At 39.2% G+C, this 121,783-nt stretch overlaps 1 pseudogene; it reads right to left on the minus strand.

Annotated features, from left to right (window-relative positions):
- Positions 1-30,311: 30,311 nt before the first annotated feature.
- LOC103010005 (centrosomal protein of 78 kDa-like) lies at positions 30,312-92,449 on the minus strand (annotated as a pseudogene).
- Positions 92,450-121,783: the final 29,334 nt, after the last annotated feature.

The following is a 121,783-nucleotide window of genomic DNA, read 5'->3' on the forward strand; positions in this document are numbered from 1 at the left end:
GAATATCTTCCCAACCAGAACAGTAGATCAGAAACAACACCTGCTTTATAAGCCCCTCTTGTTTTTCCATCCCTGATCAAATAGGAATCATGAGGATCCTGCAGGATGATCTGAATAACATGAAAATGGATTACTATTTGACTTTATTGTATTCAGTATATTTTCCTGTTTCATTGTTAGAATATTCTTTATAATTTTCCACTCATCAGGGTGAATAAAAACAGTGATCTTTTTTTTCTTCAAGTTCTGTCCTGATTCAAGATACCAGTACTTTTCTTCAGAGTCATGTATATATGTCTTTTCAACTAACTTTACATTTCCATCTTTATTGACTCATTTTAGGAAGAAATGTAAACACCAATGCAAAGTGAATAAAAGGAAGAGGGTCACTTAGGAAAAAGCGAAAGTTGGCAAGTTATTCTACAGTTTTTTAAGACAGCAGTGTTAGGTCCTCATTAAAAAACATTAATAGTCATAATGTCTTTAATAATAATAAAAACACTGGTTAGAAAGTAAACTGCTGCATAGAAAACTGGAACCCTTGCATGCTGTCACTAAGGGCTTATATGTTCATGTGATCTTTTTCTCTGTGGAGATGACTTTTTCTTGATCGTTTACTCCTTGGTCTCCCACTGTCCCTGTATATGAATCATGTAACAAGCTCAGAACACAGTAACTCCAGTGACTAGGTCACACCAGAATCTTGGCTTTCCTACCTTTGCCCACACATTTCACATCCACACAAAGTAAATACCCAGTACTTCATTACCCAGAGAGAATTGAGTTTATGTATATACTTCTTTTCAACAGACCACATGTTTCCAGGAACACAGAAACATTTGTTGACTTTAAAAAAAAAAAGTAAATGCTGTGAGTCAAGCTTATTCAGTGTTTTACTGAGGACTATAGCCTGGGAGACAGCCTTTGAGACAGCTCTGAGAAACTGTTCCAAAGAGGTAATGGGGGAGATCAGTACACAAGTGATTTTGGTAAAGGTGGTATCTGCAACCAAACACACATCTTGTAGAAGGTTGCTACAGCCATGAGGAACAGATATCTTAGTTAATTGTTTCAGTGTTTTTCTAAGTTTGGGAAGATGCAAAAATCTAGTTCATAAAAACATTTTTCCTGAAAATATCTAACTATCTGAAGACTTGTTCTGCCAGTTTTCTCAGAGCAGAGAGAGCCTTATTCTTGTTCCCTGCCTTGAGCTCCTTACAGGGTTTGTTAAAGGTCAGTGACTGCAGTGGTTAATGATTCAATCCTTGTACAGTGGAATGGTGAGTGACATTTTTAGTTGGCACAGTGAAAGCTTGAATAATAATTGCAAAAGCTAACACTCTTTACTTATCTAACCCTAAATCTTTTAAACTTTCCTCATAAAAATGACCATTTTGCAGTGTGTAACTATGTGTTGACCCAAGAATGTAGGGTGTTTTGCCACCTCTATGGGCTATGTATACATTGTTCCCTCTATCATATATTCTAAATCTACACGCCAAATTATCACCATTTATCCTCCTTCAAGTCTCAGGTTAAGACTTACATTGTCTTCAAACACTTTCCTGATGTCCTTAAGCATAATGGGGTATTGAACCTGTTCTACCACTGCACCTTATACATGTTGCCATAGTGTCAAGTATTAATATATATTATAATTATTTTCAGGGCTACATTGGGAGCAAAAATCCTATTCATTAATTTTGACCTTAGTCTTTAATACAGTGGCTGGACTATAGTGGTATTCAATAGTCAATAAATGAGTGAAGAAAGGAAGTATATGACTTTGAGCCCCCACCCACACTGCTGGTGGGGAAGGCCATAGGCTGTCAGTCAAGGTCATAGGTATTTGATTTCAGAACCTCACCTAGAATGGTTATTGGGACCTCAATCTCTGGGTGTCCCTTCTTGCCCTACAGTGTTTTTTTATGGCTCACATATTTCTCTCAGTGCCATTGAAATTGCCCCTGATGCTATGGCTGTTGCCCCTCTCACCTCTATTATGTGGTAATCTCAGTCAGCACTGACCACTATGGCTGCCACCACTGATAACACTTCCCCAAGGATGCTGGCTTTGCCACAGACTGTTTACAGCAGTGTTTCTCAGTAGAGTGCCAACTTTGCCCCCGACAAGACAGATGCCAATTTCTGGAAGCATTTTTGGCCGACACAAATACAGATGTTATTGGTATCTAGTGAGTAAGCCAGTGATGCTGCTAAATATCGTACCATGCACAGCTCAGCCCCCACAACAGTTACCTGGCAAAAAATGTCACAAGAGCTAAGGATGAGAAACCACCTTTAAGATGAAAGACAGTGTCATTCCTATAAACACTGTATCACTTTTATTTGGTTTCCCAAAGATAGTCTGACTCTGTAAGTTTCCTCATAGCATTTTATTTCCCACACAATTTAGGAAAAATCTCCCAGGCCTGAGTTATAGAATATTAATTTTATATCACCAAGTGTCTAACTAAATAGAACCTCTTTTATTGTCCCAAACAATTGACCAAGACAGAGATCAATGTTTATTAAACATTGAGATAAATTCCCTGCCTACCCAATATATTAAAAACAGTCTCTATTTTTACCATTGGCTCATGATTGATCTTTATGTATGATTTTATTTTTTTCTTTTTAATTTTTATTGGAGTATTGTTGACATACAATATTATATTATATTACTTTTCAGGTGCACAACACAGTGATTAGACATTTATATACATTACAAATTGATCACTGTGGTAAGTCTAGTAACCTCTTTATGTATGATTTTAAACCCAAGTGTTCAAGGGCTCAGCCTATAGTCCTAAATGCTGCTTCAGTATTTCTTCTAGCCAACATTTAGGATTCTTAAAAAAATAGAACACCTGGCTTCCTATTGTAATGTTGCAGATTTGCTGAAATGGAAATACCAATTAGGATCTCCTGAGTCACATGTCATATTAGTACTGTCCATTAAGTATGGCTCTGCAATCATTCTCAAGAAACATAAAAAATGATGTATGTGTATGGAATGAGATTGCTGGATCATATGGTAATTCTATTGGGTGGCCAAAATGTTCATTCAGGTTTTCCGTAAGATGGCTCTAGTAGCACTTAGTTGTCTTTAACTTCATTTGAAACAATTTTGTTAGATTGTATGTGATAGCCGTCATATCAGCGTGCATTTAAAAAAAGACAAAATTGGTGAATTTTTGTGTAACTACTTTAATATTGAAGATGGAAGAAAAAAGCAACATCTTCAGCATATTATGTGTTATTATTTCAAGAAAGGTAAAAACTCAACTGAAACAAACAAACAAAAAGATTTGTGTAGTGTATGGAGAAGGTGTTGTGACTGATCGAACCTTGTCAAAAGAGGTTTGCAAAGTTTCATGCTAGAGATTTCTTACTGGATGGTGATATACGGTGGGGTAGACCAGTTGAAGTTGATAGCGATCAAATCAAGACACTGAGAACAATCAACATTATACTACGTGGGAGATAGCTGACATACTCAAAATATCCAAATCAAGTGCTGAAAATCATTTGCACCAGCTTGGTTATGTTAACCACTTTGATATTTGGGTTCCACATAAGTTAAGCAAAAAAAAAAACCTTCTTGACTATATTTCCACACGTGATTCTCTACTGAAACATAATGAAAATGTTTCATTTTTAAAACAAATTGTAATGGGCTATGAAAAGTTGATACTGTATAACAATGTGAAATGGAAGAGATCATGGGGCAAATGAAATGAACCACCACCAACCACACCAAAGGTCGGTCTTCATCCAAAGAAGGTGATGTTTTTTATATGGTGGGATTGGAAGGGAGTCCTCTATTATGAGCTCCTTCCGGAAAACCAAATGATTAATTCCAACGAGTATTGCTCCCAATTAGACCAACTGAAAGCAGCACCTGATGAAAAGCATCCAGAACTAGTCAACAGAAAACATGTAACCTTCCATCAGGATAACACAAGACTGCATGTTTCTTTGATGACCAGGCAAAAACTGTTCAGCTTGTCTGGTAAGTTCTGATTCTTCCACCATATTCACCAGACATTACACCTTCAGATTTGCATTTATTTCTGTCTTTACAAAGTTTTCTTAATGGAAACATTTCAATTCCCTGGAAGACTGTAAAACACCTGGAACATTTCTTTGCTCAAAAAGATAAAAAGTTTTGGGAAGATGAAGTTAGTTGTCTGAAAAATGGCAGAAGGTAGTGGAACAAAAGGATGAATACATTGTTCAATAAAGTTCTTCGTGAAAATGAAAAATGTGTCTTTTATTTTTACTTTAAAAACTGAAGGCACTTTTTGGTCCACCCAATATTTTTAGTTTTCTGAGGAACCTCCATACAGTTTTCCACAGTGGCTGTACCAACTTACATTCCCACCAACAGGGTAGGTGTGTTCCCTTTTATCTACACCCTCACTAGCATTTATTATTTATAGACTTTCTAATGATGGCCATTCTGACAGGTGTGAGGTAGTAACCTCATTGTAGTTTTGATTTGCATTTCTCTAATTAGTGATGTTATGCATCTTTTCATGTGCCTATTGGCTATCTGTATTTCTTTGGAGAAATGTCTATTTAGGTACTTTGCCCATTTTTTTGATTGGATTATTTTTTTTTTGCTCTTGAGTTGTATGAACCGATTGTATATTTTGGAAATTAAGCCCTTATTGTTTGCAAATATTTTCTCCCATTCTGTAAGTTGTCTTTTCATTTTTTTATGTTTCCTTTGCTGTGTAAAACTTGTAAGTTTGATTATGTCCCATTTGTTTTTTCTTGTTTTTATTTCTATTGTCTTGGGAGACTGACCTAAGAAAACATTGATATAATTTATGTCAGAGAATATTTTGCTTATGCTTTCTTCTAGGGTTTTATGGTGTCATGTTTTATGTTTAAGTCTTTAAGACATTTTGAGTTTGTTTTTGTATATGATGAGAGGGTGTTTTCTAATTTCATTGATTTACATTTGGCTGTCCAACTTTCCCAACACTATGCCTGGGCAATTATCCAGACAAAACTATAATTCAAAAAGATACATGCACCCCTATGTTCATAGTAGCACTATTCACAATAACCAAAACATGGAAAAAACCTAAATGTCCATCAACATATGAATGGATAAAGAAGATGTGGTGAATATATACAATGGAAAACTACCCAGACATAAAAAAGAATGAAATAATGCCATTTGCAGCAACATAGATGAAACTAGATATTATCATACTAAATGAAGTAAGTCAGAAAAAGAGACAAATATCGTATTATATCACTTATATGTGGAATCTAAAATATGACACAAATGAATTTATCTATGAAATATAACCAGAATAACAGACATAGAGAACAGACTGGTGGTTGCCATGGGGGAGGAGGTTGGGGGGAGAGATGAAGTGCGAGGTTGAGGTTAGCAGATGTAAGCTTTTATGTATAGAATAGATAAAAAACAGGGTCTTACTGTATAGCACAGAGAACTGTATTCAGTATCCTATGATAAACCATAATGGAAAACAATATTAAAAAAAAAATGTATATATATGTATAACTGAATCACCTTGTTGTACAGCAGACATTAACACAACATTGTAAATCTACTATACTTCAATAAAAAATTTTGAAAAAATATTATGTGTACAGAGCACCAAAAAGTAAAAAGTCTCTGAAAACCCTAGGCCCTTCCTAGCCACCATGTAGGCTGAAGAAAAACAGTGTTTGCACACCCATAAGCCATTTGTTTCAAGGTTGATGACTGTACCATAGACCATTGGTTGTTAAACTCTGACTTAGAGAGAGAAGTCATAGAATTGAAGGGTAGAGATGGTCTCACAGAAATTGGTAGTCCTAAAGTGATAGGCATGGACCAAAGGGGGAAGGCCATACTTCCCATGTCCAGCTTCCCCTTATTTGAATCAGTGAGGGAAGGAGAGGGGAATAAAAGTAGAGCAAGCCGGTTGTCATGCTTTTCTCACTGGAGTGTCTGTGATGAAAGAAAAGGCCAAAAATGGATTTTGCTTTTACAGTGACACAGAAGCCTGCACGTGGCTCTAAGTGATGAAGGTTTAAAATGCTATATTATAATTATTTTATGAAGGAAAGCAATCCTTGGACAAAAACTTAAAGAACTCAGAATGGGAGTACATTCTAGGATATCAAATGTGGGAGTTAACAATATAAAAAACTTGAAATGCTATCTTAAATAATAACACATGGATACAGATATTGATATCTCAGAAAATCTGGGGATGAAGATAGAGATGAAATAAGGGTAAAGAGGAAAAATAATAGGTGAGTTACAGTTAAGTGACGTGAGGGGAAACTATGTTCTCCTACTCGGGAAGAGAAAGATTAAGAAAGTTCTCAAGTACACAAGAAGTCTGCTGACCCATCAGTGCTTAGACAGAACAAAGGCAGTTTCCCGAATGGACAGAGCTTCTTCTCCTCAGAAGATTCTAGTATCTGGCTCTACTGGGCTTAATCAATTTCCCAGTTCTCACCCCATGATCCGTTCTTCCTACTTAAAAAACAAAAACTAAAACTAAAAACAAACAATACAAGCTCTCTAATGCCTGAGATTCCTTTAAGCAAAGGGTTAAATATTTAATTTCTTAACTGGTAATTAAAAAAAAAAGAAATGCTTGTTTTTTGAAGCATATAAGTATAAATAATCTTTAGTTTGAATGAAATTAGTCAATCAACTAGAATAAATATCTTGTTACAATAACACTTTCCAGTTGTAGTGTCGTGTACTTTACAAAACACTACCTATTCATTATCTCATATTCATTGCCTCATTCAATTCTCTCAGTATCCCTGTGAGAAAGTCAATTATTTCCTTATCATATGGATTAGTAAACTGAGACTCACAGTGGTTAGGTAATTAAAAACTAAATCTAGCTGAGCCAGAATAAAAGTACCCTCACTGTGAAATACATAAACGTTGATTAACCAAATCTTTAGAAATCTATATTAAACTATTAGAATTTTCAACATAATATTTATACATATTTTTGTCTATTGTGTGCCAAGCACAGGAGAAACAACATGCCTTTATAGAATTTAGAGTTTAGTGGGGGATACAGACACATGAGCTTCAATTTTCATAAGTGCAATAGGTGCACTTATATGGGATATCCAGGGTATTTTTGGATTGCATAGGAGAGGCATCTATTCCAGACGTGGTGGGGAGAAAGTGGTTTCAGAGAAGCTTCCTGCAGGAAATAATATATAAGTCTAGACCTAATGAATTAATGGGAGGTAATCAGACAAATAGAGAGAGGCATTCCAGCCTGAGGGACCAGTATGTGCAAGCCCAGAAGAAAAAGTCAGGTGCTGAAGTTGTACTACAGAGAGTTCAACAGGGATGAAGCAAAAGCATAGAACTATGGAGTAGAGTTGAGTCTGAGAAAGAAGCCTGATTAGATGGTGCAGTAGCTTGTAAACTATTCTTAAGGGATTTGAAATTTACCATGGGGTCCTTAGGAAACTTTTTAAAAGTTTGAAGTAGTAAGGAGAAATAATTAGATTTACATTTAAGAAAGATAATATGGTATGCTTTATAGTAAATAGATTTAATTCACAGAAGTCTCTGGAAATAAAACATGTTGGAATAAACTGCATCTGAACTCTATGTAAATTGGCAGAATTGACAGGACACTGATTTTAGCTCAGTCTTCCGGGACAGATCTGCAGATTGACCCAGGACCTGGGGACTGATACAAGAGGACATGATTCCTGTGCTGCCCATAATTTGATTATCTATGGACAGACTGTGTTGCTCAGGCTACAATCAGGAGAATTCCTTATCTCTCTGCAGAGACAAGTGAGAACTGAAGCTCTGTTACAATGGTTTGAAAAAGGATTGGGAGGAGACTATCCTTTCCCCATTGAGTATTCTTGGCTCCCTTGTGAAATATTAGTTGACTGTATATGTGGGAGCTTATTTCTGGACTCTCTATTCTGTTCCATTTGTCTATGTATCTATTTTTATACCAATACCATACTGTTTTGATTACTATGGCTTTGCAGTATAGTTTGAAATCAGGACGTGTGATGCCTTCTTCCTCAGGATTCCTTTGGTGATAAGGCTTTTTTTTGTAATTCCATACTAATTTTAGGATTGTTATTCTATTTCTGTGGAAAATGCCATTGGAATTTTGACAGGCATTAAACTTATAGATGGCTTTGGATAGTATAAATATTTTAACAATATTAATTTTTCTGATCTATGGACACAGGATATCTTTCCATTTGTTTGTGTCTTCTTCAAATTCTTTTCATAAAAGTCTTATAGTTTCAGTGTAAAGGTCTTTCATTTCCTTGGTTAAATTTATTCTTAGTATTTTATTGTTTTGATGCTATTGTGAATGGGATTATTTTATTAATTTCTTTTTCAGATATTTCATTTTTTGTGTGTATAGAAATGCAACTGATTTCTGTATGTTAATTTTATAAACTGCAACTTTACTGAATTCATTGATTAGTTCCAGTAGTTTTTTGGTTGAGTATTTAGGATTTTCCATATATAAGATCATATCATGTACAAATAAAGACAATTTTACTTCTTCCTTTCTGATTCAGATGCCTTTTATTTCTTTATCTTACTTGATTACTCTGGCTGGAACTTCCAATACTATGTTGAACAAGAGTGGTGAGAGTGGTGCACCCTTGAGTCTTTACAATAAATGGTATTGGGAAAACTAGATAACCACATACAGAAAAATGAAATTGGATCTATCCCTATCTTAAAACACTCACAAAAATTAACTTGAAATGGATTGCAGACTTAAATATAAGACCTGAAACTGTAAAACTCCTGGAGGAAAACATAGGAGGAAAGCTCCTTGACATTGGTCTCAGCAACAGTTTTTTTTTTTTTTTTTTTTTTTTTTTTGGGTATTATACCAAAAGCACAAGAAACAAAGGTAAAAATAAATAAATGGGATGACATCAAACTAAAACGCTTCTGCACAGCAAAAGAAACACTCAACAAAATTAAAAGACAACTTACATAATGGGAGAGATCAAATCATATATCTGATTAAGGCTATAATCCCAAATATATAAGAAACTCATACAACTCAATAATAAAAAAGCAAACAATCAAATTTTAAAATAGGCAGAGGAGCAGAATAGACATTTTTCCAAAGAAGACATATAAATAGCCAACAGGTACATGGAAAGGTATTAAGTGTCACTAATCATCAGGGGAATGCAAATCAATACCACAGTGATATATCAACTCACACCTGTTAGAATGCCTATTATTAAAGACAAAAGATAACAGGTGTTGGTGAGGGTGTACAGTAAAAGGAATATTTGTGCAGTGTTGGTGGAAATGTATATTGGTGCAGCCACTATGGAAAATAGTATAGATATTCCCCCCAAAAATTGAAATAGAACTACTATATGGTCCATGCAATCACTCTTATGGGTATATATCCAAAGGAAGTGAAAACAGGATATAGAAAAGACATCTGAACTCCTGTGTTCGTTGCAGCATTATTCACAAAAACCAGGATATGGAAAAAAACTAAGTGTCTGTCAACAGATTAATGGATAAAGATGTTATATATATAATATATATTATATATACTATATATATACATATATTCAGCCATGAGAAAGAAGGAAATTCTGTCACTTGGGCAACATGAATGAAACTCAAGGGCATTATGCGAAGTGGAAAAACTTAGAGAAAGACAAATACTGTATGATCTCACTAATATATGGAATCTAAAAAAGCCAAATTCATAGAAACAGAGTATATTTTTGGTTTCCTGAGGCTAGGGGGTAGTGGAAATGAGGAGATATCAGACAAAGGGTACAAACTTCCAGTTAGAAGATGAATAAATTCTGGGAATTTAATGCATAGCATTATGATTATAATTGACAGTACCATTTTGAAAATTTTTAGGAGAGTAAATCTTAAATGTTCCTAGCACAAAAAAGAAATGGTAATTATGTGATATGACGGAGGTGTTAGATAAAGTTATGGTGATAATTATATTGCAATATGTAAGTGTATCAAATAACACATCATACATCTTAAACTCACAAAATGTTATATGGCAATTATGTTTCAATAACTCTGGATAAAGGAAAGAAAGGAACAATAAACAGACTCAAGTTGTAGACTACAAAGAGAAAACCAACAACCTTCTAGTTTTTAGACCCAAAGTCTACATTTACAGTTTTAGGAGCGTGATAAGGATTAATAAGAGGACTCTGAAGAAGTTCATCATTTAGGTTTAAAGGGAATCCTGGGATTCAGGAAGGAATAATGGTAAGAGTTAGTAGGGGAATCAGAGAATGAGAGGAGGCAAAATGTAATGAGGATTGAAGAAAAGGGTATCAGGAGTTGTGCTTTTCAGTGGTACCAAGGATTGAAGGCACAGACAGGAATAACTGCCCTGAGAATTCTGAATGGCAAGTGAATGGTTAGTTATATTGGAGGGGGTGTGCTTCAGCACATTGTCACTGAGATAGTAATAGAGAATTGCTTAGATCTCAGATGTGTCAAGAACTAGATAGCTACTGAGGAATTGCTAAAAGAAAGAAGGGAGATGTAATACATAATATCGGGGAAGATTATTTGCACAACCCAGGCACTTAACACAACTGTTTTGCAGGAGTTTGAAATGATGCCTTTAATTTCTTGAGATATGTGTTTCCAAAAGAAGCAGTCATTTAAAAACAGAAACAAAAACAAAAACAATAACAACAAAAGATAAAGTAAAAGTTTGGATCAAAATCTGAAAAGATTTTAAAGAAATAATATCATGCACTCCATAAAATCTGCTCTTTATACAAGTGACGTATACATTAATAAGAAAAATATTTAAAACATTGACAATTTGGAAATTTTAAAAAACAACCAAATGACTCAAAGGCCAAGAAGAAACTATAAAATAAATTACAAAACACTTAGAACTGAAAGATAAAAAACTCCTTCCCTAAACTTCATTTCCTTACATCTGAGAAAGATAATAGTATCTACGTTGTAGTAGACTGAATAATAACATTGTCCCCAAATATCCACATTCTACTCTCCAGAACCTGTGAATATCACCTTAAATGGCAGAAGGGACTTTGCCAATGGGATGAAAGTAAGGGTTTTGAGATGGGGAGATTCTCCTCGACTGCCTGCACGGGCCAACTATAACCACTGGTGTTCTACTAAGAGAGAGGCAGAGGGAATTTTTACTCCAAAGGGAACGTGATGATGAAGTTGGGGTTGGATTGATGTGGCCAGACAGAAATCAAAGAATGCTGGCAAGTAAACAGATTCTTCCTTACATCCTCTAGAAGGATGATGATGGTCCTGTCAACTCCTGGTTTCAGCCCAGTGAAACTGGTTTTGGACCTCTGTCTTCCAGAACCATAGGAAAATAAGTGTCTTTGTTTTAAGCAAGCACATTTGTAGTAATTTGTTACAGCAAGCATAGGGAACTAATGCGTACCTCATAGGAACTATTTCCTAAATTAAATGTGTGACTGGAAACACACTTAGTGGCATGTCTGACACACAGTAGTTATGCTACCATAGGTCGTTCTTGGAAACTGAAGCCTTCGTTTTGAGGGATCATGAAAACCAGTACAATGTTTGCCATGTTTCTCCTTGTTCATCCTGGTGACAAACCTGGTAAAGAGAGCTCCATCTTTTCCCATAGGAACCCACCCCTAGTTCGTAGACGGAAGTGGTTATGTCTCACGTAAGGCACAGAATTATTTTCCTTTCAACTTTTTTGTTCATTAAACCTCATCCAACGGGCCTTTCTAAATTTTACAGAAAACCCAACAATTTCTCAATGGATTCAGATACTACCACAAGTTAATATTCCATCCAAGTTCTTGTTCTTCTGGGTCAGATCACCAGAAATTTATGAGCCTAAATCTTATCTACTTTCTAGGATCACTCATTTTCTAATTTCTCCCTTCTCCTTTTAATTCAGAGTCTTGTCCATTTAGTCCCTTCCCTAACCAGAACTTATAATAAGGTGACAAAACAAAGTGGTGAAAGTCTAGACGGCCTGATTTTAATCCTTGGTTTTAGCCACCTACTTACATACTGTGTGGCATTTGGAAAGATATACAACTTCTCCAGGCCTCAGTTTCCCACAAAACAGGTGAATATTATGAATATTTCCTACCTATAAGGTAGCCATTATGAGGAATAAGTGAGTTAATATTTGCTAAGCACTTAGAATAGTTCTTGTTATAGTCTAAGCACTACAGTTGGGCTTGTTGATAATAATAAATGAAATTCCAAGCGTATAACTTACTCAAATTTCTGTCATAACTTTGAAGTGTGGGTCTATCTGTTGGACGGCGTTGCAGGTAAATGAGTCAAGGCATGGGCTGACGCATTGCTACCACTAGGTGGTGTGTTGCCAGAACTTGGAACAGCGGTGTGAAATGGGTAGTGGTTCTACTTGGAGACGAGGCAGACTGGAAAATAACAGCCTGCGAAGGAGGTGTGGTGTCCATAGGTTCGGGGTTAGAGGTACTGCCTGCTGAAGCACCGATGGCCACCAAAGCCGAAAATGGGGTGCTGGAGAAAATAGGAGCAGAATGGAAAATGACAGCCTGGAAGGAGGTGTGGTGTCCGTAGTTTCCGTATCAGAGCTGCTGCCTGCCTCATCTGAGAGCAGAGATTAATGGTGGAAGAGTTTCTGCCTAGCTTCTAACTCCTCTCGAGGTCTAGCACGCACTGGACCCTGGACGGCTCAGCCTGGCTCTGTGACATGTCAATTGTACCTGTCAGAGAGAAAGGGTGGGAGGGGCAGGGTTTTGGGCGGTGGGAACGTGCAAATACACAGAATCTCTTGTCTTTAGTAAGTTCTCTGCTACCATGACAAAGCTGGTGTACAGAGTAGCAGTGGTGCTAAAACAGCTAGAGGAAGTTCAGGATCTGCACGGCCCCTGCTCCACAAATTCCTACTTCTCTGCTGTAGGGATTGGCTTAACTACACTTACCTTTAGTGAAACTTTTCTCACCTGCACAATTGGAGATAATTTTAGTCTCCTCATGACTCCCCCACGGTTATCTCTGTTGTGTCACTTGACTATTTGGTGGCGTATTTTATTTCATTTTAAAATGCCTTCCGTTACTCCGTGCACATCAAATAGTAAATGCTTTCTATTAGTAAACGTGCATAACGATTTTCTGAAGTCTTCTGCTCCGGGCAAGATTCATAAGTACACCAGGCAAACATAGTGAAAGGGGAGACAGTACTTGTGTTGTATTCAATTGGGTCTTGATACCTAAGTGTCACTCTTAACGGAGGATTATGCAGTAGTTAAGGACACAGATTAAAGTTGTTTAGAGTGTGTCCTAAAGTCTCACTGATAGAATTTAAATCTCTTCTCTGGAAATTGTAGACCTAAGACAAACTCCTTCCCTAAAATTTATTTCCTACATCTGAGAAAGATAATAGTATCTACCTTTCCATTGTCCCCAAATGTCCACATTCTACTCTCCGGAATCTGTGAATGTCACCTTAAATGGTAGAAGGGACTTTGCCAATGGGACGAAAGTAAGGGTTTTGAGATGGGGAGATTCTCCTCAACTCCCCGGATGGGCCCAAATACAACCACTTGTGTTTTCTAAAGAGAGAGGCAGAAGGAACTTTTACTCCAAAGGGAATGTGATGATGAAGTTGGGGTTGGCCTGATGTGGCCAGAAGTCAAGGAATGCTGGCAAGGAACCAGATTCTACCTTACATCCTCTAGAAGGATGATGATGGCCCTGTCAACTCCTGTTTTCAGACTTGTGAAAGTGGATTTCGACCTCTGTCTTCCAGAACCATAAGAAAATAAGTGTCTTTGTTTTAAGCAAGAACATTTGTAGTAATTTGTTACAGTTAGCATAGGGAACTAATGCAAACATCATAGGAACTATTTGTTCAATTAAATGTGTGACTGGAAACACACTTAGTGGCATGTCTGACGCACAGTAGCTATGCTACCGTAGGTCGTTCTTGGCAACTGAAGCCTTGGTTTTCAGCGATCATCCAAACCAGTACAATGGTTGCCATGTTTCTCCTTGTTCATCCTGGTGACAAACATGGTAGAGAGAGATCCATCTTTTCCCACAGGACCCCACCCTTAATTCTTAGACGGAAGTGGTTTTGTCTCACGTAGGGCACAGTATTCTTTTCCTTTCTACTTTTTTGTTCATTAATCTTCATGCAACTGGCCTTTCAAAATTTTACAGAAAAAAAAAACCATTTCCCAATGGATTCAGATACTACCCCAAGTTAATATTCCAACCAAGTTCTTGTTCACCTGGGTCTCATCAACAGAAATTTCTGAGCCTAAATCTTATCTACATTTAGGGTCACTCATTTTCTCATTTCTCCCTTCTCCTTTTAATTAAGTCTTGTCCATTTAGTCCCTTCGTTAACCATATCTTATAATAAGATGACACAACAAAGTGATGAAAGGCTAGAAAGTCTGATTTCAATCCTTGGTTTTTGCCAGCTACTTACATACTGTGTGGCATTAGGCAAGCTATTCAACTTCTCCGGTCCTCAGTTTCCCCCAAAACAGGTGAATATTATGAATATTTCTTACCTATAAGCTTGCCATTATGAGGAATAAGTGAGTTAATATTAGATAAGCACTTAGAATAGTACCTGTGATAGTCTAAGCACTACAGTTGTGCTTGTTAAAAATAATAAATGAAATTCTAAGCCTCTAACTTACTCAACTTTCTGTCCTAACTTTGAAGTTTGGGTCTATCTGTTGGCCGTCGTTGCAGGTAAATGAGTCAAGTTATGAGGTGAGGCATTGCTACCACTAGGTGGTGTGTGGCCAGAACTTAGAACAGCGGTGTAAAATGGGTAGTGGTTCTACTTGGAGACTACGCAGACTGGAAGATAACAGCGTGTGAAGGAGGTGTGGTGTCCATAGGTTCGGGGTCAGAGGTGCTGCCTGCTGAAGCACCGATGCCCGCCAAAGCCGTAAATGGGGTGCTGGGGAAAACAGGAGAAGAATGGAAAATGACAGCCTGGGAAGGAGGTGTGGTGTCCTTAACTTCCGTGTCAGAGCTCTAGCCTGCCTGATCTGAGAGCAGAGCGTGAAAGTGGGAGAGCTTCTCCGTAGCTTCTAACTCTTCCCGAGGTCTAGCCCGCACTGGACACTGGGCGGCTCAGCCTGGCTCTGTGACATGTCCATTGTACCTGTCACAGAGAAAGGGTGGGCAGGGCGGGGGTGGGGCGGGGGTCACATGCAAACACACAGAAACTCTTGTCTTTAGTAAGCCCAATGCTACCATGCCAAAGTGGGGGAGGGAGTAGCAGTGGTGCTAAAACAGCCAGAGGAGGTTCAGGATCTGCAAGGCCCTTGCTCCACAAATTGCTACTTCTGTGCTGTAGGGCTTGGCTGAACTACACCTGCCTTTAGTGAAACTTTTCTCAAATGCACAATTGGAGATAATTTTAGTCTCCTCATGACTCCCACGGGGTTACCTCTGTTGTGACACTTGACTATTTGGTGGCATATTTTAGTTTATTTTAAAAAGCCTTCCCTTACTTACTCCTGCACATCAAATAATAAATGCTTTCCCTTAGTAAACGTGCATAACGATTTTCTGATATCTTCTGCTCTGAGCAAGATTCATAAATACACCAGGCAAACATAGAGAAAGAGGAGACAGTACTTGTGTTGTATTCAATTGGGTCTTGACACCTAAGTGTCACTCTTAACTGAGGATTATGCAGTAGTTAAGGACACAGATTAAAGTTGTTTAGAGTGTGTCCTAAAGTCTCACTGATAGAATTTAAATCTCTACTCTGGAAATTGTAGACCTGAGAAAAACTCCTTCCCTAAACTTCATTTGCTACATCTGAGAAAGATAATAGTATCTACCTTGTAGTAGTTGAATAATACCATCGCTCCAAAATGTCCACATTCTACTCTCCAGAACCTGTGAATGTCACCTTAAATGGCAGAATGGATTTTGCCATGGGGTGAAAGTAGGGGTTTTGAGATGGGGAGATTCTCCTCGACTCCCTGGACGGGCCCAACTATAACCTCTGGTGTTCTCGTAAGAGAGAGGCAGAAGGAGCTTTTATTCCAAAGGGAATGTGATGATGAAGTTGGGGTTGGACTGATGTGGCCAGAAGTCAAGGAATGCTGGCAAGGGAACAGATTCTCCCTTACATCCTCTAGAAGGATGATGATGGTTCTGTCAACTCCTGGTTTCAGCCCAGGGAACCTGGCTTTGGACCTCTGTCTTCCAGAACCATAAGAAAATAAGTGTGTTTCTTTTAAGCAAACACATTTGTAGTAATCTTTTACAGCCACCATAGGGAACTAAAGCTTACGTCATAGGAACTATTTCTCCAATTAAAATGTGTGACTGGAAACACACTTAGTGGCATGTCTGACAGACAGTATTTATGCTACCGTAGGTCGTATTTGGAAACTGAACACTTGGTTTTGAGGGATCATTAAAACCAGTACAATGGTTGCCACGTTCCTCCTTGTTCATCCTGGTGACAAACCTGATAGAGAGAGCTCCATCCTTTCCCACAGGACCCCACCCCTCTTTTTTAGAGGGAAGTGGTTATGTCTCACTTAAGGCACCGTCTTCTTTTCCTTTCTACTCTTTTGTTCATTAATCTACATCCAACTGGCCTTTCTAAATTTTACAGAAAAAAAAAAAAAAAAACATTTCCCAATGGATTCAGATACTACCCCAACATAATATTCCAACCAAGTGCTTTTTCTTCCGGATCTCATCACCAGAAATTTCTGAGCCTAATTCTTATCTACATTCTAGGGTCACCCATTTTCTCATTTCTCCCTTCTCCTTTTAATTGAGTCTTGTCCTTTTAGTCCCTTCCTTAACCACATCTTATAATAAGATGACACAACAAAGTGATGAAAGTCCAGACGGTCTGATTTTAATCCTTGTTTTTTGCCACCTACTTACATACTGTGTGGCATTAGGCAAGCTATTCAACTTCTCCGGGCCTCAGTTTCCCCAAAAACAGGTGAATATTATGAATATTTCCTACCTATAAGGTTGCCATTATGAGGAATAAGTGAGTTAATATTTGCTAAGCACTTGGAATAGTACTTGGTATAGTCTAAGAATTACAGTTGTGCTTCTTAATAATAATAAACGGAATTCCAAGCGTATAATTTACTCAATTTTCTGTCATAACTTTGAACTGTCGGTCTGTCTGTTGGCCTGCGTTGCAGGTAAGTGAGTCGAGGCATGGGTTGAGGCATTGTTACCACTAGGTGGTGTGTTTCGAGAACTTGGAACAGCGGTATGAAATGGTAGTGGTTGTACTTGGAGACGAGGCAGACTGGAAAATAACAGCCTGCGAAGGAGGTGTGGTGTCCATACCTTTGGTTTCAGAGGTGCTCCTTGCTGAAGCACCGATGCCAGCCTACATCGTAAATGGGGTGCTGGGGAAAAAAGGAGCAGAATGGAAAATGAGAGCCTGGGAAGGTGGTGTGATGTCCATAGTTTCGGAGTCAGACTTGCTGCCTGTTGAAGCACCGATGCCCACCAAAGCCATAATTGGGGTTCTGGGGAAAACAGGAGCAGAATGGAAAATGACAGCCTAGGAAGGAGGTGTGGTGTCCATAGCTTCTGTGTCAGAGCTGCCGCCTGATCTGAGAGCAGAGAGTGAAAGTGGGAGACCTTCTCCCTAGCTTCTAACTCCTCTCGAGGTCTAGCACACACTGGACACTGGACGGCTCATCCTGGCTCTGTGACATGTCCATTGTACCTGTCACAGAGAAAGGGCGGGCGGGGCAGTGCTGGGACGGCAGGCACATGGAAACACACAGAATCTCTTGTCCTTAGTAAGCCCTCTGCTACAATGCCAAAGTGGGTGAGGAAGTGGCAGTGGTGCTAAAACAGCTAGAGGAAGTTCAGGATCTGCACGGCCACTCTTCCACAAATTCCTACTTCTGTGCTGTGGGGCTTGGATGAACTACACCTGCCTTTATTGAAACTTTTCTCATCTGCACAATTGGAGATAATTTTTGTCTCTACATGACTCCCACGTAGTTACCTCTCTTGTGACACTTGACTATTTGGTGGCATATTTTATTTTATTTTAAAAAGCCTTCCCTTACTCCCTGCACATCAAACAGTAAATGCTTTCACTTAGTAAACGTGCCTAAGAATTTTCTGAGCTCTTCTGCTCTGGGTAGGATTCATAAATACACCAGGCAAACATAGTGAAAACGGAGACAGTAGTTGTGTTGTATTCAATTGGGTCTTGATACCTAAGTGTGACTCTTAACCGAGGATTATGCAGTAGTTAAGGACACAGATTAAAGTTGTTTAGAGTGTGTCCTAAAATCTCACTGGCAAAATTTAAATCTCTACTCTGGATATTGTTGACCTGAGACAAACTACTTCCCTAAACTTCATTTGCTACATCTGAGAAAGATAATAGTATCTACCTTGTAGGAGACTGAATAAAACCATCGCCCCCAAATGTCCACATTCTACTCTCCAGAACCTGTGAATGTCACCTTAAATGGCAGAAGGGACTTTGACAATGGAATGAAAGTAAGGGTTTTGAGATGGGGAGATTCTCCTCGACTCCCTGGACGGGCCCAACTATAACCACTTGTGTTCTCGTAAGAGAGAGGCAGAGGGAATTTTTACTCCAAAGAGCATGTGCTGATGAAATTGTGGTTGGATTGATGTAGCCAGAAGTCAAGGAATGCTGGCAAGGAAACAGGTCCTCTCTTAGAGCCTCTAGAAAGATGATGATGGTCCTGTCAACTCCTGCTTTCAGCCCAGGGAAAATGGTTTTGGACCTCTGTCTTCCAGAACCATAGGAATATAAGTGTGTTTTGTTTTCAGCAAGCACATTTGTAGTAATTTTTTACAGCAACCAACACGCTGTAGTTATGCTACCGTAGGTCGTTCTTGGAAACTGAAGCATTGGTTTTGAGGGATCATCAAAACCAGTACAATGGTTGCCATGTTTATCCTTGTTTATCCTGGTGACAAACCATGTAGAGTGAGCTCCATCCTTTCCAACAGGACCCCACCCCTAGTACTTAGAGTGAAGCGGTTATGTCACACTTAAGGCACCTTATTCTTTTCTTTCTACTTTTTCGTTCAGTAATCTTCATCCAACTGGCCTTTCTAAATTTTACAGAAAATAAAACCATTTCTCACTGGATTCAGATACTAACACAAGTTGATATTCCAACCATGTTTTGTTCTTCCGGGTCTCATCATCAGAAATTTCTGAACCTAAATATTCTCTAGTTTCTAGGATCACTCATTTTCTCATTTCTCCCTTCTCCTTTTGGTTCAGAGTCTTGTCAATTTAGTACCTTCCCTAACCACAACTTATAATAAGGTGACACAGCAACGTGATGAAAGTCTACACGGTCTGGTTTTTATCCTGGGTTTTTTGCCACCTACTTACTGTGTGGCATTAGGCAAGCTATCCAACCTCTCTGGGCCTCAGATTTCCCCAAAAAAGGTGAATATTATGAATATTTCCTACCTATAGTATTGCGATTATGAGAAATATGTAAGTTAATATTTGCTAAGCACTTAGAATAGTACTTGTTATAGTCTAAGCACTACAGTTGTGTCTGTTAATAATAATAAATGAAATTCCAAGCGTATAACTTACTCAACATTCTGTCATAACTTTGAAGTGTTGCTCTATCTGTTGACTGGCTTTGCAGGTATCTGAGTCGAGGCATGGGCAAAGACATTGCTACCACTGGGTGGTGTGTTTCCAGAACATGTAACAGCGGTGTGAAATGGGTAGTGGTTATACTTGGAGATGGGGCAGACTGGAAAATGACCCCCTGGTAAGGAGTTGTGGTGTCCATATCTTTGGTGTCAGAGGTGCTGCATGCTGAAGCACCGATGCCCCTCAAAGCCGTAAATGGGTTGCTGAGGAAAAAAGGAGCAGAAAGGAAAATGACAGCCTGGGAAGGAGGTGTGGTGTCCATAGTTTCGGGGTAAGAGATGCTGCCTGCTGAAGCAATGATGCGCGCTAAAACCGTAAATGTGGTGCTGGGGAAAACAGGGGCAGAATGGAAAATGACAGTCTGAGAAGATGTGGTTTCCATAACTTGCGTATCACAGATGCTGCCTGCCTGATCTGAGAGCAGAGATTGACAGTTGGAGAGCTTTTCCCTAGCTTCTAACTCCTCTCGAGGACTAGCACGCACTGGACCCTGGACAGCTCAGCGTGGATCTGTGACATGTATATTGTACCAGTCAGAGAGAAAGGGATTGTGGGGCAGGGGGTGGGGCGGGGAGCACATGCAAACACACAGAATCTGTTGTCTTTAGTATGCCCTCTGCTCCCATGCCAAAGTGGGGGAGGGAGTAGCAGTGGTGGTAAAACAGCCAGAGGAAGTTCAGCATCTGCACGGCCCCTGCTCCACAAATTCCTACTTCTGGGCTGTAGGGCTTGGCTGAATCACACCAACCTTTAGTGAAACTTTTCTCACCTGCGTAATTGGAGATAATTTTAGTCTCCTCATGATTCACACGGGGTAACCTCTGTTGTGACACTTGACTATTTGGTGACATATTTTATTTTATTTTAAAAAGCCTTCCATTACTCCATGCACATCAAACAATAAATGCTTTCTCTTCATAAACGTGCATAACAATTTTCTGAACTCTTCTGCTCTGGGTAAGATTCATAGATACACCAGGCAAACATAGGGAAAGAAGAGACAGTACTTGTGGTGGTGTATTCAATTGGGTCTTGATACCTAAGTGTGACTCTTAACCAAGGATTATGTAGTAGTTAAGGACACAGATTAAAGTTGTTAGAGTGTGTCCTAAAGTCTCACTGTCAGAATTTCAATCTCTACTCTGGAAATTGTAGACCTGAGACAAACTATTTCCCTAAACTTCATTTCCTACATCTGAGAAAGATAATAGTAACTACTTTGTAGTAGACTGAATAATACCATTGCCCCCAAATGTCCACATTCTACTCTCCAGAACCTCTGAATGTCACCTTATTTGGCAGAAGGGACTTTGCCAATGGGATGAAAGTAAGGGTTTTGAGATGACATTCTCCTGGACTACCTGGATGGGCACAATTATAGCCACTAGTGTTCTCGTAAGAGAGAGACAGAGGGAATTTTTACTCCAAAGAGAATGTGATGATGAGGTTGTGGTTGGATTGATGTGGCCAGAAGTCAAGGAATGCTGGCAAGGAAACAGATTCTCCCCTAGACCCTCTAGAAGGAGGATGCATGTCCCTGTCAACTCCTGGTTTCAGCCAGGGAAACTGGTTTTGGACCTCTGTCTTCCAGAACCATAAGAAAATAAGTGTGTTTGTTTTAAGCAAGCACTTTTGTACTAATTTGTTACAGCAACCATAGGGAACTAATGCATACCTCATAGGAACTATTTCTCCAATTAAAATGTGTGACTGGAGGGAGGAGCAAGATGGCAGAAGAGTAAGATGGGGAGATCACCTTCCTTCCCACAGATACAGTAGAAACACATCTACACGTGGAACTGCTCCTACAGAACACCTACTGAACGCTGGCAGAAGACGTCAGACCTCCCAAAAGGCAAGAAAATCCCCATGTAGTTGGGTAGGGCAAAAGAAAAAAGAAATAACAGAGACAAAAGAATAGAAATGGGACCTGCGCCAGTGAGAGGGAGCCGTGAAGGAGGAAAGGTTTCCACACACTAGGAAGCCCCTTTGTGGGCAGAGACTGCGGGTGGCAGAGGGGGGAAGCTTCGGAGCCACGGAGGAGAGCGCAGCCACAGGGGTGCGGAGGGCAAAGCGGAGAGATTCCCACACGGAGGATCGGTGCTGAGTAGCACTCACCAGCCCGAGAGGCTTGTCTGCTCAGCCGCCGGGGCGGGCGGGGCTGGGAGCTGAGGCTCGGGCTTCGGTGCTAGCCAGGAGGGAGTCCGGGAAAAAGTCTGCAGCTGCCGAAGAGGCAAGAGACTTTTTCTTGCCTCGTTGTTTCGTGGTGGGCAATGAGAGGGGATTCAGAGCACTGCCTTAACAAACTCCAGAGACGGGCGCGAGCCGCGGCTATCAGCGCAGACCCCAGAGGTGGGCGCGAGCCGCGGCTATCAGCACGGATCCCTCATCAACAGCGGCACAGAGGGAAAAACGGAGAGATTCCCGCACAGAGGAGTGGTGACGACCTGCACTCACCAGCCCGAGAGGCTTGTCTGCTCCCCCGCTGGGGCGGGCGGGGGCTGGGAGCTGAGGCTCGGGCTTCAGTCAGATCGCAGGGAGAGGACTGGGGCTGGCGGTGTGACACAGCCTGAGGGGGGCTAGTGCACCACAGCTAGCCGGGAGGGAGCCCGAGAAAAAGTCTGCAGCCGCCGAAGAGGCAAGAGACTTTTTCTTGCCTCTTTGTTTCGCGGTGCGCAAGGAGAGGGGATTCAGAGCACCACCTAAATGAGCTCCAGAGATGGGCGCGAACCGTGGCTATCAGCGTGGACCCCAGAGGCGGGCGCGAGCAGCGGCTAACAGCGCGGAACCCAGAGACAGGCACGAGCCGCGGTTATCAGCGCGGACCCCAGAAACGGGCAGGAGACGCTAGGGCTGCTGCTGCCACCACCAAGAAGCCTGTGTGCGAGCACAGGTCACTCTCCACACCGCCCCTCCCAGGAGCCGGTGCAGCTTGCCGCTGCTGGGCTCCCGTGGTCCGGGGACAACTTCCCCGGGAGAACGTGCGGCACGCCTCAGGCTGCTGCAACGTCACGCTGGCCTCTGCCGCCGCAGGCTCACCCCACATCCATACCCCTCCCTCCCCCTGGCCTGAGTGAGCCAGAGCCCCAGAAGCAGTTGCTCCTTTAACCCTGTTCTATCTGGGCGGGGAACGGACGTCCTCAGGCGACCTACATGCAGAGGCGGGTCCAAATCCAAAGCTGAACCCCAGGAGCTGTACGAACAAAGAAGAGAAAGGGAAATCTCTCCCAGCAGCCTCAGAATCAGCGGATTAAAGCTCCACAAACAACTTGATGTGCCTCCATCTGTTGAATACCTGAATAGACAACGAATCATCCCAAATTCAGGAGGTGGACTTTAGTAGAAGGATATATTAATTTTTCCCCTTTTCCTTTTTTTGTGAGTGTATATGTGTATGCTTCTTGGTGAGATTTTGTCTGTATAGCTTTGCTTTCACCATTAGTCCTAGGGTTAGGTCCGTCCGTTTTTTTTGTTTTGTTTTGTTTTACTTAAAAAATTTTTTTTCCTAAAAAATGTTTTCTTAATAATTTTTTCCTTGTTTTCTATTCTTAGAAATTAAAAAAAATTTAATAAGTTTTTTTCATATCCTTTATTTTAAAAAATTAAAAATTTTTTGCTTAATAAATTTTTTTCTTAATAATTTTTTTATTTTTATTATAAAAAATTAATACATCTATCTTTAAAAATTAAAAAAAAAATTTCTGAATACATTTACTCTTAATAACTTTTTTCTTATTTTTTATTATAATAGCTTTACTTTATTTTATTTTATCCTCTTTCTTTCTATTTTTTTCTCCCTTATACTCTGAGCTGTGTGGATGAAAGGCTCTTGGTGCTCCAGCCAGGCATCAGGGCTGTGCATCTGAGGTGGGAGAGCCAACTTCAGGACACTGGTCCACAAGAGACCTCCCAGCTCCACGTAATACCAAACAGTGAAAATCTCTCAGAGATCTCCATCTCAACATCAAGACCCAGCTTCACTCAACGACCAGCAAGCTACAGTGCTGGACACCCTATGCCAAACAACTAGCAAGACAGGAACATAGCCCCATCCATTAGCAGAGAGGCTGCCTAAAATCATAATAAGGCCACAGACACCCCAAAACACACCACCAGATATGGACGTGCCCACCAGAAAGACAAGATCCAGCCTCATCCACCAGAACTCAGGCACTAGTCCCCTCCACCAGGAAGCTTACACAACCCACTGAACCAACCTTAGCCACTGGGGACAGATACCAAAAACAACGGGAAGTATGAACCTGCAGCCTGTGAAAAGGAGACGCCAAACACAGTAAGATAAGCAAAATGAGAACACAAAAAAACACACAGCAGGTGAAGGAGCAGGGTCAAAACACACAAGACCTAACAAATGAAGAGGAAATAGGCAATCTACCTGAAAAAGAATTCAGAATAATGATAGTAAAGATGATCCAAAATCTTGGAAACAGAATAGACAAAATGCAAGAAACATTTAAAAAGGATGTAGAAGAACTAAAGAGGAACCAAGCAATGATGAAAAACACAATAAATGAAATTAAAAATACTCTAGACGGGATCAATAGCAGAATAACTGAGGCAGAAGAATGGATAAGTGACCTGGAAATAGTGGAAATAACTACTGCAGAGCAGGATAAAGAAAAAAGAATGAAAAGAACTGAGGACAGTCTCAGAGACCTCTGGGACAACATTAAACGCACCAACATTCGAATTATAGGGGTCCCAGAAGAAGAAGAGAAAAAGAAAGGGACTGAGAAAACATTTGAAGAGATTATAGTTGAAAACTTCCCTAATATGGGAAAGGAAATAGTTAATCAAGTCCTGGAAGCACAGAGAGTCTCGTATAGGATAAATCCAAGGAGAAATACGCCAAGACACATATTAATCAAACTATCAAAAATTAAATATAAAGAAAACATATTAAAAGCAGCAAGGGAAAAACAACAAATAACACACAAGGGAATCCCCATAAGGTTAACAGCTGACCTTTCAGCAGAAACTCTGCAAGCCAGAAGGGAGTGGCAGGATATACTTAAAGTCATGAAGGAGAAAAACCTACAACCAAGGTTACTCTACCCAGCAAGGATCTCATTCAGATTTGATGGAGAAATTCAAACCTTTACAGACAAGCAAAAGCTGAGAGAGTTCAGCACCACCAAACCAGCTTTGCAACAAATGTTAAAGGAACTTCTCGAGGCAAGAAACACAAGAGAAGGAAAACACCTACAACAACAAACCCGAAACATTTAAGAAAATGGGAATAGGAACATACATATCAATAATTACCTTAAATGTAAATGGAATAAATGCTCCCACCAAAAGACACAGACTGGCTGATTAGATACAAAAACAAGACCCATATATATGCTGTCTACAAGAGACCTACTTCAGACCTAGAGACACACACAGACTGAAAGTGAGGGGATGGAAAAAGATATTCCATGCAAATGGAAATCAAAAGAAAGCTGGAGTAGCAATTCTCATATCAGACACAATAGGCTTTAAAATAAAGACTATTACAAGAGACAAAGAAGGACACTGTATAATGATCAAGGGATCGATCCAAGAGGAAGGTATAACAACTGCAAATATTTATGCACCCAACATAGGAGCACCTCAATACATAAGGCAAACACTAACAGCCATAAAAGGGGAAATCGACAGTAACACAATCATAGTAGGGGACTTTAACACCCCACTTTCACCAATGGACAGATCATCCAAAATGAAAATAAATAAGGAAACACAAGCTTTAAACGATACATTAAACAAGATGGACTTAATATTTATAGGACATTCCACCCAAAAACAACAGAATACACATTTTTCTCAAGTGCTCATGGAACATTCTCCAGGATAGATCATATATTCGGTCACAAATCAAGCCTTTGTAAATTTAAGAAAATTGAAATCGTATCAAGTATCTTTTCCGACCACAACACTATGAGACTAGATATCAATTACAGGAAAAGATCTGTAAAAAATACATCACATGGAGGCTACACAATACACTACTTAATAATGAAGTGATCATTGAAGAAATCAAAGGGGAAATCAAAAAATACCTAGAAACAAATGACAATGGAGACACGACGACCCAAAACCTATGGGATGCAGCAAAAGCAGTTCTAAGAGGGAAGTTTATAGCAATACAAGCCTACATCAAGAAACAGGAAACATCTCGAATAAACAACCTAACCTTGCACCTAAAGCAATTAGAGAAAGAAGAGCAAAAAAAACCCCAAAGCTAGCAGAAGGAAAGAAATCTTAAAGATCAGACCAGAAATAAATGAAAAAGAAATGAAGGAAACAATAGCAAAAATCAATGAAACTAAAAGCTCGTTCTTCGAGAAGATAAACAAAATTGACAAACCATTACCCAGACTCATCAAGAGAGAAAGGGAGAAGACTCAGATCAATAGAATTAGAAATGAAAAAGGAGAAGTAACCACTGACACTGCAGAAATACAAACGATCATGAGAGATTACTACAAGCAACTCTATGCCAATAAAATGGACAACTTGGAAGAAATGGACAGATTCTTAGAAATGCACAACCTACCGAGACTGAACCAGGAAGAAATAGAAAATATGAACAGACCAATCACAAGCACTGAAATTGAAACTGTGATTAAAAATCTTCCAACAAACAAAAGCCCAGGACCAGATGGCTTCACAGGCGAATTCTATCAAACATTTAGAGAAGAGCTAACACCTATCCTTCTCAAACTCTTCCAAAATATTGCAGAGGGAGGAACACTTCCCAACTCATTCTATGAGGCCACCATCACCCTGATACCAAAACCAGACAAAGATGTCACAAAGAAAGAAAACTACAGGCCAATGTCACTGATGAACATAGATGCAAAAATCCTCAACAAAATACTAGCAAACAGAATCCAACAGCATATTAAAAGGATTATACACCATGATCAAGTGGGGTTTATTCCAGGAATGCAAGGATTCTTCAGTATATGCAAATAAATCAACGTGATATACCATATTAACAAATTGAAGGAGAAAAACCATATGATCATCTCAATAGATGCAGAGAAAGCTTTCGACAAAATTCAACACCCATTTATGATAAAAGCCCTGCAGAAAGTAGGCATAGAGGGAACTTTCCTCAACATAATAAAGGCCATATATGACAAACCCACAGCCAACATTGTGCTCAATGGTGAAAAACTGAAACCATTTCCACTAAGATCAGGAACAAGACAAGGTTGCCCACTCTCACCACTATTATTCAACATAGTTTTGGAAGTGTTAGCCACTGCAATCAGAGAAGACAAAGAAATAAAAGGAATCCAAATCAGAAAAGAAGTAAAGCTGTCACTGTTTGCAGATGACATGATACTATACATAGAGAATCCTAAAACTGCCACTAGAAAACTACTAGAGCTAATCAATGAATTTGGTAAAGTAGCAGGATACAAAATTAATGCACAGAAATCTCTTGCATTCCTATGTACTAATGATGAAAAATCTGAAAGTGAAATTTAGAAAACACTCCCGTTTACCATTGCAACAAAAAGAATAAATTATCTAGGAATAAACCTACCTAAGGAGACAAAAGATCTGTATGCAGAAAATTATAGGACACTGATGAAAGAAATTAAAGATGATACAAATAGATGGAGAGATATACCATGTTCTTGGATTGGAAGAATCAACATTGTGAAAATGACTCTACTACCCAAAGCAATCTACAGATTCAATGCAATCCCTATCAAACTACCACAGGCATTTTTCACAGAACTAGAACAAAAAATTTCACAATTTGTATGGAGACACAAAAGACCCCGAATAGCCAAAGCAATCTTGAGAACGAAAAATGGAGCTGGGGGAATCAGGCTCCCTGACTTCAGACTATATTACAAAGCTACAGTAATCAAGACAGTTTGGTACTGGCACAAAAACAGAAATATAGATCAATGGAACAGGATAGAAAGCCCAGAGAAAAACCCACGTGCATATGGTCACCTTATCTTTGCTAAAGGAGGCAAGCATATACAGTGGAGAAAAGACAGTCTCTTCAATAAGTGCTGCTGGGAAAGTTGGACAGGTACATGTAAAAGTATGAAACTAGAACACTCCCTGACACCATACACAAAAATAAACTCAAAATGGATTAAAGACCTAAATGTTAAGCCAGACACTATCAAACTCTTAGAGGAAAACATAGGCAGAACACTCTATGGCATAAATTGCAGCAAGATCCTTTTTGACCCAGCTCCTAGAGAAATGGAAATAAAAACACAAATAAACAAATGGGACCTAATGAAACTTAAAAGCTTTTGCACAGCAAAGGAAACCATAAACAAGACCAAAAGACAACCCTCATAATGGGAGAAAATATTTGCAAATGAAGCAACTGACAAAGGATTAATCTCCAAGATTTACAAGCAGCTCATGCAGCTCAATAACAAAAAAACAAACAACCCAATCCAAAAATGGGCAGAAGACCTAAACAGACATTTCTCCAAAGAAGATATACAGATGGCCAACAGACACATGAAAGAATGCTCAACATCCTTAATCATTAGAGAAATGCAAATCAAAACTACAATGAAGTATCATCTCACACTGGTCAGAATGGCCATCATCAAAAAATCTAGAAACAATAAATGCTGGAGAGGGTGTGGAGAAAAGGGAACACTCTTGCACTGTTGGTGGGAATGTAAATTGATACAGCCACTATGGAGAACAGTATGGAGGTTCCTTAAAAAACTACAAATAGAACTACCATACGACCCAGCAATCCCACTACTGGGCATATACCCTGAGAAAACCATAGGTCAAAAAGAGTCATGTACCAAAATGTTCATTGCAGCTTTATTTACAATAGCCAGGACATGGAAGCAACCAAAGTGTCCATCATCGGATGAATGGATAAAGAAGATGTGGCACATATATACAATGGAATATTACTCAGCCATAAAAAGAAATGAAATGGAGGTATTTCTAATGAGGTGGATGGAGTTAGAGTCTTTCATACAGAGTGAAATAAGTCAGAAAGAGAAAAACAAATACAGTATGCTAACACATATATATGGAATCTAAGGGGAAAAAAAAAAAGGACATGAAGAACCTAATGGCAAGATGGGAATAAAGACAGAGACCTACTAAAGAATGGACTTGAGGATATGGGGAGGGGGAGGGGTGAGATGTGACAGGGTGAGAGAGTGTCATGGACATATATACACTACCAAATGTAAAATAGATAGCTAGTGGGAAGCAGCCACATAGCACAGGGAGATCAGCTCGGTGCTTTGTGACCACCTAGAGGGGTGTGATAGGGAGGGTGGGAGGGAGGGAGATGCAAGAGGGAAGAGATATGGGAACATATGTATATGTATAACTGATTCACTTTGTTTTAAAGCAGAAACTAACACACCATTGTAAAGCAATTATACTTCAATAAAGATGTTAAAAAAATATGTGTGACTGGAAACACACTTAGTGGCATGTCTGACACATAGTAGTTATGCTACCATAGGTCTTTCTTGGAAACAGAAGCCTTGATTTTGAGGGATCATAAAAACCAATACAATGGTTGCCATGTTTCTCCTTGTTCATCCTGGAGACAAACCTGTTAGAGAGAGATCTATTCTTACTCACACTACCCCACCCCTAGTACTTAGAAGGAAGCGGTTATGTCTCACTTAAGGCACCTTATTCTTTTTTTTTTTTTTTTTTTTAATTTTTATTTATTTATTTATTTATTTATTTATTTATTTATTTATGGCTGTGTTGGGTCTTCGTTTCTGTGCGAGGGCTTTCTCCAGTTGCGGCAGGTGGGGGCCACTCTTCATCGCGGTGCGCGGGCCTCTCACTGTCGCGGCCTCTCTTGTTGCGGAGCACAGGCTCCAGACGCGCAGGCTCAGTAGTTGGGGCTCACGGGCCCAGTTGCTCCGCGGCATGTGGGATCTTCCCAGACCAGGGCTCGAACCCGTGTCCCCTGCATTGGCAGGCAGATTCTCAACCACTGCGCCACCAGGGAAGCCCACCTTATTCTTTTCTTTCTACTTTTTCGTTCATTAATCTTCATCCAACTGGCCTTTCTAAATTTTACAGAAAACAAAACCATTTCTCTATGGATTCTGATACTACCCCAAGTTAATATTCCAACAAAGTTCTTCTTCTTCCGGGTCTCATCATCAGAAATTTCTGAGCCTAAATCTTCTCTAGTTTCTAGGATAACGCATTTTCTCATTTATCCCTTCTCCTTTAAGTTCAGAGTCTTGTAATTTAGTGCCTTCCCTAACCACAACTTATATTATGGTAACACAGCAAAGGGATGAAAGTCTGAGCGATCTGCGATTAATCCTGCGTTTTTGCAACCTACTTACTCTGTGGCATTAGGCTAGCTATCCATCCTCTCTGGGCCTTAGTTTCCCCCCCAAAATTTGAATCTTATGAATATTACATAGCTATAGGGTTGCCATTATGAGGAAGAAGTGAGTTAATATTTGCTAAGCACTTAGAATCGTACTTGTTATACTCTAAGGTCTACAGTTGTGCTTGTTAATAATAATAAATGAAATTCCAACCGTATAACTTACTCAAATTTCTGTCATAACTTTGAAGTCTTGGTCTATCTGTTTACTGGCATTGCAGGTAAATGAGTCGCGGCATGGGCTGAGGCATTGCTACTACTGGGTGGTGTGTTCCCAGAACTTGGAACAACACTGTGAAATGGGAAGTGGTTCTCCTTAGAGATGGGACAGACTGGAAAATGACAGCCTGGGAAGGAGGTGTGGTGTCCATAGGTTCGGGGTCAGAGGTGCTGCCTGTTGAAGTACCGATGCCCGCCAAAGCCGTAAATGGGGTGCTGGGGGAAACAGGAGAAGAATGGTAAATGACTGCCTGAGAAGGAGGTGTGATGTCCATAGCTTCCATATCAGAGCTGCTGATCTGAGAGCAGAGAGTGAAAGAGGGAGAGTTTCTCCCTCACATCTAACTCCTCTCGAGTTCTAGCACACACTGGACAATGGAAGGCTTAGCCTGGCTCTGTGACATGTCCATTCTACCTGTCACAGAGAAAGGGCAGGCAGGGCAATGTGTGGGTCGAGGGGCACATGCAAACACACAGAAACTCTTGTCTTTAGTAAGCCCAATGCTACCATGCCAAAGGGGGAAAGGGAGTAGCAGTGGTGCTAAAACCGCCAGAGGAAGTTCAGGATCTGCACAGCTCGTGCTCCAGAAATCCTACTTTTGTGCTGTAGGGCTTGGTGGAACTGCACCTGCCTTTAGTGAAACTTTTCTCAAATGCACAATTGGAGATAATTTTAGTCTCCTCATGACTCCCACGGGGTTACCTCTGTTGTGACACTTGACTATTTGGTGGCATATTTTATTTTATTTTGAAAAGCCTTCCATTCTTCCGTGCACATCAAATAGTGAATGCTTTCTCTTAGTAAACGTGCATAACAATTTTCTGAACTCTTCTACTCTGGACAAGATTCATAAATACACCAGGAAAACATAGTGAAAGAGGAGACATTACTTGTATTTTATTCAATTGGGTCTTGCTACCTAAGTGTGACTCTTTACCAAGCATTATGCAGTAGTTAAGGACACAGATTAAAGTTGTTTAGAGTGTGTCCTAAAGTCTCACTGGTAGAATTTAAATCTTTACTCTGGAAATTGTAGACCTGAGACAAACTACTTCCCTAAACTTCATTTCCTACATCTGAGAAAGATAATTGTCTAAACTTCATTTCCTACATCTGAGAAAGATAATTGTATCTACCTTATAGTAGACTGAATAATACCATTGCCCCCAAATGTCCATATTCTACTTTCCTAAACCTGTTAAGGTCACCTTATTTGGCAGAAGGGACTTTGCCAATGGGATGAAAGTAAGCGTTTTGAGATGGGGAGATTCTCCTGGAGTACCTGGACGGGCCCAACTATAACAACTACTGTTCTCATAAGAGAGAGGCAGAGGGAATTTTTACTCCAAAGAGAATGTGATGATGAAGTTGTGGTTGGATTGATGTGGCCAGAAGTCAAGGAATGCTGGCAAGGAAACAGATTCTCCCTTATAGCCTCTAGAAGGAGGATGGTTGGCCCTGTCAACTCCTGGTTTCAGCCCAGGGAAACTGGTTTTGGACCTCTGTCTTCCAGAACCATAAGAAAATTAGTGTGTTTTGTTTTAGGCAAGCACATTTGTAGTAATTTATTACAGCAACCATAGGAAACTAATGCTTACCTCATAGGAACTATTTTTCCAATTAAAATGGGTGACTCAAACACACTTAGTGGCATGTCTGACACACAGTAGTTATGCTACCTTAGGTCGTTCTTGGAAACTGCAGCCTTGGTTTTGAGGGCTCATCAAAACCAGTAAAATGTTTGCCATGTTTCTCCTTGTTCATCCAGGAGACACACCTGGTAGAGAGAGATCCATCCTTTCCCACAGGATCCCACCCCTAGTATTTAGAGGGAAGTGGTTGTGTCTAACTTAAGGAACCTTATTCTTTTCTTTCTACTTTTTCGTTCATTAATCTTCATCCAACTGGCCTTTCTAAATTTTACAGAAAATAAAACCATTTCTCACTGGATTCAGATACTAACACAAGTTGATATTCCAACCATGTTTTGTTCTTCCGGGTCTCATCATCAGAAATTTCTGAACCTAAATATTCTCTAGTTTCTAGGATCACTCATTTTCTCTTTTGTCCATTCTCCTTTTAGTTCAGAGTTTTGTCAATTTAGTCCCTTCCTTAACCACAACTTATAATACGGTGTCCCTGCAAAGTGATGAAACTCTACACGGTTTGGTTTTAATCCTGGGTTTTTGCCATCTACTTACTGTGTGGCATTAGGCAAGCTATCCAAGCTTTCTGGGTCTCAGTTTCCCCCATAAAAGGTGAATATTATGAATATTACCTACCTATAGTGTTGCGATTATGAGGAATAATGTTAGTATTTGCTAAGCACTTAGAATAGTACTTGTTATAGTCTAAGCACTACAGTTGTGCTTGTTAATAATAATAAATGAAATTCCAAGCGTATAACTTACTCATCATTCTGTCATAACTTTGAAGCGTTGGTCTATCTCTTAGCTGGGTTTGCAGGTAAATGAGTCATGGCATGGGCAAAGGCATTGCTACCACTAGGTGGTGTGTTGCCAGAACTTGGAACAGTGGTGTGAAATGGGTAGTGGTTCTACTTGGAGACGAGGCAGACTGGAAAATAACAGCCTGCGAAGGAGGTGTGGTGTCCATAGGTTCGGGGTCAGAGATGCTGCCTGCTGAAGAACCGATGCCCGCCAAAGCCGTAAATGGGGTGCTGGGGAAAACAGGAGCAGAATGGAAAATGACAGCCTGTGTAGGAGGTGTGGTGTCCATATCTTCCATATCAGAGCTGCTGCCTGCCTGATTTGAGAGCAGAGAATGAAAGTGGGAGAGCTTCTCCCTAGCTTCTAACTCTTCTCGAGGTCTAACACGCAGTGGACAGTGGACGGGTCAGCCTGGCTCTGTGACATGTCCATTGTACCTGTCACAGAGAAAGGGCGGGCGGGGCAGGGGGGTGAGGCGAGGGGCACATGCAAGCCTAGTCCGTGGAGATACCCTGGCCCAAGGGCAAAGGGTCGGGCCCCTTCTGGACTTTCTAGTGGCTGGGTCTTCTCGCTATAGGTGGCAGGTGTTTGGCACCGGATGGGCCGCCATGCGAAGACTGTTGGGGACTGTGGAAGCTTTCTCCTCCAGAGCTCACCCTGTCTGGGCACCCGCTCTGCAGGCCCCTCAGCCCTGCTTATGTATCGGCCAGCCCTTCCCCACCATGGGACCCAGAGGCCAGAGCCTGCTCAGAGCTGAGTGCAGGAGGCACCCAGGGCTTGCCAGGGTGTGGGCCACCTCCTCCAGGGACCTCCTCAGCTTCTCTGCGAGGCCTGGAGACAGGATCGCCTTCTCCAGGGCTGCTCAGCTGCCAGCATCACCATGAGCTAGGTGGCGAAGGTTTCTGAGCAGGAGATGCAGAGCCCTGATCCGACTGGATGCTGCACCCCACGATGTCCCTTCCTGGCAGATTGTTTCTTTCTTCACTTCTTTTTTGAAATTTGGTAAAACAACATTTAAACCTTCGACTGTTCTTCAGGGTATACAGATGGTAGTGGCTTAGCCGGGATTCGAACCAAGCCTGTGTGATTCCAGTGCTCGTGCTCTGGACTGTGGTGCTTCCTTATCATATATGCTTCATGTGTTACTTTGTTTTCTTTTTTTCTTGTAGTCCTTATGGTACTTAGCCCTAAGTGCCATACCTGTAACGAACAGATACACTGCCGTGTAGGAGGTCTTCTTTTGTTCAATGCATGAATTGGTCATCCACCACACTGGGTTCTAATCTCAGAAGATACAGGTTAGGGACCACCAGTTGTCATCATAGCACCATCCCTACATTTCTAAGTGAGACTTGCAGCCCAGATTTTCCCTTTGTCTAGTTTGAAGGATCCAGATATGTAAAGATTATATTATAGATAAATCATGGGCTATCCGGAAAGAAATTCACCAGTGAATTATTCCGTATGGATTAGAAGCCAGTTTCTCTGGCTTTCCTGGAGTATATCCAGTAAGGCATCTCCTTCATGTCTAGAAAGCAAATACATCATTTATTGCAACTTCATTGTGGAGCGATGTCTTAGTTTAAAGTATGATCAACACCATTTGGTCATTGTGAGTATGCCAGCTGGGTCCACACTTTACTACACATATGTAACTCTAGAGGTTCTTATGCCCAAGAGAGGAGACGTACTCTTGTGTGTCTAGGACAAGGAAAACATGTGTTGTTATTCAGGAGCTGGAATCTACAGCATGACAGGAATGAATTGAACAATCCTGCTCTACACATCACTTTACCTTTTTTGAATCTTGTTTCTTTGGCTTGCTTCATTGGAGTGTTTTCTCTCTCCTGGGGCTGACATTGTGTGTTATGTATCACTCATGTGACATGTAGAAATTTCAGAACCCAGAATCATATAGATCAGTAAAAATGTGTTTATATATTTTTGTTTAGATCTATTGAAAATAACACTGGGCATAATTCATATATTCCAAAATTAGTTTGACCCTCTGCTCATGAGATTCTTTTTATGGTATGTCACAGCAAATTTGGACTTCCATCCCCAATAAACTTTGGGGTTGGAGGACACAAAAGGTTTTGCTCAGACCTAAATTCTGTCTGAAAATAAAAGGGTAAATATTATAAGCCCTTTCTAACCTCTCCAAGAGCAGAAATGATTTACAGTTGTGGCACTGAACCATAACTCCTTGATCTCATTTGCGAAGAGTTCAGTAAGAAACAATGTCTTGATTTTTGTTTGTTTTGTTTGTTCCCTGTTTTCTTGTCTTGCTTACCAACAATCCATTGTAATTCATGAGTTAGTATGGCAGCAGGCTGAGTGTTCCCTGGAGCTAATTAAATGAACTTTTTTTTCCTAAAATGACTTTTATCTCCTTGTTTTCAGCCCCTCTTCTTTCCTCTGCCTTTTACTATAACCAGAGCTCAGCAAAAGCTGACTGACTTTGTGCAGACCTTACTTAGGGTAGTCTTTTCTTAATTATTTTATTCATGGCTCCTCCATTTCATTGTTTGCCTTCTCGAAATGTGTTGAAATCTTTCTGTGGTTGATGACTTCCACAATGTCTTGGTTTTTATTGGTTGATTAATTTTGGTATTTCTACAGTTTTATTTAAATATGCTTTCAGGAGGAACAGAAAGTAAATATGTTTCCTAGTCTGCCATCTTGAGCTGAAAATCCCTGTTGATTTTAGCATCCAGTGTTCCCATCGGAAAAAAACCCAACCTTGGCATTAATAGATGTAACACTCAAGATTTCAGCTTTTTTTGAGCAATCACTGAGGATTTAATATGTGGTCATTTCTAATGGGAAAATAATAACTATCTCATGGAGTTGATTTGAGGATTAAATTAGATAATGAACATGAAAATGCTTTGTAAGGTTTAAAAATCTATAAAAATGTTTTTTGTTATTATTTGATTTGTTGCTATTTCAACTTTACTTGACAGTTGTTTATGACCTTGCTTATGTGAGAAAATGCCTTCTGGTTTATTGTTTTGAAAGCCAGAATATATTTTTCAATAGCTCAATGGAAATGGCATCATTTGTGAAGGTTAAGGGTGAAGGCGTAAATGTTTCTTGACACCTATCACTTTATAACGTTTTCAGGAACTAATTGACTCATGTATTCCTCTTCCAAATTTTGTTGAGCACCTCCTACCAGCCACATGCTTTACATCAGGTGTTGGAAAACATTTTCTGGATTTTAAATATCTTAGGTTTTGTGGGAGATATACAGTTTCTGGGGCTTCTCCTCCTCTTTCTTCTTCAACAAGCTTTCTAAACTTGAGAACCATTATTAGCTCACAGTCACACAGATCCAGGCTGAAAGCCTGATTTGATATGTGGCCATTATTTGCCGATTTCTGCTCTGCGTCCTCACTGAGGAGGGGGACCATGTTTGAGTAATCACTTCTTTGAATCAACTATTGGTCTTCTGGGGCTTGTGCTTATTCTCCTACAGTCTCTAATCAACATGGCATCCAGACAGATCCTGTTAAAACATGTCAGATCATGTCACTCAAATCTCTTCAATGGCTTCTTCACAGAAAAAGCAAAGTCCTCAAAGTTCCTCCACAGCCCTAGAAATCTGGGGCTCTGTTTCCTCTCTGACTGTTTCATTCTCCTCTCCACTTTGCTCGCTCTGTTTTCCACACACTGACATCCTTTCTGCTCCTTGGATACTCCAAGCCTACTCTTGCCTCGTTGGCTTTCCATCTGACTGTTCCCTCTGCTTGTACTATTCACTTCCCAGATATGCACCTTGCTCCCTCTTAAATTTTATCTTCCCCAGAAAGCCCTCATTGCTCACTTAGTTTCAGATTGCAGCCTCCTCCTACCAGCTAACAATCTCCATCTCCCTTCCTTGTTTGCTGTTTTTCTCCAGCACTTCCCTGATATACTAGTTATGCTATCCATTTATTTAATTTCTATTTACATATTTATACTTATGATTTTATATTTGCTTCTTTACTTTTGTCTCCCCCCTCAGCTCGAGAGAGGGTATATTCATCTGTGTTAATCACTGTTGTGTTTCCTGAACATGCCTACGAAACATACTGAAGAATGGTGCCTGAAATTTGGTAAGGGATCAATAAATTTTCTTGGCTGAATGAAGAAATATGTTCACAAATTAATGAACAAATCTCAGGGATTTCTGAATAGAGGACTAATGGGAAGAGGAAGGCAAAGTGTTGGGACAGGGTACTGCAAGAAGTAGTATTTGGAGTACTCTGATAGCTATCCTAATAGATACGATTTTGTTCATTTAAGTAGTTTTAATGAGAGAGCTGGGAACTAGGGACACACAGCATCAAGAGTTTTATAATGCATTCTGTAGAGTTCTTTTTAAGTGTGTACAAATATCATTGAAAATATATGCACGCATATACACCTCTGTTACTTTATTTAGTGCTTTACAAGAGCCCCTCAGTGAAGGGGTAGTAGCAACTATCAGTATCCTTCCTTTATGATGAGCTTAATTTATTCAAAGTTACATTATAATTTATTTGTAACTGTGAAACTAGACTTAGTTATTGAGTAGACCCTCCCTAGAAACCTATGACATTAATAAAAGCAACAAAAATTTGTTCAGTTTCCAATGATACACACACTACAGACTCAATTATGGGTCATCCATTTTAATGAAGGGAAGAAGTGATTTAACAAATACAGAGCAAACAGAATATTAAGTTTTGTCCTCCATTAATATTAGTAACGGATAAAGTGGGCTCCAACGCCTTCAAGGTAGCTTGAGACCATTATCTCTGTGTCACGGGCAGGGGGATGTTCAGCCAGGATGTCTTTCTCTGTCACTGAGAAAAATTTCCATAATATATAATGATACTTACTGAAACAGATATGGGGCATTTGGGTAATTAGGAATCCATTAGCATATTTTTCCGGAAGCCTTGACTACAAAATGAAGACAGTGGATTTGGACACTTTCGGCTCTGAAGAAGTTGTTTGGATATTCATCTTTATGCTGAATGAAATATGCTTATTTCATCTCTGCAGCTTCCCATATACCATTTTCCAACATCTGTTTTGTGTTTGGAAAGACTTTTAGAAATGAAAAATGAAGTTAAAAAGTAAGTGACACCTTAAATGATATATGGAATATTTTGCTGACTTACAAGAGCATGCAGAATTAAATATGACCCAGTTGAAATGTTAATTTTATTTTAATGTGTATGTTGGGGTGGAGTCTTCAAGGTGTCAGAAAACAAGAATTCACCCATCCTGTTTGGAACTGCAGCACACACACACCTTCAGTTACCAGTTCTGTTCATGCCACAGAATCATCTTCAGAAAACATGCTGTTTTCTATGTACCTGGTGTATATCTCAATTAGTTTGAAGAATTTCCCAGATACCTCTTAATATGTAGTGCTCCAATTCCAGTCTTGCCAAGTCCTGTACCAGTGACACAGCACATAGGAGTTTTATTTCTCTTTATTTCTCTGGGTTGTTCAGAACCCAATGAAAGAACAATGGAATGGGATCAAAGAGATCAGGGTCCTTGTCTTAGATTTACCATAAAATAATTGTGTCCTCTTGGGAAAATTATAGTTATTCTAGGCCCCTTTCCTTTTCTTTACTTTGACAGAGCTGCACTAGATGACCCCAAATAACATTGCACTCTTTCAGTCGTAGCTTAGATGTTATTGGTATTCTGAAACAAATGAAGACAATGACACATGAAACTGTGCAACATCTCTGTAACTATGTTTTCTTAGAGTTGCCTCCATTTTCCAGATGATAAGATGACTGAGCACAGAAATAGATGTTTGGAACCAGAGGTTCCAAAGTAAATGGAGCTAAACCACAAGTTTCCTTCTTTTCTGAAGCTCACTTAGCCAAAACATAGGCTGCTGAATATTAAGCTGTAAAGCATATTATCAGTACATTTTAAAAGAAGCTATTCTTCTAGGATTTCCAATTAATAGCAAGAGGTTTTGAAATTATTCAAAGATCATCTAATTTTGTGAGATTTACAGCTCTATTTTCCTGTCAAGCAAGTTGTATTAGTGCCAGATAATCATGTGAGCTTCTGGATGCTTCTCTGAGCCTCTTGAAGTTTTCTTCTTGCTATCTGAAATTCATGCCAGATAAGCCTTTTTCTAGAGTGTATGTACAGACTTGTGTATTTTTATATAGGAAAGCGATGCAGTGAGTCAGGACGGGGGTTAAGCCCTCATTCTCAGACTGGCATTGAGCTCCTGGTGAAATACAATCATCATTTCCTCAGAATCGAAAAGCAGTTATCTCTAGTTTTTAATCCCATTAACTATTTATACATTTACGTATGATACATGTACTTATTGTACCTACTAGGTGTGTTCTCTTTGGGACGTACAAAGCTCTTTGAGACATAGGTTGTTCATTTTTTTGTTTTCCCACAAATACTGTGACCTTTTGAGCAGGAAGGTCTATATTTTACTAACATCTAGAACCAGCAGTTAACATGGTGTCTAAGATGTAGTCAATAAATATGAAATAGATAAATGAACACATTTTAAAGGAAGGGCCAGGACATGAACAAACAAAGTTTTCATTTTCAGTCACAAAGCAACCAGAGACATAAAAATGGTACAGACAACAAGTGCTACGGTCATTCAAAGAAGGCATAGAATAGATACAACAAGGATCTCCCCTATGGCACAGGGAACTATACTCAATATTTTGTAATAACTTATAAGGGGAAAAAATGTGGAAAAGGAATCACTGTGTGCTGTACACCTGAAAGTAACACAACATTGTAAATCAACTATACTTCAATTAAAAAACAAACAAACAGACAACAACAACAACAAAAAACCAAAGAGGTCATAGAAGTTCTTATGAGATTCCAGAAGAGAAACCAAATGAGGACGGGAGAGACGGCTTTTGAATCAATTCAAAGGAAAAGTCACAGAGAAACTTGTCTTTGACCTGAACTTGAGTTTCCATTAAGATTGCAACGCAGGGATATTACAGATAAAGGTAATCACATAAACTTACTATACTGAAACTTGCAGAGGTTATGAGTGTTGTTCAAGATCCCAAAGCAAGTGCATTGTGGAATCAGAATTTTAAGTGAGGCCTAATGAACTAAAAACAAACAAACAAAAAAACAAGCCCTTTCTGTGACACCACGTTGCCTTTGAAGTCTTTTTTTGGTGAGTTTGAGTTTGGTGAAACACTGGTTTCAGTGTTTCTGGCAGGAATGACTAGTTCTGTCCCCCCGCGACCCCCCACCCACGAGTTGATCTGCAAAGTTTCCTTTAGAATGGACTTGATAAAATGCAGACACTGAAGTATTCATGATGCCTGTGTCCAATCATTTCTCCTGCCATTGCCTACTTCAATTCTGGGTTATATGAACAATTCACGGTCTTCATTTATGCTTTTCCCTCCTCCAAGAATTCCTTTCTCCCTATGGGGCACCTGGGAAACCCACTTCATTTTTCAAAACTCAATTTACATATTATGTCTTTTGTGCAGTCTTTTTAGTGTTGTGATCACATGCTCCTTTTTGCTACCCTTGCACTTCTGCATGCCTGATTGTTGCACTCGCTACACTGTATTGTAATTGTATTTTTTACATATCTCTGTCTTCTCCTGGGCAACATTCCTTGGGGCCAGGGACTACCTTTTTTCATCTATTGATGTTGCCTTAGCATGTTACTTGTTGTGAAGTAGTTAGTTATAAAAATGAGATTTGATTAAATTGAAAATTGTTATGTACATATTAGTTATTATCATTTACAGATATAACAGGAAAAAATATTAATGTTGGTGCTGAAAGTTCACTTCTAGTAAATGGTGGTGGTACTTGACTTCACTTATATTATTTTCCCCACTATTTTATATCTTTCTACCTGATATCTCTTCTTTATTTCCATCTATGTTTCTTTATTACTAAACCAAGAAAAACAGGTATGAGGGTAGGGCTAAGCTATACTTGGCTGGAATAGTAAAGAAATTGTGTGGGGTTTTGGTGAGAAAATCCTGAAGCACACAGGTCTGCATCTTCCCTTTGAGGCATGTGGAGGGGTCTGCTTCTAAAGAGTTTTATTAGCAACTAATCAACATGCTTTTGCACAAGGCTCCTGATTAGCTGTTGGTATACTAAGAGTAAATCAGAGTTAGCATAGTTTCTGATTTCCTTTACATTGCCAATGAGGATGATCATTTTTTACTGCTGGGGGTGGTGGTGGTGGGGAGTGAGGGAATGTCCCTTTCCTGCTCCTGATATTTCAGTCCCGTCAAGAGAACTCTTAGAGTCATTTCAGCCCTGCTTCTTTACTGACTCTGCCCCAGGGTAATCAAATGACTTATTTAGAAAGCTTGAAAAGAATTAAGTGAGCATGCTTGCCTTGACTAATTCTGTTCTCTCCATTGAGAGTGTGAGTGAGTGTCTTCTGTTTCTCTCATTCTGTGTATTACTAGTTAGTAAATCTGCCCAATTCTGAGGTTCCGTTATGTTATCATTTCATTCAAACTGGATTCTCAAGCCAGGGTTATCAACAGTAACAGGAATATTAGGCCCTCCCTCTTTTCTCTTTTATCTTATTTCCTAATTTATTCCAAACCAAATGGAATTAAGGCATTGTACTTGCTGGAAGCTAATTAGAAGACCCTAACATTTGGTGCATTACCTGGGAACACTGAGAAATAAAAAGAAAGGAGCAGACATTTTGGAGAGGAAAATGTCCATGTGGAAAATATTTTGGTACTGCTAAGGAAGGTAGTCTAGTGCCTTGGTCTTTAATGTATGGTGGGATGTTGAGACCTTTGACTGTTTGAAAATATTTAGGTTTGTGCAGTAAACTGCTGAAGCCTAGGAAAGATTTAATGCATGCTGTATAAGTGTCCCGTGCTTGCTGGGAGACTAATCAACTTGGAGGCTTAACACAATAGAAATTTACTATCTCACAGTTGTAGAGGCCGGAAGTGTGATATCAAGGTGTCAGCAAGGCTGCTCTCCCTACAGATGCTCTAGGGGAGATTCTATTCCTTGCCTCTTTCAGCTTCTGGTGGTTGCCAGCTTCCTTGGCTTGAGACCACATCACTCAGTTTTTGTCTCTGTCTTCACAACACCCCCTTTCTGTGTCTGTATCTTCTCTTTTGTCTGTCTCAAATGTCCCTCTGCCCTTCTTGTATAATAAGGACAATTGTCATTCTATTTAGCACCCATCCAGATAATATAGGATGGAAATCCCATCTCAAGATCCTTAATGACATTTGCAAAACCTTTTTTTTCAAATGAGGTAAAGGTCAAGGATTAGGGCATGGATATATCCTTTTGGGGGCCAACATTCAACCCAGTACACCAGCCATAAGATACTTTGATTTTGGCTGATGGCTGCAGCTTATGGCGTGGGAGAGTGGTTGTTTCTTTAGAGCCACTTAAGTAAAGGTCTGACATAAAGAAAAGGGGCCCTAGGGAGTTGCAGGTGACTGAGCAATACCTGGAGTGGAATGATAAGGCACCTGGAGCGTCTTTAGTATACAGAGACCTTTACCTGGCACTTGACTTGAGAGTGTGTGGGAGTTTACAGGGCAGGAAAGTCTCAGGCAGCTGTCCACCTTGCCTTACTCTCCAGGTACACTTTTTCTCAAGCAGGCTTGTCTGAGACAAAGACTCAATTATAAGGAAAACATGTTTTGTAGGACTTGTAGGCATTGACACATATGGTCTACCGTAGGCTCAAGTGACTTCCTTTATATGTGGACCCAAGATGACAATGGATTTGTCAATTATGTTGGAGAAATAAATGTTCTCTTAAAGGCAGCCGCCTTTGGTCTATGCAGTTCCATTGCAGGAGGCAGTGAAAATGGCCATGGCGGCATAGGACTGTCAAATCTATGCATCAGAACTGGAGGTGTAATGTCACTCGACAGAACCCATAATCAGTTCAGTACTGTAGTGTGAACCACAAGGTCATCAAAGAGGAAGGATAACTCACGAGTCCATGTGTGACAGATGCTCAGGGCTGTGCACTGCACATGGCAAATTCATAGTGACAAATCAACGTCAGGTTAAAAGATTCCTCCTGGTTCGAAGTTCGCATGTCAGAAATTTCAGTTAAATGCCATAGACTAATGGACATCCTAGTGAGGCTAAAACCAAAGAGACTTTATCTTTGTCTCAAATGCCATTGAGGTTCTGCTATGTTCTTTGGTCAAATTCTGTACTGGATTCTGGGAACAAAAATGTGCCTAGTTTCACTCTTCTAGGAGTGGGGGATTGGCTTGTTTTTGAGATTGTCTTTAAATTTTGGGGATAGTGCTGTAAATTCAAATTGTATCTTAGTAACTCTAGACTCTTTAAAAGCATGGTTCATGAGAGACTTGATAAACTGATAAAACAGCCAAGGCCCTGAGAGATCCACACCCGTGTCAGTGACAGAAGTCCAAGCTACAGATATTGAAGGAGCACTCACTGCCATTCAGGCAATGAAAGCCCTGTCACTGAGAATGAACCAAATGTACATTTGGGAGGATGGTTTATGGACATTTAAAACTTTGGAATTTTAACCCACAGTAACAAGGACACTTGATTTCAAATTTGGGCTTTAATACTTCAGGACCTTATTTCATAAGAGCGTTTAATCTGTGCCCTTTTAATTTCTGTCTGAAGAATTTGATACTGGCAAAGATGTACTTTCAAATTTGCAGCATTTCTATGATTTCTGAATTGTATTACTGGATGCTTTTATGTATTTAATGTTAGTTTGTCATTTAACCCCATCAAATTCCTATGGTTAGCTGTGCTGTGGATGGCTGGTAGAACAAAAAGTTGTTTCTGATCATTGGATATGAGTAGCCTTGGAGTTAATTTAAATTCATGCAATTTCTCACCCATATCAGAGACTTCTGGGATGAAACTCTAAGTCGTCCAGCAGCAGTTCCAGAAGACCACTCAAATGAGTAGCCCCATAAAAGTATGAGCAGGACTGTCCTAAAGGTCTATTTTTCCTGAAGGGAGAGCCATATTCCATTAAGTATAGGCTTAAAGGCATAGTTGAATGGGTTAAGAGATTGAAAAAAACAGGGAAGCATTAGTGACAATTTCCCTTCTCCTTCATAATGGTACTAGCATGTGAAGGGAATTTGATGAGTATAACTTTTAACCTCCCTGCTCTTATATTCACTGACACTGGCTAGGTGAGGTGACCTACTTGACTGGAAAAGTTAGGAAGAATAACTGGCTATGCTTTGCTAAGCTCTTCTTTTCTTCATCTTGGGAGTGAGTCTGGTGATATAGAGACCAAAGTTCTCTGCTCCACTGTGGACATGCCCCTTTCACATAGGTTTGCCTGGAACCAACTTGTTGCAACAAAAAGTGGGTAAGTCTGGATAATTCTAGAATTCAGTTGTCAGACTCACTTGGCTATGTCATGAAGCCCCATTTTCCAACATGGGCTCTAACAGTAAAAAGTGACATAATGTGTGGGCTCCAGTGCAAAATGAAAATATAGTGCCTCTTATTGAAACTGCAAAGAAAAAGTGTTGTTGAAAGTATTTGCACTGGGGTGCATAGTGTCCTTCCCAAATTCATGTTCACCCGGAACCTGTGAATGTGCCCAAGTAAATTCTTTTTTCAGATAGACTCGAGATAAGATGACATCATACTAGATTAGGTTGAGCCCTAAATGGGTTCTGTGGGTTGTTCTCTCTTCTCTTTTTCATATATGTCATCTTTTTCAGCAAAAGGGTTTGGCTAATATTGGGAAGTAACACGAGTAAGAAAGGATATGATAAGATTCCTTGGACATTCTTGTTTCTTAAAAGACAACTGCTTTCTTTCTGTGTTAGAAGTAAGTTCAGATTCAAATGGAAAGCATGGCCTCCCGGAGCTGTTAACACCTTCATTTAGTCTTGGATGTGACCAGTAGCACAGAATTCTGGTGGAACTCAGTAAGACTCCAAATGGGTACCAAATAAGTATGTCATGGAAAGCACACCATAAGCAGGGTGAAAACTATATGTGAATGGGGCAGCAGGAATGGTGGCAGACACACATATTGCACATGTCTCCTCTGCTCATGCGTATATTTTATTGTCCCATAAACTTTACTTACAAAACGTAAGCTCAAAGATAAAATCATTAAGAATTTCAAGACAGCAATAGCAGAGCATGAAAGCAAGCAAGCGTGGGGCCCTTCTGAGCATGGTTCATGTGGGACTTGATCAACTGGTAAAACAGCCAAGGCTCTGAGATACCCACACCATGTCAGTGACAGAAGTCCAAGCTAGAGATATTGAAGGAGCTCTCAATGCCACTCAGACACTGAAAGCTCTGTCACCGAGAATGAACCAAAATATAAATTTAGGAGGATAATTTATGGACACTTAGGACTTTGGACTTTTAACCCACAATAATAAGAAAACTTCATTTCAAAAGAAAGTGTGAGGTCTTCAAGTTTGCTTTGGTTATTGAGGGTCCTTTGTGGTTACATATCAATTTTGGAGTCGTTTCTTCTATTTCTGCAAAATTAGGGGATTTTGATAGGCATTGCATTAAATCTGTAGATAGCTTTGTGTAACATGGACATTTTAACAATAGTTCATGAACATGGGATGTCTTTCCATTTATGTCTTCCTTAATTTCTTTCAATAATGCTGTAGTTTTCAGTGTATAAGTCTTTCATGTCTTTGGTTAAGCTTATTCCTAAGTATTTTATTCTTTTTGATGGTATTGCAAATGGAATTGTTCTCCTAATTTCTTTTTCAGATTGTTCATTGTTAATGTACAGAAATGCAAGTGATGCATGTATGTTGATTTCATATTCTGCAAACAAACTTTGCTAAGTTGGTTTATTCTAATAGATTTTTTGTTCTAATATATTTTTTGTGAAATATTTAGCATTTTCTACATCTTTTTCAATAGTTTCCCTTTCAGCCTAAGTGTATCCTTAAATCTAGGGGACATTTTGACCTCCATCTTAGGCTTTTATCTTATTTCTCAACTTATTCAGAGTCTTAGTTAGTGTTCTCCTTATTGTTTGCCACTTTGGAGAATCCAACAAAATATTCTACTCAAGGTGAGACCTCTTTTCTCTTCCACCTCTGAACCTGAATATCACTTATTATTTACTTCATTCTCTTAGAACTTAGCATTCGAAGTTTAAATGGTGATCTTTCTTAAAGGAGGTCAATATGCTCACCGAATTCAAGAATTCTGGTGAGTTGTGTCAAGTGTGTAGGAATCATATTAACTTGTTGGCTATTAGCACCCCTGGAAACATTTCTAAAGTGGCGTTTGAGCTTGATATTCAGGTTTATTGGACACTGCATTAAAGAGTTTAACAGAATAAGAGTAGGCTGGTCTTTCCTAAAGCAGAGTTTATTCAAGGGTGACCTTGTAGCCACCTGTATCAGGCTTATCCTCGTTGAGTCATTGAGTGCCCTCAACCCCCCTAAACTGTAAACTCCTTATAGACAAGAATTATGTTTTATAACTCTTGTTCCCCTTCCCTATACCTAAACATGCCTGGAATAGAAAGTGCCTCTACGAAAAGGTGTTGCTTTATTTTAAACTACATTAAGTACATGTATATGTTCATTTCCCTCTGGGAAAGGAGGCTACATTCCACAGGATTCAAATATCAAGCCTGTAAACTTCCTTGAACACATAGATATATAAATAGTTGCATAACTCTCCTCCCTCTCTACAACTCTATGATGATCATATCAAAGTATGGTCATTAATTGTTTTTCATTGCAAACAGATAATAAGCAAAGTGAAAGGAACTTCTTCCACCAAAGTAAAGGCCAAAGTTCAAAAAGTCAAATTAATATGGGATTTGTTACTATTCTAAATAGTAAAGAACACTGACAAGGAATATCACAGTGCTGGTTGCTATTATCATCTTTTCATTTTCCATTACAGTTGTTTATATTATTTTCATGGGATTTCACTGAAGTTATCAAGGTTTTTTAATAGTCAAATTAAAAAACAAAATCCCTTGAAATGCCAATACAAAGAAAAATGAGTCAGAACATGAAAAAATGTTTTAGACAAGTTGACAACATATATTCTTTGCTCATTTCTCTTTTTGAGAAAAGTTCCATCTTATTCACACTCACATGTACAATACACTGACTAAAATACAACCCCATCACTCGATGGTGATAAAAAAAGGAAAGACAAGCTGGTTCCAGAAAATTCCTCTATTTATTCCTAGTATCTTGTTGCATCTGGCAAAAAAGAACATTTTGAAATATTCTCTAAAGTTTTGTATTTTATTTTATAATAATTTGCTTATTTATCTCAATGTAAATATTAAAAACGCATGAGAAATATTTTAACATTTGGCATTTGACCATTCCTATCTATTTCCTTAATGTTTCCTTTGCCTCATATGATGATCTTTTGGGATAGACAGCACATAACACTCTCATACTCCCCAGACTCTACAGCCCCATACACATGCAAACTAGCTTGTGGGGATGTGTTAACATACACTTGGTTGAGGCAGGAAGGCTGTAGAATACACAGCTTTTACACCTCAACATTTTAAGTGTTTTTGGAAAGTAACCCTAGTTTGAGTGCAAGTTCCATCGATTTATCAAATGCATTTCAGGTATACCTAGGTATGTCCAGTAAAATGGTAAGGCTATATTACTGGGAGACTATTTACATGAGCAAGTGAAAAGAAATCAGTGAAAGAATATATTATAACCAAGAGTTAGATATAATAGGTCAATGAAATAGAATGTAGATCCCTGAAACATATCCACACATATAAGGACAATTGATTTTTCAACAGAGGTGCAAAGCCAATTTTGAGGAGAAAGGATAGTCTTCTTGAAAAATGGTGCTGGAAGCATGTAGTACATGGATATTGTGCCTAGATAGCCATATGCAAAAGTATGAACTTTGATCCCTACTTCACACTATATAAAGAATTAACTAAATGTACATCAAAACATAAATCTCTAAAATTTGGACAAAATCTTTTTGACCTTGGGTTAAGCAAAGATTTCCTAGAGGTGACACCAAAAACAAGATCCGTAAAAGAAAAAAAGTGATAAATTGGGTTTCATCTTTGGAAGCCATTATTAATAAAAGAAAAGCCACAGGTTGGAAGAAAATATTTACAAATTATATACCTGAAAAGACTTGTGTCTCTAACACGTATAGAACTCTCAAAACTCAGTAATTAGAATTTTTTTTAAATTAACAATATGGGTAACAATATTTAAAAAGAGATCCTTCCAAGGAGGTGTACGGATGCAAGTAAACACATAAAGTTGCTCAGTGTAATCAATTATTAGCTAAATGAAGATGAAAGCCCCAGGAGATACCACTACACACCTATTGAATGGCTAAAATTAGAAAAGTCCAAACACACCAAGTATTGGTGAGGCAGTGTAGGAACTGGAAGCCTTTTACACTGCTAGTGGGAAGGAAAATGGTACAGTCACTTCAGTCAACAGTTTGGCTGTTTCTTTATAAGTTGAACATACACCTACCGTATGATCCAGCCTTTCTGCACCTAGATATTTATGCAAGAAAAATGAAAGCATATGTTCATACAAAGACTTGTACATGGATCATCATAGCATCTTTATTTTTAATAGACAGAATTGTAACAACCTCGAGCACCCATCAACAGGCGAATGAATAAACATACTGTGGTATACTCATACAGTGAAACACTACTCAGCAAAACAAAGTGATAAGCTATTGATACCCACGAAAATATGAATTACTCTCAAAATAATTACATTGAGTGAAAGAAGCCAGATAAAAGAGTCCTCACTGTGTGAAACCCTTTATATAAATTTCTAGAAAAATGCAAACACATCTATAACGATAGAAAGCATATCAGTGGTCACTTGGGGATGTGGAGGGGTGGAATGTGAGGGAAAAAAAGGGGCTTTATGAATGAGGCATAAAAACACTTGCAAGTGATGGATATGTTCCTTTTCTTGATTGTGTTGGCAGTTCCATGGGTATATGCATATTTCAGAACTTAAATTGTGTTCTTTAATTATGTGCAGTGTACTGTGTGTCCGTTCTATTTAACAGAGCCATTAAAAAAAGGCTAAGAACAGACGTTTGTCTCAACAAATAAATGTAGCAAAGAACAGAAAAGTCAAGTACAGTATGATCTCTGTCAGTTGAATTTTCCTATAGTTTATTTCCCTCAAAAAATATATCCCAGTTCTTAAAAGAGATGGGACTCTTAATAAAAGGTTAAAAAAACCCGGCAAAGCCATCACCAGGGTGAGCTCCAGCTACTTTTCCATAGTGAGACACTAGGTGCACCGTGCATACATGCTAGGATGTTTGTTCTTCCTGCCCAGTATTTTAGAGAGGATATTAAACATCCCTGTTAAATGCCTGCAAGTTGATGGCCACAGTGGAGTTTGGAGAATGATGGCTGCGATCTTTAATATGGTTGTGCCTTTGTAAAGAGTCTCACTCAGAATTTCCAGGGTAATTTTGGAGTCAACTTTTTTTTGTTTTTTAGATGATATATATGTCTAACTCACCTCAAGAATATATCCACGTAGACTTGAAGTTAGGGACCAGCTGGTGTAAATTTGTGTGGTTATCTCCTGACCTAACCTTTTAGCCTCTTTTTGTTCCTTGATTATAGTTAAGCTTCATCTTGCCTCAGGGCCTTTGTATTTGCTGTTCCCATGTTTTGGAAATATTATTTCCAGAAAAATGTTGTCCATAAATGATTCCTTTCTATTCTTTGGCACTCATCTCTTAAAGATATGTTTTCCTTTATTGTCCTACTAGCCTAACTCAGTCCCAATTTATCAGATTACCTTACTTCTTTCACAGAATAATAATCAAAACAAATATTATCTTTGGTGTCTCTTTGTATTTAGATGAACTTCTTCCCAAAGAACTCAAGCCCCACAGTGACAGAGGTTGTTACCTTTCTTATCCCTTATTCTGTGTCTTAGAACTGTGTCTGGCATGTAGTAATCACTCGAAGCCTGTTGACTGTGTAAAGAATATGTGAGTAGATGAACAGATTTGGAGTTATTTGAGGTCGCTCTTAATGATGGCTGGTGTTGGTGATTAAATTAAAATTGTATGTTTTAGAGTTGGAACTGATCTTGCTGAGTCTCACAGCTACAGCAAAACTCTCCCTACTGTAGCATCCTTGAGAGATGATCAAGTCTGAGCTTGAATAACTGTATATGAAAGACCTTAACCAGGGCAACCTCCTAGCTTTCTTCAAGCAGATCACAACCTTCCATGGGAGTTTGCTCCTTATTATTCAGCTGTAATTAGGAGAAAACGGTTTGATTTACCCAGAATCATCTTCTCTCAGTCTCCTTGTTCTAGTTCCTAGAGAATAGACAGGACAGAGTTTCCTCTAAATTACATCCTTTGGGTTTGCATTCCTGCTTGTAACAAAATAAGCACCGTGCTATGGCAAAATTCCCCTTGATTGTCTGCCACTTATTGCTACATTCCTTGTTAGTGTTTAGAAATAATTTGTCTTAGTGTTCCACATTATAATTGATGGAGTACAGAAATAAAAGAGATCTCGGGGTTATGTCAGAAGCAATCAGATAGATATTTTAACTTACCCTTTTAATGTATTTAATGCTGACACTGTGAGGAATTGAGCAGTATAGTCACCGCGTTATTGCCATTGCTGAAAAGATGTATTTATGGTGAAATTTATGGTAACTTTGAAAGCATTAGCTGATGGGGCAATTGTCAGCTACATCTTAGAGCTCTGAGCATTTCTCAAAAAGTTGTGATACAAAACACCTCTGCCTTTTCTTGTATTTCTGTTATGTTCAACTACTTCACAAAAAGCATTCTTCATATTCCTGAAATAATGATGGGCTTAGCTGAGATTCTTTTGGGTCCTAAGGGACCAACATGTGTGCATAATAGTGTCGAGTTACACAGAGCCTGGATGTTTGGCTCCAGACTGAAAGCCCCATGGAGTCGTTTTTTCACATCTGTTCACCAATGTGTATGAATGGGAGAAAACCAAAGTTCTGGTTTGTTCGATCAAGGGGAGCCACACTCCTTTTACTTTTGCTGTGACAAACAAGTAAAGAGGTGTAAAATATCTGAAAACAGCCTCTCAGGGTTTGGTAGAACGCTTAAGTGGGATGTAGAGAATATACAACAAAAAGAAAAGCAAGTGAGTACTGCTGGCAAACTTTTTCAAGGACAGCTAACGAAATAATAATAGTAGTAACAACAATAATAAGATTGATTTTAAAAGACTTAAGAGTGGCATGGATTCCTAACCACTCTACATGTATTAACTCCACGCCACGGCTCTGTAAAATGGGTGAGGTTATTAAGCCCTTGTTTTTCAAAGAGGAAGTGAAACACAAAGAAGTAACACTCCTGAAGTCCCACCACTAATAAGTGGTGGAGCTGGGGAAAAAAGATCCAGGCAAATTAACTTCAGAGTTAGTGCTCTTAACTAGTAGGTTATGTCCCACAGGTAATATTTGCACATTTTGAAATCACTTTACAAATACTATTTTTACCCCTAAAGTACACAGGGAATACCCAGGGAAATTGGCATTATAATTATTTTTATTTCTTTGCCAATAGCCTGTTAACTTTTGGCAGTTCAGTATCCTTCCCCAACTTCTTAAAAATTCAGCCTACAATCCAAAAAAATAATGGCTAGTGAAAATAAATGTCTTGTAAATCCAGTTCAAGAGAGCGACTAAAACTAAGGCCCCCAAGGATGTAAAAGAGAAAGCAAAAGAAAAGAAGAGACAAGAAGCCCAAACTCTATGATTAAGCTCCACGTTGTTAGGTAAAGGGGCATTTCATTAATGCTTCTTTAACACCTTGTGCACAGAGGCATGGCTCTACAGAAGCCAAGGAGTCTCCCTTTCATCACTGATTCATGGTATGCTTCTGGCAGGGTCACTTCCTTCTTTGAGCCTCAAAGCTATTCATCAATACAGTGAGGGAAATGGAACAAGGTTAGCTCTCACAAGCCAGCTCTCATGTTCTCTCATGTTACCTGTGAGTCTAGGTAAGTGCCGAATGTCTTTAACATGACTGATTATATTTTTTCTTAACCATTTCTCTTCTCCTGATTTTTATGTAATTTCTAATACATAGTAGAATGGTAGAAAAGAAAACATACCACACTGAAAATAACTGATACACTAACTTTCCATTCTCATTTCACTGCCAATTCAGCCAAAAGCCTTCTGTAGAATTCTGATGCAGACCATGAAAACACACTGTAAGTGTTCCAAAGTCTTTTCCATATTTGGTAGTCCTATGATTTCCATTGGCAGAACTATCTTGGACTGTCTTCTGAAAATCTATCAAAAAGAAATTAAGTAATAGGAATTCATGTCAATAGTATTGGAGAAAGAAATCCTTGAACTTATCTTACTGTGTGAACCTTCATCCATGTAAAAAATCAACAAGAAAGGTTCAACTTTAAAGGCAACATATTCCAATGAATAGAAGGGAGAACATAACACAAATAATATACAATGCTAACATTATGTACATACACATATACACAAGTGGTCTTGAAATATATTCCCAGGTATTAATTGGATTAAAGTTTGCGGCAATAAAGCATTTTTTCTCATAGAGAACATTATTCTTTAAGACACATACAGACACACAAAAAAAAAAAAAAAAAAAAAGACACATACAGACACACATATCTGCCCTGCTGGCCTCTCACAGTTTCAGTTGATTCCAGTCATGTCCCCAGTTCATTTCCCCATATATTTATTCTCGGATTAGTGATATTTGAACAGGTGTTCATCTCTTTAGAAATACCTGTGCCATGACCGCAGAGTACTCAGATTTCTTTTTGGTATTTGGTGGCATATGATGGGGAAAGTGACAAGTTGTATGACAGGAGAAGTGAAAGGTGAACCTTAGAGTAAGTAAGACTTTATGCATAGTTCTTAATCCCAAAAGGAAAAGAGAAGGATAGCAGCGAAAGTCATTGGAATAAAGGACCTCTCAGATGAATCAGCATTAGGATAATTCATCAGTTACTGGCTGTCCAGTCGTTTTAGGTTATAAAGCATTCCTGAGTAACTGCATCACTTTATGAAAGGATCTACCTAACTATAGCTTTCTTTTGCTGGAATTAGTTTAGATGGCAATAATATGCATAGAGAATGGCAATTGTGAATTCATGTCTTCCCCAAATTGAAGACACTTGTTAAGGTACAAGTTTACCCAAGACTGCAAATGATTTATCCATACTATACTAACTGAGACTGTGTCTTAGCATTCTTGTTTGTAAAAGGAGATAACAAGGCTAACTTTGAGTAGAGTAATAGCAGGCTACTTAGAAAATACTTTCAGGTTAAGTTTTTTAAACAAAGTTCAGTGTTCACCCACCAAAAGCAAATCAGCTCATTTAGTATTGCAGGAAATGCCTTCATACTTTTTCATTGCCACTAAAGGAATTTAAAACACCTGTTGGATATATCCCCTCCTAGAATGCCATTTGTACACTTATTCCTAATAGGACCTGTTATTTTAAATGCAAACTCATATTAGAAGGCTCAGAATTGACACTCAGTATTTTTAGTGATCACATGGTTTAGGGTTCTCAGATTTGGGCTCAGACTTACATTTCAAGCATTGTAATCTGGGCTTGTTAAATGATTTCCTTGCAACCAGGAAAAATTGTTTATCTGAATCTAAAGTCCAATTAAAGAAATGTGATAGTGGTGATAGTGGTTGATGAAGCTGACTAGCATAGCAGCTAGGGCGATTATGGACAAGTTACACTTAACCTCTCTGTGCCTCAGTGTCTTCCTTTGAAATTGAGTTTCTTCATCAATGGTGATAAATACTGGTACCAATCTGACAGAGTTATTGTAAGAAATGAAGGCGTTCACAAATTTCCTAAAGGCTTAATGTTTGGCTTGTCATTACTAAATGCTGGTAATTATTAGTAAAATAATATCCCTCTATTATTTATTATATCAAAATAATAATGATAAGGGCCTGTTATTTTAGTATTTCTATTTTCTGGTCATATAGTTTAGACTAACTCATATTGTTTTAATGTGAAACCAAGAAAAAGAGTTTTGTTTTGTTTCTTTAACTTGGTCAAGGAACCCAAATCACCTAATTCAGAAATGTTTCTAACTTGGCATCTGCTTTGAATCTGTCACAGCCAGAGAAAGTTTATTGTCTCAGAAAGTGACAGCCTTGTATTTGTGTAGCATAGAAAAGAAGATACAGGCTAGATAAGATACATACCCCTTATCATAGTCATGCCACATATAGTGCAAAACTATTCCTGCTGGGTTCAAACATTGTGATCCAGAGCCTGCCATTGCCTATTATCAGGAGCAGGAAAGCATAAGAACCATATGTGTTTGCCCTTAAGTTGGTCTACAACACAAATACTGTCAATCAGCCTCTGATAGTACCCTCCCCATGGACAACCTTCTGTGCTCTTTTGAGCGTGCTCAGATGAAGTCTACCATCAGTGTGGTGGGAGTTCACTTGGCTTCAAGTGTGTCCAAGCTGAAGGGTGAAATTAACAAATACTAACCAAATTTGTGGCTGTCCAAACTAGGAAAATATTTAAAGAATCAGGACATGAAGAATCAGGCAAATACTCATTTGGCGTCAATCCAATAAAAAAGCTTCTTGGTGAGAAAAAAGTTGCCAAAGATGAAAGCCCAGAATAGTGCTACTTTAGCCTAACCACAGTGTCAAAGCAAATAACACACATACACACAAACGCAGAAGGAAGCCCTCTTCACACTAATGCCCCAAAGTCCTTTATGGGTCTTCAAATTGAGCAGATTAGGTAGGTTGATGGTTGTCCTTTACGGACTGGGTCCACCTAACAAGACTGGTTACTACCAGAATATCACTGTTTTGTCATTTAATAGACATCCCAAACTTAATATACCTTGCAATCAAATACACAGTCACTCATGCTTTTCCTGTAGACTTTCCAAAACAGAAAAGGGCAGCTCCATTCTTCCTGGTGCTCAGTTACAAAATGTGATTCATCTTTGACTTTTTTCTTTCTCTCTCCTTTCACATCCAATACAGAAGCAAAATGTGTCAGCCGTATCTTTGAGATAGAACCAGAATTTGACAATTTCTCGATTTTTCCACTATTACCACTCAGGATTAAGGTTTCGTTGTCTGTCATCTTAATTATTATCCCTCTGAAATGTGTCCTTAACACAGTGGCCGGAGAACCCTCTGAGAATCTAAGTCAGAAGAATTATGTGACTTCAGTGTCTTCCCCTTCATCATAGTTGAAGCTGAAGTTCTTAAAATGCTGGAAAGTTGCTACATTATTACCCTCCACATTATATATTTGATCTCATCTCCTCCACCTCTACTCCTTGCTCACTCTTTTCCAAACACCTTATACTCTTTAGTCCTTGATGTTCAACAAGTATAGTAGCAGACATTTTCACTTGCTGTTCCCTTTACCTGAATTGCTGTTCTCTTTAGTATCTACAATACTCATCCACTCACTTTTTTAGGTCTTTTCTCAAATATCACCGTCTCCATTATGAGGCCTTGCTTGGATTCCCTGTAATAACCTGCAGCCCCACTAATACACCCTACCTCCTTAGAAGCCTCCCTTATGCTGTAGAATCTGTTGAATGAATGAATGGAGTGAGCTATGTCTAATTTCCAAAAAAATAAACATCAACCGTAAACACTTGTTGAGAGACGGGTTCAGGGTATAAAGAATAAAAGAAGTGTAAATTCAGGCCTTACCATTCACCATTCATTCCCTCAGGGTTCTGCTATGGTGTATCTTTGAATAAAAAGCAGAATTTGATAAGACTAATTAATACCTTAAATTCGTTAGAATCCCAAACCTTTTATAGTAGAAATGTGATAAAAATTGTGTCAGAGATTCTCAACAAAATGTTAGCAAATTGAAGCCAAAAAAGTATAAAAACAATTATATACCATGACCAAATGGGATTTGTGTCATGTATGTAAGGCTGGTTAAACATTTGAAAATTAATTAATATCCATCCAAGACAAAAAAGGAAAAAAAAAACCATATAAATACATGCAGAAGAAGCATTTGACAAAATCCAGCATGCACTCATGAGAAAAACTCTCAGTAAACTAGGAATAGAGAGGGACTTTCTTAACGTGATAAATACGATCTACAAAAAACCAATAGCTAACATCATACTTACTGGAGAAAAACTCAATGCTTTCCCACTAAGATTAAGCACAAGGCAAGGATGTCCTCCTTTATTATAACTTTTCAATATTGTGCTGCAAGTCCTTGCTAATGCAATAAGGCAAGAAAAGGAAATAAAAGTTGTACAGATTGAGAAGGAAGACATAAAGCTGTCTTTGTTCACAGATGACATGATCATCTATGTAGAAAATCTTAAAGAGTTGACCCAAAACTTCTGTAACTAATAAGTGATTATAGCAAGGTTGCAGGATCCAAGGTTAATATACAAAAGGCAATTGCTTTCCTATATACCAATAATGAACAAGTGGAATAGGTTAAGAAAAACCCCACACTATTTACATTAGCACTGTCAAAAATGTAATACTTCAGTATAAATCTATTAAAATAAGTACAACCTCTATAGGAGGAAAACTACAAAACCGTGATGAATGAAGTCAAAGAATAACTAAATAAATGGAGAGATATTGCATGTTCATGAATAGGAAGACTCGGTATTATCAAAATGTCAGTTCTTTCTGACTTAATCTCTAGAAATTCAGTGCAATCCCAATCAAAATCCCAGCAAGTTATTTTATGGATATTGGCAAACTGATTCTAAAGTCCAATGAAGAGGCAAGAGACCCAGAATAGCTGTCACCTCACTGAAGAAGGACAAAGTTGAAGGAATGACACTACCCAACTTGAAGACTTATTATGAAGGTGCAGTAATCAAGACAGGGTGTTATTGGTGAAAGAACAAAGAGATCAATGGAACAGAATAAAGAGCCCCAAAATACACCCACATAAATACAGTCAACTGATCTTTGGCAAAAGAACAAAGGCAATACAATGGAGCAAAGATAGTCTTTTCACCAAATGGTGCTGAAACAACTGGATGTCCATAGTAAAAAAAAGAAAAAAAAATCTAACACAGACTTTATATCCTTCATAAAAATTAACTCAAAATGAACCACAGACCTAAATGTAAAACACAAAACTGTAGAACTCCCAGAAGATAACACAGGAGAAAACCTAGATGACCTTGGGTATGGCAATGACTTTTAAAATATAACACCAAAGGCACAATCCATGAAAGAAAGAATTGATAAGCTAGACTTCACTAAAATAGAAATTTTCTGCTCTGTGAAAATCACTATCAAGATAATGAAAAGAAAAGCCACAGAGTGGGAGAAAACATTTGTAAAAGACACATCTTGTTAGGATAAAGTGGCAACTTGCAAGCTTCTTACATGTGCAACTGGTGTAATTTATTTTGGTATGTAGTGTGAGGTACAGACTTTAGTTTTCAAAGGGTGTGTAGTTTTCTAGGCATCAGTTTTAGAGATTATACCTTGACTTTATCACAATCAAACTTCCCAGACATACTTAGAAGTATTTGTGGATATTCTTTTCTGTTTAATTTGTATATATGTTCATTCATGTAGTAATGCTACAATGTTTGAATTGTAGTGGCTTTATAGTTAAGTTATATAGCTGCCTGTTAATTAACACTCAACTTCTAATAAAATTTATGACTTGTACCTGAATGCCTCCAGATTATGTTCTTCATTCAGACTCTTTACTATTCACTCAATATAAATTCAGAGCTGATATACATTAAAAACTGAACTAAGGTGGCTAACATGTTTTAGTTTTCATCTATATTCCTAGATTTAAAATATGAGAAAGTAATAGAATGCAACATTTTTAAAAACCTCTAATGACTCACATTTTCTATCTCTAATTAAAACAGAATACCCTGTGGAATATCTTTGCATCATTTACCCAGTTTCATTAATTCTGTCTGCTGAAGTTAATTTAAATTCACTCTGGTAAAATGAGAGCTCAGTATAAGCTTTTAGCATACTCAGTGAGACTTACAAATAGTCATCTTCTAGGTGGTAAACAGTAAACAGTCTTGTTTATTGCAAATAATCTTAGCCAATAAATGTTATTTATGCTCCATTTAAGAATAAAGATGTTAATCTGAGATCACAAAACGATTTTTTTGTTAAAGCTAAAAGCAATTCTGCTTTGATTAGTTGCAAATGCAAATATTACCCAACTTCTTTCTCTTTCTTTGATAATTGTATAGAAATAAAACTAAATATAAGAATGTAAGCCAAACCCACTACAAATGAAACTGCATTACAGGTCCAGTATCTTCAGTGATTTCTAGATGATTTCTATGCTCAAACCTTCATTTTATCCTCTCTTCCTAAAAAGAATTGTTTGGTTTGGTTTGGTTTTCGTTTTGAGTAACTTTTATTACACAAGGGATTCATATTCTTTATAGAGAAATCATGTAATCAAATAATCCAAAAATAGATTAAAAAGCAGCCATAATTTCACCTCTCAGATATATTATCACTGTATCTATTTTATAGTATAGCTTTCATATATACATTTTTAACATCTTTATTGGAGTATAATTGCTTTACAATGTTGTGCTAGTCTCTGCTGTATAACAGTGCATCAGCTATACATATATATATATCCCCATATCCCCTCCTTTTTACGTCTCCCTTCCACCCTCCCTATCCCACCCCTCTAGGTGGTCACAAAGCCCCGAGCTGATCTTCCTGTGCTATTTGGCTGCTTCCCACTAGCTATCTATTTTACATTTGGTAGTGTATATATGTCCATGCCACTCTCTCACTTCGTCCCAGCTTACCCTTCCCCCTCCCCATGTCCCTAAACAGAATTTTAAGAAGTTAGCCAAGATAAAATGAGAAACTGATTTAGACTTAGGTTCCAAATTTACACCTTCAATGATTTAGGAAAATTCCTTGACAGCTATACTGAGCCTCAGTTTTCACATGTGTAAAAGGGTGAGGATTAAAAATACTGATACTTCTGGAAATGCCTGTCATTCTGATTGGATATTTTTAAAATGTTAACTGAAATTTACATGTATAAATTATAAAAAGAAGATGAGAAAAAGGTCTATTATCATTTTATTACCCAGATAAACCCTGGTGGTCCACTGATAGGAGAATGGTCTTCTCTAAGCAGTTTTCTTCATCCTGATTTTTGGACACTCCCTTCTTTAATTTGCTTTTGGAGGCAGTGGATGACATTTAGGCAAGTTTTATTCAAATTCTTTATGCCTTGATTTTAGGAAAGAAGAATAGTAGCTGTGCTGAGCTCTGCCAGGTCAGATAGAATTTTGGAGTATTCTCTTTCTCTCTCTTGTAGATAGCCACTGTCATTTGGTAAGCCATAAGCCTTCCTTTGCTTTGACTGTGGTTAGTGTGTTTGCTGGATTTCTAAAATGTATTTTTAGTGTTTACTTGTTTAGATTGAAAAGATTGGGCTATATTTTTAAAAGTTTATCCCTTCATTTTGGAAGGCCTTTTAAGTTGTGATATTGCCTGCAAGAGAGCTAACGGAATTCTGGACTCCATATTTTCGTTTTTACCCCCTTTTTTTTTTCGCAGACTTTGAACCAACAATGGCTATGAATGAAAGGAACTCAGACACAAATATTTTTTCCCTTGTAAAGCACAGAGAATATGGGAAAAAATGAAATTGGGAAATTGTTTTGCTGTCTACCTCCTCCTTTTTGGTCAGTTACCTCAGTCGTCCACCTCACTTTGTGTTTCTAGCCTGGCTTCAGAAAGACCTGAATTTGATGAACTACACACTGTTGGAGTAGTAGATTGCTAGAAGGAACCAAGATCCAGACAACCTTAAATGGCTGCTTCATGGAATTATATTCAAGAAGGAAGGTCCAGCCAATTTCCTCACTTCCATTGTGAAAGGAGTTCCCTATTCCTAAGAAAATGGAACTATGTCTGACTGACACAGAAGATGGAGATTTATCCCAGTGCATTTATATATGTATAGATATTAAAATTATGTATATATATATATATATATATATATATATATATATATATATATAATGCCTAATGGAAATATCTCAGATGGTCTATTTTGTGTTTTTTCTTTAATTTTACTTATAAAATTGTGACCATTTTTTAACTCAAAAGAGGAGAACCTTAAAAATTAATTAAAAAGACATTCTCAGTAGTCTAAGGTTCAGAGTGACTTGGCAGAGAAAATTGCTGAATGGTTAGATAACAGCGCTGGTATGCTTGGCTATTGTAACACTTTACATTTGAGTTTCTCTTCCTTGAAATTATAGGAACTATATAACTCAAGAGAAAGATTGATAATTAGGAATAGTCTGCTTGCTTTTTATATAGCCTATTGAAGAACATTTTGATTAATTATTTGGAGGTCATAGGAAGGAACCTTCATGATCTAACTTTTGAACAAGTAGTGTTGCAACACAAAGCTATGACTTAAAATTAAAAAGGAAATTTGAAATGACCTATTTCTTTTGACATCTCAATCCAGATATCTGTCAGTAAAATGAGTCACTTTTCAGTCAAATGGGTGGTCAGCAGTATAATTTTTTATTGGGAAGCTGAAAGACACCATTGCCAAACAGAGCATCTGCAGTGTTAACATCTATATTTGAGCATCTTTCGTTTTCCCAAGGGGTGCAGATGAGAAGAAGGAAGGCAGAGAAATGCCCTTGAATAAAGCTTTTCAAGATGGATAGAACAGAGAGCATTCTCAGAGGCAGGTCAAGATCAACCCAAGAACAACTCTCTCAGTGCTTTCACAACTAGTTAAAATACAAGACCAGTAGTAACTCAGCTCTCAAATCAGTGCTGAAATCAAGCAGAAGGTTGTTAATATTGATACAGTTAACATACATCAAATAGGATTACTGAATTTTCTGAATCCAAAAGTTCGCCACAGTGTTGACATTTCCTTACTGAACTCCCAGGATTGTTTGGTTTCAAAGGCTGTTGGGCTCAAGATGCATTTTGTTTTAAATAATCCTTCATAAAAAGTTCAGCTTTCAGTCTAATATGATTGAAACCCAGCTTGAGTGTGTTTTATAATGCACTGAACTGGAAAGACTATGGGCATTGAAATATTCAAAACATGGTAGGTGAAGGAGTGATATGTGGGGAGGAGGTGATCAAAGAAATCAGTGAGATTTGATATGTCTTGTTATCTCATTTTATTTACCTTTTAGAACTCTTCCAAATATTAGAGGAAAGAAATCAATATCAATTTTCACCTGTCACGTTCCACACTTCAATTATTAATGAATGTCAAATTTGACCACAGTTTTCTGTACCACCTGCTCTGCAATAATATTTCTGAGCCTTTATTAAAAATGTAAAAGTGTCATTGAATTTCCAAATATGATTCTGCAGTGGCTAATTCAGCTTGTTTTATTAATAAGCAAGTTCTGATGAGTAATACTAATTTAATACGCCTGTATGTAAGGTTAAAGTGTAAATTATTCCCGCCGAAGGTGATGAGACATGACTGCCATGTGGTGGTAAGGCACTCACCTTCCTGAACGAACCCTGCGAGCACACAGTTCTTGGGAGAAACCAGTACTTCATATAGTAGCAAATCTGATATTATTTTGCATGTCTCCTGTAGCAGTGGAATGCACATACACACACACACACACAAACATGATCATGGGTGAAAAAACACACGTGCACACCTTAGATGCTTACAGTAATTTCTGAATATAGTTCTCCGGAAAGAAAAAGCTTTACTGATGATTTGTATTTTTATAGTTTATTATTTTATCCATACTAAAACACTTCATGAAGCCACTTACTGTTTTGTTGTCCATGGAATCCTTTCAATTTTGAGATGTTAAATATAAATCGAAATAATGAGTATAGTCCTTGGCCATGAAAGACTAAGTTACAGAGAACCCGGTGACTGGAGGTCAGAGCTGCCACGGAATTATTCTCTGCTCCAGAGACCATTAGAATATCACTGTGTACCCACTTAAGGATAGAATGCTGCTATTGAGAAACTAGCTCTCTTTTATTTCTACTAAAAGGAGAGAACAGTAGGGGACCTTGGCTGCGTGAGTGTATGAGACTGTCTCTGTTTTGTACAATAAGCCAAAAACATACATGAAATAGCCTCGGGTCTTTTGTCTTTTGTACCCAGCTCTTTCCTCTATTGCTCCTGATCAATTACACTTAAATCAACGAGAGTTGCTTGAACATTTTGACAGTTATGTTCCGCATACCCTGAAGCATTTTTAAAGGGTTACTGGGATAAAGTTATTTCAAAAAATACTCCCTCCAAATTTTTTCAGGGTGGACTCAATGAAAGTAACTTAGACGAAAAAAACTTCACCTTGAGTTCCTGGCCTACCACTCTAAGGCCAGGCAAGCATAAACCTTCATAGCAAAACCTAAGTTTGCTCCCAGTTGAGAACTTGGTTTCCATGGTCTTATATAAAAAGTATATGGAGACTTTAATTCCCTATAAGCCCTTTCCAAAGAGTAAGTACAGTTCATCATTTGTAAGAGATGATGAAAATTACAATTTTGTTGAATAGGTGGAACATATATATAATATATATATTTATTTTATATATATATATATAATATATAAAGTTACTATTCAGAGTCCTAAAACATGGATTTTTCTTACTTACCAAGAATGAGCAGTAACTTGATCTCTAAACACAATAAAACACCTGGTTATAGCAGAATCATAACAAATATTTGATATCAGAATGAATTCACTGTTCAGGTGTAAAGAGGGAATACCTTCAGTTTTCCTCTTTCTTGTACCCCATTATTGCATCCTGGACAGAGGGGATTTTCTTGATTTTAATCTAAAGGAGAAATGTTCACTTTTTTTAAGATGGAAATTGACAACCTCAGTAGGCAGAGGCACTGTTTTTATTTGGCTGAATTCATGTTTCTAGAGATAATTCAAGGTATAATAGGGTTTTCTCTGCCACTCCAAAATCTGAAAATGATAAGCATCTCACCAGAGTTTCAGGGTGGCCCATTACCAATTCTGTGGAAAGGATATTCAAAATACCATGCTTCATCAATGTCTTCTTTGACTTATTAATCAATGGACAACTACTGAGTTAAGACAGTGTCTTATCCTTGCTTCAAAAAAACAAAAAAAACCCAAAAAACCACAAACACAAAAAAACTGTTAACGATGAAAACTTATTGTGCCAGGCCTTAGTATGGCCTGACTTGGAAATTTAGTTTCAGAGGCTTTTGTGACTATACCAAGGAACGAGGACCTAGGTGTATCTTATTCCCACAGGCTGTCAATAAATATTTGCTTAATGGAGAAAAAATTAATATATAGTATAGGAGAGAACCTGACAGATGCTTAACATTATTGAGTGATAGCAATGCCCAAACTCATCTGTGATCAAACATTATGAAGTATCCTCCTAAGGATAAACTTATTACAAATAAGAAGTGAAAATTCAATTATGGAGATAATTTCAGTTTCAGCTCTGATATGCAAAAAGCTTGGAAGTTGTCACTGTATCTTGTACTTACAAGATAATGCTGTACAAAATGAAAATCAATGACTTTTCTCAGACGTGATTAATAAAACATGTAACTATGAAAGAATTTTAAAACTGTAATTATGTATGTGTATATATGTGTCTCTGAAAAATCTGTGTCAAAGAAAACTGCGGCTATCAGTATAAACTCATTTAACTTCTATCTCCTTACCTTTATTTCCTCCCAAACTTACCAGTATCCATCCAACTCGAAGGATACAAGTGATTTTTATATATTGTGCAAGGTTTTTTTCTTATTCATATGCCCATGTTTCCCCAATTCTCTAAATTATTATCTACATCTTCAGGATCTCCTTTATCGGTTCCTTCATTTCAACATATAAAATATAAGTCCTTCTCATTCTAAAAAATTCTTTTTTGCTAATTATTTTCTCTTTTCATCCAAACTCCTTCAGAGCAGCCTATTCCCACTGTCTTCACTAGCCCCGCCTGGCCCCGACAGGCAGCCCTATACCCTCAATTTATTGCAACCTGGCTTTCTTGTCCACCACTTCACTGAACTGCTCTAAGGTCACTGCAGACCTAACTGCCCAAATCCAAAGGACACTTACATTCTCTGAAGGATGACGCTGTCATCTACTTCCTCCTTCTTGAAACTCTATCACCTCTCTCCTTCCCAGAATTCTTTCTCTGCTATTACTTAAACGTTGTCAGTACTCAGAATTCTCTGAAATCTCATCCATTTTCATGATTTTAATGACTGCTAAGTGCTGATGACATTCAAATTTTTATCTTTCCATGTCTTCACATGCATGTCCAGTTATCTACCAGTTTGTCTCCTGAATTCTACAGGTGCTTTAAAATTCTACATGTGCAGAACTAAAGTCTTTTCCCCAATTCAGTTCTTTATCCCCTATTTCCAAACTCAATGATACCACCACCCAACCTTAGTCACACAGATGGGGGTTCAACCTCCGCCTCCTACTTCTTCCTTACTTCCCAAGATCAAGTTTTGCTTGTAATTTCCTAAATAAAATTAGAACTTATTTCCTCCCTTCACCTATACCTTATTTCAGACACCTTTCTTCTTGCTATTACCTGGTCTAGAAGTTACCAAATTGCTGTTTGGTGGAACCAGTTGTTAGACACTTCTATTAAAAAAGGACTCTAGAGTCAAATAGCTTTGAGGATGGCTGTGTACCATATGCCTGCTGTGATGATCCAGAATGAACATTAGCCGACAGCAGCCCCGAGAAGCTGTACAGTAAAGAAACCTGATTAACTTTACTTAAGCCAGGTTCTCCCTTCTGCCGGCCTATAAACATTTCAGTAGGGACAGGAGAGGAGGTGGCAGCTTGAAAGTCCCACTCGAAAATAAAAAACACTGTTCCTCAGAAGATTGGGGCATAATTGTCTCCAAGCTTCTTCAAATTCCTCATCCATACTGACGTCAGTGGTCTAAAATGCCACCTGAACTTGTCCTTTCCATCCTTAGCTATTTTCTGAGGAAACCAGCTCCACGCACATGGATGGCTAAGACCCGCTCTCCTCCTCCTCGCTGCCTCCTTTAGGGGCACTTGCCACTGCCTGGTGACACTGCACTGATGCTCCAGAGCCTGTGCCTGTGGCTCTGTAACACACCCCTCTCACACTCACGGCTCTGGACTTCCGCTGTCCTCTCTGCCTTGAGTGTCCTTGCCCTTCACCGGCTGACTCACCAGTTTTTCACGAGTCCTTTAAGACTTAGCTTAGGGACTGCCTCTTTAGATGACTTTTTTTGCCTCACAGCTCCCCCTCTTCTTCCACAAACACTGACTAAACGCCCTGAATATGCCCGTCACAGCATGTCACGTGCAGAATGAGACATCTGCTGTGCGTCTTCCCCTCTCACTCCACTGCTAAAGGGCCAACGCTACATCTTGCTCATTGTTCCACTCCTCTAACATTCAATCCATGACTAATGAACTAACTCTATGTTATTTTACAGATGAGGGAAACAGAGGCAGAGAAGTAGAGTAAGTAGAGCAGCACAGCCAAGGTCACACCACTAAGTAGCAGAGCCACACTGTAGACTCAAGAAGCTGGGTGCCATTACTGTTCACGGAGGTGGTAGTCTTCCCATTCACCAAGGTCAAAAAAATAAAATGAACACTGATAAACTCTCTTAGGAGTTTTAGGAACTAAGACACTTCGGTCCTTGAAGTGGGGACAATGCTTGCAATAGGCAGAATTCTAACAGAGCCCCTAAGTCTCCTACTTACTGAAGTACACAAACCTTCCACTTATCCAATCAAACCCTAAATCTGGGTGCTGTAGTGAAGGGATTTTGCAGACGGAATTAAGGTCAAAATCAGTTGATTTTTTAAGATAGGGAGATTATTCTATGTGGAAGTGACCTACTCCGGCACCCCATGAAAAGGACCTGAACTCTTTCTGAATTGAAGTACAAAAGGGACAAGAGAGAGACTCTCCATTGCTGGCTCTGAAGAAGTCCAATGCTGTGGCAGGGAAGGCAAGCGAGAGGCCTCTAGGAGCTGAGACTGTCCCCCGACTGACAGCCAGCAAGGAAATTGGGACCTCTGTCCTGCAACTGCAGAATCTGAATTATGCCAACAAGCCGAAGAAGCTTGGAGACATTCTTTCCCAGAGCCTCTGGATGCTAACACAGCCAGACTGACATCTTGACTTCAGCTCTGTGACCCACACAAACTATGGTGAACATCCAACTTTTGGGGCTCAATGTGTTACAAATTTCATGTGCTTTAACACTCTCAGGAGGGAAACCACATGTTCCCATTTGTATCTGAGCAGGAAACCCAGTCACGCTGTGCCTGGACTTCTGACCTGCAGAACTGTGAGCTAGTCTAATAGGTATTGTTTTCAATCAGTAAGAGTGTAGTAAAAGAATTAATATTCTACTCAACCTCCATGTTTGTGAACAAAATAAATGACTGTCATTGTTTTAGGCCACTGTTTCGGGGTGGTTTCTTATACAGCGATAAACAATCAGAATACCTATACTTATGAAAACAGTAAGGTATATTTATACAATTTAACTGCTTTGAACAATCACTTAAAGAATGAGGAACTCTATTATATGCCATCATTGGGAGAGGAACTGGTATCACTTTCTGGAGAGTAGCTTTTGGTACCTAACAACAATCCTACATCAGGAGTTTACCCTAAAAAAATCAATGTGGGCAAAGATTTATCTACCAACATGATGACATAAGATTGTTTATAACCAAACCGTAGAAGAAAGCTAAGAGCCTCCAAATTGGGATTGGTTTCAATAAAAACAGCTCACCGTCTGAAGGAATGCGCTATGAAGCCACTAAGAAAAGAATGACAAGAGGTCTCCACCAGAGTTAATGAATGGGATTCAGGAGTTCTACATTCGAAATATATCTGTGCGTTTTTCCTGGGAGATGATGCATAAGCTTAATCAAATTCTCTGATGTAGAAGAATATTTAGGGATATGGCAAAATATTTTTGATACTTTTTTAAGACAAAAGAGCAGATTAGGTGTGTGTACATGCAGAGGTGGCTTTTATTTCCTTCAATAAGTTGTTCATTGTTCTCAAAAATTTGCTCAATGAACATCTATTTTTATATTCAGAACATGTTTTAAAAATTGAGAGTCTAAGAACTTCAAATTCTTTAATGTTTCATTACTAAAGCCCGTCAAGTTTTCAATTGGGAAAAAGGGAAAAAAATTACAAACTTCCTCTACTTTTAATATAATGGTTTAATCAATCTTCTAAAACGGATTTCAAAGAAATTCTAAACAAATAAGCAAACAAACAAAAAACCCTCCCCACAGTCAAAGCAAAGTAGACTAAAATTCCTGACTGGTTCTAAATAGCACATCAAAGTGCAATTACATGAAATAGTTTCTCCCTCTAATGGAGGGAATTAGAACACAGTGTTAAATTTCTGTGAAAAAGTGTACCCTCTTCCTAAAAAGTATTCATAATTCATGTCCCTTACATGGAAATATGGAACCAAAAAAGTTAGAAAGTAAAATTGCTTGATATTCTATTACTTAAATAAGACTAATGATAAGGCTTTGGAATAATTTTCCTTCCTGTCATCTGCTCTCCTTCCTCCCTTCTCGACACTGGCTAGCGTGATTTTTCTGGGACAAAGCTCCCATCATATTGGATATCAAATTTTATGTTCAACTTTTCTCCATTTGACATTGAAATCAATCATTTCTCATATAATCAAGGGATTCATAACCTTGATTTTTTTGTGGGCTACAAAATATTCCACTGAGTGGGTTTACTGGTTAACCATTTTACACATTTAAATTCTTTCCAACTTTTCAACATTATCAGACAAAATAACCGTTTTTATGTATGAAGGCTTTGTTCCATATTGAGAATAACGTTCTTGCAATAAGTCCATAAAAATGAGTTTGAGATCAAAGCAAGTGAACATTTTTAAGGCTCTGAGGTACCTATCTCCAAACTTCTTTCCAAAAGATTTCTGAGATTTTAAACTGCCATCAGCGATGTATCATTTAGTATATAACCTCTACTATAACTGTTGGCTTACTTCCTCACTTAGAGTGCAAGTTATTTGAAGATAGGGGGTGTATTTCATTAAGTGTTTATCCCCAGCACCTGTGCCTAGCACAACGTAGACGGTCAATAAATAATTGCTTAATAAGGAAAATCCCTGCCAATACAAGATGTACATGTGTGAAATACAGTGTGTTTTTCTCTAACTGGATAGATGAAAACTTGTCATCTTCTTTAATGTGCAATTTTTTTGCTTATAATTAGTAATTAAATTTCTCTTTTAGATTATATTGTAAAAATTCAGATTCTCTGAGGCAAATGGGCCTGGCACTACCCATTAGCTATATAACCTTGGACAAGTTCTATAACTCTAGGCCTCAACTTCCTCACCTATAAAATGGAGATAAGCTCCCATATCACAGAGCTTTTGTGAGGAGATAAGCTCCCATATCACAGAGCTCTTGTGAGGATTACGAGTTAAAACACATATAAAATTAGAAGAGTGTTTGGTACACAGCATATGTTCAATTAATGCTGAATGAATGAACATGTGAATGCAAGCAGTAGTGAAGGGCTTAAAATGAAATAGTCTCATCCCACTCCCACATCCAGCATTCAAGAAGCGACCAATTCTTTACTCAGGTTTTTAATTGTAAAATACGATATGCGTACTGAGAAGTGCACAGAACAAAACTGTCAATGTGACAAATAAAAAGAGAATACTTACATAACCACTACTCAAATCTGAAAGTATTGATATTTGTCAGTATCTCAAACCCCCCCCCCCCATATCCTTTTCTCATCACGAGCTCCTTCCCTCTTCCCGGTTAAACACCATCCTCACTTCTTGACAATCATTTCCTTTAACCTGCATGCATCCCTAACAAAAGAGTTTAGTTTTCTCAACATCTAACTTTATGTAGAGGATCATAGTATATGAAGTCTTGTCTATCTTATTTCTTTCACTCAACATTGGTTTAAAAAATTCATCCACATTGCTGCCTGTAGATCTCGTTCATTCAATTTTATTGCTTGATAGTTTTCCCACTGTACGAATACACATTATTTAATTTTTGACTCTTAATGGACATTTGGTTTGTTTTCAGTTTGTGCTAATGCAAATCATGGACAGGAATCCTGCTGTACCGGTTATTCTGGTGCATTTACACAGGGCGGGGGTGAGGGCTGCTGGGTCACAGGCTATTTATATACCTTCAGTTGATGGAGAGTGCTAAATGCTTTCCAAAGTAGTTGCGTCGATTTATACTCCAGTATAAGCAGGGTAGAAGATTCCCATAGTACTCCAGGTCTACAATACCTGATACTACCAGATTTTATGTATCTGTCAATCTGATTGGCATGTAGTTTCATTGGTTTTGACTCACTTTTCTCTTATTACTTAATGAAGTTGTACACTTCTCTGTGTTTACTGGCTGTTTGGATTTCCTTTTTTATGAGGTTTACGTCAAATATTGTTATTTTTTATTCTTTTTTTATTATTATTTATTTATTTTTGACTGTGTTGGGTCTTTGTTGCTGTGTGCAGGCTTTCTCTAGTTGTGGTGAGTGGGGGCTACTCTTCATTGCGGTGGCTTCTCTTGTTGTGGAGCACAGGATCTAGGTGCGCAGGCTTCAGTAGTTGTGGCACGTGGGCTCAGTAGTTGTGGCTCGCAGGCTCTAGAGCACAGGCTCCGTAGTTGTGGCGCACAGGCTTCATTGCTCCATGGCATGTGGGATCTTCCCGGACCAGAGCTCGAACCTGTGTCCCCTGACTTGGCAGGCAGATTCTTAACCACTGAACCACCAGGGAGGCCCAACTATTGTTATTTTGAATTCTTCTCCATTTCCAAGTAATACTCTTACATGACTATTTTCTCACTAAATTGGAGGCATTATCTGTTCACTTTCTAACTTACTAAGTAAGAGTTTAGTTCCTTTACACTCTTTCCTATGTCCACACTGCTCAGTAAAGTTATGTCATCATTAGTTATTCCACTGCTCATGATCTCTTTGACTTGTAGTGATATACTTAAAAACCGACATTGTTGATCAACTATAAACTCTCTCAACGTCGCGCTTTGTAAAATGAAGACATTCATACTATCTTCTCTTTTTTCTACCTCCTGTCTACCTTCGAAACCTAGCTTTTACGTTGTCAAAGTTGAAATTTATATTCTGTTCTATGTGCAGTTAAGTCTTCTGTTATTTGAGAGTCAGTACGGAGTAAGGTTTAAGAGAACAGGCAGAGAGCCTAAACTCAAAGCCTCGATCCAACCCTAAATTAGGTACAGCCTGGGCAAGTTCCTTCCCTGTCTCTTAGCTTCCTTTCCTCAAAAGTGGGAATGATATTAGCACCAACCTCATAAGGCTATTCAGAGGATTAAATGAGTTAATATATGCAAAAACACTTAGAGCCTAATATATACTAATTACATACTAGTACACAATACATTTCAGTACATACCAAGTTAATACTAATACATACTAAGTATAGTTTAGGTTAGTTATTTGTTATTACATGCAAGTTGACAATAAAAGCTGCAAACCAAGACAGTATTGCCATTATTACAATTAAATTAATATTGCCCCCTGCAGACATACTGTCTCTGTGTATAGACTACACCTCGTTCCATACTGTGTCAGTGTCACTGCCCTTGTGCAGGGTGACCACATACCCCAAGCCGCCTTGGGCTGTTCCAGTTTATACCTGTTGTCCTGATGTTACAGCATTAGAGCGTCTCCTTACACTATTGAAGTGTAAGGAGTTTGGACAAGTTCTGGTTTGGACAACAAATTACATAGGTGGTCATTACCCCTGTGTGTCACTGAAAAAGGGGACATCTATAGTGTCAAGTTTAAGTGGATTCTTCTCTTCCTCACCATTAGTAGGTTAAAAATCAACCATAGTTTAGTTTGCTTCATGTTTATGTCAGTATAGCCTTTTCTCCTCTGGAGTTCAAGTTCCTTCTCCTCTTCCTCTTCCTCCTCCTTTCCAACAGTGTCTAATACCTAGTAAGTACAATATGCCTCAAGGTGTTTCTAAGCTCTCAATCACACAATCAATAGAAGCCTCTCCAATCTAGACTAGCTGCTCTCTGCACTGAATCCCCTATTACCTTCCTTCTTGGTTTACTGCCCCATTTTGCTGGATTATTTCTATAAATAGCTTAAGGTGTAGCACAGGAGGTAAAATTTTCAAATTTCTTTGTGTGCAAAATATCTTATTCAGCCTCCACTTATGACTAATAGTTTGGCTGGATACAAACCCCTAGTGTGAAAATTATGTGCCTGAAAAACTTTGGAGGTATCTTTTCTAATGCCTTCCAGGATCAATGGTGCTGATGACAAGTATGATAAAGTCAGATTCTAACTTTTTTTTTAGGTGACCAGTATTTTTCTCTCTGGAATGGATGTATCCTCTCAGTATTTTATTCTATTTTAATTTATTTTTTCAGTATTTTAAAGTTTCACAATGAAGGGTGCTTAGGTATGAGTCTATTCTTGTTCATCTTGCTCAAAACTTGAGTAACTATTTTCAATCTAAGGCCTGATATCTACTTTCAGCTATGGGGAATTTTGTTGCCCTTTGACAGCTTCCCTCCATTTTTTTTTCTGGGTCGAGTTTCTAACAGTAACATGTTGGATCTCCCAGCTGCAGCCTTTCTAACATATTTCTATCACATTTTGCATTGTGTCTTTCTTTTTTATATACTGAGAAATTTTTTTAATTCATACTGAATTTATTTCAGCAACCATATTTTTATTTCCAAGACCCCTCTCTTGCTTTCTGACCATTCTCTTTTTAATTAACACCCTAGTCTTATTTTATAGTTGCTAGCTCTTTTTAAACCTCTCTCAGGATACTAATCAGGGTTTTTTCTTAAATTATTTTGTTCCCTAAATTGTCCCTGGTCCTACTAGGATATGTTTTCACTCTTTTTCCCCCTCTCTCATGTTGTAAACTTTACTCAACTATCAGGCAAATGACAGTTATTTTCTATTTAAGAATGAGTGCAGAAAGCTCCCTGAAGTCAACGATTGATTGGTTTCTTATGCAGGAAGAAGCGGGGAGTAACTGTAATAGGATCCTTCCCAAACACAATTTTCTAGGGTGTAAAAACTCATACTAGCTGCCCTAGTTCTCGCCAGTTTCACTGTTTTCAAAATGAAATCATCTCATTTCAGGAGCGTGAGGGCGGGGCTGGGAGTCCACTCCTCCAAACCCAAACCTTCAATGAGCTCCCCTATTTCTGTCACACTTTTAACTAACTCAACCCTCTCCCCTACATGCGCATCTGAGCATGGGGCTACTTCTGCGGGTGGCATCAGAATCCTCCTCAGTTGCAGGTGGTCTCTGTGCATATTCTAGGTGAAGCTTTTCATCTGTTCTACTGTTTCAGTTTCACACTCTTCCACTTGTCTTCCGTCTTTCAAAACTATGTTGAAATCTCTTGATTGTTGTGGGCTTATATACTTAAACACTCTGATATCATCATTGTAGTGTCTTGTGAAAATGGAGGAGAGCTGCAAGCGTTCTCAGTGCATTCTGAATCTGCTATTCTGTGGTCCCAGTGTTTAAACTTCTTGGCCTTCCCCAGTGTCTATCATTGCTTTTAGAAATACAATCTCCTGGTCTTCTCGTGGAGGAAATGAATACATCACATCTAAAATGACAAGGAATGTGGGTTAGATGCTCTATGGTCTTGTCGTACTCTGCCATTTACTAATAAACCACTTACATGTTACAAATTGTAGGTGCTCATTTATAAAATGAAAGGGGGTAACTCTACATGAAGTATAGATTTCTCCTACTCTAACATTTCATAATTTTCTAAGTTTTTTTCTTAAAATGTCTCTACATTATCATTAATTTTAATTTAAAAAATAAAAATCTAACTTTCTCTTTTGAAAAATCAAAGAGTAATTACCATAATCCTACAACAATGGGATAGTTAGTTCTGAAACCTGTCAAGTTTCATGTTTTATACGAAAAGAAAATCATATTAAATAATTTTAAAAAATTAAACATGGACTTTGTAGCACAAAGACAAGGTCCCCCCAAATAGTGTTCCTTTATTTACTAGAAATGTTCAGCTCTGCATTAAGTTCAAATAAAATAAATATATTATTTTTGAGGTGCAAAAATTTCTTATGAAAATCAATTTTTCTTTTCTGTCCATACAAACAAAAGTATGGAATGACATTAGAGGTCAGGTTTATTTGGTAATATAATGTAGCTTCTTGATATTTTTTATTTTAGGAAAGGAGACTATCAACATCAAAACTTTTTTCAACTTTACTTTTATTTAAAATGAGACCATATTTTCCTCTTATAAAAAAGAGAGTTCAACTAGAACTGTCAAGTTTCTCATCTGTAAAACAAGAGCACTGAATCAGCTGACTATATTCATTCAGAACTCAATTTCTTTATCGTATGATCACTAAGGTTCTCCCTAAATCTAATATACTAAGGTTCTAAGGAAAGCAAAATATATTACTAATGACATGTTTTGATTTTTATTTCTTAGAGTTCAAATGTCCACCATTCACCTTGGTCTAAGCTTAAGGAACCATTCAAGGGGATACAATGCAGATGGGAGGGAAAAACAGAACCCTCACACAAGCTGTGCCGTGTTGCAGTCAGGCTTCCATTTGAAAAATAATCTTCTCTATAGCTTTAAAGTAATAACTTTGTACCGGCAATGCTTCTTGTTTCAGACTGATTTTCTCTGGCTCTTCCTGAACACTTTCTGAGGAATCATTGACCTCTTCGATTTCTGAGGAGGAAGGACTCTCTACTGTCACAGTCACAGGAAATTCTGATGGACCTGAGTGTCACAAGAAGAAGATAGGAAACCACAGAGTTGTTAAACTAAAGTGCAAAGAAAGAAGACAAGATTGTAAAAAAGATAACACAAGTCAGGTACCAAATATCCAAATATTAGAGGACATTTAACAAAAGTGATCTGAGGTATCATTATTTATAAATGTCTCTCACTGCTCCTTAGTCTAAAACAGGCAATGGCTGAGTAAAATTACAGTAACTTTTTTTTGCTATGTTACTGTACAGACCTCTGTTGTACATGGTTAGGATTAGTAATGGGAATTGCCCATATTATTTTATTAAGGTTCTTTCACAGAAGCCAAGTGAAGAGCCAAGGTAAACATTTTCTCTCAGATCAACTTTATACTGCAAATAAAAAATTTATTCTTCACTATCAGACAAAAACAGTCTGGAAGAAAATGTAGTTTTTCAGAGGAAAATACATCAGTAAAGGGACTGAAAGAATCAGAAGAATAATCAGAAAGTCAACATATCTAAGCTGTGTATGATAGATGTTAGAATTTTTTAAAAATAAATCACATACACATACACAACTAAAACTGACCCATCAAAAATTTCACCTTCTCATCACCCTTAAGCCAAAACTAGGGTAACAGTAATACAATTCTCCTGTCAAGCTTCACTGCCACTGCAATGTTGTTCAACTGGACATTTCCAAGTATTTAAAACCTGACCTGGCCACAACCCCATAAATTCTACAGATCATAAAGAAGTGTGCTGGCATTATGTAACTACGCAGAAGACAAGTCACTAGGACATCATTTTGACAACAAGCAGCAAACCTGCAGCATAGGAAAATCCCAACAGGAGAACGAGGTGCACACTCCTCTCTCTGGGCATGCAAGGGCAGGACTGACACCCAAGATGCTCCTCTCTCAACCTCAGCAGTGGTGCCTTTCACAGAGCAACTATGCAGTCTCCCAGAACCACTGGGAAGGAGAATCTGATACAGACAGTATTAGCTTGCCATGAGGCCATAAGCGAGGGAATGTGTGTGGCCTTGGTGAGAGAGCAGAGGTGAGAGAGATGTTGCTTTATATTGGCTTTCAGATCAGGAATTTGTACATATAGCCTGCAAACAATGTTTCTTGCAAACATATGAACATTCTTGAGTATGACAGCTCCATGTGAGGGGTCAGAAATGGCAGTCAAGTTCGTTTCACTGGGTAACAGCTGATTTGCGGACTGGAGAACAGGCTTCCTTGTTTACAGACAACCACAAGGCTGCCAGTTGTGTGCCAAATCCACACAACTACACAGTTGCATTGGGAGAGTGACCAAACATGTTTTACATGGATTTATTTCAGAGAGGGAAATGCTTCTTGTAAGGCTCTGTCAGTTTAAAAAGCAAGAAGAATGACCATCCACCTTTCCCAACTCAAGCCCTATATATCATAAATATGATAGCTACACACCAGCAACTGATTACATACATCACGAGCTTTGATGAATGCAAAGCCCCTAAAAAGATATCAACAAAATGAAGTTAGATCTTGATGTAAATACATCACCAGTTAAACTCAGTTAATACAACTATTTAGTATTATGTACAGTATCCATACAGAATTGGGTATAAAAATAAATAAGCTCAAAAGAAGGACCTGGAGGGCTCTGCTACAGAGAAAACTGAACAGAATTCAGCCGACTGCCTTGGTATAACTCTCTGAACTGCTGAGAGGGCCCTTCAGTTCCTATGTTCAGGATGGTTGAGATTTCAGTCTCCCTTCTTTAAATGGTGATACTAATCATTCTCTAATCTACCACTCTGTGTGATGAGGATGGACCTGATATTAAGTGTCTCAAGAAGAAGATAGGAAACCACAGAGTTGTTAAGCTCAAGTGCAAAGACTGGGGATTCAACACTATAGTTTATGCAACAGCAATTCACATTACCATTTGCAAAAAAGTAGTCGGTTGTCCAATGGGGATTATAAACATCAATTTAACATGAGCAACTGAACAGATATTTTACACAGTAACTACTTCAAGTACTATTTAAAATCAATTCTCTTTGTTTTCTTAAGCAATTGTTAATCCCCAATTTCGTGAATACTACCAAGTAAGTCACTTAAAAATCATCTAGAGCAATCTATTTCACTTAGCAAGCCTAAAGCTATAGTTCAACAATTTTATTTACTGTTCTATGACAAAAATTACTATGAACAGCTATCCCCTGGATAAGTAATCAGGTAAAGCTAGTTTGACTCACTAAATCTGATTTACTGAGTTAATAAGCCAGTTGATTTAGAATAGGTCTAATGCATATTTCTCATCCATTCTGCATTAAACTATTTCCCATGCCTAAAATGTCTTTTTTCCCATTCGTACATATCCGAATTCCTACTTCTGTGCTGTAGGGCTTGGCTCAACTACACCTTCCTTTAGTGAAACTTTTCTCACCTGCACAATTGGAGATAATTTTAGTCTCCTCAAAACTCCCACGGGGTTACCTCTGCTGTGACACTTGAGAAACAACTTGAAACTCCCAATTACTTTTTGTTTTTCTTCCTTAGAGGGATCATTAGGCAGAAGCCATGTGTGAGTTATCTTTTTGCCTCTATAGAAAGCACCAGAGACCTCCCACATAATAGAAGTTCCAAAATAAAGAATTCTGAACGACTGAAACAGACAGGGAATGCAAACACGTTACCTGTTGCTTTTTTTTTTTTTTTTTTTTTTTTAATTTTATAGCTACTTTATTTATTTATTTATTTATTTTTGGCTGTGTTGGGTCTTCGGTTCGTGCGAGGGCTTTCTCTAGTTGCGGCAAGTGGGGGCCACTCTTCATCGCGGTGTGGGGACCGCTCTTCATCGCGGTGCGCGGGCCTTTCACTATTGCGGCCCCTCCCGTTGCGGGGCACAGGCTCCAGACGCGCAGGCTCAGTAGTTGTGGCTCACGGGCCCAGCTGCTCCGTGGCATGTGGGATCTTCCCAGACCAGGGCTCGAACCCGTGTCCCCTGCATTAGCAGGCAGATTCTCAACCACTGCGCCACCAGGGAAGCCCACCTGTTGCTTTTTGCACGTTCTGCAGTACGCCACGGCAGGAAACCAGACACACCAAGTGGTAGAGGTTCAGGACCATAACATTCTTTACCAGCAGAGTGTTTACTTACAGGTTTCTTTGCGGCCAAGCCTATGTTTGACAAAGCATGAAAAGAAGGAATCAAGATGCACCAAATGTCTACAGAGCAACTGTCACATGTATACACTTTGAAAGGAATCAAACAGGCACTTGACAATGATGCCAAGGCCATTAAAAAGAGGAGCGTTTTGTACAAAGGTTTTACATAAGCCAGCATTTTTTAAAAGTATAAGTTCTCTACCGTAACAAGTTATTTTAACTAAAACAAAAGTATAGAGATGTGCAGAAATGCAAAAATAAATTTTTAAAATAATCCCAAAGTATGATACATTTCATGTATCATGCAGAAACACTCAAGTTTACTGAATCTTGGAACACCTTTGGCATTTCTGAATCTCAGGGACACAGAAACACAGATACACCCATGACTTCTGCCAAACAGAATCTTCAGAATTAGACCAAAATTTCAATTTAAGATGAATTTTTCTATGTAAAAACAATAAAAGTTATAAGGCTGCAAGTTGCTGGGTGGTAGGTGAGTCAATGTTACTCTCCTACAAGCCTGTCAACCTTCACTGCTCCTTTGATTTCATATAGAAAATACACAAAAAAACAAATGAAACCCACTGGATAAAAGAGTGAAATGTGGAGACTTATCCTATATTTCAGTAGTAAAGAGGCAAGTATCTTTATATGAAATATTTGGTTGCAAAAACTAGACTTATGTGTTAATATTTTATTTAGAACAAGCCATATATTAAAATTCACATTTAAATATTTAATTTGAATTTACTGAAAACAAATATCATAGGTTAAAATTGTTATATTTATCCTTCAAATCTACTATATTTTATGTTATCTGATTTATTTTAATAGATCTTTATTGGAGTATAATTGCTTCACAATTCTGTTAGTTTCTGTTACACAACAAAGCCAATCAGCCATATTCATACACATGTCCCCATATCCCCTCCCTCCTGAGCCTCCCTCTCACCCTCCCTATCCCACCCCTCTAGGTCATCGCAAAGCACCGAGCTGATCTCCCTGTGCTATGCTGCTGAGTTCTGCTATATTTTAGCAGCATTAGGATGCAGGGTAAAATGGAGTGTATGTGGTAATATAGGACAAACATTTCATAGAGTGTAGCTTACTGATAATCACCACACAATCCTGTGTGATTTACATGCCTCTTAAAAATATATAGGAGCTCAGTTCATTTTGTGCTATTTTATTGTGTTTTTTAACTTAATTACCGTCAAAAAAAAAGTTTGTATGCACGTGGTTTGTATGTGTATACCCTTCCTTTACTTTCAGAAACTAATGCAAATACATTTGTATTAAAATTTTTTTTAATTACACTTTTCTTGTTAGGAGATAAAAAATATTTCTAATAAAAGTTCCCATCTTTTTTTAGGCATACATAACTACAATATAAATGTGTCACAATTCACACCATTATTTCACGCCTATACTCACCTGGATCTAGGTATATACCCAGATACTGATTTGGCTTACCTCTATGTCTCCAAATAACTGAGGCAAATACAAAATAAAGCCCAAGAAATAAAATTACTCTTCAAATAGCTCAATGAGCTTGCATACTTCAGTTACATTTCCACTTTGTTTAATCATGCTAAATTTAAAAAAAAGTTTAATTGTTTTCTTCTCATTCCATGATGCCCTATTATATACCACCAGGTACAAATTTTACAGAATTCCTAATATGTTTTACATATACATGTTTTATTTATATATATTTCCATTTCTAATATCATAACAAAAGTCAACTTAGCTATTTTAAGAACACTTTACATATGATATAAATTTTTAATAATAATATCTAATTAGTGTGATATCACAAATCTTAACTTCTTAGTTGTACTATTTGATTATTAAAATATCACTCTCTTGAAATAACAATTGGCAGACGATCATAAGCTTTTTTTTGACTTCATAAACACTCTTAACAACTTCTATTTAATACACTATTGTCCAAGCAAGTTGATTAATAGAGAATCAAAAACATACATCTTTAAGTAGAAAAAAAAAAAAGCCGTATTTATGAAGATGTTTACAATAGTTGATTTTAGGTTATTTCCAATTTTTCACCAATTTAAAAAATTGACCAGCTCAATGAAACCTTGTGAATACAATGTTAAAAAGTATAACTATGAATCATAAAATTTAAATTTAGTATGAAAAGATAAACATGGCAAATTATATTGAAGCTATGTGGAATTATGTTTATAGACAGCAGGAAGAGAAAATAAAAATGTATATATTGCTTGATAGGATAATGGGATTAGAGGTGGTCTTTTAAATTTTTCATTGTTATGCTAATACAATACCTTTATAAAACCCCAAAATCTTCAAACAACACATTTTAAAAAAATTGTGGGGCTTCCCTGGTGGCGCAGTGGTTGAGAATCTGCCTGCCAATGCACGGGACACGGGTTCGAGCCCTGGTCTAGGAAGATCCCACATGCTGCGGAGCAACTAAGCCCGTGTGCCACAACTACTGAGCCTGCGCGTCTGGAGCCTGTGCTCCGCAACAAGAGAGGCCGCGATAGTGAGAGGCCCGCGCACCGCGATGAAGAGTGGCCCCTGCTTGCCGCAACTAGAGAAAGCCCTCGCACAGTAAACGAAGACCCAACACAGCCAAAAATAAATAAATTAATTAATTAATTTTTTTTTAAAAAGTGAAATTCTTAAAAAAAAAATTGTGGTAAAATACAGAAAATTTATTATTTTAACCATTTTAAAGTGTACCGTTCAGTGGTATTAAGTCAACAAATTTTTAAAACTTTCAGAGGGCACCTGAATAAAAGATGTGTTGTCCATTGGTGATTTTCATGTATCTGGTATATAACTAAAGTCACCACAGAACTTTTTTTGGGAAATTGGCAGATCATAAACATAAAAAATTTATTTTGCTTTATATTAAACCTTATTGGTTTACTGTTTCAAAATTCAAACTTACTCACAAGAAAGAGTCAGTTTCATATTAGATTTGGTTTAACAAATGCTGCTCCTACTATTCATTCTCATCACCAAAAAAAAAAAAAAAAAGACTATTTGTGACTAACGATAATATGTTCCAGAAAATAAAAAGTTAAGGTCTCTTAGAAACAATACAAACATTATCAGTAGAAGTAAATTATAGCAAATGTCTATATTCAGGAGAATGTGAAACTTACACCACTGATTGTTAAAGGGTTTTAAAAGCTTTTTATTACATTTGGTAACAAAATAATAGGCTTAGTTGTAAAATCCTGGGTTAACTACCATTTGGAAAATTAAATATACATTACAGTAAACATTGTTTTTCTAAAATGTTCAATCTAGGTCAATGAACTTGTCTGTAGAAGTCTTTTGTAAGGATAATACATATTTCAAGTTTTTTTATCATTGAGAGAAACAAGATATTACCTGATTCAAAAATTTAAGTAAGCATTTCTAAGAAAGAAGCAGGAAACAATGGGAAGGTTGGAACTGGGAAGAAATTTTGTTTCTAATAGCACACAAGGTAATTCTGCATTAAAAAAAAATCATTCCTCAAAAGCACCACTACTAAAATTATCATCAAAGTGCACCCCAAATTTCAATTGCAAAGTATTAGAAGTAATTATCAACCAGGAAATATTTTCAAAATAACGAAGTTTTTATGAGATCCAAACAATAATGTTGGTTAATATTAACATTTCTTTAAATTCATTTATTATATCTATATTCTATAAATTCTCATAAGTATCAAAATAATCATAGGTCTCCTAATATGCATGTGGTTAATATTGGCTGTTTTAATTTTAGCACACAGGAAAACATAAGGGGTATAAGTTCTAGTAACATTAAAAACAAGAAAGAGTTACCAATTCTAATAGTAGCTTTTCCTTTTTGATCACTTCCCAAAATTATAGTTCTCCTTTTCTGTCTAGCAGCTTTGGATGGTTCCTTCACGATGGAGAAGTTATCCACTGGTACTGAGACAGAACTGATAAATATGCCATTTAAGTTACAGGTAATTTATGACGGTTTGATCTTCATTGGAAATTAAGATACTTTAAGTTAATCAAAGGTTTTCAATCTGCATTTCTGGGAACCTAAATTAAAGCATCACACAACATTTTCAAAAACAGAAAAGCCATTTGATTTGACGAAAAACTTAGTTTTAAGATGGCAGAATTGATAATTTTCTTTTAAGAAAGAAAGAAAAACAAGCCATTAAAGAGAAATTCTTCCGAGAAAACTAAAACATGTTATATACCTCTGACTTGGCACTCCTTCCATCTGGAGAACATTTCTTATAACTGCTTTCATCACAGAATGATCTAAAGTAAAATAAATTGAAATTAGAGTAATTATTTCCCAGTGAGTGGCTATTTCCATTTAAAACCAAAAGCCAACTAATTATTGCTTTTCCCATAAAATTAAATATGAAATCTACATTATATAATTATACACTTATTTCCCCCTTGTGTATTCTAATTTCTTCCTCAAACACCTAAGATGCCATCTTGCAGACTGCCTCCAGTGGCTACTATTTTGGCAGCAGCAAAGGTCAACTTTCAACATTTTGCATCTAAAGTGGCTTTGGATACCTCTGGATAGAAAGTACAGTCTGAGCACTGTCCAGACACTTAGATACCTAAAGGGCATCTAAGATAACAAACCAAAGTCCTGATATTCCCTCAAAAGCTGCTCCTCCCATCAGCCCCCTTTTTCTAAGTGATACCACCCAGTTGCACACATAATCGTCAATGACTTGTCTCCTTGTTACTATTTCCTTCATACCCCACATCTAATCTATCGGCAAGCCTTGTTAGCTACACCCTCAAAATACAACCTGAATTCAACCACTTTTCACTTGCTCCAAACTTCCGGCCTAAGCTAAGCCATAAACATCTCTTATTTGGACCACTGTGATAGTCTCCTAACTGGTCTCCCTGTTTCTCTTCTTTATGCTCTCAAGTTCATTCTCTATACCAGGTCACCGTATTCAGATACTATTTGGATCATGCCTTTTTCCAGTTCAAAACCCTCTACTCATTTAGAAAAATCCAAATCTTTACTCTGGCCTTCAAGACTTTACAAGATCAGACCCCTGGCTAGCTCCTTGACCTCATGTCATACCACACTCTTCTTCACTCAGTACTCTGGTCATGTTGGCCTCCTTGCTTTTCCTTAAATACTCCACCCACCTACATGCCTGCATACTCATCGCCTCCTTGTCCTGGAATGTGCTTACCCCAGATCTTCCATGGCTTGCTCCTCTCTTCATTCAGGTCTCCATTCAAATGCCATTTCTCCAGTGAAGCTGTCCCCTAACAAACTTATCCAATGGAGTCCTACCTGCCCCCACTCATTCTCCTTACATTAAGATATTTTTGCACTTCCTACTATCTAAAATTATATTACTTATCTGTTTACTCATTTCTATCTGAACTCCTTCACTAGAATGTAAGCTCCATGAGGGCAAGACTTTTGTCTGTCTGGTTCACTGCTTTATCCATAGTGCCTAAACCCGTATCTGGCACACAGTAGGTATTAAAAAAATTACTTGTGAAACTGACAAATGAATAAAGTACTCCTTGCAAGAATTCAGAGTTTGCACAAGAAGGAAATAATGCTCTTGGTGGAAGCAGGCTTAGTATCTAGGTTCACCTCTATTCTGAGTAGAGATAAGAACAATTTACAAGTATAACTCACTTTAATTAGTAAATTATCTGCTAAAAACCTAAGGGACGTACAACATTAGAAAAGTACCATTTTCTAGGATACAAATAATAACAAATTCAAACAATGTGTGAATAGAGAATACATACTAAAAACCTATCATGGAAGTATGATGGTCAAGAACTCTCGCAGTAAAAGGTCAGACAAAAACCAGAACAAATGATCATGAATTCTAGTAGTTCTGGGGCTGAACAACCTACTCATTTAAACAAAAGGGATCATCACAAAAGCACAGGTATTAAAAAATATTACATGAAAGGAAACTATCATGAGTCATTTATTTAAGTGTTGCGTGGACCATCACATTAAAATAACTAGAGTCTTTCAACACCCCATGACACACAGAAATAGCAAGTCAGACATACGGATCTGACAGGATATGATACAACCCTTACAAACTCTCACTACAGAAGAATGGACACAGAGTGTAATTAACCAACTAGCCAAATTAATGCAAACAGCCAGTAAACCTCACCAGTAAATCAAATGAACACAAAATAAAACAAAATGTGGTTATTCTCCTATCAGATTAAGCCAAGATTCTGTAAGAAAAGTCTTTAAAATGTCTATACTCTTTTGACCCAACAACTCTCTTTCTACGAATTTAACCAAAAGAAATAGTCACAGATATAGGTAAGGATATATATCAGAGTACTATTTGTAACTGAAAAACTGGACATACATTTTATACAAGATTGGATAAGCTATGTGTACTGTGACATATTCATATAATGGAACACTGAACAGTCACAAAAAAATGATGCAGTAGATGCAAATTTACTGACTTGCTAAGATGGTCATACTAAATTAACTGAAAAAAGTTATAAAATTTGGAGTAATCCCACTTGCATAAAAAAGGGAGAGGTACTCATTTTTGTAGTCTTACAGTTTTTTAAAAGTGCTACCAGCCAGTGTTTGTGAGAGGCAGGTTTTACATCCACTCTTGGGGTGGACTACAAATTGGCATAGCCTTTCTGGGTGGTAATTTGGCAATGTGTATCAAAAGTCTTAAAAATATGTCACACTTAGTCATTCCACTTCTAGTACCTTATTCTACAGAAGTAATCCCGATGGACACAGAGATATATATACAATGTATTCACATTGTTTGTGACAGGGAAAAGCAAACTGTCTAAATCTAATTGCAAAGAATTGATTAAACTATGGGACATCAACATGATGGAATACTACATGATACCTCATTAAGTGAAAAAAGCAGGAATATGAAATAGCAAGTATACTACAATTCTATTTTAGTAATCCCTAAGTGTACAAATATATTTATAGAAAAAAAAAAGACTGAAAATATATACACCAAAATGAACAGTGATTATGTCTGGGTATTAAGTTTATACATAATTGTTCTCTTGTTACTCTGCATTTTCTGTAAAGACTATATGCAACTCTTAGAGAAAGTTTAAAAGCAAAATAAAAGCTATTAGAAAAATGAGGCTTTAAAAAAATCCTATCACAACAGTATCATGCCAAAAGCTAAGCATATATTATATTAAAAATTCAATATTTTCAATTTTAGAATTTACCTCCAAGCCATAATTCCTCACTAAGAGATTCTGCAAAAGCACGAGCACCCAGGTCACCAATGAGCTTGTTACAGTTCAGGATGATACGCCTCAAACCAGGCATACAGTCAAAATCAAGTATCCTGGAACGAAGACTCTCAGCCCAAGTTTCTTCATGCCTTCTGATAGTCTGATACTTAAAAGATTTAATGGGATGAAATTAAGATGCTTCAAGAAGGAAACAGGGTGTGCCTACTGAGTATGGCTTATATGTCAGAGATTTACACACACACATATCAAGCATATATGCCAGGAGAATCAACCTGAGAAATTAAACAGTCAGTTCAGCTTTAAGAGCCTAGTGACCCAGATTCTAGTCGGTCATTGATTAGATTCCAGCCACTGGATGACCTGTTTCTGAACAGTTATGTAAAGTTGGACAACTCAATTACAGTCTAAGAATTATTTTCCTTATCTTCTAAGTCAGGGAATTGGTTCTAAATTCTATCATTGCTGAGGCTCTAAATGTCATCATTCTGTCCTCCAATGGTCTCCAGCCACCTGACTGGGCAACCCATAAGAAAACTTTTTAATATGCATCTTATTTTTTAACAAATTATATACACGAAGTTCTATACATATAATTTATGTACATTATAAACTACACAGATATTTTTTAAATGATACAAAGCTAAATAGGTTCTAATATTTTCTTTTCCTAACTTCTAAGGCATTATTTTATTTTATTTATTTTTAAAAAATATTTATTTATTTGTTTGTTTGCTTGTTTGGCTATGCCGGGTCTTTAGTTGCGGCCTGCCGGATCTTTTACTTATTGCATGTGGGATCTAGTTCCTTGAGCAGGGATCGAACCGAAGCCCCCTGCATTGGGAGCACAGAGTGTTAACTGCTGGACCGCCAGGGAAATCCCAGGCATTATTTTAAAAACTATATTTACAAAATGGATCTCACATGCTACCTAGGGTATGCACACAAACTTTAGAGGCCTGGACTATGCAGAGCCAGTTTAATGTGCCTTGGGAAAATAATGGTTTGACATTTAACCACAAGTCTTGTCTTAAAGACATTCAATTCTTTACATTCATAAAATAAATTCTGGTAACAGGGAACACTGACTTTAAATGAAAAAAGTCTTGTTACAGTCTTGAAAAAATAAAAGACTCAAAGTGCCTTTGACACTCTAAAAGGAAAATCATTAGTGTCATTTTCCTATTAACAATAGCTTATAAAAGCTCCAAGCAAAAATAACAGCAATCACTTACACAGTGCTTAGTATGCACCAGGCACTATTTATACAAATTAGTTCATTTAAACCTCATAATGAGGCATAGACGTTAAGTGATTTGCCCATGGTCAAATGCTATGAAAAGGGAGAAAGGGAATTTGAACCTAGGCCATTTGGTTTCGGCACCCAAGTTCTTGACTTTTTTCTCCCCCAGGGGTCAACGGACTTGCCCTGTATAGGCTCAAAGAATTCTTCAATTTTTAAAATCTAAATTTAAACATTTCCAGCTTTGTGGGCTATACAGTTTCAGTTGCAACTACTCAACCCCACTGGTGTAGGCTGAAAGTAGCCATAGCTACCATGTAAACAATGGGTGCGACTATGTTCCATAAAAACTTTCTTTACAAAATCAGGCAGCGGGCTGGATCTGGCCCACAAGTCATAGTTTACCTATCCCTGATCTGCACCATCAAACTACTAAAAAGGCTTCATGTCAAATTATTAAATAATTTAGGCCTAAATACAGTAATTATAACCACTGTAAAGTTGTTAAGGCATTAGTTTAAAAACTGTATTTACAAGTTGCTGATGTAGTAATTTTTATTAGTTTATAAATTACAGCAGCTAATAGACACTTGATTCATTTAAATCTTGAAGACTATAATGGCATAGTTTCTTCACAGCATCACAATAAATGTTTTCAGTAACTAAAAATACATAAAAGTATTATTATGTATTATATATTAAATCTCTTATTTCTAAAATTAAGTGGACTATCTTTACTAAATGGTAGGATCCCAAACTGAAAACTGGTCATATTCTTTCAACAACGTGAAGATGCACTCACAGGTATCAAAAGACAAAAATTAATGGCGATCTGTGTCAATGTAGTAATGTGCTTCAATCACATATGTTTTCATGAAAGTTTAAACATAAAATCGCCTTTAAGATCTTGGCCATGTAATCTGCTCCCTGCCATGTCAGATTACAGCCCGTGAAGTTTACTGTCTTAAGAGTGATAGAGTTCTTTATACCTTGACAAATAACTAAAAGGAAACACACACACACACACACACACACACACACACACACACACAATAAGATGAAGAGCCTATACATTTGTCAATCTTGACTTATTTGCTTTTCTTGAGTCAATTGAAGGTTTATAGCCACATTCTTAAAATCATTAACTACAATCTTCCCAAACAGGTAACTGATGAACTGATGCATTCTAAAACTTGTCAGTAACAAAGTGTTATTCCAGTTTACAGCAACAGTTTAATTCTATTTAGGTACTAAAAGTGAATACACTGAATACTGCAAACTTTACTGCCAACCACTCAGTAAAGTACTACATACTTTTGAGAAAAAGGAAAAAAAGAAAAACCTAAAAAGCATAAGACTCTTCCGATTTTCATTTCCAATGATACATGCCAATCTTGATGATCAATCAGCGATTTAAATGTCAACTATAAACCCAGTATTTTATTAGCTGCTATGCAGTATACTAGAGCAATAGAAGAGAGAGGACCTCAAACCCTCTGTTCCCTCAAATTGAAAGGCAGGCTTCCTTACCCCTCCAGACCACTACTGGACACAGGGAACACACACTAATGTTTCAGGACCCCAACTAACAGTCACCTGCTTTGTGATTACTTCCATGGCACACCCTCACCAACACCACTGAATTTGCTGCTCCTACGGGACGTTACATATATTTCCTATTTTAACACATACCACAGTGCATTATAATTATGATTGTAGATAGATGTTCTAACAATTTAAAGAGAATGATGACTTTTTTGCTCTTTATGTTTTGCTATTTCCCTTCCCATAATATTTTTTGAAGAGAAACCTTAGAAATATAAACAAACACAAAAAACAGAAAATATACAAAACGTGTGGTTTGTGGCTTAACACAAACTTAAGTAAGATTAATTCTGACAGTATCCAGCATGACAAACTTCCATGGTACAAATGAGAATGGACCAAGGTTTGAGCAGGTACAGGCGACAATCCAGGCATGAACAACACCAAAGAAAGGTAGACAGGAAAAGGTAGACAGACATGGTGTGTAGGAAATCACGAGACCAGTCTGATGGGAAGAGACTTAAACAAGACTGAAATTCACTTTCTAAACCTCCATCACCAACTGGACGATTCTCAAGACACAGGTGCACCAAAGAAGTCAATTATTCAATCCCTTTAATGGGGAGGAACAGTTTAAAATTTTATTTTTTTAGTTTACCCCAAAAGCAAGTATCAAATGTTGGCAGGACACAATGAAGGCTTACCTTTGTTAACATAGTTAAGTCTCTCTCAGAACTAGCCCATTTAGCTTCAGGTTCCTTAGCGCACCCGACGCACTTACACAGCATTCATGAGCTTTACACAACTGGAAGGTCACATCTTTATTTCTTATCGCAGGAACACGACTTCTGTAAACTTTATTTCTGTCACAACCTAAAGCAAAATTATTGTAAAATGAGTGATTTAAACCGTACATTTTATCATCATTAAAAAGTATCTAAATAAATAAAAAAGCATCTGCTCTGTGCTAAAGATTAGAAACGACTCCTGCCTTTAAAGCCTTCATTAAGGAGGAAGATGTATAAACTCAAAATTTCAATCACATGAGATAAGTAAACATAACCTTTATGCACAGAGGTTCCTATGGAGGAAAAAAAATATATCTAAGTGACGGCTTCATGATAACCCTGAAGTAGAATCCAGAAAGATGAGAGTATGCAGAGTTGGAGTAGGAGGTGCATTAACTGCAGAGGGAACATCTGTGAAGAGACACTCAAGCCTGATTCCTGCTGGGCACAGTAAATACTGCAGGTGGGGATGACTAAAGGCCAGGGGTCCAAGTGCAAGAAGAGACAGAAAGGAAAATAGAGATGCTGGCCAAAGCAAGCCTGGGAGAGAGCATGGCTTATATCCCACAGGTGATGAGGCCTGGGACTACCACTGGCTGAGTAAGGGTGCCTCCGCTGATTAGAAAAAGGCGTCCCGCTGCTGAAGGACCGATTAGATAAAGGGAGTGATCACAAAAAGCTCCCCTTCCTCAGGGCCAAAGAGCCCCATGAGGGTTGGCCGAGCACAGTTCAGACTACACGCCTCTGGACAGGGCACACGCTGGGCAGCTAGTATGCACTAACTCTGTGTGGGCAAGCCATTAGCAGCATTATTTTAAGCATATCTTTTTATGTTAGAAGATCACTTAACCCGAGTAGGCAGATGAACTTAGAGGAACTGAGCCCAGGGGCCGTGAAACCACCCAGGAGTTTCTGCCATAGTCTGGGCAAAATGTAATATGGATGAAGAAGCAAATTTAAGAGGAGGCCAAAATTTACAAGCTAGATCCACTGTATGCAAGACATAAAGAAAGTTCAGTGAAGGCACTCTGAAGAGAATGGGCTCTACAATAAATTTTTCTTATATTCAATGTAAAATATTAGGCAAAATTAAGTACAGTGGCCTTTAAGGTCCCTTCCAGCTCTAATTTCTTTTGATTTCTAACTTATTACTCTGGTTAAGTAAAGTCCCTTCAGAGGTACAGAACAGTTCTTACACCTGAATGGGATGCAAAGAATAATCTGACTTCTCTTCACCAGGGGATGAGTTGAACGGTCCTTGCAGGAGAGATAACAGATGGTGTGAACCCCAGATCCTAGAAAAGGGCCAGGCACACAATAAGTATTCAGCTTTTCAAAAACAAATGAACAATCATTTCCTCTCCTAGATCTTCACACCCTTCCTCTGCTGGCTACTTTCTCTCAGCTTATAAACATCCTCAAATATACCCACTTAAAAAACTCTCAAACCTATGATTCTTTGGATCTTCTTGTGGATAACCTAAGTCTCTCCCATGCCTTCAAACACCTGTCCTCCCAAAAAGCCCAGATCTGTATCTTGGGCCCAGACCCATCTACCAGGACCCTCTAAAGCACTGAAGATGAAGTAAGATCCTCTCGCCACCCCCAATCCCTTTCTACTGTGCTCTGTATCTCACAAAAAGATGCAGCTGTAAACTGTCACCCACGTTTGCTGTCCTCCCTTTTCTAACTGGTCACCAGGCTTCACCCATTCTCTCTCAGATCTCCAAAATCCAGTCCAACTTTTTATAACTTAAGTGGGACCCTTAGATTACAATTCACCCTGCACCCAATCAACTGCATTCCACAGGGAGGTCCCAGTGAGCCTCTAAACCAGAATTCCATTTCACTGTTCTTTGGTGTTTCCCAGAGCCTTCAGGATAAACATCCAAACCTCTGACAGGACAAACAAGGCCCCTTTCTGTTGGGCCTCACTAGGTTTCCAGTATCAACTCTCATTTCTTTCCCAAACCCTGAGTTCCAGTCCTGTACATTAGTTTTGCCATATTTTCTTATATTTCTCAATCTTTAACACACACTGCTCCGTCCTGCCACCCCAGGAGCTTCTACATATCCTTAGAAAGAATGGCACCTCCTCCAAGAAGTCTACCCTGAACTTTCCCTTCCAAGATTCTGTGCTCTGCAAAGGTGAAAGATGGGGAGGAGGGATAAATTAGGAGTTTGGGATTAACATATACACACGACTATATATAAAATAGATAATCAACGAGGACCTACTGCATAGCACAGGGAACTCTACTCCATATCTTGTAACAGACTGTACAGGAAAAGAATCTGAAAAGGAATGGATATATGTATAACTGAATCACTTTGCTGTACACCTGAAACTAACACAATATTGTAAATCAAGTATACTCCAATATAAAATAAAAATTAAATTAAAGAAAAAAGAGAGTCTGTGCTCTGTAGCACCAGAACTCACTTCCTCCAGAGCACTGACTACTGTGCTTGTGTTTACCTGCCACCCAGTAGAAGGGGAGCTTACCTAGGGCAGAAGCATAGTCTCCAGCAGCCCGTGGTTCTGACAACTCATTCAAGTGCCAGGATAATTTACACACATAACCTGCTTAATTAATTCTAAGAACCCACAGAAAGAGTGGTTTTTAATGTCATTTTACAAGTGTGGGGATTGTAGTGCAAAAGAAACCTGCCCAGGCCACAGAGAGCATAAGCCCTGGAATTCAAACCCTAAGCTGCCTTCACACTGGTGCTCTTTCCACTATATGATATGACTATTGAAAAAAATTTTTTTTTTTCCTGAGCCCTGTTTTAATGGAAAGGAAATGAAGCTGGGATATATCAATTTCCTAATCGCTTTGGTGTGTACAAGGCAAAGTCATTCAACAGACCAGGTAACATCTGTGCAACAATTAACGATGCTCCAAACTGTGCTAAGTGTTCTACATTGTAGAGTCTACAAGCATTAACAGAGTGAGACCTTGTAACCTCCACAGAGAGTGGGTCCTATTAAGCCCATGCTACAGATGAGAACACTGAGACCTAGAAGCCTTAAAGCACTCAGCCGAGGTCACCAAGCTGGCAGGGGTCCTCAGCCGCACGCCCTATCTAGTGCACGCACACCCGGGCACTGGGCACCGGTTCTAGTGCCCACCCTCCACCTTGCACCATCTAAAACCCCGCTTCGCAGCGCCCACATGAGGGCCCCTGGAAGCGGGAACTACAAACCTATCTCGCCAAGCCGTGGCTGGAAGAAGCTCTGGATACAGATCAGGGGCAGAGGGTGCTCAAGAGCGGCGTCCAGTCCACCCCAAGGTGGCGGTCAGCGTTGAAGTCCAGCAGGCCCTTATGCAGGGAAGCGCACATGGCCGGCAGAGGCAGCGAGTCCTGCAGCGCACACAGGCCCTCACAGGGCCAGAAGTTGGCCACGCTGTCGCGGCGCAGCTTCACAGAGTGATCACGGCCAGAGCGTGGCCTCGGGGACGCTGGCTGTGGACACGGTGCCCACACCCGCCTGGGGGTTCCGGCTCACCACCCAGCCCCTCGGGCGCCCACCGCCCGGCGGCTGCAGCGCCGCAGCATGTGCAGGACCCGCGTCGCAGCCAGAAGACGCAGGGCCACGGGGCCCAGCTAGGCAGGCCCCTCCATGCCGCGCTCCCGCGCCCCCGCATCGACGGCTGTCGCCGCTGGCCTCAACTCCTTCCGCGCCGCAGGGCTGCGGTTTAAGCCTGCGTGCGGCCCCATGGGGGTGGGGCTCAAGGACGTCAGTGCACTCGCCGTGCGTCCGCACGCAGCCCCGCCTCCCATGGGGACCTGGCCTGAGGAGCAGGGACAGGAGCTTCGAGACTAAGGCAGCGCGAAAGGTAGGAGGTGTGGAGAATTTGGGGTTTCCAAAAAGCGTTTGCTGACTCATCCAAACAGAAGTGAGACATGGTTGTATCAACAGATTTTAAAAGTAGTTGAACTCCCGATAAGTGTCTGTGCTCGCCCCGCCCAGGAGAGAGCGTGGACTCCGTGAGGGACACATGAAAGGCTGAGTGAACGTCTAACTGTGGTCTGTTACCTGGTGCACGGGTGTGTGAATTTCTGCGGAGAGCTCTCAATTTCTGTAGTTTCTGCTGACTTGACACAGTGGTTGGCAAACGGTGACGTGTTCCATGCATTCAGGACATGATCGTGGTTACTAATAATCACTTTGTTTTGTACTGACACCTCCACAGAGAATTTACTACAGAATATCCACTTTACAGAAGAGAAACTGAGGCGTAGGAAGAGAAGTGACTGAGTAAGAGGAAGGACTCAGACCCTTGGTGTTAGTAAATTAACCCTGCAAGGAGGCCGTTAGCCTGCGGTGGCTCTAGTGATGCGGCCGCCTACGTAAACCAATCAAAATCTAAGCCTGTCAACGCCTCAGGGTGACGAACACCGCTGAGGACGACCAGTCACAAACCACCAATTAGGCTTTAAAGCTATAGCAAATCAGTCATTTCCTTGCTTTGCTTCTGCCCTTTTAAAATAAAAATCTCTGCAGCTCCTGTGGCTGGAGTGCTCCTCACCACTTCCTCTTTGTGGTGCCTGAATTGAATCTATTTTTGCTCACATAAAGTCTTAAAATTTTAAATATGCCTCAGTTTGTCTTTTAACATTGGCCGTAGAAGTTGGATTTGTGTCCAGTTTCTAGAACAGTGGTCCTCCTCTGGTCAGGCCTTAGGCGTTACGTGTACAACATTCCTCTTCTACCACCGCATTCTGGATGCCTCCACCCACTACCAGCTCCCGCGCATCAGATCCCCAGATGTGGTCAGCAATGGCTTTTACATGCAGCGTGCTCACATTATAACATCGCAGACACTCCTCCATCCTCCAGCCAGCGTGTGAAGTGAACCATTACCATTCCTGTTGAAGAGTCTGGTGTGACCACTTTCCCAAACACAGCCACTCCCCAGCTGACCCTGGGTAACCATTCTTCTGAACTTGGTCTCCATCACTGCCATGGATGTCTTTATATTTAGGCTACATTTTTAAGTATTCTTAAACAGCATATAGTATTCTACTACGTTTTCTCTTGTTACTTGCTTTATTTAGTGTTATCTTTGCTCGGTTCATCCATGCTGACACGTAAAGATGTGTCTAGTTCACGTACTTTCCTCGCCATGTAGGATTCCCATGTAGGGAAATACAATAATTTATATGTGCATTTTCCTGTTGATGGGCATTTAAATGGTTTCCAATTTTCGGTATGATTTCTTTTTTAAAAAAATTTTATATACTTTTTAAAGGTTACTTTACATTTACATTTATTACAAAATATTGACTCTATTCCCTGTGTTGTACAATACATCCTTGAGCCTATCGTACACCCAGTAGTTTATATCTCTCACTTCCCCACCCCTGTATTGCCCCCTCTTCCCCCTCCACGCTGGCAACCAGTAGTTTGTTCTCTATATCTGTGACTTTCCTTCTTTTTTGTTATATTTGGTAGTTTGTTTTATTTTTTAGATTCCATATATAGGTGATATCCTACAGTATTTATTTTTGTTTGACTTATTTCACTTACCACAATGCCCTCCAAGTCCATCTATGTTGCTGCAAATCACAAAATTTTGTTCATTTTTAAGGCTGAGTAGTATGCCATTGGTTATATGTACCACATCTTCTTTATCCATTCATCTCTTGATGACACATAGGTTGTTTCCATATCTTGGTAATTGTAAATAATGATGCTGCGAACATTGGGGTGCATGTATCTCTTCCAATACATGTTTTTGAAAACACATGTTTTTGTTTTTTTCGGATTTATACCCAGGAGTGGAGTTGTGAGGTCATATGATAGTTCTATTTTTAGTTTTTTGAGAACCCTCCATACTGTTTTCCACAGTGGCTGCACCAGTTTACGTTCCTACCAACAGTGTACCAGGGTTCCCTTTTCTTTAAAAATTGTAAATTTTCTTCCTAGTGGTAATTGAGATGATAGTTCACTAATAACATAAGATCAGGTGAAGTCTAAAGAAATTTTAGAAAACCTGGATAAAGTAAGAAAACATCTGTTCCTTGGCATCTGAATGTTAGAGAGACACCAAGACATGTGGGCCAAGTTCTGGAGAGAAGGGAAACACAGACGTAAGCTTGACATTTAATGCAGCTTTTCTCCTTGGGGCATTTGCTGATTCAAATCTTACAGCCTACGAGCTGAAAAGCCAAAGAGTTCAAAAGACTCTAACCACAGAAGCCAAACAGCAAGAGCCATTTTACATTGATAAAAAGCATTTTAACTATGTAGAAGAAGAAAATGAAAAGAAAGAACTTTGCATTACATTTAATAAAAGTTTAGGGAGATCTTTGTGGTATATTAGTAAACTTATTTGTGGAAATTTAGCCATGTACATTATGTTGGAGAGGCACCAATAGTTTAAGAATTCTCACAATTTGAGTACACAATTGCCTTAATGTAGGCATGGTGGCAGCCATTTACATAACAATGATTTGGAGGATGCTGTGTTAGTCAGCTCTTGCTGTGATAATGCTTTGGAACAAATCGCCCCAAAACTCAGTTACATAAACAAGAATTTATTTTTCTTAGACCTATGGGCTAGCTGCAGTGGCTCTCTTTTAGAACTCTAGATGGCTGGCTTTGCTCCATGTTTTGTGTCAGTTTCAGGTCTGTCCCACACATCTTCCTCTGGAACTCTGCTGTGAGGCCGCAGCTCCCAGGCCCTGTCTTTTCACAAAGTTCACTGAAACATAAGAGGTGAGCCCAACTGCACAAGCCCATTTAAGGCCTCTGCTGCTCATTTAAGGCCATCATGTCTGCTCACACTTCATTGGCCAAAACATGTCACAGATCTAAGTTGTATTTAGAATATGTGTATTTGTTTGAAGTTGGGTGCTCTCACAGAAGAATATTGCATTTTGGACAGTGTTACCTTAGCATTTTCATGGGCATTTGCAAACGTGATAAACGTCATGTGCACTTTTTCACCTTTGAGAACTTTCTGAAATTGTGGGACCATTTCTATGGGAAAAGAAGAAGGTACACTTTAGAACTCAACTCTAGTTCTGGCATTGTTGGGAGAAGAATTAATGAGATAAGGTCAAAACAAATGAAAGATTTGGGATTCACATATTCATCATTAACATCAGCATTCTACAGAACATTCCTGGAGAATTGTGATGCTTGCTTTAGGTGATTTCTATCATAAATCATTATAATTTGACCAAGCCACTTCAGTAAAACATACATCATACAGTACATCGCATTTTAGTTTTTCCTACCACTCCACAACTTATCAATACTGTACCATAACCCAGAAACAGAAAGAGAAACTGAGTGAATTCATTGTTAGCAGACGGGCTTCACAAGAAATACTAGTGGAAGTTCTTCAAATGATAGCAGACAGTAACTCAAGCCATAAGAACAAAACAAAGAATGCTGACTAGAGCAGCTGTGTAGGGAATTATAAAAGATAATGTAATTTCAAATTTCTTCTCCTTTCTTCTCTTAACTAATTTAAAAAGTAAGTGCATAAACAATATGACTATATTTGGATTGTTCTGTATATAACATAAAGAAATATCATATATTTGATGATATGGCACAAAGAAGGCAGTGAGAACAAAGCTGTATTAGAATAAAAATGACAGTAGATCATAAGCTGAATCCACAGGAAGAAAGGAAGAGAACCAGAAATGGTAAATAGATTAACCCAACAAACTCAAAAATATTTATTTGCTCTACTTTCTTCTCTAAGCTCCTTTAAAAGATAAGCTTGTGAGAAGTAATAATTATAATAATATGTTGTTAAGTATGTAACATATAGAAATGTAACAAAAACAAAAAAGAGGGGAAGGAATACAGCTCTATAAAAGTACAGTTTCTGTTTCTCACTGGAATGAAGCTAGTATACATCTGAAGAGATTCTGACAAGATGTATTACATAAGCCCTAGAGCAGCCATTACTCAAAAAATATGGTTAAAAATCATTAAAGGAATTAAATGTTACAGTAGAAAATATCCACTTAATATAAAAGGAAAATGGAGGAACAACAACAATAACAAAAAAACAAAAACATAAAACATGTAGAAAACCAAAGGTAAAATGATAGACAGAAATAAATCCTACCATATCAATAATAAAAACTAAATGTAAATGAATTAAACAGTACAATCAAAAGGCAGATATTGTCAAACTGGGTTTAAAAAAATGTTTTCTATAGGAGACACTCCTTGGATTCAAAAGTCTAATGTGTACAAAATAAAAGGATGAAAAAAAATACATCATGCAAATAACAACCATAAGCATGCTGAAGTGGCTATACTAATACCAGAAAATATAGCCTTTAAAACAAACAAAAAAGTTACTAGATATGAAAAGGGACATTTTATGATAAAAAAAAGGGAAGATACAAAAATTTTTAACATATTTTCCCTGAATAAGATAAAACCAAAATACATGAAGAAGAAAATACCAAAATCCATGAAGAATTGAAGGAAGAAATAGATAATTGCACAACATTAGGTAGAGGCTTCAGTACTCCACGGTCAATAATGGATAGAACAATTAGGCAGAAGATCAACAACGATATAGAAGACTTGGACAAGACTATGAATTAACAAGACCTGATAAATGTCTACAGAACACTCAACCGAACAGTAAAATATTCATCTTGCTCAACTACATGTGAAACATTTTCCAGCATAGACGACATGCTAGGCTATAAGACAAGAGATTGAAGCCCACATACATTGCTAGTGGGAATGTAAAATGGTGCAGCCATTTTACAAAACAGCCTGAGAGTTCCTGCAAGTGTTAAACATCGAGTTACCCTATGACCCAGCAGTTTCACTACTAAATATATACCTAAGAGAAATAAAAACTTATGTCTGCACAAAAGCTTGTACGTGAATGTTCAGAGAAGCATATTTCTAAAAACAAAAGGTGGAAATAATTCAAATGTCAATCTGATAAATGAATAAACAAAATGTGGAATATCCATACAATAGAATAGCATTCAGCTATAAAAAAGAATGAAATATTGATCCATGTTACAACATGGATGAACAATGAAAGCATTATGTAAAGTAAAAGCAGCCACTCACAAAAGATCACATATTGTATGGTCAAATTTATATGAAATGCCCAGAATAGCAAATCTGTAGAGACAGGAAGTAGATTAGTGGTTGCCTAGGGCTGAGATGGTTGAGGAGAATGAAAAAAACATTGTTAATGTGTAATGGGTTTTTTGTGGGGGGACAAAAATCTAAAATTGGATGGTTGTGATTGTTACACAAGTCTTTTAGTGGTTACACTAAGAACCACTGAATTGTATACACTAAAGTGTTGAAATTATGGTATGTAAATTACATCCCAACAAAGCTGTTAAAATTATAATTTTATATTTATAAATTTGAAAATTCATCCAAAATTACACATTCTTAAAAAATGCAACCTAACAAGACTAACCCAAGAAAGAAAAAAAATATCTAAAAAACCTGTATCTACTCCAACATTTGTTTGTATAATTAAGTACTTTTACAGAAAATGATTTCCAGTGATAAATGGCTTTCCAAGTAAATTCTTCCAAATATTTAGGGAAGAAATATTGGTAATCTTACATAAAAATCTTCCAGGAAACAGAAAAGTATATATTGCTCAAAATCTTTATAAGGCCAACATAAGCTTCAGATCAAAAGTAAAAAGAATATTACAAGAATACAAAGTAAAAAGAATATTACAAGAATACAATCACAGGCCAGTTTCTCTTTTGAACATGCATGCAAAATGTGTAAACAGAAGCACAAACTGTATCCATGGTATGTAAAACAATCATATATCACAATCAAAGTAGCTTTATTCTAGTAATGCAAGGTTGCTTTAATGTTTAAACATGAAACTGATCCCAGGAATGAATTAGAGTGGGAAAAAAAGTCATTTAAAACAGAAGTCTTGGGAATTCCCTGGTGGTCCAGTGGTTAGAACTTGGCTCTTTCATTGCTGGGGCCCTGAGGTCCAATCCCAGGTCAGAGAACTAAGATCCTGCAAGCCATGAGGCAAGGCCCCGAAAAAAATAAAGAAAAAAAAAGAAGTCTTAACCAGGAGAAGCACAAGATCGAATAAACCTAACAGATAACACCTTATGAAAAGTAGGTGAAGATTATGGAATATTCTAAAATTTAAAACAAAAAGAAACTTTTAAAGATTCAAGAGGATGTGACAAATATTGTACATAGGCAAAAAATAAAATGAAATAAAATATGCAAATGATGGGAACCCAAAAATCCAGATGTCCAAGTCCTGTCTCTGAATATTCTCATTCAATGGGTTCTGGATTTCCTCTATGTTTAAAAACCTACAGATGATTCTGATACGATACACAGACACAATGTAAAGCTTCTGCTTTACAGGAAATAATACCAGATTATTTTGTTATTTTATAGTTATATTAACAGGTTGTACTATTGACGGATAAATCTGATGTCAAAATACACTCCCCACTTGGGATAAAAAAGGAACTAGTAGTCTCTACTGCTACTTGGTAGCAGCATGCATGTATTGCAAGGGCAATTATTGTAGGGATCCAAATTAGGGGAACATTTTAGAATTGGAAGACTACATACAGATCATCTAGTCAAGCTTCCAACTATTATGGTTGTGAAAAGTAAGGCCCATATAAATGAAATGATTTATCTCCAAAGAGCGTTAGTGAAAGAGTATGAAATAAAAAATATCTCAACTTTTAATTTAGTGCTGTTTTTATTAATCTCAAGTATTAGCTTAAACTTCAGTGTGACAGATTTGGGATTGAATTCTTGCTCAAATTTACTGATTGCGTGCCTTTTAGTAAGTTACTAAAACTTTTTTTAAAAAATAGATTTATTTATTTGTTTATTTATTTTTGGCTGTGTTGGCTCTTCGTTGCTGTGCGCGGGCTTTTTCTAGTTGCGGAGAGCGGGGGCTACTCTTTGTAGCAGTGTGAGGGCTTCTCATTGTGGTGGCTTCTCTTTGTTGCTGAGCATGGGGTCTAGGTGCGTGGGTTTCAGTAGTTGTGGTTCATGGGCTCTAGAGCGCAGGCTCAGTAGTTGTGGCGCACGGTCTTAGTTGCTCCATGGCATGTGGGATCTTCCCGGACCAGGGCTCAAACCCGTGTCCCCTGCACTGGAAGGCGGATTCTTAACCACTGTGCCACCAGGGAAGCCCTACTAAAACACTTTTAACTTTGCTTTTCACATATGTAAAATGGTGAGCCTTGACTGATACAGAATATGAGATAACTTAGCACTGTTCTTAACACATACATGTAGTTAAAATTTTTTGGCTCACATCCCTCTTAAACAACCTCTATCCTCTTAACAATGAATGTGTCTTTCAGCTAACAAAGCACCCCAGAGCTGACCACATTCTGGCAAGAGATATAAGATTCTTTTTCTTACTGGGTGTTCTTTATAGCTGATATTTGAACTGCACTTAAACATGAACATCTCTTGTTTATGCTGTATTAATGGATTTGATAGATGAATTTTAAAAAGTGATACGCAGGAATTGAGCTGCCTTACTCTCAAGAAATATAATTCGATAGTGGTGGCTAGAACGATAAACAGTGTTTGAACAGGGAGTCCATATCGGATGTGAACTACCTGTACTTCCATTTCTCTGTTAAGAATAAATAGAATCCTTTCAAAATCTGTTTTAAAGGGTAGTTATTTCCCTCTGCCTCATTTAAGTTACCTGCAAGAAAAAGACAATCTCCTGAATCCTTGTTTAAAAGGCTTTTAATATAAAGCAGACAATTATTTGCAACATTTCCCAAACTTTTCATTATCAAATTGGCTGAGGCTTCTCAACGATTATCATTTCACAACAATATCTCCATTTTCACCTTCTTTAAAGAATTGGCCTAATAGATGTGCCATTAAAACAGAGCTTCACCCTCAACATATTTTAAAGTTGGTATTCAAACAGAATGCAGAAAACAGGATCAGGGAATTCAGCCATAAAAGTGAGTGGATCACTGATACACGCTACATCATGGATGCAACTAAGTGAAAGAAATCAGGCACGAAAGGCCACATATTGTATGGTTCCATTTATACGAAATGTCCAGCAGTGGCAAATCCATACACATGGAAGATATTATACACTAGTGGTTGCCAGGGGTTTGGAAGAGAGGGAAATAGGGAATGACTGCTTAAAATGGGTGTAGGTTTCCTTTTGGGGTGATGAAAATGTTTTGCAACTAGGCAGTGGTGATAGTTGCACAACATTGTGACAGTAAAATTCCACTGAATGGTACAGTGAATTGTAAAATGATAAAATGGTGAATTTTGTGTTATGTTCATTTTCCTACAATAAAAAGGAGAAAGAATTAGGGAAAGACTTAGAGTTTGGGACAGTAAAGTGAACTGGTCAAGAAAAAGACAGCTCTACTATTCAATTTTCTCTCAGCTCTCCCAGTGCATTAATCCTCAGCAAAACGTAGCCTGAACTTGTAGATGATAGTCATTCAACACAGTCCAGGGAAAAGTAAATAAAATAAAACCTAACTCTTCTTCTTTAGCGCATCTATGAAAGGTTAACTTGCTGCTCAGCCACATGGACATTCATGAAGACGTTTCACTTTAGGTCTCCTCTACTTCAGTACTTTAGTCACAGCTCATTCACACATGTAGGCAACAGCATTCCTTAATTCGATGGAATCTGCAGTGCTGGTTGTGATCAGTCTCATGAATAGAAAAGGAAAGGTGGTGCAGAAGCCAAGAGAAGAGATTTTCAAGACAGAGACGTTGTTTAAGATATAACTCGGCTTGGCGGTCACATAGATAAAGATTGAGAAGTAGTCCCCTGGACTTGTCAATTTAGAAATCATTGGGGGCTTCAAGGAGATCAGTTTCATGAGAGTAGTGGGGCAGAAACCAGATTGCAGTGTAGATGGGAGGGGAGCAATGTGGAGCAAGTCAAGAAATTGATGGCAAAGGGAAAGAAGGGAGGGGTGGATAGAAGGACAGGAGAATAGAGTGGGGGAGGGCATTTCCTTGTGGCTCTTTAACTCTGGCTGGGAGGGGCCAACAGAGAAGGAGAGCGTGAAGATGTAGGAAGAGAGGATGGCATCCCGAGCCCAAGGAGGACTGGCCCCTGTCTTCAGCTCCCACCAGCTGGATGTTCCCTTTCTCTAGCTTTCCACGTAGGCTGTGGAAGTTGCCCCATGCCTCCTTGGATCAGCTGCCCTTGATTCGTTCGTCCTTTTCTTATTTCTCAGCACATCTGGGCCATACGTTATGTGAAGACAAACAAATCACTACTGATGGTTAATTTTCTTGAAAAATCCCCCAGGCATGTACCATTTTGGAGAACTACATATTGTTCCTCAAAAAGCCAAAGTAGCCCATTTTTCCTCTCTCATTGGGAGAGATTGCTGTTTCTTGGAGAACCTGAGGAAGATGGTGACTCGCACTTAGGAATAACGTTGCTTGAAAAGTGCAAAAGGTGAGGTAGTTTGGCTGTGAGGGGCCTCTGAGTCCTGAGACTTCCTAAGAGATGGCAGACGCACAGCTCCCATTTCCCTCTTACCCTGGGCTATGAGCTCATCAAATGAGATGGTAAATAAAGTCACTGACATGGTTTAAAGGATAATTTTGTTCTCTTTTTTTCATTCAGAGCAAATTTAATGGAATTTGTATAAAACATATGGATGAAATATCCATAAGATGGGGCTTGACTATATCCTCATGATTCCCCTTCCCTTTTCTACATCTGGCCCCTTTAGCTCTGCAGACTTAACCCCACACCATCAATCCACCCAGTCCCCAGTCGGTCCACTGAGCGTCTCTTCCTCCTTCGCATCTGGTCATTGTCGTCACCTTGCTCTCCACTACCGCCTCCTGCGGTAGCTGTTAGGTCCAAGGAGGTTGGTTCACTGTGAGCAAGTAACTGTCAACTCCATGGACAGGTGGAAGTGACTTGGCAGCCGGAACGAGCCCACCCTGAGTTAATTATAACAATGAGGGTCAAGAAGAATGGGGATGCAGCTGGTCTGCAGAGCCCCGGCAGTTCTGAGACACATGCTCCTGGATCCACACGTTGCTCCATATCCAGCCTTGCCTTTCTTTGTTCTCTCTCTTGACTCCATCCAGTTTTCTGCTCTCCTTGTCCCTTTGGGGAGGCAGGTCAGTACCAGCCCAGGTGTAGTCCCCAAATGCTTCCTACTTCCAGGCCCTACGTAGGCTTGTATATCCACTTGCTTGGGTTGCCCTGGCATTTGTGATAACAAGTTGAGTGGTTTCTGCCCTAGGCTATCTTTTCTGGCATCCTTCCTTGCTGAAATGTCAGAGGAGGCCATTGAGAGGGCATAACCGCCAGTTGACCCAAGAGCTGGACCCGGGCAGTCAGAGACTCCTCAGCCCCTCCCCTGACCTTGGAATATACATTCTGCCCACCATTCCCACAGTGGGAACCATTTTCAAGAACTCAGCCTTGAGAGAATAATGTGTTCTTGAGACCATGTGGACAGTATACGTGACTGAACCTTGTTAAGGTCTCTGTGTAAACTCAAGATCCTGGCGGGTGGGTGCTGAGATCTATTCATCTTTCAGCTGACCAAGGCAAGCCTTGTAAGCAGGTTCCCTTGCTTGTTAAAACTGCCACTGACTAGTCTGGAGCGGGCTGCCTCTTTCTTCAGTCTCTCGTTGCCCCCTGTGTATAGGGGCCAGTTTTCACACCAGCAGATAATCTTAATGCTTTGTTTTCTTCCAAGTATGTACAAATCAAATAATCCTTTTGTGATGAAAATTATACAGCATTATACAGAGAACCAAACATACACTTTCCAATACATCTTTGATGTACTAGTTGGTGATAAATTGACATATTTCTTCACCCGTGTTCTTTGGACTGTTTTTTTCATTTGTGTCTGTTTTTCTTCAGATGATTTTCTAGTAATTTATACAAATATGTGAATCTGAATAAACTAATATATTTTAGTCTCAATTTCAGTTTGCATCCTTTGCTCTCCAACAATAATTGGAGTGCTGTTTTCAATATGTCCACACAGGGATTCAAAATAACAAAAATGCTTTTGAAACATAATGCCGTAGCTTGACAGAGTGGTTTATAAATTATAGCATACGCTTATGTTCTTAATTCTTCCTCACAGCCCTGCTTATCATGGCTGGAATTGCTGCTACACCTGTTGGGTCAGCTGGGAGCTGGCTGTAGCCAGGCTGGGGGCCTGACTGGGCCATATGCCTCTTATGCCCCAGCTAGTAACTGGGGCTTGTGCACATGATGGTAGCAGGGCTCCGAGAGGAAGAGTAGAAGCATCGTGGGACCTAGCTCTGAACTGGCACACCATCGTTTCTGCTGCCTTCTATTGGCCAGGGCAAGTCACTTAACTTCAAGGGTGGGGAAATCAACTCTGCCTCTTGATGGGAGAAGTTGGAATGTCACGTTGCAAAGAGTGAGGACACAAGGAGTCAGCCTGGAGCCAGTTTTGCAATTTGGGATGATGCTTTGTGCCTTCCTCAAGGAGGTCGTCCAAAACCATTTTTCAAACATCCCAGGTTCCTATAAATCTCCACCTCTGGTTTGGCGGCCCCTAAAAATTCCCAGTCAGTTTTGGTGAGGGGACACTTGGTGACAGTGTTGTCTTTCAAAATGAGTAGTTCCGTTATCAACATTACATTTCTCCCCATACGTTATTTATAAGGTTTCCCTGTTTGTATGTGCAAAATATTTCTGTGTATATTTTGAGAAATAAATTGTACAGGCCTGTTTCATTCTTTTACACACCCTAGAGATGTTCTAGAGGCAGTCAAAGTGTCCAGATTTTTGAGAAATTGGAACAGTCAAGAGTTACCTGTATGGAATGCTGTTAACGATGGCAATTCCCGTTACAGTACCTTTCATCTGAGACACTTAGGGTCTGTTAACCGATTAAAAGTATTATCTTGGCCAACGTCAAGACAGAGCAAGAGGCATCTTTCCCAGCCAATCAGAGATTCCCTTGGGCATGAGTAGGGATGCCTTTGGACCTTGACGGCAACTTAGAGCTAGAACTTGCTCAGACGAGAAGGGAAACTGGAGAAGAATGGCTTTCTGGACTGCCAGCATCTCCAGCTAGCCCTAATTATCAGAGTCTGGAGCAGAACTGTTTATTCTAACAAGACTGTGGATGGAGCCACAGGAAGCTTCATAAGTGCCCCTGTTGTCTGGAACAGTGCCACTCACTTTGTTAGGTTCTCTGGTGATTGGCTCACTGGAAGATGCTGGGACATGTCTGATAGTCAGACTGTGGGTTGTCAAGGACAAAATGTCTGGGACTGGTTTTGCTATCCCCAATACAAGTTTGCATGGAGCAAAGAGTAAACTCGCTTAGAAAATCAACAATTCATTTTTCTCACAAGTGATATTGTGGACTGAGATATTTACCAAACATACATTCATCCATCACAGCGGTTGCCCACACCCAGTGTGGGTTAGAATCACCTGGGGGCTCAGAAACATTGCAGATTCAGACAGTGCCGGTTTTGCTACTCTCCACGTGTGGTCAGGAACCAGAGGTATCATCCTGGGCTCATGTCAGAGATGCAGATTCTCAGGCTAGTCCAGCCCTATTCCAGTCCAGAATCAGAATCTGCATTTTAAGAAGACCCCAGGTAATTAAATGCACATTCAAGTTTGAGAAGCCATAGTTGAGGCAGTGCTTCTCAATAGAAATAGAACATGAGTCACAGGTGTAATTCTAAAGTTTCTTGTAAACTTATTCAAAAACGACTTCAATAAGATATGTATTAAGCTCAATATATCCAAAATATTATCATTTCTCTATGGCACTACCCCTGTTTTGAGTGCTTAATGGCAACCAGTGCCTACTCTATTGAACAACACAGATCAAGGCATGACCTAAATACTATATCCTCTTAAAAATCTCCAGGTGGTTCTAATTCATATTCAGGGTGAGAAACACCATTGTTTAGGGGATAAAAATTTAGGCGCCAGGATTCATATAATGCCCATATTTAATGGAGACCTTAGCACAGCTGCTTCTTCCTGGGTCCTCCATGGAGAGGAGTAGTTAGGACAGATGCCTCCCCTTGGAGTTTCAGCGTCCTTGGGTTAAACTGTGGAACATTACTCAGGTGGGGCTCCATGTCCTTGATCTTGGACACCAGCTTCGTCAACTGACCATTTGTCTTGGTCTCATTCTTATCAGTGGCCACAGAGCAGAACGGGCACAATGAACGCTTCCATGGGACTCCCTCTGTGTTGAATTGATGCACCAGAGGCAGCAGACATATCCGCATTTCAGGTACGTAAGTTTTTCAAGATAACCTAGGCAGATGAGACTTCTACTTGCTTCTTTAAAATGTTTAGCCATAGTCACTTTCTGTGGAAAAATGAACAAGATGTTTCCATGAGTTGAATGACCATTAGTGCTTGGGGCTCTATCCTTTTTACTTGTATAGATATATCAGGTACCTAATATGTGCCATCCATCGTGCTAGGTAATGACATAAAATGTAAATATAAATATAAGTATAAATATAAATATAAATATAACTGACTTTTGCCCCAGAACTTCTGATATTTGGAATGCTAGTTAGAATGAAGACTCAATCCAGGGACTTCCCTGGTGCCACAGTGGTGAAGAATCCACCTGCCAATGCAGGGGATGCAGGTTCGAGCCCTGGTCAGGGAAGGTCCCACATGCCCCAGAGCAACTAAGCCCGTACGCCACTACTGAGCCTGCGCTCTAGATCCTGTGAGCCACCACTACTGAGCCAGCATGCCACAACTATTGAAGCCCGTGCGCCTAGAGCCAGTGCTCCGCAATGAGAGAAGCCACTGCAATGAGAGGGCCGCGCACTACAACCAAGAGTAGCCCCCGCTCTCCACAACTAGAGAAAGCCTGTGCACAGCAATGAAGACCCAATGCAGCCAACATAAATAAATAAATAAATAAATTTATTTTAAAAAAAAGTTAAGTGCATTGATGGAGAGATGCATTACATATTAAAAAAAAAAAAAAAAGAAAAGGAAAGAAAGACTCAATCCATCATTTAGCTTCAACTTGAGTTGGTGAATGGACTAGACGTGGGTTGTCCAGTACTGTAACCACCAACCACAGGTGGCAACTGTCCATCTGAAATGTGGCTTATTTGAACAGAGATGTGCTCTGACTGTAAAAATGTACAATGGATTCTGAAGACAGAATAAGAAAAAGCAAATTTAAACTATCTCATTGAGATCTTTTAAACAATGTTTGTATCGTCAGTGTAAATACCTGTTGAAGTGATAACATTTTGTTGATTAAAATTATTTTGAATTGTTTCTTTTTACTTCATTTAATGTGGCTACTAGAAAATTTATAATTAGATATGTGGGTTACATTCTACTGGACATCCTGGTCTAGACTCAGAGATCCTCCAAATTCCGCCAGCTGGTCCGACTCGACTGTGGCTCAGATTCCCAGCAGCAGCTGAGAGGTTGAATCAGTCAATGGGGGAAACTCGATTCACCATGTGGTAGAGGACTCCAACCAGGATCTGATTAAGGAAAAAGAGCATCATCTCTCCAGCCTGGGTGTTGAAACCTAGTCCTGCCTACAGCTCCTGGAGCAGAGAACCCAAGGGTCCCTAAGTGTACACACTAGGTCTGGGATTGAGCTGGCCTCGGCAACACTTACTGTATTAATAAATTACTCCAGGGACTTCCCTGGCTGTCCAGTGGTTAGGACTCCACACTTTCACTGCCAAGGGCTGAGGTTCAATCCCTGTTTGGGGAACTAAGATCCACGAGCCACACAGTGCAGCCAAAAAAAAAAATTACTCCATTCCCCAAACTTTGGCTGTCATATTTGCCTTTTGTAGAAAACTGAGAGGTAAAAAAGAAATTATGTAAGATTAGACTCACCTCTCCTCTACTAGATTCTCCTTCTTAAAGTGACTCAGTTCTGGAGTGAGAGTCACCTACAAGGGGCTTTTTTATATTGAAGCATCCTCTTCCCACCCTATTCACAACAGGCCTCACCTCTTTAATCTGATCATATTTTGATTTAATTTTGGCAGAAATATGATTTGCTAATGACCAAGAGGTCACCACAAATGTTTTTATTCAACATTGAACCAAAATTTCAAAATGAATTGCATTTTCAGAAATTTTGTATTTGAGCACTTATAAATCTCAAGAACATTGTCTATGGCCAACAATTATAATTTTATCTTGGCTTTTAGATAAAATCAGACCTTTACATTTAATTTCATTAATATTACTCTGCGTATATATATGTGCGTATGTATGTATATTTGTAAAAACTTCATGCTTAATCTCTAAACTACTCAATGGTAGGTAAAACTCTCATTTTAATTTCACTAATATTTTCTTAAGACCTAAAACCCTCAGCTTTACTGATTAATATTCACCCTTCACTAATACCTGATATAAATTTTCACTGGCTTTACCTCAACTATTTAGAATATGTGGGTCCAGGTTGATGGACACACAACCTATTTACTAAGGAATCATGTAGTAAGAAGGGAAGGTGAGATGGTATTTGGCCGTGCTTAATTCTCATCCTATGAGATAGACTAGTCACTTTCATTTTATTGCCAATGAGTAACTAGAAAGAAGAAATCTATTATTACTGTCATCGTGTTTTACCGCACAGTGAAATTTTTAAATGTAGGTGGATCAAAAATCATGACTCATTTTCAGTGTTTTTGAGATTCAAAATATGGGAAGGTCATAAATCGTACGTTTAAAAACTATCCGTGCTACCGAACCCTCAACGATATCTGAGAGTTTGTTGTTGTTGTTAAACATTTTCCCACAGGAACTTCCCTCGTGGTCCAATGGGTAAGACTCCATGCTCCCAATTCAGGGGACCCAGGTTTGACTCCTGGTGGGGGAACTAGATCCCGCGTGCAGGTGGCAACTAAGACGCCCTGGTGCCTCAGCTGAAGATCCCACGTGCAGCAACTAACACCCGGTGCAGCAAAAATGAATAAATAAATATAAAAAAAATTTTTTTCCCACATATCTTTGCTTTTTTCCTTCAAATATAAAAAGCCTGGAGTGGCTTTAGTTCTTGAGTGACAGTTGCAGACATATTTAAAATTTGATTAATGAAGTAATCATAAAAGGCTCCAGCCATCTCACAGCTACCCGCTAGGCGGCGCTATGTCAAAGTCTATGAAAGGATTTGGCTCTTCCCTGTTCTGATCCAGGTTTCCTGCCTCCTAGATTCTACTTTCTGAAATGCTCACCAGAAAGCAAGAACCCGTCTGATCCTGTGACGGCTCAGTTTTGTAGACATGTCTGTCTCTTGATAAATAGGATATCCTGACTATCTGCTCCTCACAAGATTATTAAAAATTACAGCAGTTTAAATTCATAGGTAAATGTTCAGCCTTCCTTCTTCCCGGAGACATTTCACCCTGAGTGACATGGCAAAACTCCGCTGCACCCAATGCCTGGATCAGCTGCTCCTTCTTCTAGGAACCGTTCCTTTTGTCCCAAGACAAAACATTGTTTTATGTTGCTCTCCCAGGACAATTTATAAACATTTCTAATAGAATCTGTTACCATTTTTATTTGGATTGGTGTGGTCTTAAAAATTCTTTAATGAGACAAACTTAGTAGAAAGCTGAGTTTGTGGCCTTGATTTTGGATATGAAATACAAAGATATCCAGCAAAAAGTAGACAACAAACAATTACCGTTGGATTGATAGACAATTGTATGTAATAATTTGAAATCAATCTGACTTCCTTTATATTTTCTCCTGATTTCCATCCTCCCCACACTCTCCTGGTCCTCTAGGTGTCATCTAAAACAATAAAAGAACTCAGCTGGCCTCATACCTCCAGACCCTGAGTAAGGAACCCAGGTTAGCCAGAACAGACTTCTGACTTACAGAACTGTGTGATAATAAATGGCTATTGTGAAAGAGAAAAACAAATATCGTATATTAACGCATATATGTGGAATCTAGAAAAATGGTTCAGATGAACCGGTTTGCAAGGCAGAAATAGAGACACAGATGTAGAGAACAAACGTATGGACACCAAGGGGGAAGCGGGGGAGGGGGGGATGGTGGTGGTGGAGGTGGGATGAACTGGGAGACTGGGATTGACATATGTACACTAATATGTATAAAATAGGTAACTAATAAGAACCTGCTGTATAAAAGATAAATAAATAATCTCCTATAAAAAATGGCTATTGTTTTAAGCTGAAAAAAAAATTGTGAATTAATAATGTAATTTTATTCATTGATTAAGTGGGTGGTATTTATCCACTCATATTTATTTTATAACCCAGACAGACGTACTGTACGTTACTTTGTCCATTGTTTAATTCATCAAAGACGCCTAGAGAAGACAAGCCTTGTTTTCAAAGCTTGACCATGGTGTAAAAAATTAATAAAGGGAAACCTCAATTAAATAGAGTTGGGAGACCAGAGGGGGAGCTCTCGTGCCCTGTGACCATAGCAGAGCCCAACAGGAAGAAGAAAGACTCCTCTTCTTTCCTGGCAAGACTCAGCCAGTGAAAAGCCGTGAACTCTTGACTAGAGCCCTCCCAACTTCTTTGTCCCCTCTATAAAAGCATTCTCCTTCCCTTGCCGCTTGGGGACTTACTTACACGAAGCTCACCATGGTGGCCGACCCTGAACTGCAATTCTCTGCTGATCCCGAATAAACCTGTCTTTGCTAAAGAAATATCTAGCAGTCTATTTGTTTCAAGTCAACACTTTCAGAATATATAAATGCCAAGGTTTTCTGACTTAGAAAGTACCCATTTTGGCCAATTAGTTTCTATTTATTGTCTCCTCTGATGCTCATTTTAAAAAATCTGATTTTTTTTTTTCTAAAGACGAGTTTATCTTTCAAACACATGTGGGGTTTTTTTTTGTACCTAGAGATTTTACCGTGGGATGGACTTTTAAAAACTGCAATAATAAACAAGTGCAGAGTTTTAAAAAATCATGAAACTGTAACAAGCAAAGTTGACTGTACATCATACAAAGAATAAAACAAAGGAAACTGATATGAGTTGTGGTACAACCATGAGAAGGGGAAATATTAAGATTGTATATGAATTATTTGTGATTTCCTGAGAAGTAAAGACCACACTTATCATTATTCTTGTGTATTTTCAAACATTTCCAAACTTGAAATGAACAAAAGAAGCAAGTACAAAACACATAAAATGCCAACATTGAGAAACTGTGGTTACATTTGACTTTTAGGTTCATTCTACCATATATATTTCCCAGTCTCTGTGGGAGAGTAGAAGCCTAACTTTGATGGATACTAAACACCACACAGAGATGTCCTAATCACAGAGAAAAACCACTGCAAACTCAGGAATAACTCAATGCTCTGGTAGCACCCCATAGATCAACCCCACCTCAGCACTGAGAAACTCGCCTGCCTTTTGTTTCAGTGAAGCTGAGCCCAGACTGAGTCCTGGCCTTTCCCCCTTATTACAGTAGTCTTCAATATCATCTTCCTTCCCTATTTAACTCTTTTGGGTGCAATTTTTAATTTTTATTTATTTATTTATTTATTTTTGGCTGCACTGGGTCTTCGTTGCTGTGCCTGGGCTTTGTCTAGTTGTGGAGAGCAGGGGCTACTCTTCCTTGCGGTGCACAGGCTTCTCATTGCGGTGGCTTCTCTCCTTGTGGAGCACAGGCTTCTAGGCACGCAGGCTTCAGCAGTTGGGGCACGCGGGTTCAGTAGTCATGGCGCACGGGCTTAGTTGCTCCACGGCATGTGGGATCTTCCTGGACCAGGGCTTGAACCCGTGTCCCCTGCATTGGCAGGCGGATTCTTAACCACTGTGCCACCAGGGAAGTCCCTGGGTGCAATTTTTGCTTTGACGAAAGTAAAATGTATTACAGAAGTCTTACAGCAATATAGATTTTCTTACCCTTTGTTCTTTATGTTATAGTTGTCATATGTAATACCTCAGCATGAATTGACCTTCTGAGATTGTGGTATAATTTTTTCCTTCAAAAGTCATACTTATAGTAAAAGAATTTAAGAGGAGAAAACTAAGCTATCTCATTTATCCAGATGCTACCCCTTCTGTGGCTCTGTCTTTCTTCCTGAAGTTCCAACTTTAGGAACTCTTGTGTCGTTTCACTTCAGCCTGAAGAAGTTCCTTTCCCATGATTTTATATCTAGCCACCTGATAATTAACTATTTTGTCTTCTTTAATCTTCATCAGGCTTTGTTTTATTTTCATTTTTGTTTTGCCTTCCATCTTTAAGGGTATCTTGGCTACATCAGTATCCTGAGGTGATAGTTCTTTTCTTTCAGTAGTTTAAAGATATTATTCCGATCTCTTCTAGCCTCTGTTTTCAGATGAGAAATCACGTCTTGAAACTGATATTCTTTTACGTTTAACTGACTGCATTCAAGATTTTTCTTCCTCTTTGATTTTTAGCAGGTTGATAAAGATGTGTCAGGTTGAAGGTTTTCTGATTTTATTTTAAATGAATGCCAACCTCGGACACTCCTCAGGTTGTCAGAAATCACGAGTTGTCATTGGATGTATCTACATGTGAGGTCATAGCCACTGGAGAGAGAAAATAATTTAGCAGGTAGACCGAATCCTTGGCCCAATCAGAGAAGGCACCCACATATCCCATTTGCATTTAAGTTGGTTTATTTCTGCTCTTTCCACAGTCAATAAAACCTTACCCCAGAAATCCTTCTTGAACTCCTAACGTAGGACCTAGGAACAGGGCCTAGATGAGATTTTTCAATACCCAACCTGAAGAAGTGGATTATTTCCTTATTTTCATAAATGAAAGTATAGCCTGGGGTATATATCTTGAACAGAATGTCCAATATATATTTCTGTGATGGAAATGATGTATATATCTGTGCTGCCCAATATGGAGGCAACGAGCTCCATGTGGCTCTTGAGCCCTTGAAATATGACCACATTTCTCCTGCCATATGTAGAAATTCTAACATTTTGCAGATACTGAATTAAAAATCTATTATTTACGTTGACTTCACCATTTTCATTTTCCTGGTGTGTTCATTAGAAAATTCAAAATTACATATGTGCCTGGCATTATGTATTTTTTGGTGAGCAGTGATCTAGAGGATGGAAATGTATGCCTCCTTTGACTCCTTAAGCTTAACCCCACTCTGGGGCAATGTCCCAGCGTGGCAGAAACTGCAGGTGGAGCTGGAGACCTTGAAAAGTTTGGCTATACTCCCAGCTCAGCCCAAAGCCCAAGGATGATTCTAGACTTCCATTCTGACTCGTGCATTTCAGATCTTTCTGGGTTTGGACCTGGTATATATGTCCCTCCCAGCCCGCCCTGGCTGCCCCTTCAGTTGTCACCCCAGCAGGATCTGGGTGGCTTAGGCGCTTCTGGGTTTTTTGGGGGGTTTTTTTGCACTTCTGTTCTTAGTAGCTCTTCCCTCCAATGTCACCAGGCAGGAGGGCAGGCGGACGCACAGGCGCTGATGCCAAAGCTGCCACCTCGGGCGGCGGCTGCTGAGCCAGGTACCCTGCTCTTCAGCTTTCCCGCTCTGGTGGCTGGGGACCCATCCTGTACAGTTAGAGCCGGCCAGGGGAGAAGGGGCAGCTGCCCTGCCAAGAAGCTCATCACCCTCAAGGCAAACACCTGCAACCCACAGACCCTGGGAGATCTGGAAGCACCTATGCAGCCCCAGGTCCTCACGCGTCCTCCGCGCACGCACCATCCCTCTGGAACCTTTGCGCGCGCCTGTTCCTCGTGGGCCCCGGGCACGCGCGCCTATTCTTCGCTCACAGGTTCCAGAGCTGCGTCCCAGCAACAGGCCAAACAGTGCGCACTTCGCCTTTGGCCGAGTTGGAATCTGAAGGAGAGCGCTCGGAGCCCAGCTCTCTGTCCAAGGACCGACCTCACCCAAGTTCTCTAGGGGCAGTTACCTAGGCAGGCCCTGCCCCTCACTCCCGCCCAGGGCACTGGGGAACCAGCACCTGCCAGGAGGGCTCGGCCGCCCCCAGCCCGCTCCCCGCTCCCACCGACTTCCCGTGGCCGGCTCGGGTCACCCAGCTGTCCATGGCCCGCTATCCACTCTCAGGCCAGCCCACAAGTGTCTGTCCAGTGACTTTGCATCTGCACTTTGCCACAGAGTCTCTGAGACCACATTGTAGCATCCCGCAGACCCTGCGCTCCTTTCTGGGGCTCCTTATCTCCATCTGCAGGTGAGGCCATCGGAAGAAGGCATTGATGGGTGCTCACACCTCCACGATGTCCCTCAGCTCAGTGTCGGCAGTGGACACAGTCACTGTCAGTGTGGCGCGGGGGCAGCCAGTGCCGCCCACGACACCCAGGTGTGTCCCGAACAGTAGTTGGTGCACAGAGAAGACGGTGTTGAGGGCCCTGGGAGATAGCCGGAAAGGGATGGCCAAGCAGGAGGAAGTCCCCACAGTCACAGGGAGGAACGACGACCAGAGAAGCGGCCCCGATGGCACTGGGGGGTACACGATCTGCATTTAGGCCCCTGGGGGTCTCTTTCTTCGTGCCCAGGCCTGGACCTCTGCAGAGAAACCTCCACACCAAGAGTGCAGAAGACAGATAAAAAAGGAAACTCCAGACCTCTTATATGAGGTCCTGCCCCCAAAGAAATGCCATCACGAGCTCATATAGCTCCACCCGAGATTTCCCGCCAGTGCAAAGAAGGAGGGGTCCTGCTATACCGCAAGGGCTGCCCCAGAAGTCCTCAAAGAAAGGGAGCGAGGAGGGCCCTCCATCGCCCTCTGCAGCTCCAGTGGTTTCCCAGAGCAAAAGCGAGCCTGACAAGGATGCAGAGGCAGCAAGAGGGCAGAAACGGACCAGGACGAACTGCTCACCCACATCTGACAGTCCCAGGCCCCGAAAACGCAGGATTCCTCTGCTGCCACACAGGCGAGGGGAGCCTCTGAGGCTACCCTCACCCCCTGAGCTGGGTTTCCGGGTGACCGCTGAAGATGTAGACTCAGAGAAAGAAGCAGTGCTCCGGCGCATCAACAGTGCGCTGCGGGGTGAGACCCAGGCCATCGGGGGCCTTGGCGTCACACAGCCTTCCTGTCCTTTCCCCCTCTGTGGCATCAAGCACAACTCTGTGCTTGTCCTGGAACAAGGGGATGCCCCCTGTTGCCTGTAGCTGACTCCTCCCCCTCCCTGTTTTCCTTCCAGAACCCTTGTGTTGTGTTCATAACTTATAATAAAGCTTTGTTCTTGTTTTTTTCATAATCCTCACCTGTCTGTGATCTGTAGATCAAGTGTAGAAATCACTGGCTTGTATGAGTGGTGACATGGAAAGCCAAACCTGTTTACCGTTTCCTGTGACACTGCTCATGGGTTGTGAAGAGTAGCACAACAAGATGGCTACAAGGGCCCTATATCAAAAGTGTGTTTTGAATTTAAACGATGCAGCCCAGAATAAAATGGGCCCCGGGGGAGGGGTAAACAGGGAGGATCATCCTTGTCTGTTGTAGTTGCTGCTTCTCACCCACCTCTCTGACCTGGAAGGGGCTGGATCATCCCGAGCATACATCAGCCGCCCATACTCTACACGTTTAGTCTTTTCTAATGTAACAGTTTCTTTGACTTTTTTTGTTTTGCTTTAATAAGTCTTAGGCAAATCACCTACATACACGTCTCACTCAGAGAGTATATGTCCATACAACCTAAAGCAATCTACAGATCCAGTGCAATCCCTATCAAAATTCCAATGACTTTTTTTACATAAATAGAAAAAACAATCCTAATATTCGTATGGAACTGCACTAGACTTCAAAAGCCACAGCAATCCTGAGAAAGAAGAACAAAGCTGGAGGCAACACTTTTCCTGATTTCACATTATACTACAAAGCTATAGTAATCAAAATGGTATGGTACTCGCATGGAAACAGACACATACACCAATGGAACAGAATCAAGAGCCCAGAAATAAACCCACACACATACAGGCAACTAATTGGTGGGGATCCAAGGGTACTCAACAGGGAAAAGATAGTCTTTTCAGTAAATGGTGTTGGGAAAACTGGATACCCACATGCAAAACAATGAAACTGGACCCTTATCTTACACCATTTGTAAAAATTAACTTGAAATGGATTAAAGACTTAAATGTAAGACCTGAAACTTTAAAACTCCTAGAAGAGACCATAAAGAGAAAGCTCCTTAACATTGGTCTTGGTGATGATTTTTTGGATATGACAACAAAACCACAAGGAACAAAAACAAAAAGGAACCAATGTGACTACACGAAACTAAAAAGCTTCTGGAGAGCAAAAGAAGTAATCAACAAAATGAAAAGGCAACCTAGGAATGGGAAAAAATATTTGCAAACCACATATATGATAAGAGGTTAATATCCCAAATCTATAAGGAATTCACACAACTCCATAGCAAAAAAAACCCCAAATAATCTGATTCTAAAATAGGCAAGGCAGAGGACTTCCCTGGTGGTCCAGTGGTTAAGACTCCACGCTTCCACTGCAGGGGGCACGGGTTTGATCCCTGGTCAGGGAACTAAGGTCCCGCATGCCATGCAGTGTGGATAAAAAAATAAAATAAAATAGGCAAAGCAAGACTAGGAAACAACTCAGTGTCCATCAACAGGTGAATGGATAAAGAAAATGTGAGAGGGCTTCCCTGGTGGCGCAGTGGTTGAGAATCTGCCTGCTAATGCAGGGGACACGGGTTCGAGCCCTGGTCTGGGAAGATCCCACATGCCACGGAGCAGCTGGGCCCGTGAGCCACAATTGCTGAGCCTGCGCGTCTGGAGCCTGTGCCCCGCGACGGGAGGGGCCGCGATAGAGAAAGGCCCGCGCACCGCGATGAAGAGCGGTCCCCGCACCGCGATGAAGAGTGGCCCCCGCTTGCCGCAACTGGAGAAAGCCCTCGCACGAACCGAAGACCCAACACAGTCAAAAATAAATAAATAAATAAATAAATAAATAAATAAATAAATAAATAAAGATGGTAAATTTAAAAAAAAAAAAAAAAGAAAATGTGAGAGAGATATATATAATGGAATTTTATTCAGCCACATAAAAAGAAGGAAATCTGCCATTTGTGACAACACAGATAGACATTGAGGGCATTATGCTAAGTGCATTAAGTCAGACGGTGAAACACAAATACTTATGAGATCACTTATATGTGGAATCTTTAAAAAAAAGAAAAAAACCCCACAGATACATAGAACAGACTGGTGGTTGTCAGAGGCGGGAGGTGGATGAAATAGCTGAAAGTGGTCAAAAGGTACAAACTTCAAGTTATAAGATAAATAAGGTTGTGTTTGGTTGGCATCTCTTGGGAATTGAGCACTAGCGTTCTGGGGTTGGGTTTTGGGGTTGACTTACAATGCAGGCTATCTGGTTGGACACTACTCCCTCACAGACACTTGAACCTGCAGAGCCCTTCGTGTGTGATTCAGGTGCTGGGTAAGAAGCAGACATTCTCCCTCTGCACGTTCAGGTCTTGTGGCAGCACCTTCATGTCCTGTCCTCGGGTTTACTCCTGGTTTAAGGGCGTTGCCAGGGGTGGGGAAGTTAGAGGGGGCATCAGGGACCCAAGTTCTCACCTCCACCCTAAACTCCGTGCTTTCTCTTCCCAAGGCCACTCCATCACCATCACTGCCCTGGTACCTGCAGAAGTCTGTGTTACAGATTCTGAGGATTAGGATACAGACACCAGCAATTGGCACGTAATTTATTTCCTACTTATGTTTCTCTTTTTATTCTGTTTATTTCATATCTGTAGATTCCTCTCTGTAGCTCTTCCCTGTTCCCTCTTTTTATGATTCTCATCTTGAAGGGCCTGGTCTCATCTAGGCACCTGAGGTCCTGGGAACTTCAATGTCTATAAAATCTCTCTCCAGCCCTCCTTCCCCACTCTCTCAGTGTCATCCTGTCTCCTGACACCCTGTCTGCACCCTTGAGCCATGTTGAGCACCCCTGAGTGGCCCAGGCATAGAGGTGGGCTGGGTGTCAGAAGAGCTGTGTACCCCTTCTACGGGGGTTCTTCTGCACTGGATGGCTCTGGACATGCACAATTGTTTTCTGCCTTTCAGCTATCAAGATTACACAATTTTTTGAAAAAGGATTATCCCATCAGGAATCTGATTCCAGAAATCCTCTCATCCTGGATTCAAGAGAATGAATCAAGAAAGTAAAAGCAGATGAAAAAGAACAAGAAGAGGAAATGTGAGTGTAGAGGGGGCATGAGGAAGCACAGAGGGCAAATAAGGGCACTTGAGGAAAACCAAAAAACCGGAGGAGCACTCTGGGGTGGCCACTACTGCATGTGACCATGCAGGGGAGATAAATGATGGTTAATATCAGTGCCAGTGAGTGAAGGATGAACTGAGTACGTATCCCAGGGAATGGATAACCAGTCTTTACAAGGCCCTAAAGAGAGCACTCTAGGTGCTGTAGGGCTGCCATATGCATGACTTCGGGAGGTGCAGGTTGCGTTGTGTTTTTTGTGGAAAGTGTCCCTGGATTGGTTCAACATCCTAGTCCCACAGGACCCAATCCTGCCCTCCCAAGCCTCTCAAGGTGAACAGGGAGCACCTCAGCTGATCAGTGTGGTGAGACAGTGTGGGATGCCCTTGACCTCCCCTGTTTTAGGCCTCCTGGGTAAAGGGTGAGGAGGACAGAGGCACCGGGGCTTCTTCTCATGCAAGCAGACAGCTCACCTGGCCCAGTGCTGCTGCATCCCTGTAGGCACGCGGTAGCCCTGGCATCAAGTAGGGGACACTGCAGGATCCAAGCCCAGCTGGGAGTCTCTCATTGCCCTGCGGACCCCTCAGCCTCTGTGGAGCCCCGTGGATGGCCTGGCTTAGCTCATGGCACCGTTTCTCAGGCTGAGGTTCTGTCGATTTTTCATAAACAAATAAAAATCAAGCAAAACACAAAAATTTGAAGGAAATTCAGTGCAATGCTACTTTGGGGGTATGTTAAGGAGTTAGGATTCTAAGTTACTTACATTTCTTTTATTTTCCAATTTTGTAAATAAAGAAAACAAATATAATTTGTGTTCTATTTTCAAAGGCAATATCTTCTGTGACCTTACTCAGTCTATTCCAGTAAGAATATGGTTTTATTATTAAACATATTATGGTTTTATTATTTATGGTTTTATTATTAAACATTTATGGTTTTATTATTAAAGCAGATTAATTTTCTTTTAATTGAGAGGCAAAGTTTGGCTGGGGTGTTAGAAAGAACAATGATTTTTAGGGGAAAATGTGCATTCCAGGTCTCTGCCCATTTCTACTGTGCAGGTCTCATGATGGGTCGTGTTGAGTGTGTTCTGGGAGGACCAGGGTCACCACTCCCACCTGTGTCATCAGACCTCCTGCTCCTCACAGGGTCCAGGTGGGTGGGATTCGGACCTTTGATCCTGGAGTTACTTACAATATTTTTTGGAGATTTGCACAGAGAGGAGCTTGCCCGCCTTCCCCTGGGTCAGTGGTAAAGCTTTCCTTGCCCGCTCTCATTGATAGCTGTGGACTTTAAAGGTCTCCTATGTTTGATTGGACCCGGTGTTTCAAGATCTCACTCAGCAGGGGTCAAATTCCCACCTCCTGTCCCTGAACATGTGTCCTGGAACCCAAGATTGAGGCGTGGAGCTGATCTGCTCCGACACACAGGCTTCGCTCAAGGTCATGCCAACAGCACTTGATAATTAATGCTCCACATTTAGCTTTTGGCACGTAACTGGGTCCTCGTATCTCCCTGACTTGACCGAAAGTGCATCTTTAAATAATTTAGCGATAGATCTCCAGTATTCTTATGTGAACGGGAAATACGGGCTCCTCAGGGTCTCTGGAAACAGGAATCTCAAATCTCTTCTTAAATAATAGCTGAGTTTTGCATTTGAAAGTTCTTAGTTATAATTTTTGCATTTGAAAGTTCTTAGAGTTCTGAAACTCTGAAGAATATCTGCAGATCTGAAGGAAAACTTTGAGTTCACTTTATCTGTGGTGGAAGGTCATAATTTGGGAAATGAGTATCAAAAAATGACCCCCAAAAGTCTTACCTTTCAATTGACCAGTGGTGCAGTAAGGCAATTATAGGAGGGCACAGCAATGGGGAAGCCAACAGCAGAAAGTTAGAGGGCAAAGGAATGATGATTATATCCAACTTGACAACAGTAGCCTTTATTTATTTATTTTATTTATTTATTTTTTTGCCACACTGTGTGGCTTGTGGGATCTTAGTTCCCCGACCAGGGATCGAACCCGGGCCCTCAGCAGTGAGAGTGCAGAGTCTTAACCACTGGACCGCCAGGAAATTTCCAACAGTAGCCTTTAGACAACAGCATTCAATGTCTGCAGCACCTAAGGGTCATTGTTAACCTTGAGACACTCAGGTGTAGTGAAACATTAGAAAATAACTCCATGACTTCATAATGGTGAAAATGTTTATTTAAGAATATAAATTATAGGGACTTCCCTGGAGGTTCAGTGGTTAAGACTCCATGTTTCCACTGCAGGGGGCATGGGTTCGATCCCTGGTCTGAGAACTAAGATCCCCGCATGCCGTGTGGTGCGACCAAAAAAAGAAAAAAGAATATAAATTGTAATCTATTTATTCATTTCTCAACTTTATAGTATATAAATTTTATTTACTGGTTTATAAGAGGGCCTAATATTGGGTTGGCCAAAAAGTTCGTTCGGGTTTTTCATATCTTACAGAAAAACCCAAACGAACATTTTGGCCAACCTAATATTACTATCATTTTAATAAATCATGACGTACTTAGAGCTTATAAAATACTTTCTTTGAGTTAAAAAAATCTCTGTAATACATTAGATAGTCCTTAGAACAAAATACAAGTTCTTGATCTGAATGTTCAAGAGATACAAATTATTAAATTATTAAAATCTAGGTTGATGATTCATAAAAGGTTCCATACATTTTTGTCCTCTGACATGTTTAATTTGTAAAACCAGCAGAATACTTCTGTATCACGTACATATTTCCCCCCCCCCCCCAAGTATTCTGTTTGTGTTTGTGGTTAAGAGTTTCACTGGTCTTCCCTAGCATGCACTGGAGGGATTACTGAACCTGGATGCAACACTGGATAGATCCTCAGGGCACCCTGATCACTATTACGTACTTGGATTTGAAGGTGAAAAGAATGAGCACAGAGTCTCTGCAGCAGAAATTTTGGTGAATGAGAAAATATGGGCTCCATCGCTAATGTCAAAAAAGGAAATATTTCCAATTTTCATATTTCGAAAAATGCCCAGTCGTGTACCCCAGGGGTCACCCAGAGGACAGTCCGAGGTGCTGTGTTGGCCTCAAAGTAGCTTCCCTTTCTCAAGCTCAGTGTCCAGAATCCAAGTTCTGAGGACAGTTGGCCTCTCCTTGTCTGTGAACAGATTCTCTGCAAACTCCCAGGCCCCCATTCTCTGCTTGTTCTCACATCCGTCTCCCAGTAACAGCGGCCGGAGATGAATCAAGAGGAGCCCAGGATACAAACCAAGTAGCTGAATCTCTCAGGAAGCTCTTTCCCATTCTTTGATATACCTCTATTTGAGGCTCTTCAGGCCATCAGAAATGAGGAGGGGGTTCTTGACTGAATCAGCATACACTGTGGAGAGAAAAATAACTAGCATAGCAATTTTTAAATATGCAGTACGGTATTATTAACTATAGTCACATCCCCAGGACTTATTTATTTTATAACTGGCAGTTTGTACATATTGACCATCTTTACCTATTTCACCCACCCTCCACCGCCTGCCTCTGGTAACCACAAGTCTATGTATCTATGAGCTTTTTTAAAAATTCCAAATAAAGTGAGATCATACAGGATTTTTCTTTCTCTGTCTGACATATTTCACCTAGCATAACGCCCTCACGGTCCATTCATGCTGTCACAAATGGCAGGATTTTCTTCTTTCTCATGGCTGAATTATATATATATATATATATATATATATATATATATATATATATATATATAATTATATACATATATAAATAAATAATTTGGCATATTATGCCAAATGTCCTTTATCCATTTATCCATCAATGAACACAGGGGTTTCCAAGTCTTGGCTATTGTAAATAATGCTGCAGTGAATACGGGGGTACAGATTTCATTTTGAATTAGAGTTTATGTTTCCTTCATACAAATACCAAGTAGTGGAATTGCTGGATCATATGATAGTTCTATTTTTAATTTTTTGAGGACCTCCGTACTGTTTTCCATAGTGGCTGCGCCAATTTACATTCCTACCAACAGTACACAAGGCTTTCCTTTTCTCCACACTCTTGCCAACACTTGTTATTTCCTGTCTTTTTGATATTAGCCATTCTAACCTGGATGAGATGATATCTCTTTGTGGTTTGATTTGCATTTCTCTGCTGATTAGTGATTTTAGGTGCCTTTTTAATTACCTGCTGGCCATCTCTGTATCTTCTTTGTAAAAATGTCTATTCAGATCCTCTGCCCATTTTTTAGTTGGATTTTTTAAAAACTTATTTATTTATTTATGGTTGTGTTGGGTCTTCGTTTCTGTGTGAGGGCTTTCTCTAGTTGTGGCAAGTGGGGGCCACTCTTCATCGCGGTGTGCGGGCCTCTCACTATCGCAACCTCTCTTGTTGCGGAGCACAGGCTCCAGACGCGCAGGCTCAGCAATTGTGGCTCACGGGCCTAGTCGCTCCGTGACATGTGGGATCTTCCCAGACCAGGGCTTGAACCCGTGTCCCCTGCATTGGGAGGCAGATTCTCAACCACTGTGCCACCAGGGATGCCCTAGTTGGATTTATTTTCCAGTTTTTTGGTATGAGTTCTTCATATAATTTGAATACTAACACTTTATAAGACATATGATTTGTAAAAATTTTCTCCTATTCAGTACGTTGCCTTTTCATTTTGTTGGTGGTTTCCTTTGTTGTGCTTTTTAGTTGGATGTAGCCCCACTTGTTTATTTTTGCTTTTGTTGCCTTTACTCGGATCAACGTCTTTGCATAAGTTCTGGAAACAAGTCTTTCATAGTTTCCATGGATCGTTTTTAGGGGAGAGGGTGAGTGAGATGAACTATAGCATCTGTTACTGTAGGTGGCCTCAAGGCCACAACTGGTAGTCATTGTCTCCCTCCTGTGCTATCCATTCTCAATTCCCCTCATCCTTGGATAATATCTCTGCTAAAATGGATGGCTTACTTGGTGGGGTGACC

This window comes from Balaenoptera acutorostrata, chromosome 9, assembly GCF_949987535.1.
Source record: "Balaenoptera acutorostrata chromosome 9, mBalAcu1.1, whole genome shotgun sequence".
In the NCBI taxonomy this organism is placed as follows: domain Eukaryota; kingdom Metazoa; phylum Chordata; class Mammalia; order Artiodactyla; family Balaenopteridae; genus Balaenoptera; species Balaenoptera acutorostrata.